We start from the raw sequence: 144179 nt of genomic DNA, 5'->3' as shown, positions 1-144179 counted from the left end.
TGGAAGGTGGTTGAATTAAGTCAAGTGATGCTGAGGGAACTAGATTAGGACATGAAATGCTTAAAGTAGTAGATGAGTTTTTTTATTTGAGCAGCAGAATTACTGATCATGGCTGAAGTAGAGAGGATATAAAATCTAGGCTGGTAATGGCAAGAAAAGTGTTTCTGAAGAAAAGAAACTTGTTAACATGTAATTTAGATTTAAGTGTTAGGAAGTTTTTCTGGAAGTTTTTGTATGGAGTGTAGACACATATGGACATATGGAAGTGAAACATAGACAATAAACAGTTTAGATAAGAAGAGAATAGAAGCTTTTGAAATTTGGTGCTACAGAAGAATGCTGAAGATTAAGTGGGTAGATCACATGACTAATGAGGAGGTACTGAATAGGTCCAGAGAGGCAAGGAATACTTGGCACAACTTGAATAAAAGAAGGGATTGGTTGATATGCTGTCAGGGAATTGAGCATTGGAGGGAATTTGGGTGGGGGGGGGGGGGGGGGAAATGTAGGGGGGGAGGGGTAACAAGGTGTGGACGGGGTGGGGCACTAAAGATGAATTTGTAAGCTGATTCAGAAGGATGTAAGTTGCAGTGACTATCCAGAGACGCAGAGGCTTGCACATGGTAGAGTAGTATGGAGAGCTGCATCAAATCAGTCTACAGTCTGAAGACCACGAAAACAACATCTTTATGATTCTTATGCAAAATGTATGTTGGTGGTCATAGAACCATTCCACAGTCTAAATTTCCTCAGTACTTACATGCTCATCAAACCTATTGATGATTAATCTAGCAGTACAACTCTGGATTGCTTTGATGTCTCTTTTAATCTGACATAGTAGGAATCCCAAACACTCAAAAAGTACTAAAAAATGAGTCACACTAGCTTTATATATGCCATCCAGTTTGTGGATAGCTACACTTTCCCAAACTCTCCCAATAAAATATTACCAAACTGACATGCTCATTCCATTTCATATCACTTTGTGAGTTTACACCTAGATATTTAATCAATGTGCCTATGTCAGGCAGCACACTACTATTGCTGCATTCAAATGTTACAGTGTAGTTTTACCTACTCGTGCATTAACTTACATTTTTTTTTACATTAAAAGCAAGCTGCCATTCATAACACCAGCTAGAAATTCTTACTAATCATCTTGTATCTGTCTTCCTATACAACACAGCAACAGAAGCAAACAACCACAGATTGGTGCTTATCCTGTCCATCAAGTTATTTATGTATGCAGAGATAAGAGTTATTCTTTTGTAACTTCACCGTGGTTCTCCTGATAATACCCTTTTCTATGATGAATGCTCATCATCGAAGACAACATCCTGGGTTCTATTACGAGGGTCATCCACAAAGTAAGTTCTGTTTCTATTTCTATCCACAGGAGCACTACAATCGCAGCTCTGAGCATGCATGGCAGTTACTTTGACTCAAGTAGAAGACACGTACACCATTTTCAGATCACTTCTGCCGACGTGTGCTTTGCAGTGATTCTTTATAATGTCAGCTGTAATTGAAAATGCATGTGAAATCAGATATGTGATTCGCTTCCTAAATGCAAAGAAAGTTACACCAAAGGAAATTCATTGGCAAATCTGTGAGGTTTACAGACAAAATGCTATGAGTGATTCAATGGTGAGAAGATGGGTCAGACTGTTCAGTGAAGGACATGATCAAGTGCACGATGAAGAACGAAGTGGACACCAGTCTCTGCTTACTGATGAACTAATTCATACAACTCAAGAGAAGATTAAGCACAACCGTAAGTTAGACTTAGTGCCCTTGCTATGGAAGTTCCACAAATCTCAGGATCACTAATTCATTGAAACTGTTACTGAAAAACTGAAATTTCGAAAACTTTGCTCATGTTGGGTACCTAGAATTCTTACTAAACAACACAAAAAACAACAGATGGGCAGTGCACTTCAGTTTCTGACATGCTACAATGAAGGCGATGTTTTTCTTTCTCGGATAGTCCCTGGGGATGAAACTTGGGTATCATACGACACACCTGAAAAAAAAAAAAACGGCGATCAATGGAATGGGGGCACACTTCATCCCCAACTAAGATTAAGCCTAAGCAAATCTTGACACCTCAAAATGTCATGTGCACCTTTTTTTGGGACAGAAAAGGGATTTTGCTGATAGATTTCTTACCACGAGGCCAAACAATCAATGCACATGGTTTCTGCGAGACCATTAAGAAATTGCGCTGCGCAATACAGAACAAGTGCTGAGGATTACTGTCAAAAGGCATTGTTTTTTTCCACGATAATGTCCAACCTCACACAGCAAATATGACCAAACAACTCATACGGGAATTTCGCTGGGATGCGTTTGATCATCCTCCGTACAGCCTGGACCTCGCTCCTAGCGACTTTCATCTCTTCTTACACCTAAAATCTGTCCTTGGTGGTCAACACTTCAATGATGATGACGACCTGCAAGAACATCTTACCACATGGTTGAATACACAGGATGCAACCTTCTATGAAGAAGGCATACATAAACTTGTGCCACACTATGACAAGTGCCTACAAAATTTCGGAAGCTATGTACAAAAGTAGTTTAACAATTGTAGATTTTTGTACAGTAAATATTTTTTTCTGTATCTGTACACATTTCTTTTATATAACCAAACAGAACTTACTTTGTGGACATACCTCATATTTAAAATGTTTCTGAGGCACTGACATATCTGGGAACCTAAACCATATGCTCGGACCCTCATCAACAGTCTGCAACGGGGCACCATGTCAAATGCTTTCTAGAAATCTAGGAAGATGGAATCTTACTGCTGCCCTCCACCCTTGGTTTGTACGATATCATGTGAGAAAAGAGCAACCCGAGTTTTGCACAAATATTGCTTTCTAAATCTGTGCTGATTTGTTTACAAAAGCTTTTCTGTCACAAGGAAATTTATTGTATTCAGACACAGATTATATTTAAGAATTCTGCTGCAAACCAATGTTAAGCTGATTGGCCTGTAATTATGTGGATCCATTTTTTTTTACCTTTCTTATACACAGGAGTCACCTGCACTTTTTTTCAGTTACTTGGGAATTTGCGCTGGGCAATAACTTCATGGTAAATGCAGGCTAAGTAAAGGGCCAGTGCCACAGAGTACTCTCTGTGAGACCAAATTTGGTTTACACCTGGACCTGATGACTTTTTTGTTTTCAGTTCTTTCAGTTGCATCTGTACATCATGGATGACTATTTCTATGTCCCCCAAGTGGGACTCTGTACAACAGTCAAATGATGGTATATTTGTACAGTCCTCCTTTGTGAATGATTTCTTAAACTTGAAATTTAAAACTTCAGCTTTGCTCTTTTCTATTGCCATCCAAGATAGTTTACAACTGACTGGACAGAAGCCTTTGACATGCTTAGGAATTTTACACATGACCAGAATTTCCTCAGGCTGTTGGCAAAATCTTTTGCTAATGTGTAACAGTGGAAGTTATTGTATACATCATGCAATGATCTTCTTATGGACACAAAAATTGCTACTAAATGTTGTCTGCCAACATTTGTGCATTCAATTTTTGAGAAAGTAATTTAATTGAATAGATAAAAAAAATCTACTCACCAAGCAGTGGCAGAACACACAAATAAAAAAAGGGTTGTAATTAGGCAAGCTTTTGGAGCCATTGACTCCTTTGAAGGGGAAGGAAGAGGGGTAGAGGAAAAGGAATGGAGAGGTCTAGGAAAAGGAGTAGATTTCAGAAAAGTCACCCAGAACTGCAGGACAGGGGAGACTTACCACACGGAATGAGAAGGAAGTCTCCCCTGTGGAGATCAGTCAAGTGTAATATGTAGTTACTTATTTATCCCTACATAATTAATAGATGAGGCTCAGACTGGCCATAAACAGTAGTTCATTCAACATCCAAGTGCTAGTTAAGTGTTTAAACTGAAATTTTTGGTATGGACTACATAATTAACAGCAGCTTGTACCCACCACCAATTCTTCAAGCAGTTTTGACAGACACTGGTGCTGAGGCTAACTGCACTCATAAAAATAGATACGCTAAGATTAAAATTGATAAGCTACACATTGTGTGTATGTTGCAGCAAAATTAGCACACTTTCTTCACCTAGGGATAAAAAATATGTACTTAATTTTCGGATCATAATTGCTTGATCATGATTTATTGGTTATTATGACTGTTCAGATTGTGTTCCACATACTAAAGTGTTGTTTGAAGCTCAATAAACGTTTGTAGCCAACAGTCTCATTCATCATCACTGATATTTGCCACACATACTATTCATCCATGTGAATGCACTGGCATGTCTCAAATGAAAGTTCATTGATATTGTGGACATATTGGCTTACCCACCTCCCACTGTCGTGTATCACTTGTCTTCTACTGACTCCTGGTTACCTTCTGAATGCTTGAACGTATTTACTGCATTAAATTTCACTCACAAAAATCTTTGGCAGATTTCAGCTACTGTTCCTCCAATTTGAAAAAAAAAAAAAAAAAAAAAATTAGTTAATTAAGTCATATTAATACAGATCTTCCCATTCAGGTAGCCATTTCAAATTTTATTGACTTATTGGGTCAGACTGTGAAGAAACCACCTAAGTCTAAGATATGCATTCTGACAAAGATGCCTTGTCACTGGCTGTCAGTTGAAATATGAATGAAAGAGCACCTAGCAGCAGAAATTAGTTAAGTTAGAATATTAGAATTCACAGATAATATGTACCGCCCAATCTCACTTCTGACAGCTTTATCCAAAATTCTTTAAAAAGTAATCTATTCAAGAGTGGCATGACATACGTATTTGTCAAAATGAATTGGTTGGACTGTCAGTGAGAGAGCTCCATGAGTTCCTGTTGCTAATAAGGCGAGTACACCGCTCGTTTATTACATATTTTTACAATCTTCAAACAGGAGCGACTTATTTTTAGTTATCTGAGTAGTTACTAGTTTTTTTTTAATTGCTTGCATATTTGAGTGCTTACTAGGGACACTCTTTTATTTTAATAACAGTGTAGCATAGAGTACTGTTGTTGTTATTGATGCTTGTATTGACCCTTGTATCGTACAGGCTTTTGTTTGTTTTGGTTTGATCAGCTCAATGTCAGTTAGACCATCAGTGAGAGAGCACATCGAGTTCCTGCTGCTAATAAGGCGAGTACACCATTTGTATATTACGTATTTTTAAGAGCTTCAAACAGGAGTGACTTCAGCAATGGATGAGAACTGTGATTGCTGTGTATAGATGCAAACTGAGTTGTTGACCCTTTACTCACAGCTCCAGGCTGTGTTTGCCTCCATCACGCAGCTTGAGGCTGCTGTCAAGGGGCATCACTGTAGAGGATTGGACGTGGGTAGTATGTGAGGAATGATGAGCATGTCCCATGTGTCCGCCTGAACAGTCCACTGCTGTGGTTGCCCTGGGTACTGCCTGCACTGAGGTTGATCCCTCACCAGTGGTCGAGTGGGAGATCATGCCAAAGTCTGGCAGGCAGCAAAAGACTTTCTGAGGGGCCGATTGTAGCGCCTCCCCGGTTCATTTGACCAACAGGTTTTGGGCGTTATCTGTGGCTGACGAAGTCTCTGAGCCAGATGCAGTTGTCCACACTGCTCCAGAGGAAGAATCTCAGCCCGCAAGGTCTGGGCATTCATAGAGAGTGGATTTCCTGGTAGTTGGGAGCTCCACCGTTAGGCACATAATGAAGCCTCTCAGGAACATGGCTGTCAAGGAGGGGAAGGAAGCCAAAGTGCTCACCATGTACATACCGGTGGGAGTCATTCTGGATGTGTAAAGGGTGCTTGCCGATGCCATGAAGAGTACTGGGTGCAGCCAACTGCAGGTGGTGGCCCATGTTGGTACCAGTGACGTGTATCGCTTTGGATCAGAGGAGATTCTCTCTGACTACGGGCTGTTAGCAGAAATGGCGAAGACTGCCAGTCTTGCTTGCGAGATTATGGTGGAGCTCACAATCTGTAGCATCATCAACAGAACCGACTGTGGTCCTTTGGTGCAGAGCTGAGTGGAAGGTCTGACTCAGAGGTTCAGGAGGTTCTGCGACTGTGAAGGCTGCAGATCCCTTGACTTGTGCCATCGGGTGGTGGGTTTTCGGGTTCCGCTTAATAGGTCAGGAGTCCATTACACACAGGAAGGGGCTACACAGGTAGTGGGGGCTGTGTGGAAGGGACTGGGCAGTTGTTTAGAAGGGGCAGGTAGTTGTAGAACCGATCGGTATTGTAGTTGTAAATTGTCGTAGCTGTACTGGAAAAGAACCAGAGCACCAAACCCTAATAGAAAGCACTGAAGCTCAAATAGTTATAGGTAAGGAAAAATAAGTTCAGCAGAAATTTTTTCAAACAACATGATAATGTTCAGAAAGTGTATATTAAATATAGTTGGTGGTGGAGTATTTATTGCTGTCAGAAACAGTTTACCTTGTAATGAAACTGAAGAAGATAGTTCCAGAAAAATGGTATGGGTAGAGATTATACGTGACAATCGGACTAAACTATTAATTGGATCGTTTCACTGACCCCCTGACTCAGAAGATACACTAGCATCAAAAAAAGTTTTGCATCACCTCGGTTCCGAGAGTTCTGGAACCTGTACAGAAAATTGGGAACAGAGATCAACATAAACATTATTTCCGCCCCTTTTATTGTTCATTAAAACCACACATTGCATGTTGTACCACCATACAGCGAGACCTTCAGGGGTGGTGGTCCAGATTGCTGTACACACCGGTACCTCTAATACCCAGTAGCATTGAGGGCATGCCTTTATTCATCGTGGCATGCTATCCACAAGCTCATCAAGGCACTATCGGTCCAGATTGTCCCACTCCTCAATGGCGATTCGGCATGGATCTGTCAGAGTGGTTGGTGGGTCACATCATCCATAAACAGCCCTTTTCAATCTATCTCCGGCATGATCGATAGGGTTCATGCCTGGAGAACATGATGGCCACTCTATGAGCGATTTCATTATCCTGAAGGTAGTCATTCACAAGATGCACACAATGGAGGTGCGAATAGTCATTCCTGAAGACGAATACCTCGCCAATATCGTTGCAGTATGAGTCGGAGGACGACATTCACATATCACACAGCCGTTATGGCGCCTTCCATGACCACCAGCTGTGTACGTCGGCCCCACATAATGCCACCCCAAAACAGCAAGGAACCTCCACCTTGCTACAATCGCTGGACAGTGTGTCTAAGGCATTCAGCCTGACCGGGTTGCCTCCAAACACGTCTCCAACAATTGTTTTTTTGAAGGTATATGTGACAGTCATCAGTGAAGAGAATGTTGTGCCAATCCTGAGTGGTCCATTTGGCATATTGTTGGGCCCATCTGTACCATGCTGTATGGTGTCGTGGTTGCAAAGATGGACCTCACCATGGACATCGGGAGTGAAGTTGCGCATCATGCAGCCTACTGCACACAGCTTGAGTCATAACATGACGTCCTGTGGCTGCACAAAAAGCATTATTCAACATAGTGGCGTTGCTGTCAGGGTTCCTCCGAGCCATAATCCGTAGGTACCTGTCATCCACTGCAGTAGTAGCCCTTGGGTGGCCTAAGCGAGGCATGCCATCAACATTTCCTATCTCTCTGTATCTATTCCATATCTGAACAATATCGCTTTGGTTCACTCCAAGACGCCTGGACACTGCTCTTGTTGAAAGCCCTTCCAGGCACAAAGTAACAATTCAGACCGCAGTATTGACCATCTAGGCATGGTTGAACAACAGACAACAAGAGCTGTGTACTTCCTTCCTGGTGGAATGTTTAGAACTGATCAGCTGTCGGACCCACTATATTTAATAGGCGCTGTTCATGCAAGGTTGTTTACATCTTTGGGCACGTTTAGTGAGATCTTTGAACAGTCAAAGGGACTGTGTCTGTGATACAATATCCATAATCAATGTCTATCTTCAGGAGTTCTGGAAACTGGGGTGATGCAGAACTTTCTTTTGTGTGTAGTTGCTGAACAGTTCAAAGAAAACTTGAGTCTCATTTCAGATAGGTACCCCATTCATACAATTTGTTTAAAACCGGTGGCAGGCATGAAACGTCATCCGAAATTGTACTGAATGCTTTCTCAGAAAATTATTTTGAACAATTAGTTCATGAGCCCACTTGAAGTGTAAATGGTTGCGAGAGCATACTTGACCTCTTAGCAACAAATAATCCTGGACAAATAGGGAGTATCATGACGAATACAGAGATTAGTGACCACAAGACAGTTGCTGCTAGGCTGGATACAAAAACACCTACAACCATCAAAAAGAAACGCAAAGTACATCTATTTAAAAAAGCTGATAAAAATGGTCCTAACGCCTTTTTAAGAGATAGTGTCCACTCCTTCCGATCTGATCACGTAAATGTAGAAAAGATGTGGAATGATTTCAAAAAGATAGTATCAACGGCAATTGAGAGGTATATACCACATAAATTAATAAGTGATGGTACTGATCCCCCGTGGTACACAAAATGGGTCAGATCGCTGTTGCAGAAGCAGCAAGAAAAGTATGCAAAATCCCCAAGATTGGCAAAGTTTTGCATAAGTTTGAAATATAGCGTGTACTTCAATGTGAGATGCTTTTAACAATTTTCACAATGAAACTCTGTCTCAGAATCTGGCAGAAAACGCAAAGAGATTCTGGTCAGAAATAAAGATCATCAGTGGCAAGACGTAATCAGTACCTTCACTGCGCGATAACAACGGTGAAGTTACTGACGACAGTGCCACTAAAGCAGTTATCAAACTTGGTTTTCCGAAACTCCTTCACGAAAGAGGACGAAGTAAATATTCCTGAATTCCAATCAAGAACAACTGCCAAGATGAGAAACATAGAAGTACTGTACATATCCTCGGTGTAGCAAAGCAGCTTAAATCACTTAGGCCTAATAAAGGCAAGGGCTCCGGTCCAGAGTATGTGGATACAACAGCTCCATATTTAGCAATTATATACAACCACTCTCTCACAGAAAGTTCCGTACCTAAAGACTGGAAAATTGCTTAGATCACACCAATACCCAAAAAGGGAAATAGGAGTAATCCGCTGAATTACAGGCCCATATCACTAGCGTCGATTTGCACAGATTCAGAAAAAATCGTTATTGTGAAACACAACTAGCTCTTTATAATCATGAAGTAACGAGTGCTATCGACAACGGATGTCAAATTGATTCCATATTTTTAGATTTCCAGAAGACTTTCGACACTATTCCTCACAAGTATCTTCTAACCAAACTGTGTGCTTATGGAATATCGCCTCAGTTGTGCGACTGGATTTGTGATTTCCTGTCAGAAAGGTCACAGTTTGTAGTAATAGACGAAAAATCATCGTGTGAAACAGAGGTAATATCCGGTGTTCCCCAAGGAAATGTTACAGGCCTTCTATTGTTCCTGATCTATATTAACGACATAGGAGACAATCTGAGTAGCCCTATTATATTGTTTGCAGGTGATGCTGTCATTTACCGTCTTGTAAAGTCATCAGATGACCAAAACGAACTGCAAAATGATCTAGATATCTGTATGGTGCGGAAAGTGGCAATTGACCCTGAATAAAGAAAAGTGTGAAGTTATTCACATGCGTACTAAAAGAAATCAGCTACATTTCGATTATGCGATAAGTCACACAAATCTGAGGGCTGTAAATTCAACTAAATACTTAGGGATTACAATTACAAATAACCTAAATTGGAACGGTCGCATAGATCATATTGTGGGTAGAGCAAACCAAAGACTGTGATTCATTGGCAGAACACTTAGAAGGTGCAACAGCTCTACTAAAGAGACTGCTTGCACCATGCTTGTCCTCCATATTCTGGAGTGTTGCTGTGCAGTGTGGGATCTGCATCAGATGGGACTGACGGATAACATCGAAAAAGTTCAAAGAAGGGCGGCTGGTTATGTACTATTGCGAAATAGGGAAGATAGTGCCACAGACATGATTGTGAGTAGGAGTGGCAATCATTAAAACAAACGCGTTTTTCGTTGTGACGGGGCCTTCCCATGATATTTCAATCACCAGTTTTCTCCTCTGATTGCGAAAACATTATGTTAGCACCCATTTACATAGGGAGAAATGATCATCACGATAAAATAAGAGAAATCAGGGCTTGCACTGAAAAATTTAAGTGCTCGTTTTTCCTGCGCGCCGTTCGTGTGTGGAATGGTAGAGACAGTTTGAAGGTGGTTCACTGAACCCTGTGCCAGGCAATTTATTGTGAATAGCAGAGTAATCACGTAGATGTTGATATAGGTGTAGACTAACAAAATGTCAATTTGGTTTTCAGAAAGGCATTTCAACAGAATATGCTATATATGCTTTCACTGATCAAATATGAAAGGCATTGAATAACTGAACATCACCCATTGCGATATTTTGTGATCTCTCAAAGGCTTTTGATTGTGTGAATAATGAAATTCTTCTGTATAAGCTTAAGTGTTATGGTATGAGTGGGACAATACACAAATGGTTTAATTCATATTTAACTGGAAGAATGCAGAAGGCTGAAATTAACAGTACAGATAGCCTGCAAAAATTAACAGAGTCCTCTAATTGGGGAGGTATCAAGAATAGTGTCTCACAGGGTTCAGTCCTGGGTTCCTTGTTGTTCTTAATATATATTAACAATTTGCTGTTCTATATTCATGAAGATGCAAAGCTAGTTCTTTTGCTGATGATATAAGTATAGTAATCACACCCAACACGCGAGAATCAGCTGAGGAAATTGTAAATAATGTCTTTCAGAAAATTGTTAAGAGGTTCTCTGCAAATGGATTCTCGCTACATTTTCAGAAAACACAGATTATTGCATTGATAAGAAATTGAATTGGAAGAACCACATCGATGATCTGCTGAAACTGTTAGGTTCAGCTACTTATGTTATTAGGGTTATTGCAAATTTTGGTGATAAATGTATCACTAAATTGGCCTACTATTACTGTTTTCATTCACTGCTTTTATGTGGCATCATATTTTGGGGCAACTCGTCATTAAGAGAGAAAGTATTCATTGCACAAAAGCGTGTAATCAGAATAATAGCTGGAGCCCACCCAAGATCACCTTGCAAACATTTATTTAAGGAACTCGGGATGTTCACATTAAATTTGCAATACATATATTCACTTATAAAATTTGTCATTAATAACCCATTCCAATTCAAAAATAACAGCAAAGTGTGTAGCTACAACACTAGAAGAAAGGATGATCTTCACTATTTTGGATTAATTCTCACTTTGGCACAGAAAGGAGTGAATTATGCTCCCACAAAAATCGTTGGTCATTTGCCAAACAGTATTAAAAGTCTGACAGATAGCCAACCAACATTTAAAAGCAAATTAAAAGAATTTCTGAATGACAACTCCTTCTACTAAAAAGATGACTTCTTAGAAATGAAGTAGTAACTGAAAAAAAATTATGTATTTTGTGTAAAGAAAACTTATTTTAAAGTGACACGTTTCACATCATTACGAAATGTCGTATTCATGATGTATTCAACAAGGATTAATGTATGTATGTAGCTCAATGTAAATGATTGGAAATGTGATCAACAAAAGCAGTTATTTTCTAACCATGTAATGTATTTATGCTCAGAATGGTTACTTAGGAAATTGATTACCTTCTTCATTAACTTAAAAATTAAAATATAAAATCTTTCTTCTTTTTTCAGCTGGGACTTGCTCAGGAGTTATGTGTAGAACCAATGAAGACAGTACCTATGAAGGCATGTTAGCAAGTTTCTGAAGTCATGTACTTAAGGATAAAGCTTGACAAGGAAAAAAATACCAACATGGAGTCAGAAGAGAGTGCTAATTGTGTTCATTTTTATGATCAGCATGAAATATCGAAATAATTTCTCTTGAATTTATTATGTTATCAAGTTTGTATTATTTGTTACAGTTTTTGGTGTCCATTAAACAACTTTATGTCAATGTATTTCCAAGTATTTCATAATTTGCACCCATTGCATATATACTATGTTTTCTTGTAGTTATGAACACATTTGACACTGGAATTATCATCTCTACAGTGCCTTTGGGAGTAGCCTATAATATATATATCTCATCCAGATTCATCTCATTTTAATACCTTCACATTTACTTCCCAAAAGAGAACAGTGGTAAGAGTGACAAATTATAAAGCAATGCTGGTGAAAATTACATTCAGATGTGGACACATTCTGATATATAAGGGTTTCCTTAGACAAGATTCACAAATAGCATTCATATGAGACTTCATTTGATTTCCCTTCAACTCTGCAAATGGGGTAGCCAAAAATACTTTCAAAAAATTTCATCCGCTTTTTTCATTGTCAGGACATCGTTACACAGGAAGATAGGGGGAGCAATAAACCGGGTGATTAATGGACATAATGACTTGTTAACGTTTATTATCTTAGCATCACAAGTTGTTGGAACCAGTATCTAACAATTTCATGCTACAGCAAAAATTAATTCACATTTAAACAGCCTGATCCAACAGTCTTCATTAATAGTGTTAACAGCAGCTTTCGCTCTGTTTTAAAAATGTTCATCCACAGCTTAGAGGCTAACAGTTATGTATATATAAAAAGAAAAAAAAAACAAAAAAAAACAACAACAAAAAAAAACAGGCAACATTAATATCAAGGCAAGGTAGCAAAGACACAGTGCCTATACATGGATCCTCTGAAGGATGGGCAATTAAATTCTATTCTTTTTACTGACATACAAGAATCACATCAATTTTTAACAAAATAAAACTACAACAATGGAGGTAAAAACTTCGATACACTAGTCAACAAGCTTGCATGGAATAAATGATTTTGTGAAGGTCAGGGGTCACTGAAAGACAGCAGTCAGCCAGGACAGGCTCCATGTGTCATTATACCTCCTGTCAGTGCTGGAGTGGATTCTGCTATCAGAAATGACTGACAGTAGATGGTGGAAGACATTTGGCTCACGTTGGTCATCAGTCACATTATAGCTCATACCAACATAACAAAGCATATTATTAAATTCTGGAAAATCTGTGCACAGTGGGTTCCCCACAGCCTAATGACATGTACACACTGCCAATGGAAACATTTTTCTGTTGGAGACATCATTTCCTCCTGTGTTTTGCAAATGTTTCCAACGTAGCTTCTTGTCTCTTGTTCTGTTCATACAAGTGGGAATCATATCTTGTAGTGTTTTTGCATCATTAGCAATTTTATTTGTCTGCTATGATGTCTAGTGATGAGGAAACTGTAATGATATGTAGTGCTTCACTATATAATACTGGAAGGTGAATGAAAGCAAAATGAAGGGCATTGTCAATATCATTGGTGGGCAAAATCATAATATAAAAAAAGTGCCTGGAACAATTTCCTACAGGAGTTGAATATGGAAAATGGCTCTGATTTCTGTAACTTCACTCAGATTTCATCTACTGCTTTTGAATTTCTGGCAAATATGGCAGCACCACTTGTTTAGAAAAAAAAGACACAAATTTCAGGGTAGAAACTGCAGTCAACCAAAGACTTGTTGTTATTCTTTGTTTTCTGGCAACAAGAGATACATTTCAGGGCTTAGTCTATTTATTTAACATTTCAAAGCAAGTCATATCTCAAATAGTACATGAAGTTTGTGCAGTGTTAGTGATAGTGCTGAAGGATTACAGAAAGGTAAGCAAACGAGAAACATAATTAAATAAGGACATTACATAATTTTTATTCTCTAGGAATCACCTCACATATATCATCAAAAATAATTTCTTGTACTGTGTTGTCTTTCTTTAATAATTGCGTGGCAACGTGATGTGCCTCACTGTTCTTCTTCCCAACTACTCAGCTTACTTTTCAAGGTGGAGGCATTGACATTGAAGGGCCAGCATTGTCCTCTTCATCTTCAATTTCTCTAATCAAAAATCAATCTGCCAAAACCTGAAATCAAATTTCTTTCTTTCAGATGCCAGCGACTGAAACTGGGATAAAATTGCATGTGTTTTCTCACAGATGCATCATTAACCCCATTGTTTGGCAGCATTTGATGGGGAGTACATAGTCCTACTGTGCCCTGTTGCTAGTTGGGGTGAATTTTGTTATTACAAATGGTAATTTAGTATTGTGCTGCTTGTTGTCATTAACACCTTCTATAACTTTTCATACATAGGTATTGGCTGGCAAGGAAGAGTTTCCAATGGTGGTCTGTTCAAGAACATGGGCATAAATGAACCAACTTACAAAAAGAACCTGAACTTGCCACAAGCTGAATGCTTATCTGGAGTGACAAATGCCTTACCATATGTATCTGTGGTAGATGACACTTTTCCACTGCAGGAAAGTATTATGAAACCATACTCAGGATGGCATGATAAAGGTTTGAAGGAAAGAATTTTTAATTACCAATTGTCAAGGACAAGAATGGCTGTCAAAAACACATTTTACTTTAAGTGGTTAGCTTTTGTGTATTCTGAAAACCTATGTTGCTGCAATCATAGAAAGCAAAAACAGTCACACTTACAGAGGTGGGTCTCCACAATTTTTTTTGACAAAATGCTGGGATCAGGAAGAAATATAGCCCACAAAGCAGCTTGGACTCCTATGATATAGAGACCAATGAGATTATCCAAGGTACGTGGACAAGAGTTGATAGTGCATCGATTTTTACTGAAAGCTTCTAACACAAACAAATTCAACATTAGTTTAGAGATTGTTTTTTAGCCTACAGAGAAGTGTACCATGGCAAATTAACTATGGATTTTTGCTACTGTACAATATAAAATACAAATAAAGATAAGCAAGAATAATCTTTGCACCTTTTTTTCCATAGTGTCTGTTGTTTCCTTCTGTTTGTGAATTGCAGCAGCACATGTCCAAACCAGTTTCTTCTGTACACAGTGTTGGCAATACTGCCCAATGACTTCCTTGCCACAATCTTTCCATTTTCTCATCAGTGAGACAAGAAAACCTTCTCTCCCTCTCCCTCTCTCTCTCTCTCTCTCTCTCTCTCTCTCTCTCTCTCTCTCTCTCTCTCTCTCTCTCTCTTTTTCACTATCTTTGCCTCTATGAAAAGTTGCAGCAATTCTAAGCATTGCGTGATCTTTTTTGTTGCTATTTTTGTATTCCTTACTTCTAATGTTCCAGAAACATTCCTCCTCTTTGCACAATGATAACACTTCTGCAATCTGCTCCCTTGTGTACTCCATTTTCCTCAGAAAAAATTGATAATGCTACCACAAAACAACATGGTACCAATGAAAACAGTAAATGGTACAACACAACATGTAAACATATATGCTACCACCATACAAAGGTGATGTGTGGTAGCTGGCCAGAAACATCATTTTCTATGATCTGTATGACACTGCTATGGGTAGATGTTTTCGTGTTTTGAAACATCTGAAAACATGTTTCCAAATGGCGTCCACATTAAACAATCAGAAATATGTTTTGAAAACAAGCTTCGAGCTCAATGTGGATGCAATTTGACAGAGGAGTAGAATTTCAAGAGAATATTGATATCACAAGGCCTATAGCCGCATGATTATATCATGATGAGAATATTTTTTCTTGTCCTGTATTATTGCAGGCTATGAAAGTGGTGTTATCATTTTCAGCTGAAGGAAAAGTGAGCATATGGATACCCCTCACAAAAAAATAAATAAATAAAAATAAAAGCCATGAACTACTGCATTGTCCCACTGCTCATTTACTTTCTGGAACACAGTGCCAAAATTTAAGGCACTGCCATACATGGACGCTTTGCACAAATTAGTGTGTTTGATCAAGTCCAGACAACTGGGAATTTCTTCACCATTTATTTTATTTTCTTCATTTCATATTTCCACATGTCACACATTAGTTACCAATCTGATACAATTCACTCATTTGAGCATGACAATTTCATATCAGTTTCAAGACAGTTACTTCACAACTCATGCTACAATTTACCAACTTCTTATAAGTACTTGATACAAACAAAACCAACAATAGTGCAGGCAAAAAGTTGCAGTTCAGCAATATTAATATGCATAGATCTTTCATATAAAAATAGTTTCATATATACAGTAACTAAAAACTTCTTTTACAAATGTTTCATTATAAATTATACAAATATGAATAATGACAATAATTTTAAAATATTGTTACAGTTTCAACTTAAACTGTAGATAAATCTTGTGTCAGTTTAATATACTGTATTATTTCTGTTTATTAAAAAAAAATATAAGATTGAATTATATTACTAGATTTACGATTTTGAATCCATTGGATTATGTCGAATTTAATGAGAGCATCCTATTCTACAATATAACAGAGATAGGAGGACTGACTATTTCCATTACAATAGCCCACCAAGAATTTCATAGGCACGTAAATTCTAGCAAAATTCTGATGCAAAAATAATGGAACTGCTCAAAGCTCAAATTTTGAAAAATATACAGCTAATTAAATTTTTGAAAATATATTGTGTACATGTGTTGTTGCTGTGGTAATACACAAGTAACATGATTAATATAAATTTGAATAAGCATACTGATTTTTTTTCTAATTAGTTTGTAATACCCCTTATGTTCAAGTCAACAAAATTTTTAATTCAATAACAATGTGTTTACTATACAAGTGAGCAGCAAAAGTGGTGGCTGGAGGGGTTAGTGTAGGTCACACCCCCTCTATGTCTTCTGTATGTTGACCCAACTCACGTTCTCGTTGCATATCTGAATTGTCCCAAATCTGTTTCCTTCGGCCCACATGTGTCAAGCCAAACCCAGGAAACTATGCCATCAGACAATGCATTCTGACACAAGTATACTCAGTGCACTACATGGCACTCACTTGAAATTGATATGATTCTTGACATCAGCAATATGCACATTGAGGTAATGATTTTAGAATCAGAAGTGGAAAATGATAATCTGAAATAATTTATTATGGCTGCAATTTTTTTTAATTACTTTGTGTTCACTTTATTGCAAGTATAATAAGACTCACAATACAGATTATGACTACAGAAGTTTTTGTGCTGCTATGATAACTGACCACAAAGATTTTTTTCATATATAAACTCTTACATAATTCACATTATTCTTTTTATGATTGCTAAACCATAGAAACATGTAGAGTAAAGGCATGAATTCAAATCATTTGTTGTATAGATTGTAGTTTAGTATGGTAATTGATCGACTGTGTGTACCGCAACACATGTCAACACATTTCAGAATAAAAAATTAGTCTTTTAAATTCTTCATCTTCTTCATGACTATATTTTATTTTCATTATTTTGTGTTCACTTTATTGTCAGTATAATAAGACACACAGCACAGATTAGAAACTACTTAAGTTGCTGCATTGCTATAACAATTGACCATACAGATACGTCTTTTATATATAAACTCTTAGATAACTCACATTATTCATTTTATGATTGACAACCCTTACAAATACACAAAGTAAACAATGTGTTTTACCTGTTCTTTAAGCATCACCACTTAAAATACAATATTTGTTTTCAGTAAATCTAAATCATAAGTTTCACACTTTTAGTTAATCACACAGTAAGCAGTTGTCAATTCATATTTTTCTAGAACAAATAAGTTATGGTCATTGTTTCACAGTAGCGTTTCTAAATTTCTCAAACATTGATCTTCGAAAAGCTTTGGTGAATATGCCTACTAATTTTTCTTCTGTACAACAACACTGCGTTTTTGCCAAAACAAAACATTTTTTTTACTGTACACTAACATAGTGAAATTTCACATCTATATGTGTGCTTTATCTAACCAACTATCCTGGTCTGATCTTTTGAATAGCACTTTGACTATCCATGAAGAATGATGTTCAGCTTTCTTCTGGTTTCTTGATAACTCTTGAAGGAGGGCCATGATATGCTTTATTTCTTTGTGCATTTTGGTCCTGAAATGTAGGGGAAAGAAGGCTAAAGTGACCACTTTGGGAAAAGTAATCACTGCTTCTTTTATGCCTTCAGTGGTGTTGATTTCTACTGAGAAGTGTCCAGGCTAGGTGTACTTGACACCATTAGTGATGTTGACAATGGAAGCCTGCTCTGTTATCTTTCTGTAAAAACATTTAGGTTTTTCAATCATTTGATGTAAGGTAAGTAGCTTGTATTACTTTAACTGTTCCACTTTTATGTAGATCAATAAGTTTTTACAGTATCACAATTCTTGTAATGCCTTTTAGCTTACAAATGTAAGCCACTGTCACTTCCTTGTATTGTTTCGCCTGTGAACCACTGATATCGACGTGGTGTCCGATCAGGAAAATTGGTAAGGCTATAAATCGGGAAAAGTTGCCAAGGTGGCCACTTTTCCTGACAGATGGTCACTATTCCAAGACGCCCACTTTTCCTGATGGATGGCCACTATTCCTGACTGTTCATTTTATCCCAATGAGATTTAGGTAATTCCATATTTTATGCATAGTAGAACAACCGAAATTAAAACATTACAAATTGATTTATACAAAAAAATATTATCCATTATTCTACTCTTCTGCAAGGGTTTGCAAGAGCTTTAAGATGCCAGGAAAATACACCTGGAAAACAGGACAACAAACATGAGACCCTGTTGCGATACGAATGGCAATTGCAGCAATAAAGAATGGTGAACAGTGACGTCAATGAACGAACGGGCAGATAATAACTTTGCGAAAATAAAGAAAGAAAATTTTTCACTCGAAGGAAGACTTGAACCAAAGACCTCTCATTCCGGAGATGCTCACGCTAACCACGGGACCACGGCGCTACAGCGCCTACCCTCCTCTTGATGTTACCTATGCTGCACATGGACTACTCATTTCGTATATTTTGCTTATTTTTTCATAGTTGCACACAACTTCTTCCTGTTTTCTCGATTGATGTGTGTTCAGTTTTTCAAGGCCTATCCACTGTGCCAACCTATAAGTAAATCTGAGGGGGGTGCGATGGGGAGGTTCCCTTGTGAGCATTCAGACTACATGGCATGTCAACGTCAAAAGAACGTCGTGATGTTAAAGTTGGTTCAAAAAATACCCACCCGAGGCGCTATTTCGTAGTTCTTGGTAGATCGTTAGTTTAAAGCAGTTTGGAATGATTGCTGTTGTACTCAATGATAAGGAAGAGGAACAGTGAGTGAAATGAGTCTGTGCTAGGAAAAAATGTTAAAAAATCGAGACTGTGAAGGAGAGTTCCATACTTTTTACAGGGAGTTGGAAGAGGAGGAGTCATCGTTCTATAAATATTTCAGAATGTATAAACAACGGTTTTTTAACCTGTTATGCAAGATACAAATGTAAATTACGAAGAGAAATTCAAGGTTTAGGCGTCCAATATCACCATGGCAGAAGCTGATGGTTTGCCTAAGGTATGACTACATGGAGTGTTTTAAACAAAACTAATATGGAGGTGCTATGTGCCGGCACCAACAGAGAAATATCATGTGACTCCAACAATGCCCCATCGAAATAGTCTTCTTGAGAAACCTTGACTTGACGCTGACATGACGGAATGTGTTGTGACGTTGAAGCGGGAACGTGTTGTATCTCCGCTTACAGTCACTCATGTGCAGTGAACCGGCTTTATCGCCGCGCCCATGCACTATGCTCAAGGGAGAGGCTTTGTGGCAATAAACGACTAAAGCGGTATCAGGACAGGACACATTTATTTTTCCTACCGTTACAAGAAATGACAAATAACATACTTCGCCAATGTCCGTCTATACAGGTGCGTTGCACTGGCGGCACGGCTCGATCACCGATCCCGGAGGGTGTACACTCCAATGAGGAGCCGTGGCGCGACCGTGTGGACCAAGCGAGACAAAAGGCCGCGTCACAGAATGTTCTGCTCCTGGCGCGACCGGAGGCGCCGTAACGTCCGCGCAGGAGTGAAAGACACTTTAACGGCGACTGCGTTTACGACCGTGCGTACGCATTTACGACAGAGTCACGTTGACTCGACGCACGTGGTCCGCGGCGGAAGAACTGGGGAGACGTGTGTCGCGTCGCGTCGACTAGCTCGCACTGGCCGCCTGCTTTGTTCCTGTGCGGTCCGGTGTGCGATGCACCGTTGCCGAAATTCTGCGTAACGGTACAGCTGCCCCTACTTGTGTCGGCAGTGCCGTAGTTCAGACCTTCGTGCGTTGGACGGTGCTGCCGCCACCACGTTCTATTGATGGCATATGCGAATGCCACCATTTGAACTACATAGCAGAATCTTTTGACGTGACGGTGATGATCTATCTAGTAAGCCAGAATCTACCTGTATGGCTAGAGCACAAGCATTTAACCAGGTGAACTTAAACAAGTCTTTTGGTACCCTTAAAACATTGCAAGATAAACGATTTTATCCTGCTCATCATATTTACAATGTAGATGAAACCGGTCTTCTGATAGTTCAGTCCAAGAACAGCAAGTGTTTGCGCTCAGAGGAAGATGATAAGTCGGAGCCGCTACCTCAGCTGATAGAGGTTTGCTGTAGACTTTTATAGTATGCATGTCTGCTGGAGGAAATTTCATTTCTCGTTTTGTATCTTTCCTAGGCGAAGGATGAAGGTTGAGCTTAGAAATGGGGTTCTGCCAGGAACCAAATTTGCAGAGTGAAAGTTTTTTTGGATTGCTTCGAACATTTTTTGAAACATACAAAACTAATAGCTCAAGATCCAGTTCTATTAAGCTTAGTTGGTCACTGGACCCATGCTGAGAACGTAGGTTTCATTGATAAGGCTAGAGAAAATCACACTGTAGCCACAAGCTCCAATCTTTTGATGTGTGACTCATTAAAACCCTTCTACACACAAGCTCGTGAAAAATTTCTTCACAACAATCCAGGAAGAACTATTACTCAGTTTCAGATAAGTGCACTCTTAGGTGAAGCATTTCTCTGTGCAGCCATTCCAATGACAGCGATCAATGGCTTTAGAAAGTGTGGAATTTTTTCTCTAGACCCTAAGACGATACTGAAGCTGAGGTTACTGATATTCCTTTGGTTAGGGACACTAATATTGTGTGTAGTTCAAATATTGGCTTTTCTCATTGCGAAATTGCCGAGTCTTCTGCAGGTGCTGGCCACTCTGAACGCCAAACTGTTGTATCTTCTTCAAATGGGCCTACTGGTTCATTTCCAGAACCAATTTATGAGCTTTCTTCTAGTGCAGACTGCCTTCAGATTATAGGTAATAAGCCTTCTTCAAGAGAAGATACCCCTCAACATTAAACCACAAAAGAACGTCCCTCTATCTACATCTACATGTATGTGAATACTCAGCAAATCACATTTAAGTGCCTGGCTGAGGGTTCATCGACTCACCTTTTTACTGTTCCAATCTCGTATAGAGCGCAAAAATAACGAACACCTATACCTTTCCATATAAGCTCTGATTTCCCTTATTTTATCAGGGTGATCGTTTCTCCCTATGTAGGTCGCTGTCAAAAAAGTATTTTCGCATTCGGAGGAGAAAGCTGGTGATTGGAATTTCGTGCGAAGATTCCGGCACAGCGAAAAACGCCTTTGTTCTAATGATGTCCACCCCAAATCCTGTGTCATTTCAGTGAGAGTTTCCCCCTATTTCGCGACAATACAAAACGTGCTGCCCTTCTTTGAACTTTTTCGATGTACTCTGTCAATCCCACACTGCGCAGCAGTATTCTAAAAGAGGACTTACAAGTGTAGTGTAGGCAGTCTTCTTAGAAGATCTGCAACATTTTCTAGGTGTCCTGCCAATAAAACGCAGTCTTTGATTAGCCTTCTCCACATCATTTTTTATGTGTTCCTTCCAATTTAAGTTGTTCGTAATTGTAATTCCTAGGTACTTAGTTAAATTTACGGCCTTTAGATTTGACTGATTTATCGTGTAACCGAAGTTTAACGGATTCTTTTTAGCACTCATGTAGATCACTTCACACTTTTCGTTATTTAGGGTGAATTGCCAATTTTCGCACCATACAGATACCTTTTATAAATCGTTTTGCAATTTGTTTTGATCTTCTGATGACTTTACTACTCGATAAACGACAGCGTCATCTGCAATCAACTTAAGAGGGCTGCTCAGACTGTCTCCCAAACGGTTTATATAGATAAGGAACAGCAAATGGCCTATAACACTACCTTGGGGAAAGCCATAAATCACTTCTGTTTTACTCGAAGATTTTCCGTCAATTACTAGAAACTGTGACCTCTCTGACAGGAAATCACGAATCCAATCACATAACTGAGATGATATTCCGCAAGCACGCAATTTCACTACAAGCCGCTTATGTGGTACAGTGTCAAATGCCTTCCAGAAGTCCAGAAATACTGAATCAATCTGAAATCACTCAACACTTCAAGCGAGTAAAGAGCTACTTATGTGTCACAAGAACGATGCTTTCTAAATCCACAGTGGCGGATTAAAAAATTTTGCGTCCCTGGGCACGCCATATTACATCTGTCCCCCCTCCCCAAAAAAACATGTTTTAAATAATAACTATTACACAATCACTTCACAATTGCCGTTTTAGGTGGGAGCGCTGTGAGCTGTTTCCGTACTCTGCTATTCGTTGTTCTGAAGGACGCGTCAGTATAGTCTAGTCGCACCCAATCAAAATGTAATATGGTTCCTGAACTGTACCTGGTGTCCAGCAGAGGATAAAACAAACTTAAACCTGCATTGTGTTAACACAGACTGAAACGTCCCCTTTGAACAATTTATACACGACTGTGCTTAACCTGACACACAATATTTTTAGCGCAACGCAATCTGACTATCAAAGATCCCTGGAAAAGAATGTCCCTGAGTAACATTAAACTATACCTTTCAGAAATCACTTACCTCACAAAAATCTTCATTACTCGAACTACTGCAATACCGCGAGCGCCACTACTGCCAGCTAAATAAAAGATTCAAACTACGGAAGGCACTAACTACTGATAGGGATAGTTAGCAAATGAAAGATATTAATAGAGAACAAACAATGTATTTACCTTAATATCATCATATATCTAGCAGTTCATGACAAATTACAAAACTCCGCCATCTCTCTCCCCACATCCACCACTGCTGGCGGCTCACCTCCAACTGCACAACGCTACGCGCTGTTCACATCCAGCTGCCTAACACTACAATGGCAGACAACAATGCAAACCAGCCTCAGACTGCACACAGCACAGCCAGTGATTTTTATACAGAGCGCTACGTAACATTGCCAATAAGAAAACATAAACAGCCTACTTACATAGCCCCCATGCTCCCCACAAAAAATTTTACAAATTGTTTTGGGCAGTGGCTGATAATGATTTGATAAAAATTTTCATAATTACAATAACAAAGATATCAAATGCACACATTTATTGATACAATGTTGGTCAAAAGCTAAAATTTTCTCACAGTCCATAAAGACAGTCCTCATCATATGTCACAGTAAAATTGCAGTGTTTTTCTCACAGTCTGAGCAGTAAAAGAAAATGCACACAGAAGTAGTGGATTTCCATGCAGTCTTCAAGGAGTAGTGTTGTCCTTCCAACGAAAAGATAGTGCTGACTCTTGACATGCAGACAGGTAATGGGCCACAACAGAGCAAACCCACAGCAGAGTCATTCGACGTTTTGAAGAATATTGGTAGGTAGGTCATCACAGAGTAGACCCACTGTAGTCCTGGTAGAGAGTATGGTATTTGTGGGCCACCAGAGGTGCAGACCCACTGTAGTCCTTGTAGAAATAATGGTATTGGTGGGCCATCAAAGATGCAGACCCACTGTAGTCCTTGTAGAGATGGCTAGCAGCCATCCGTTGCGACTGTGCAGGTGCACAATCACCATCGAAGATTCTTGCGGAGAATATAGCAAGTCCATAAACCACCACTTGTGCACGCGCAGAAAATTTTTTTTTTGAAATGTCCTTAGAACCAGCAATGCTGTTATCCAGCCCCTTGCTGAATTATTAATGCACATGCAAACACTATCAGTCCCTACTTCTCACATATTGTCCACATACTATGACCAACAGAAATGTGTGCAGTGAAATGTAACTTAAAAGTTAATAATATGATGAATGGTGACAAGTACAATTTTAAAACACAAGAATACAATTACAAAGATACAGAAAACATCATTAAAAACATAATAATACAGATAACATTTGTAGTAATACAGGCTTTACAAAAGAATAGAAATAAACATATACATCAATGTTACAGGAATTATGAGATAAGTAGATACATAAAAGATCAGAATAAATTTTGAAACATCAACTTCACACATGAGCATTAAGACAAAACAGAACAAATAATGTCTAAGCATATTTACAAGGTAAATAACATATTATTAATGCCAATTAAATTTGAGGATAACAGTATTCCTCATCATAGTGAATGTAGCTTAGTACTAAAAAAATTCTACAACATAAGTCTTATCAGATAAACACATAAAGACAGGAAAAACACAAATACACAAGGATACACAAACATATAGAGGGATGACACAAAAGGAAAGGAAAGGGTTTGTTTTACTGCAGTATTTTGCATGGAGATCTCCCTTTGTTCATCATTATTCCCAAAAGTACTATCTAAGCCTGATGTCTGTATTCTGTTCACATCCTCTTTCAAAATAGTTTTTCTCCACTATACAATACTCATTTTGGCCCAAATCTTTTTCATATAACTTCTCAATGCATTTTTTTCCTATTGTCCATAGTCAGTTTCTTATACAGTCTACCCCCTCTTAAGCTAACTTATATCTACTGAGCTCAGATGCTAAACTAAGGGACGAGGCAATGCAGCAGGATAAAACAATTAATACAAACAGTAATAAAAAAACGGAAATTTGCAAAGCAAGCTACAGTAAATCTAAATTACCATGCAATTCAACATTACAACTAATATGAGGCAATGCGCAGCAAACAAGAAAAATAAATCTGGCTTAGCAGAGTAACACAAATTAAAATTCAGTAGCACGAAAATGAAATAACTTATATCTAAACATGACATAGCTCAAGCAGAAAAATATTACACTAAAAATGGCCATGTCTAATACCTATGTCACATCTTAACACTAGTGTGATGCATCACAAAAACTTACTCTGCAAGAAAGTTACCAAGTCAATAAAAAAATTATTTATGCAATTCCTGTGAAAGGAAATGTCTATTTGTGCTCTCTTTTCTAAGAAAGTATATCATAAACGTATTCTTTACTGGGTCTGTAGACAGAAAATAGTGATATTAGTACATATATTAAATTTTATAATAACCAATGCTGCAGTGCAGCTAGGAACTACATATTAAACAAAATAGGCAAAGCAAGGCGTCAAACGTCATTCACTAGCCATATGGCATTTCATAATGCAGTAAACAATCTTTCAACTAGCAAGACAATAGACATAAAATGTTTCTCATCATTTCATTTCAGTAAATGTCATGAATTAAGAACTCTACAGTGTAATCATGTTTTCAAGTTTGAGGGTGTCGTATTTACGATGCTTTCTACAAAGGAACGTCAATAGCGAGGATAATGGCCCCCCCTTTCTTTCCACCTGTGCCTCTGGAAGGCACACGCTAATGGATTTTTTTCAAGGTGACTGTCGCTCAGCTGGGTGCCTACGACGCATTAGGTGCAGGTGGTCACTTAACTTTCTTACCGAAATACACTCCTGGAAATTGAAATAAGAACACCGTGAATTCATTGTCCCAGGAAGGGGAAACTTTATTGACACATTCCTGGGGTCAGATACATCACATGATCACACTGACAGAACCACAGGCACATAGACACAGGCAACAGAGCATGCACAATGTCGGCACTAGTACAGTGTATATCCACCTTTCGCAGCAATGCAGGCTGCTATTCTCCCACGGAGACGATCGTAGAGATGCTGGATGTAGTCCTGTGGAACGGCTTGCCATGCCATTTCCACCTGGCGCCTCAGTTGGACCAGCGTTCGTGCTGGACGTGCAGACCGCGTGAGACGACACTTCATCCAGTCCCAAACATGCTCAATGGGGGACAGATCCGGAGATCTTGCTGGCCAGGGTAGTTGACTTACACCTTGTAGAGCATGTTGGGTGGCACGGGATACATGCGGACGTGCATTGTCCTGTTGGAACAGCAAGTTCCCTTGCCGGTCTAGGAATGGTAGAACGATGGGTTCGATGACGGTTTGGATGTACCGTGCACTATTCAGTGTCCCCTCGACGATCACCAGTGGTGTACGGCCAGTGTAGGAGATCGCTCCCCACACCATGATGCCGGGTGTTGGCCCTGTGTGCCTCGGTCATATGCAGTCCTGATTGTGGCGCTCACCGGCACGGCGCCAAACACGCATACGACCATCATTGGCACCAAGGCAGAAGCGACTCTCATCGCTGAAGACGACACGTCTCCATTCGTCCCTCCATTCACGCCTGTCGCGACACCACTGGAGGCGGGCTGCACGATGTTGGGGCGTGAGCGGAAGATGGCCTAACGGTGTGCGGGACCGTAGCCCAGCTTCATGGAGATGGTTGCGAATGGTCCTTGCCGATACCCCAGGAGCAACAGTGTCCCTAATTTGCTGGGAAGTGGCGGTGCGGTCCCCTACGGCACTGCGTAGGATGCTACGGTCTTGGCGTGCATCCGTGCGTCGCTGCGGTCCGGTCCCAGGTCGATGGGCACGTGCACCTTCCGCCGACCACTGGCGACAACATCGATGTACTGTGGAGACCTCACACCCCACGTGTTGAGCAATTCGGCGGTACGTCCACCTGGCCTCCCGCATGCCCACTATACACCCTCGCTCAAAGTCCGTCAACTGCACATACAGTTCACGTCCACGCTGTCGCGGCATGCTACCAGTGTTAAAGACTGCGATGGAGCTCCGTATGCCACGGCAAACTGGCTGACACTGACGGCGGCGGGGCACAAATGCTGCGCATCTAGCGCCATTCGACGGCCAACACCACGGTTCCTGGTGTGTCCGCTGTGCCGTGCGTGTGATCATTGCTTGTACAGCCCTCTCGCAGTGTCCGGAGCAAGTATGGTGGGTCTGACACACCGGTGTCAATGTGTTCTTTTTTCCATTTCCAGGAGTGTATTTACGACACCAGTTTCCGCTACAGTGACGGTCTCATATGAAAATTTCACAGGTCGAAAATTTACGTCACAAATGTGTAGAAACAAAATCCTGTAAATATAACAGTGTCCAAAAAATTTTCGTCGGCATTGTGGTGCATTCAAGCATTTACACACATTTCATAACTCTTAAAGTACGATTCTTGGTGTCCAACATCCTGTTCCACAAATCAGAGTCCCTAACCACTACTCATTATTCATATACATATTCGTCGACACTTCTTCAATATTTCATCATGAGAAATACGTATCATAATAAACATTCCTCAACAACATAATACACATCGTCGTCGTAATAATAACATCATAACACCTCAGTCTAATCTCAAAAACGTCGTAGCTTTCTGCAATAATTTCAAACCCTAAAAAATATTCTCTGCTCATTTCAATAATGTCATCTACCTCAAACGTACTTTAAAAATCATGATCTCATACCAAATACATCATTCAAAGCTCTCGTAGTATCACAATGGTTCCGAAAAATATAAGCATTTCTCAAAGTACAGACAAAATACAATTTCGTAAGTGTGAAGTTATCCAACTGTGTAATTACGTAAACATCTGTCCCTGATGTAGTAAAAAAAATGTTTATCTCTCAGTTAAATGATCAGATAGCTGTGTAATTCTGTGTTAGAGAAATATGGTACCAATGTGTAAAGTTGTATAAGCAAATACCATATTAGCTAGGGCTCCTTGTGCTTGCCAAACACATGATACACAAAGTAAGCGTGTACCCCCCTGAGGATTAATGTAATTATACCATCAGGTGTTACAGATTACACCAATGGAATGAAATGTATCACGGAAAACTTTCTTTGTAATTCAAAAATCTTTAAAAATAAATGTTTTAAGTATAAAATTAATCACTCAAATACGTGTCCTGTAGCGCTAAATGTGTGTCCTGTTGCAACATAATCTCTGTGGAAGCGTCGTAGTTATCGTCCTCCGAAAGCTAAGTTCTGCAGAAGTCAATGTACTCACCTCATGATACACAAAAGTGAAATGCTTTGCGTATAGATATCTTAGTTATTACGCTTATTGCCGTGATGAGGAAAGTACTGTGCTGTAACGTATTGTTGTGCTACGGAAAAGGCAGTCTCATTATAGCTATACCACAAAAGTTACTACTAAAACCTGTTTTACTTTCCAGAAGAATTCAGAAAAACTGTGCAGATATAAAACAGATACACCGCAAAAGCAACATTGTAAATTGTCAATCATCAGTAGCGTCGTGATAAAATCGTGTAGCTGTCACATAAACTAACCACTGTGTCATCTGGTATCTCACTGAAAGTACTTTAAATTCAGAATGTATTTTCAAATAAACCAAAATGTTGCATTAAAATCTCATTAGTAGTACCAGTATGTGTCCTAAGTATGTAAGCCTGATAGTCGTTACGTAATCGTGCAACTAACAAGCAAGAATGTACAAATTCAACACTGTTCGCAATAACAATGCATTCGTAATTTCTGTTTAAATAAGTCCTCTTGGTTCTTGACTGGATATTTAACTTCAAACATTGTTGCATGGTAACAGTTTCTAAAGCATACTAGTAACGTGAAGTGAAACGTTTTATGGCAAAGACAAAGTTAAAAAGCAGATTATCCTTCAATAAACGGTTTTACATGAGAAACGTGGTGCAGTCCTTTACTCTTCCTAGTACTCAGAGTTTCAACTTAAACGGAATTATCATGCGGTATACATCGGTGAGGAGTGCTAAAATTTTTCTCAGGGTTAGCGTCTATGTTATTTTTCTCTGAGCCAGCCGACGCACGCGGCTGCCTGCTGTGCGAGTCATTTTCTGTCTCTTTGTTGGCGCGCGCCGTTATTGGGATTATGAGACCTAACTTCTACAAATTCACTCTGACGAGAAGGCCCTGCCCTGTTTAAATCCCGCCAGTTCTGATGCAATTCAGGTCTGTCGTTACGATCATATCGTCTGTCGTCATGTCGGTAGATTCCATAGTTTCTTTCTTGTCGGTCACGTGGTGGAGAATTTCTCCCTGAGTCGTAACTGCGTGCTGGACCGTTGCGTCTAAAGCTATTCTGTCTCCCTTGATAATAATTATTTTGGTTCCCATATTGTCTGTTTCTCTGATTGTCTCTGTGATAGTCATTACTACGGAAATGCGATCTTTCTCTGTAACTATTATTACTCTGCCAGTGGTTGTCATATGGGTGGTGTCTGTTTTGGTCACGATTTGCGTTGTAAGAATAGCCTTGTCGTGTCCAGTTATTATTTCTGTCATCACGGAATTGTGACGGATGTGACCTGTAATTGTTGTGCTCCTGTTTTCGCGTTCCACGAATGTCAGTGTCAATTTCCAGTTCTTGTAAGAGCCCCTGAAAAGCTTCAATGTCGTCTTTGCAACGTCCTGCCAAAATAATATGCCGTAAATGTTCAGGTAATTTGATTAAGCAAATGCGGATGAGTTCTGAGGGGCTGTATGGGTTTGACAGGTACTGATTCTTGTGCAACATGTCTTCAAAATATTTCACAAGACTGGAAAATTCAGATTGTTCGAAACATTTCATCATTATGATGCTATGTTTTACTCGGTCTTGTGTGGCTTGAGACCAATATGCTGAGAGGAAGGCATGGTAAAACTCTCCTTCACTGTGGCAATCGTGAATGACCGACCGCATTCTTACAGCTGGTTCATTCTCTAAGTAGCCACACATAAATTCTAATCTGTGCTCTAATGACCAGTTGGGAGGAAAACAATGAGAGAATTGATGGAGCCACGCTTGTGGATGAATGTCGTTGCCAGAATTCTTAAACGTTTTGAATTTACGTGTAGTAATGAACAGCTTATAGTCAAAATCATCGTGTCGGCGAGTCGCATGTCGGTCATTGTTACGTTGTGTCAGCGGTTCAATCTCAAAATTCGGTGCACATTGCCAATTTCTTTCATAATTTCCGAAGTGTCCTGTGTTATTATTTTGTGGTTGTTCCGTATTTCTAAGTCCCTCTTCCCGTATTGGAGCGCGAGTGGCCTCTGAAATACGTAATTCTTCTATTACCTGAGTCAGTTGATCTTGTACTTCCCGGATTTCTCTTTGGTGTTGCGTATTAATTTGATTCTGATTTTGTTTGAATTTCCTAATTTGTTCGCACTCTTCTGTGTCATTAAAGACTATCGGTTTTGTGTCGTTCAGATTATCATCTACCTTCGTAGACTGATCCGAAAGTTCGGCTACTTTCTCCGATAGTGAACACATTTCCTCAATGTGTTTTTCTGAACCAAGTTTCAGAGTGTCCATTTGTGTTGAAATCGAATCTACTGTGTCCTTTAAGTTTTCCTGAGTTTTTGCAAGTTGCATAACCGAATTGGTACATGCAACTGAGTCAATTTTAGCCGACAAGGTCTCATGATTTTCATGAACAATGGTTTGCAGTTCTTTTATGGCTGCTTCGTGATTCTGCAATGCATTTTCATGCCGCGAAAAAATAGGCTGAAAATGCTCACAAATTTGTGTTTTTACGTCATTACAGACTTTTTGACATTTCGATTCAATGTTACGTAACTCAGTAGTTAAATCTTCACGTGTTTTTTCAAGTGTGGCGTCTAACTTTTGAAGCTTTTGCTGTGTTTGTCTCTGATTTTGTTCCATTGTGCCTAACTTTTGAAGATTTTGTCCCATTTGTTTCTGATTTTGTTCAAGTGTTGTGTCTAACTTTTGTAGCTTTTGTCCCATTTGTTGCATTAACTGTAATAACAATGCACTGGTGTCTGAAACATGTTCCTCAGTGCTTTTAGGCAGTGAAGTTGCACCGGCAACATTCACATTTTGACAAGCAGAAAATGTGTCTTGACTCATTTGAGAAAACGGTGAGAACCCAAAACCTGAGTCTACAGTATTTGCAATATTGTGCTCTGTCATTCCCGATTCCTGAGGCGAGCTATTGCCGACCGATCGATTGATAATGCTTCCCTGTTCACTACCTGTTTCACTGTCTACACCATTATTTGACGCCCGCTCCATTTCCCTATGCACAGTTGCCAAATTACTACTTTGAACGTCTGTTAATTCATTACACAGCGGTGCTGATAAGCTACGCTCGTCGTCACTATTATTTCTCAGTTTACTTTGGAGCCTAGTGTTACGTTTTTCACACGCCATTATTGTCACAATATTTCACACAACAACACAGAAAAACACAGTTTGAAGAGCAAAAATAAGAGAACACATTAACATAGCACTGAAAATAATATCTAGTTAAGTGCAAGCGCAGCTGTGAAATACTTGGTGCAAATCTACATGCATGCCACAACTGTTTTACTGTACAACAATGAAAGACTGCAACTACAAAGGAGATTTTCTCTACAATTACGCGCTAGCAATAAACAATAGCTACACTAATTACATAAACTACAAGAAAAAAAATCAGAAGATTCCAGTGAGGTATCCTAGGCTAAGGGTCGACATATGAAACGTCCCCTTAGAACAATTATACACGACTGTGTTTAACCTGACACACAATATTTTTAGCGCAACGCAATCTGACTATCAAAGATCCCTGGAAAAGAATGTCCCTGAGTAACATTAAACTATACCTTTCAGAAATCACTTACCTTACAAAAATCTTCATTACTCGAACTACTGCAATACCGCGAGCGCCACTACTGCCAGCTAAATAAAAGATTCAAACTACGGAAGGCACTAACTACTGATAGGGATAGTTAGCAAATGAAAGATATTAATAGAGAACAAACAATGTATTTACCTTAATATCATCATATATCTAGCAGTTCATGACAAATTACAAAACTCCGCCATCTCTCTCCCCACATCCACCACTGCTGGCGGCTCACCTCCAACTGCGCAACGCTACGCGCTGTTCACATCCAGCTGCCTAACACTACAATGGCAGACAACAATGCAAACCAGCCACAGACCGCACACAGCACAGCCAGTGATTTTTATACAGAGCGCTACGTAACATTGCCAATAAGAAAACATAAACAGTCTACTTACAAGACTTCTGTCGAAAGACAACAGAAACGAATACAAGGAAAATAACTTTTCTTTTATGAGCTAAAAATTCAGCAGAGCGTGTAGGAGACAACGGATATTTGTTATACATTCACGTTTAATATGTTCTTTTACACGAAACCGTTGAAAATGAAAATAAAGTTGTGTTACGTTCTAAAATTGAAGCGAACGTGTCATACATTAGAAATTAATACGAACTTTTACAGATATACGTTCAAAATTAAAGTTAAACTGTCGTTTTACGATCTAATAACTTGAATGTGAAACAGAGAAAAAAACACGTTCGGTATTGATACGTGAATCTATAGGAAAGTGTAAGAAATGAAATGCAGTAGAGATTTCGGTGCACTAACTGGGAACTCCATCCCCCATGAACCATGGACCTTGCAGCTCGTGGGGAGGCTTGCGTGCCTCAGCGATACAGATAGCCATACCATAGGTGCAACCACAACGTAGGGGTATCTGTTGAGAGGCCAGACAAATGTGTGGTTCCTGAAGAGGGGCAGCAGCCTTTTCAGTAGTTGCAGGGGCAACAGTCTGGAAGATTGACTGATCTGGCCCTGTAACACTAACCAAAATGGCCGTGCTGTTCAGGTACTGCGAACGGCTGAAAGCAAGGGGAAACTACAGCCGTAATTTTTCCCGAGGGCATGCAGCTTTACTGTATCGTTAAATGATGATGGTATCCTCTTGGGTAAAATATTCTGGAGGTAAAATATTCCCCCATTCGGATCTCCAGGTGGGGGTTACTCAGGAGGACGTTGTTATCAGGAAAAAGAAAACTGGCGTTCTACGGATCAGAGCGTGGAGTGTCAGATCCCTTAATTGGGCATGTGGGTTAGAAAATTTAAAAAGGGAAATGGATAGATTAAAGTTAGATATAGTGGGAATTAGTGAAGTTCGGTGGCAGGAGGAACAAGACTTCTGTTCAGGTGAATACAGGGTTGTAAATACAAAATCAAATAGGGGTAACGCAGGAGCAGGTTTAATAACGAATAGGAAAATTAGAATGTGGGTAAGCTACTACAAACAGCATAGTGAACGCATTATTGTCTCCAAGATAGATACAAAGCCCACGCCTACCACAGTAGTACAAGTTTATATGCCAACTAGCTCCGTAAATGTCGAAGAGATTGATGAAATGTATGATGAGATAAAAGAAATTATTGAGGCAGTGAAGGGAGACGAAAATTTAATAGTCATGGGTAACTGGAACTCGATAGTAGGAAAAGGAAGAGAAGGAAATGTAGTAAGCGAATATGGAATGGGAGTAAGAAATGAAAGAGGAAGCCGCCTGGTAGAATTTTGCACAGAGCACAACTTAATCATAGCTAACACTTGGTCCAAGAATCATGAAAGAAGGTTGTATACATGGAAGAAGCCTGGAGATACTGGAAGGTCTCAGATAGATTATATAATGGTAAGACAGAGATTCAGGAACCAGGTTTTAAATTGTAAGACATTTCCAGGGGCAGATGTGGACTCTGACCACAATCTATTGGTTATGAACTATAGATTAAAACTGAAGAAACTGTAGAGAGGTGGGAATTTGAGGAGGTGGGGCCTGGATAAACTGAAAGAACCAGAGGTTGTAGAGAGCTTCAGGGAGAGCCTTAGAGAACGATTGACAAGAATTGAGGAAGAAATGCAGTAGAAGAAGAATGGGTAGCTTTGAGAGATGAAATAATGAAGGTTGCAGAGGATCAAGTAGGTAAAAAGACGAGGACTAATAGAAATCCTTGGGTAACAGAAGAGATATTGAATTTAATTGATGAAAGGAGAAAATATAAAATTGAAGTAAATGAAGCAGGCGAAAAGGATTGCAAACGTCTCAAAAATGAGATCGACAGGAAGTGCAAAATGGCTAAGCAGGGATGGCTAGAGAGGACAAATGTAAGGACGTAGAGGCGCATATCACTAAGGGAAACATAGATATTGCCTACAGGAAAATTAAAGAGACCGTTGGAGAAAAGAGTACCACTTGCATGAATATCAAGAGCTGAGATGGAAACCCTGATCTAAGCAAGAAGGGAAAGCAAAAAGATGGAAGGAATATATGAGGGTCTATACAAGGTCGATGTTCTTGAGAACAATACTATAGAAATGGAAGAGAATGTAGATGAAGATGAAATAGGAGATATGATACTGCGTGAATAGATTGACAGAGCACTGAAAGACCTAAATCGAAACAAGGCCCCGGGAGTAGACAACATTCCATTAGAACTACTGATAGCCTTGGGAGAGCCAGGCCTAACAAAACTCTATCATCCAGTGAACAAGATGTATGAGACAGGCGACATACCTTCAGACTTCAAGAAAAATATAATAATTCCAATCTCAAAGAAAACAGGTGTTGACGGATGTGAAAATTACCGAACTATCAGTTTAATAAGTCACAGCTGCAAAATGCTAACACGAATTCATTACAGACGAATGGAAAAACTGGTAGAAAGCGATCTTTGGGAAGATCAGTTTGGATTCTGTAGAAATGTTGCAACACGTGAGGCAATACTGACCATACGAATTATCTTAGAAGACAGATTAAGGAAAGACGAACCTACGCTTGTAGCATTTGTAGACTCAGAGAAAGCTTTCGACAATGTTGACTGGAATACCCTCTTTCAAATTCTGATGGTGGCAGCGGTCAAATACAGGGAACATAAGACTGTTTACAATTTGTGCAGAAACGAGATGGGGCATGAAAGGGAAGCAGTGGTTGGGAAGGAAGTGAAACAGGGTTGTAGCCTATTACAATCCATGGAGAAGAAATTAAAAGTTTGAGGTTTGTCGATGATATTGTAATTCTGTCAGAGACAGCAAAGGACCTGGAAGAGCAATTGAACGGAATGGACAGTGTATTGAAAGGCGTTTTTGAAGAAGAGAAATTTGTTAACATCGAGTATAGATTTAAGTGTCAAGAAGTCTTTTCTCAAAGTGTTTGTGTGGAGTGTAGCCATGTATGGATGTGAAACGTGAACGATGAATAGTTTAGACAAGAAGAGAATTGAAGCTTTCGAAATGTGGTGCTACAGAATAATGCTGAAGATTAGATTGGTAGACCACATAACTAATGAGGAGGTACTGAACAGAGCTGGGGAGAAGGGGAATTTGTGATACAACTTGTCTAGAAGAAGGGAGCTGTTGGTAGGACATGTTCTGAGGCATGAAGGGATCGCCAATTTAGTACTGGAGAGCTGCGTGGAGGGTAAAAATCGCAGAGGGAGACCAAGAGATGAATACACTGAGCAGATTCAAAAGGATGTAGGGTACAGTAGTTATTTGGAAATGGAGAAGCTTGCACAGGATAGAGTACCATGGAGAGCTGCATCAGACCAGTCTCTGGACTAAAGACTACAACAACAACATTGTTACATTTAATAAAATATTCCCAACTATTATGCCTTGGTCGAAGGGATTTTACTGTAAGGCCTGACGTTTCGTCCTCATCAGCGGAGGACATTTTCAAGGGGGATCGTAGCTTTGTTGAATGTCCGAATCGCTACTGACTACAGCAAAATTCTGCTTCCACGAGCTTCCACGCAGTGGCGTGACGTCGCATGTTTTGAATACAAGAGCACAATTGGCCACTATCGACTGCCGTCGTCCGCTGTTACTGTTATCATATGGTGGAATACAGGTACACGTCTTCTTCAGCATCGGAATCTAAATTTCATTCAATTTCACGCCCTTCTCCTTCCTATTGAAATTCCTGGCGTGTTTCACAATCTCTATAGCTTCTCTGTATGGCCTTTCGTGGCATCCGCTTGTGGCTGCCAGTACTTGAGTCATATCAACATTAATGTGGTGGTCTCCTGGTTGTAAAGCATGTGCGTGCCAACAGCTTATGTGTCAATCTCCCCTCTCCTGCGGTTGCCCTCGTGCTCCTCGAGTCGTTTTTTGGCAGTTCTTTTTGTAGTACCCACGTACACCTCCACACAACTGCACGGAATCCTATAAATTCGTCCAAGGATGCTAGCCAACCGCTGGAAAAAGCTGGAATTTATAGGATTCCATGTAGTTGTGAGGAGGTGTACGTGAGTACGACAAAAAGAACTGTCAAAAAACGACTCGAGGAGCACAAGGGCAAATGCAGCGCTCTGACGCTAGTGGGCTCCGAATTATATCGTGTAACATGGCGGTGTGTAACGAAACTACGGTGGTGCGTGAGAAGCAGCTTGCTGTGATCGAGTTTCGAATTCGAAGAGTTCATCCACAACATGGAGCACCCACTCCTTCGGCGTGGCTGAAATACAGGGTGATTCAAACAGAATACCACAACTTTAAAAATGTGTATTTAATGAAAGACACATATATAACCTTCTGTTATACATCATTACAAAGAGTATTTAAAAAGGTTTTTTTTTCACTCAAAAACAAGTTCAGAGATGTTCAATATGGCCCCCTCCAGACACTCGAGCATTATCAACCCGATACTCCAACTCGTTCCACACTCTCTGTAGCATATCAGGCTTAACAGTTTGGATAGCTGCTGTTATTTCTCGTTTCAAATCATCAATGGTGGCTGGGAGAGGTGGCCGAAACACCATATCCTTAACATACCCCCATAATAAAAAATCGCAGGGGGTAAGATCAGGGCTTCTTGGAGGCCAGTGATGAAGTGCTCTGTCACGGGCTGCCTGGCGGCCGATTCATCGCCTCGGGTAGTTGACGTTTCATAACTAACCTTTTTCGTAGGGCTCTCCATACAGTTGATTGTGGAATTTGCAGCTCTGTGCTAGCTCTGCGAGTCGATTTTCCTGGGCTGCGAACAAATGCTTGCTGGATGCGTGCTACATTTTCATCACTCGTTCTCGGCCGTCCAGAACTTTTCCCTTTGCACAAACACTCATTCTCTGCAAACTGTTTATACCAACGTTTAATACACCACCTATCAAGAGGTTTAACACCATACTTCGTTCGAAATGCACGCTGAACAACTGTGGTCGATTCACTTCTGCCGTACTCAATAAAACAAAAAGCTTTCTGTTGAGCGGTCGCCATTTTAGCATCAACTGATGCTGACGCCTAGTCAACAGCGCCTCAAGCGAACAAATGTACAACTAAATGAAACTTCATAGCTCCCTTAATTCGCCGACAGATAGTGCTTAGCTCAGCCTCTTGTCGTCGCAGAGTTTTAAATTCCTAAAGTTGTGGTATTCTTTTTGAATCACCCTGTACACTACTGGCCATTAAAATTGCTACTCAAAGAAAAAATTGAGATGATAAACGCGTATTCATTCGACAAATATATCATACTAGAACTGACATGTGATTACATTTCCACGCAATTTCGGTGCATAGATCCTGAGAAATCAGTACCCAGAACAACCACCTCTGGCCGTAATAACGCCCTTGATACGCCTGTGCATTGAGTCAAACAGAGCTTGGATGACGTGTACAGGTACAGCTGTCCATGCAGCTACAACACAATACCACAGTTCATCAAGAGTAGTGACTGGTGTATTGTAACGAGCCAGTTGCTCGGCCACCATTGACCAGACGTTTCCAGTTGGTGAGAGATCTGGAAAATGTGCTGGCCAGGGCAGCAGTCGAACATTTTCTGTATCCAGAAACGGCCGTATAGGACCTGCAACATGCGGTCGTGCATTATCCTGCTGGGATCGGATGAAGGGCAGAGCCACGGGTCGTAACACAACTGAAATGTAACGTCCACTGTTCAAAGTGCCATCAATGCGAACAAGAGGTGACCGAGACGTGTAACCAATGGCACCCCATACCATCACGCCGGGTGATACGCCAGTATGGCGATGACGAATACACGCTTCTAATGTACGTTCACCGCGATGTCGCCAAACACGGATGCGACCATCGTGATGCTGTACACAGAACCTGGATTCATCTGAAAAACTGACGTTTTGCCATTCGTGCACCCAGGTTCGTCGTTGAGCACAACCGCAGGCGCTCCTGTCTGTGGTGCAGCGTCAAGGGTAACGGCAGCCATGGTCTCCGAGCTGATGGTCCATGCTGCTGCAAACGTCGTCCAACTGTTCGTGCAGATGGTTGTTGTCTTGCAAACGTCCCCATCTGTTGACTCAGGGATCGAGACGTGGCTCCACGATCCTTTACAGCCATACGGATAAGATGCCTGTCATCCCGACTGCTAGTGATACGAGGCCGTTGGGATGCAGCGCGGCGTTCCGTATTACCCTTCTGAACGCACCGATTTCATATTCTGCTAACAGTCATTGGATCTCGACCAACGCGAGCAGCAATGTCGCGATACGATAAACCGCAATCGCGATAGCCTACAATCTGACCTTTATCAATGTCGGAAACGTGATGGCACGCATTTCTTCTCCTTATTTGAAGCATCACAACAACGTTTCACCAGGCAACGCCGGTGAACTGCTGTTGGTTTTTGAGAAATCGGTTGGAAACTTTCATCATGTCAACACGTTGTAGGTGTCGCCACCGGCGCCAACCTTGTGTGAATGTTCTGAAAAGCTAATCATTTGCATATCACAGCACCTTCTTCCTGTCTGTTAAATTTCGCATCTGTAGCACGTCATCTTCGCGGTGTATCAATTTTAATGGCCAGTAGTGTATGTAGATATGAAGAATAAAGATGTAGAATGCTAAGAACGTTGTTTTATTTAAAAAGCCTTAAGAATTTTCACATAAAAATTCGGAGGCAAAGGTTCTCAGCACGCCTCTGTACTTGTAGAGCCCAAAGGACTTATTGAATACCACCACCTGTTAACTCTCCTTGTCGAGATGTAGTTGCAGATACACATCTATCACACAGACGCGGGTGAAGAATCGTCCGTGACTCAATTTGGACACGATTTCTTCCGCCCTCAGAATGGGATACGTATCTACGACGGATTAGGTGTTAACTGTCGACTTGAAATCCTCGCATAGACGAAGATTCGGGATTGTTTTTCCCGACGATGATGAATGCTGTGACCCACAGGCTGTTCGGGACATACTCGATGATGCCCCTGGTCCTGTCTGGTTCAAATGGTTCAAATGGTTCTGAGCACTGTGGGACTTAACATCTGTGGTCATCAGTCCCCTAGAACTTAGAACTACTTAAACCTAACTAACCTAAGGACATCACACACATCCATGCCCGAGGCAGGATTCGAACCTGCAACCGTAGTAGTCCCGCGGTTCCGGACCGAGAGCCTGAACCGCTAGACCACCGCGGCCGGCTAGGTCCTGTCTGACCTTGTCCCACAAAGGATAAGAAAAAAATTACAAAATTTGATGATTATGCGAAAGGTGATGTGCACTTCACTGTTCGTGATGCTACCATTGGAACATGAAAAAAGCTTTTTGTATTTCTTACTGAGTTGCCCGCATGCAATCCCTTCATCTTGACAAGCATGTGGTTTGCTGAATCCCGTGCCATTAAACCAAGCTGTTGAAGCAGATCGCGTCCCCATATGTTGGCCGCTATACATGACAGTTTCACTATAAGCGGAACCTGCAGCTGTTTGTTTCTATACTTGTCATTCACTCTATAAAGACCTCTGATTGAACTGTCTAATCACCAAGCCTCATTAGAGTCTCGTGAAATTTGAAAAAAAAAAAAAAAGGGTGGAGTCCCGATGTGCATATGTAGCGCTGTATATGATAATTTTGGAGAAATCAGTACCAAGTTGAAATTGAATTATTAGTCCATTGAACTCGACAGCCGCTAACAAAGTTTTATCACTTTGTGAAAGAATACAGTACACACTATTTTTAAAATCGTCAACATTAGAATCAAATCCATTCACCATGTTGTTGGCGTTTACCGGTGCACTTAGATTATTTGACGGAGCGATGTTTTTGTAAACAAACTTCTGCCTTATGACACTGTTTCCGACAGTGTAAGCACTTCAAGTGTTCGTAAGAACATGACTGTCTGTCATCAGGTACGAAGCACTAAATACAAGATATGATTTCAGAAGACTGACCAGTGAGATTTTATTTGTTCCTTTTCCGGGGTTTGGCATTATTCCTAGACGCCTGGAGACTTTTACCGCCCTGCTTACTCTTGTGAACATCACTACCCTGAACAACCGCAACAATCTCGGTCCGAACTGGCTATGAAGGCCCAATCGGTACCGACCGGCCGCCGTGTCATCTTCAGCCCACAGGCGTCACTGGATGCGGATATGAAGGGGCAGGTGGTCAGCACACCGCTCTTCCGACCGTATGTCAGTTTCCGACACCGGAGCCGCCACTTCTCAATCAAGTAGCTCCTCAGTTTGCCTCAGAAGGACTGAGTAAACCCCGCTTGCCAACAGCGCTCGGCAGACCGGATGGTCCACCCATCCATGTGCTAGCCCTGCATGAGAGCGCTTAACTTCGGTGATCTAACGGGAACTGGTGTTACCACTGCGGCAAGGCCGTTGGCCACCACTCTGAAAGTCTGTCTTAAAACTTCGGTTCCACTGGATTCGAGCGATTGCCCTGTTTGCTTTGAATAACCATAAACACTGGTCCAAAGCGTGATTATTCAAAACGGACAACGACATTACGCAGCCATGCGTCTGGAGCATGAACAATATGCATGTCTCTGACCGTTGCACAGCATAGGGAAAGCACAATCTTGATTTTCATACGCGAAACGACAATCGTGAGTGAGATCTCGTAATGTGTCAACCCATTATTTAAATGACTGACCAGGATTCTTATAAGCCCGATAAAGTTTATGGCGTGTCGCCGCAACTGGAATTTTACTCTGAAAATATTCAACTAACTTGTTCTTAACATCTGTGTACCCTCACATATAAGCTCCAGCGTTTGACAATAAGAAAGCACGTTTGGTTACATCATCTAAGGTTCCTTATGCTATAAACTGTTGTTCTAATCTGTGCATGTAGCTGGCCCACTTTTCCTGTGCCAGATAAAATGGGTGTAGAGCTGGCGGCGTTCCTTGGATGTCTGTATGTTGCTGTTCCTGGTCCTCCAGCCGGTGTAACAACCGGTCCCGAGTAACACTTAACGTTTCCCTAGAAGCATTAAAGGCCTGCAAAAGGTTCAAATCGGAAATGTAAGATCAGTTTGTTGCACCATTGCAATTACAAACAGGTTAGTGTTCTCAGTCGACGTGAAACGTAATGAGAACATGATCCAAGTTTCAACAAGAAATCTCCACTACACCAAATGTTAACCAAGAAAAATCTGAGCAATGCTCGAAATGAAGTGCATACAACAGAGATCCGACCACTGAAGTGAGCACTGCAAACCAGCACAAACGTGGAAAGTGCACTGTACTTTATAGCCTCACAACTTCAGAATACGTTGTCAGCGTGATCCATCCATATGACTATCCTCTTGAAGACAGCCGTCATCATTACTAGTCACACATTAACAATTATGCCCCTGAAGGAGAGCTTCTGTAAAGTTTGGAAGGTAGGAGACGAGATACTGGGAGAAGTAAAGCTGTGAGTACCGGGCGTGAGTCGTGCTTCGGTAGCTCAGATGGTAGAGCACTTGCCCGCGAAAGGCAAAGGTCTCGAGTTCGAGTCTCGGTCGGCCACACAGTTTTAATCTGCGAGGAAGTTTCAATTACGCCCCTGCTGTACCAGACACGTTATTGGTCGCACCGTTGATGTGGTTCGGTTCCCAACGACTGCGCCATTGGAAGAGTTCTGTAACTGCTACACAAAATAACTTAGCCGAGGTACAAGAATACTTATTTACATAAACACACAAATACCTTAACATCCAACTCTGGGTGGTCGTTTATTCCGTAGAGACTGAGAACTTAGTTCCGTAACTGATAGTTTTTTCCAGTAGTAAATATCTGTCCAAAGACAAAGTCCGTACCCATGTTGCTGCTTTATCACCATGGTGGTTCCAGCATGGCAGGCTACTTCTGATAGCCGGAGTATTCCAGTACGGCAGTTGCTAAATCCATGCCTTGTTACACATCTTATCTCAAATCCGTAGGATGACAAATCAAAACTTTTGAAGTACTTCACTGTTAGAAAAAATATAGTCAACAGAAAGCATGACATACACAACAACAAAGTTAACTGGTTGCAACCTCGTCCAATAAGAATAACCAAGGAGAAACCTTATTCATTGTTCATGAAACAGCATTATTGATACATTTATGGCCAAATGATAAAACAGTATCACTGCCAAAACTGTACGACATAAAATCGATAGTGCATCTCATTCCTATGGACGCCAGGCAGTTTTATGAAAACTTAACTTCGGACCCTGACATTGTGGATGATGTTGATGATATTGAAGGCACACTTGATTTCACTCCGAAGTAGTTTTCAAGTATGTCAGCGTGTAAAAGAACCATATGGGTATAATTCATGTATATATTTAACAGTAATAATAAGTGTTAAAAGTATCTGCTTTCATAAAATTGTATAAAAACAATAAAATGGTAGTGAATTTTATATAATGTTTCAACCATTTTTGTATTTACTTCTTCATTTTGGTAGTCTTACATCGACATTGTGAATAAAAAATTGTTGAAACGTGTCTTCTGGAATGTACTTATTTCAGTTGCGTAAGTGTTAAATGCTGAGACCTACGGTACTAATCTGAAAGAGCATTAGAAAATGTTTTAGATGCGAGAATTGCTTTTGGCATAACGTCAAACTTGAATTTTATTTGTAAAGTTGTGCTGAAACAGTTCTAGCTCAAAATGTGGGTTTTGGAGCTGGTTCCATATTGCATAGCCAATTTTGACCTTACACGGCGATATCTTAGCAACCGATGTAGATTTTTCCTGCCTCAGGTGACTACTGATCTAGTATACGATTTTATGTCTTTCGAACCATATTGCTTATACGGTGGCGACGGATAAAGCATTCACAAAACAACAGGATAACAATTAATTACACGTATTTGTCTCCGTTCTTACAAAATTTGAGCCGTTTCGCACAGGTCTGAAACATGTAGGTGGCGTGCGTAAAAATATGCACTAAAAACGTGTTATTTGCACGTAATATCCCAATAAAGCTAGATTTTTGTCGTAACAATGCATTTTTTGTTTATTTGAATCACTTTAACCCGTTTCCGCGCATTCGGTTCGTATAAGAATTATTTTTACGTCCTATATTTACCTCGACATTAAACCGCCGTATCTCGGCAACTGATAAGTATTACTGGATGAAAAAATTTCGTTTCACTTTATCCATTTTTTTTTACTTCATGTTTGTAGCTCAAATAGGAACCGAGCACCAAGACCCTCTCCTCTCCCCCCCCCCCCCCCCTCCCGAACCATAATTCTGCACGCAGCCTTCTCAAACATATTTGTTAGTGAAAAGATCGAACCGATTCGCACAAGTTTAAAGTATGGAAGTGGCACGCTATTTTAAAAAAAAAAAAAAAAAAAAAAAAAAAAAAAAAAAAAAAAAAAAAACTGAAAAAACGTGGTTTTGCACGTAAAACGCGAACGGTTTACACACAAATGGTACTCTTCACTAAACATTAATTTCAGCCCAATTAACACCTTTTGCAAAAGAATTAAGCGATTCACAATAGTTTACCTCCGCGCCAGCTCCGGTTCATCGTTGAAACCTTGCTTAATATACTACAACAATATACTACAACATGGCTACAGTAACACACATGTTCGGTTGACTACATAAATGACAACCGGTCCGAACTAAACCAAAAACTTTTTACTCAGTGTTCCTGGCTCAAATTGGAACCAGGTATCAAGGAAGACTCTGCACCTTCCCCCCCCCCCCCCCCCCCCCCCCCCGCGCCAAACACGATTCTGCACGCGTTCTAACTATAATGAGAACACTTAGCGACTTCCAAGAAACTTTAATTTGAAACCTTTTATAAACTAAGCAAGGGCACGTGTTGTCTATAAGGGAAGCGACTGTTAAAACTAAGTTTTTGAAAACAGCCATTTAGTACTTATTATTTATCAGTTTCCTTCTTCAAATGAACAAGAGCGTCGTCAGAATATACACAGTACAAGAAACAAATTGAGACAATACTTACATTGACAGAAATTTGCAGTGGCGTTACGTAAAGTGCATTTTCTATTTACGGTATGGTGACTTACGTTTAAATCTCGCTGACTGCACTAAAATTGCGTTTAATGTCTGCTGACTGTGCTGAAGATTACACCGGCTGTGCTGTAGTCTTAAACTTACGTTTAAGGTCGGTAGTAAATGACGACAGTGATAGCGCTGAAGATTAAACTAAATGTACAACAGTACTTGTAACGTCCGTGTTTAATCTTCACTGCTGTCAGCCAATTTTAAACGTAATCTTTAGTGCTTTCAACCAACTTCAAACGCAAGTCACCATGCTGGATATAGAAAATGTACTTTATGTAACGTCACTGAAATTTTAAGTCAAAATTATCTCAATGTGCATCTTTTACTATGTATATTCCGACGATGCTCTTGTTTATTTGAAGAGCGAAAATGGTAAATAAAAAATACTCAGAGCGACTGGTGCTTGTTTTTAAAATCTTGCTTCTAGAATTTTTTCTCGCTTACATGCTTAATGTCAAATATGTAAAACATTAATTCATTTGTAAACTAATTTCATTTATGAAACAGTTTTATACGTGGGAGTTCGAGTCGTTAAATAAGTAGGGACTTACTGGTGATATATAATCGCTAACATTTTAGTATCTGGTTAGCTGGAACGCTGGTGTAACAACAGTCTAGTAATTTACTTAAGCTGGCACATTTTCATTATCTCTTTCATAAATTGCTATAGATAGCTTAGATAATAGGGGATAACTAATGTTTCATCTCTATTACTCTAATTGTAAATTTGAGGATGGCCTAATTCACCCGAACCCTCTCGGAAGAGTTACATAAAACATCATCTAGACTTCTTTGTATATAAACAAACATCATCTAGACTTCTTTGTGTATAAACAATTTAAAAAATTTCACTGGATTTTCGTGCGGCAAAATGCCGCCTTTCTGTAAATCTGCAGAGGTAACTTCTCTGACACCGTTGTCGTAATATCGTTGACAACAGCAACACACTAGAGCGGGCGTAACCACGCAACACGTCACTGCTCTTTCTAAATTCATAGTGTTCGGGCGTCGTCCCAAGGTGCGGCCATCATGTGGCGTCTGGCGAAGCATCTCTCACGCCGGCCCACAGTGCTGCTGCCCGGATGGACGCCTCAGCGGACGATGGCGAAGAAGGGCAAAGGCGAGGAGTTCGTGGTGACTCCGTGCGAAGTTGTTCGCTTCTGCGAGGAGGTGCTGGTTAGTGCAGGCGCCTGCCAGAGCAATGCGAAGGAGGCGGCGCACGTCATAGCCGCAGCAGACTACTTTGGCCGCAGCACGCACGGCATCTTACGGCTGGGTAAGTAACTAAACCAGCGTACGCGCCATAATTTTTAAATTACAGTACGACATTTCGTGTGTATATTGTCGTAGTATATAACGGGCAAGTATCACGGCAAGTTGAGCAATGCAGACGTGAAGATAGGCTTCCAAACCACTAACAATTTAAATTCTCCTCTTCGAGGCGAAAGTGGGGTAATGATTGCCTATCGAGCACGCGGGGTCCAACGACATATTGAACGTGCGTCTCAGTGTCGACCTCTACGACCTGATTCCTTTCCCCCATCTGCTCCTATTCCTTAAACATATCCACATAATCTACACCTCCCACCGCCTTGATCCCCCTCATCCCCTGGCTGCTCCTCTCCTCTCCAACCACCGCCCTTTGCCATGCCTTCACCGTTGTGTTCCCCCCTATCCTCCACTTCTACACCCTTCATCTCCTTTCCCAACTCCCATCGTGGCTTCCGTCGACTCCCCCTCCCGGATGATGCCCTCCATTTATCCTTCCTATCAACTCTGATCTCTGATCCTCACCTCCCCCTTCCTTCCTCTGTCCTTTTCCTGGGCTCCCTCTCCCCCCCCCTTCCATCCTGTTTTTTTCCCACCTACCCTCTCGCTGCCTCCCTTCTCTCCTCCCCCCCCCCCCCCCAAGTCCTTTTGCATTTCCCTCCTCTACTGCCTTTCCCCATTCCCTCTCACGTCTGCCCTGCCCCCTCTCATGAGTCCTCTCCCTCCGTCGTTCCCCCCCCCCCCCTTCCCTCGTTTTTCCTCTCCTCCCCCCTTTTTTTCCTCATCTGTCCAGGCCCCCCCCTCCGCAATCTGCCCTTGGATGAGGTGTGTCATCTTTGTGCCGACTTTTTAGTGCAGTGTTTCCAGTGAGTGTTAAGTCTTGTGCGTCTTTTCAAAAGTGTTGCGAACGGAAATCATACTGTCACTGGGTGTGATTTTTATATCTCTTGCGAACAGAAACCATACTGTCGCCATGTTTTTTCATTGTCTGTCTACTGTTTTACCTGTCTGCTTCCTGTGTATTTTATTAGCATCGCCAACCATTGTATGTTTTAACTTACCACAATTTTCCGCCGTTTTACAATTTAAGTCACCTTTTTATCACTTGCTTTTATTGTTTCTTCTCTTCTTCTTATGTTTTAAAAAGCCTGTAGGCTGAAGAGCAGCGTATTAAGCAGCCCACCCCATTCTGGGGGAATCGAAATTCAATAAAGGAAAAAAAGCAGTGTCGACCACACGACCGTTGTGGTGTGAATTATGGTAGTAATGGTACATGTGAAGTGCATTTCAGATTTATTTTTTATTTTCACGTCACGTTCTGTAGGATCAAATTGAGGAGCCAATCTCCAAGGTCATGGAACATGTCAGTACATGAACTTACAACATAAAAGTAATAACAGGTAAAAATAAAATGTTTATGAACCAGAAAAAAGACAATCCATAAGTTTTAGTAAACGCAATCAACAATACAACAAGAAGCAGCTTAATTTTTAAAGGAAATCCTCGACAGAATAGAAGGAGTGACCCATGAGGAAACTCTTCAGTTTCGATTTGAAAGCGCTTGGATTATTGCTAAGATTTTTCAATTCGAGCGGTAACTTATTGAAAATCGACGCAGCAGTATACTGCACACCTTTCTGCACAAGAATTAAGCAAGTCCGACCCCAAATCCGGGTCTGATTTCTGCTGAGTATTAACTGAGTGAAAGCTGCTTATTCTTGGGGATAAGCTAATACTGTTAACAATAAATGACAGTAAGGAATGTATATATTGAGAGGCCAGTGTCAAAATACCCAGATTCGTAAACATGGGTCGACAAGAGGTTCGTGAACCTATACCACTTATTGCCCGAACCGCCCGTTTCTGAGCAAAGAATATCCTTTTAGAAAAGGAAGAGTTACCCCAAAATATAATACCACCTGGCATAAGCGAATGAAAATAAGAAAAAAGTAGACTAATTTTCGTGTCGAATGATCACTCACGTCAGATACCGTTCGGATAGTAAAAATGGCAGCATTAAGTCTTTGAATAAGATCCTGAACGTGAGCTTTCCACGACAGTTTACTATCTACCTGAACACCTAGAAATTTGAACTGTTCAGTTTCACAACTCATATGCTCATTCTGTGAAATTAAAACGTCAGGTTTTCTTGAACTGCGTGTTAGAAACTGCGAAAACTGAGTCTTACTGCGATTTAACGTTAGTTTATTTTCTAAAAGCCATGAACTTAGGTCATGAACTGCACTATTTGAAACCAGACCAATGTTGCACTACATCCTTTTCTACCAAGACAGTGTCATCAGCAAATAGAAATATTTTTAGAGTTACCTATAATACTACATCATTTATATAAATAAGGAACAGGAGTGCCCCAACACTGATCCCTCGGGCACCTCCCACTTGACTGTACCCCACTAAGACCCCACATCACAGCCATTATCAACATTGTGAGTAATGACATTTTTCTGTTTGTTGCTAAAGTAAGAGATGAACCAATTGTGAGCTATTCCCCGTATTCCATAATGGTCCAACTTCTGGAGCAATATTTTGTGATCAACACGATAAACGCCTTAGTGAAATCAAAAAAAATATGCCTAGCGTTCGAAACCTTTTGTTTAACCCATCCAATACCTCACAGAGAAAAGAGAATATACCATTTTCAGTTGTTAAACGACTTCTAAAGCCGAGCTGTACATTTGATAACAAATCGTGTAATATAAAATGATCAATTATCCTTACATACACTGCCTTTTCAATAACTTTAGCAAGCACTGATGGCATAGGAATAGGTCCAAAATTGTCTACATTATCCTTTTCTCCTTTTTTGTAAAGCGGCTTTACTACTGAGTACTTTAATCGTTCAGGAAACTGACCAGTCCTAAAGGAAAAATTACAAATATCCATGAGAGTCCTTAATCTTCAATGATTTAATTATTGACTCAATCTCCCCCTTGTCTGTATCACAGAGGAGTGTTTCAGACATAAATCTCGGAAAGGCAGTTGCCAAGAAAGTTATAAGATACCCTGTAGAAACCAAATTTTTATTTAATTCACCAGCAATGCTCAGAAAATGATTGTTAAATACTGTACATATACCTGATTTATCAGTAACAGAAATATTTTTACTACGAACTGAGTATATATCGTCTACCTTGTGCTGCTGGCCAAACACTTCCTTCACAACTGACCATATTGTTTTAATTTTATCCTGTGAATTGGGTATTCTATTTGCATACCACACACTCTTAGGCTTCCTAATAACACCCTTACAATTCTGTTTGCAATGGGCTACTGTAGCTTGATAATTCCCACTTTGTTCTACATGGTATCCTTATCCCACTATTCAGCCACCCAGGCTGCCTATTACTGCTAGTGCTTCTTGTAGAACTTTCTAATGGAAAGCAACTCTCAAAGAGCATGAGAAATGTGTTAAGGAAAGCATTATATTTATCATCAACGTTACCAGCACTATAAACATTCTACCAATCTTGTTCCTTGACAAGGTTTAAAAAATTCTCTATTGCTGTTGGATTAGCTTTCCTCCATTGTTTGTAATTATATGTGACATCTGTTTGAGTACAAAAGCCTTTTAATGTTAAAATTTGTGCATCATGATCTGAAAGGCCATTCACCCTTGTAATAACAGAATGCCCATCTAGTAGTGAAGAATGATTAAAAATATTGTCTATGGCTGTGCTCCTGTTCCTCTGCACCCTAGTGGGAAAAAGCACAGTCTGCACGAGATCATATGAATTTAGAAGATCTACCAACATCCTTTTCTTGCACCATCATATACAAAATTTATATTGAAGTCACCACATATAACTGATTTCTGGTACTTCCTACAAAGTGAATCTAGTTTGAGCAGAAATGCTCCGAAGTCAGAGTTAGGAGACCTATAAACAACAACAATTAGAAGTTTAGTTTCACTAAATTTAACTTCCCCTGCACAACATTCAAATATCTGTTCAGTGCAGTCCCGTGCTACGTCTATTGATTCAAATGGAATACTGCTTTTTACTTACATAGTCACTCCCCCACCTGGCAAGGAACTCCTTGAAAAACAGGCAGCTGGTAAAGGAAGCCTCTGAATTGTCAAATTATTTAAGTGGTGCTCCGATATACCAATAATTTCAGAGTCAACATCTATAAGCATTTAACTAACTTAATCTCTAATACCTCTTATATTTTGAAGAAATATTCTAATTCCTTCTCTACTTGGAGACATGTCCTCTGATGGTGAGCCCTTAGATAGAGGGACTTCCTTTAAGCAACTATACCTATCAGCTGACTTCAATCTAAAAAATTTGCAGCTCTAACACCAACTACTACAGGAATTTTTCCATGGGTGATCCCACCACCACCCACTACACTGTCATCTATAAGCTTTGCCAGCCTCCCCTTCCAATACCTATTGAGATTCAGGCCATGACTAGTGAAACTAGATCTAGTGATAGACCCAACTGGCACCACTGAAATGTGATCGATGCCCTCTGCCATCAGCGTCCTCTACAGCCCCACGTTGACGCGCCTAACAGCCGCATTAAGATGAGTCCGATCATGACGAAATGCACATTAGTGCCACCAGATTGAGTAGATATCTTAACCAGGTTACCACCTACATCATATTACCCGTTCCTGCCAAGACTATTCCCTGCTCCACCAACTATCAGTACCTGATCCTCCTTTGTAAAATTCCTACATAACTCCCCTATGCTGTCAGTCACCTGAGCCAACCCTGCACTAGGCTTCGCAATGCTGGTGATCTGATACTCACTCCCCAACGCTTCCTGAAACTGGTGGCCCACACCTCTATCATGCGAACTACCAAACAGCAGAACCTTCTTCTTTCCGTTAGACTTTGCAATCGACCTAGGCCTCCTAACTGCTGAGGACTGCTGCATGTTCCCTACATCTACAGCTACAAGAGGCTCCTCTCCACTTAACTCTGACAGTTGGTCAAATCTATTTCATATACACAAAGTATAACTGTCTGAATACCTCCTTCTCCCAGCTGTCTTCTTGCCAACTGCCAGTTCCCATTCCCCGCCACCAAACACGCTCCTAACAAGTTCCTCCTTTGCGCGTTGTATCTGCACCTGTAGGTCACAGATCATACGTTCCTGCTTCTCTATCTACTACAGATTCAATATTCCCAGGAGAGGACGACGGTTCAAACCCGCGTCCGTCCATCCTGATTTAGGTTTTCCGTGATTTCCCTAAATCGCTCCAGGCAAATGCCGGGAGGGTTCCTTTGAAAGGGCACTTTGAACAAATATCACACCGTAACCTACTACTCACAAACCTACGACAGAGCCTACACTTCTCACTCATGGTAAAATTGTACAGTTATTGAAAAAAAAACTATACGTCTACGTTACCTAAGTTCAGTTACACCAGTAGAACTAATTGTAGAACTAATAATAGCGGTCTCGAAATTCCCTGTCTACTAAGAAAGCAACTACCTGTATTAATATTACTACACCACAGGTAATACCAATATCAACAAAACGTAACAATATTATTAACTCAAACCAAAAATTCAAGTGGCCCCTGGAACACTCAACGATGTTGAAACACTGAATGAAAATTTTACTGAAATAGTTCAGTAGAAACAATAAGAAACGACCGCTGAAAACTTAAGCACGAAATTTACTAAACGACTTCGACGCACATAAAACTCTAAAAAACGCAGTGATCGAACGTTTCCAAAAGTTTATTAAATCGTTATTTCGCAACAAACAGCACGATACATCGCTGAAAACTATTAAATTTAGTAACTGTATAACAGTGCACAAATAACTTTGTCAATACTTAGCTTTATAACCGCTACAGCTGCAACTGCACGCCGCAAAATGTGAAAACACTACTCAATGTCAGTAGTAATAAGTAATGACTGCAATTTCGAGTGCCGATGGTCTCACATAGCGAAATCTAATTCCTCAGTTACGTAGTGTGAAGAGTTGATTGATATTATGTTGGGACTTCGGATTGCTTCCAATTGAGAATAAGCAGGAAATGGGTAGAATGTCATGGAGTCATCTCTGTGAAACTTCGCAATAAAAGAGTGAATGCTGATTTTCTTTTGCAACTATATTGCACCCATTGTCACTAGAGAACATTTATAAGAAACAACACATGGTCTGATAGCTCCAAGTTATCCACCGAGAAGAACGTAGTTTTAGTTTCTTGTTGGATAGGAGATTAAATGCTACAAGCGACAATTTATGAAACACAGTTGTCCAAGAACACCGTGAGCGACGACTACGGTTACTGCCGAGAACTCGCTTACGTTACGAGAGTCTTCCAATTAGTGGACAAAGTTAGGTTGTCGAAATATACGTATCGCATATAGCTACTAGGAAATACCAGAATGTAGGAACGAACTCTAACTCTTCCAGTATCTATAGCCTACGTAAAGATAAACGTGACAAATTTCTTAGTTCTGGCGTATACGAAGTTAGCTACAATGACTGTGAACAGTTATTACACTGGACAGACGGACGCTCTTTTTAAACACGATTTAGGGAGAACACCTACTTCCATAATAAGACAGGTTTCTGTGCGCATATCAGTAAAGAAAAGCGTTCTGTTCAAGGTATTAACGATAACATTTGCAAATATTAAATACGGGTTCAGCTGCGGGCAGGCGCCGCGAGACAGCTCAAAACATTTTTTTCTCGACTTAAACTGTCAACATAAAAATATCCAGTTCACAATGGAGTTTGACAGAAAACCCTTAAATATTACCATTACCATTACCATCAATACACAAACACATTGTTTCAAAACTTATAGAACAACTATAACCTTCTTGCTCACGACGTCCACTTACAGTCAAAAATGCAGCTTTCTACTCAGTGATGCACCGTCTCATATCTGTTCCCATGTCCGAAGAAAAATTCAAAGGAGAGTTGGACTTACAAATAACATGCTCAACCAATAGGTGCAACTCTGTCCTGATTGACCACATATGGCAAAGGAAACAAAAATTGCAAATTATGCTCCTTCCCTATGCTCATTTGTTGCTTCTTCCAATGTCTGCACGAAATGGTGTGTAATCATCTACTTAGGACAGGTATCACAGAGTGTAGCAAAAGCATTGAGATCCTGCAGCTATAGGTTCCCAGAGTGAAAATTTCACTCTGCAGCGGTGTGTGTGCTGATATGAAACTTCCTGGCAGATTAAAACTGTGTGCCGGACGATGACTCGAACTCGGGCCCTTTGGCTTTCTCAGGCAAGTGCTCTACCAACTGAGCTACCCAAGCTAGGTAGCACAGTTATTAGCCTACAGTGACGTATGCAAAATTACTTGTTTTGATTGTGAGCAGTTTACATTGTTTAGTCAGGCAGAGACACAGCAACTTTGTCGGCTGACAATGAATGCAGATGCAGGTGGCAGAATTATTACTCCGCGTCTGAGCCAACGAGATGTAAGGACCCTGTGACACAGGTCAATGCACGTGACATTACAGGTCTTGCGACTTGAAGCGACTATCACTAGCGGAGGGTGAGATCCCACTTGAGGCCGTTTTAACATATGATAAAGTTTAGGACTTTATTGGGTATCCTTTCGTTTACATAATGATTTCCTGCCGAGCGTTCGCGATATATGTCTGGCAATGCAACTAGTGTGACGTCAAAAGTTCGTTGCCGTGGCCCACGAGAAAGACAGGCCGTCGCGCGGTCGTCACAATACGTGACGCTGCAGGTCTTACGAGTTCTAGCAGTCGTTTTCGACGGGGAGCAAGTAATATTCCAGGCGAGTTTAATCATTCTTGAGTGCGTGTTTTAACTGCATGCAAGTTGTCTATAGCACACGCCTAAATTAAGGTCTCCAGTGGGTACTTTTTCAATTAAATATTGTTGTACTGTGAGCTTTGGAAGTAGCCGAGATTTCAAGAGGTGTGGCAGACATGCCGACAAGTGTGACGTCACAAGTTCGTTGCAGAGCCCATGTATCTCGTTGTTCCGTTCGTTGCAGTGCCCGTAATTCTTGTGGGAACAGCTCCACATATGCTGAGCATGTACTGAGTGAAAGCCACAGCTACTAGCCAGTCCCATGTCCTCTACTTAGCAAACAAAGATCAAAAACTCACCTTGTTGGAAGGCCTGAAAACCAACAACATCTGGTCCACAGACCTGATTTAATATTAAAGGATCAAACACAGTTCAGTACTTCACATAATCTATACTTAACTTGATCTTCACAGTTTTCCAATGCTACCCAAACCGTCATTTCCTTTCTATTCGTCAACTACCCTGTATTTATTTGTTTTATTGTGACTGCCTAAGTCCTCCATATATTCTGTTATTACGATTGCCAATTCTATCTGTTACTGTGTTTCTGTATCACTTTCGGCATATACTGTTTCTGTGAAACATTCTTTATAGTATTCTTCTCAAGTATTGATTTTATTTTATCGGGATTGTTAATTTCATGTAAATGCTATGTATGCATTTGTTTTCGAGTTTAGCACTAATATCTTTCCTGGTTTACTCCCTTTTTATTTATTTATTCTTCATCTTTTTACGCTGAAGAGCCAAAGAAACTGATACACCTGCCTAACATCGTGTAGGGCCCCGCGAGCACACAGAAGTACCACAACACGACGTGGCATGGACTCGACTAATGTCCGAAGTAGTACTGGACGGAACTGCCACCATGAATCCTGCAGGGCTGTCCATAAATCTGTAAGAGTACGAGGAGATGAAGATCTCGTCTGAACAGCGCGTTGCAAGGCATCCCAGATATAATCAATAACGCTCATGTCTGGGGAGTTTGGTGGCCAGCGGAAGTGTTTAAACTCTGTAGAAATTCTGGACGTGTGGGGTGTAGCATTGTCCTGCTGGAATTGCCCAAGTCCGTCGGAATGCAAAAAGGACATTAATGGATACAGGTGGTCAGACAGGATGCTTGCGTGTGTGTCACCTGTCAGAGTCGTATCTACACGTTTCATGGGTCCCATCTCATTCCAACTGCACACGCCCACATCAGTGCAGAGACTCCACCCGTTTGAACAGTCCCCTACTGACATGCAGGGTCCATGGATTCATGAGGTTGTCTCGATACCCGTACACGTCCATCCGCTCGATACGATTTGGAACGAGGCTCGTCCGACCAGACAACACGTTTCCAGTCATCACCATTCCAATGTCGGTGCTGACGGGCACAGGAGAGACGTAAAGCTTTGTGTCATGCAGTCATCAAGAGTTCACGACTGGCCCTTCGGTTCCGAAAGCCCATATCGATGATGTTTCGTTGAATGGTTCGAACGCTGGCCCAGCATTGAAAACTGCAGCAGTTTACTTAAATCTTGGTAACTTGCCATTGTAGCAGCAGTAGCCGATCTAACAACTGCGCCAGCCACTTGATGCCTTATATAAGGCGTTGCCGACCGCAGCGCCGTATTCTGTCTGTTTACGTATCTCTGTATTTGAATGCACATGCCTATACTAGTTTCTCTGGCGCTTCAGCGTATTTACGAGAATATTATTATATTTTCTTTTTCAGCAAAAAATTCTGAAACAGTTTTGTGGCTATCATCGCAAAGAGATTAATTTGCATCGCCATAGATGTTAAGACTTTCAGGATGTATAGCAAGTGCCAGACAGTTTGGTTAAACACTTTTGTTCTTTCCCCTGAGTAATACTGGTAAAATTTATGTTGCGATAATTTTTGATTCAAGAGTTTTAGTCTTCCTCCAAGCACAGTTGAACGGAATTTGGAGGCATACCAACAGAGCTATGACCATTGCACAACAGAGGATATGTGCTTTATAGCAGTGAAGGTGAACAAGTGCTCATAGCTGGTCAGGCATGCATTTTACGCCCTTGTTTATGGACATTTTTTTCTTATTTTCATCCATAATACGGACTCTGAAGGGTGCCTACCACATAATCGTAATATCAGTGTCGGTACGTTTATTGCACTGTCAGAGGTATCACAACGATTTTAGTTTATAACTTCCGAATTGTTCGCTTCCGGACCAGGGTCCCTTACCCCAAACTGATACATTTATCTTTTTCCGTCATCCCTGAAAGGTTGTAACATTATCATTGAATCACCCTGTGTATACATACATTTACAGGCGCTGGCGCCATTTAATATAACAAATAATGTCAAACATCAATTAAAATTAATAAAGGAAATGAAACGTATTATTCCCTTTAAAGAATCAGGAACAGCAAAAGTATATGTAGCAAAATCTAATATCAAAACAAGAATGCAAACTAAAATGATTAAGTGGATTGATCACAAAATGACATCAAAAGAAGTCAGATTCATGTCTATTGCCGAGAAGCGAAGAGACTACGAGGATGACCGAGAACGAGATCTGTAGACGATCTGAAAAGGGACCTAAAATCTTTAAAGATTTCTAATTGAAGTTTGGTAAAATAGTGACAGATCATCAGCAATAGTCTGACATACTCTGTTTTGCTTAATATCATTATATTATTATTATTATTATTACTGATTTCATTGTCGTGGTGATTTTGTAGCTTTACCGCACTTCCCTAGGACTCAACAACTTGAGTAGTTTATCTGCTTGGTTCCATTCTTTTAATGCCTCAAAGAGTTTTAGCCCGCATTTTTTTCTTTACGTACGAATAAGTCCGCATAATCCTTCTTCTGTTTTATTTGGGTCCAGTAAGTCTCGATTGCTTACCATTCAGTGACTTTAATTTCAACTATCTGTTTCCATTTGTTATTATTCTTGCTCAAAGAGTCAAATAATACTCAGCATCTGTTATAAAGATTTCTTATCTCCATGGTGGACTCACCTGAATCTGGATCACAGTACCGAGCAGTCTACCGAGTCTTGAGTGCTCTAAGGGAGGGGTGTGTTTGTGTTACAGGCTTTTATGTGGACGAGCTGTGCAGCGGCAGAGTGAATGGGCAAGCGCGCCCGTGCCTCATACAGGAGACGTCTGCCACAGCCAACGTGGATGGCTGCAACGCAATGGGCGCGGTCGTCGGCAACTTCTGCAACAACCTCGCCTTAAAGAAAGCAAGGGACTGCGGCGTCGGATACGTCTGCGCCAGGCGTAAGCCGCACAGTGAATTACTTCATACAAAGCTCACTGCTAGCCGTTAAAATTGCAACACTAGGAAGAACAGTACTGAACGAAACTTTATTTATTGTGTGTAGAGTGTTGTACGAAGATATAGCGCGTGGCGGATCCAAACTCGAACACTAACTCGGGACTTCTCTTGATCATGGCAGCCATCCATTACACATGTACAGACACACACATACAGAAAACAGAGCAAACCCACTGCAACTGTAGAATATGTGGTTGCAGGCGACTGGATACATTCGAGTACAGTGCTATACTATGCTGTCCGACCAGGAAAATAGTGCATCTGCGTTAGTTGTTCACAACTGTACTACATGTACAAGCAATTTTAGAATACGTGGCGAGAAGTGATGTCATGATCGCATGGGCAGAAGTGACATAAAATCGATGAAGTTACAAAAAAATGACTGAAAATGCGTATAAATTGGGGGGAAAATACGTCAAAATGTGGGAGAAATTGAGGCGAATGAGAGATTACTTGCATGTCATTTGCTTGATGCAGGAAAATTCTTATTCGTGGGAACGAATATGCGACACTAAGAGGAACACAGGAAAAAATAGACATGGAAGCACCAGGAAGCAGGGAAACAAGTCATTTTTCGTCGAGAGCGATAAAACGGTTGGAACAGAATGTTTAACGTGGATACCACCGAATGTAGACTAATAAATTTTTTTATGTCGGATCACAAGCCCCGGGGGACCCCAGCGGTATCGGCAACCGCCTTATAAATTTTTATAAAGTATTCTTAGCTAAAGACCGATGTATTACCAACTGGGGTAACTGCAATATACATCTACAGAATGGACAGCGTGTTTGACCCTGCACAGGACTGTTTAGCTGTTTTAAACCCTAACAATCAGTATTTACAATGTGCCTCTCTGTACTCTTCACTAATCACAACCATGCGGCGTCAGCTAACAAATACCTCAAACAGCTTCTGTACGGTTTTCTAACAACATTCTACTATATGTATATTGAGGTAATAGTCATACATGCAAGTTGACTGGAAAAGAGAGCCATATGCCTGTTAACTGAAATAGATCTGCGTTAAAGGGTAGTAGAAATTAAGTGAAAAGATTGGTTGAGAGGGATTGTAATGAGGTATGATTTAATGTTAGATTGACGATACATTATAGAGAGAAGGAGATGTTGCTGAAGGTCATTTATCACACATTTAACCATTTTTTTCCTTTATTCTCTTGGGGTGTATCAGTTGTATGGTATAACTTGCGGTCGACTCGTATACAATTGTGTGTTCTCTGTGTGACTTAAAGCACTGTCTACCTGTGATCGTTAACAGCAAACCTCTCCATACCACAGTCATCAGCGGACTTCCAACCCATGTGTGATGAAACATGTCCATTGATGGAAAACCTGGTTTTGTACCCTCCTCTAGACAAACGAAGATGAATGCAAAGTACTCCATTCCTCTGTCGCATCTTGGAGATAATTCGAGTCTTCAGTTTCGTATAGCTACGAAGCCACTGTTACTACACTTTTCATTTTCGTCCTACCCAAAATGCATGCATGTGGATCATTGGGTATAGGGCAGGTCTTAGGATTTTTTAGTAGGTTGATGTATAAGATACGCTAATATTCTCGCAGACAATCAAACAGTACAAGGGGATTGTCAGCAATATGACCAAATACATATGGAAAACGGTGAAAAAATGAGAAAAACGACGTAAAATCGTTAAAATTCGAGGAAAACCTGACACAATTACGAAGAATCGATGTGAGATACATAAAAATATAGGGAGATTTTATGAAATATCTAAAATCGCTAAAACATAGTAAAAATACGGAAACTGACTGAGAATACATAAAATTGGAGAAAAATACCGTGAAATAAGAACTGAGCAAAATCAATAAAACTGTGTGTTTTGGAGAAGGAGAGTAGACTGAGGCTACATACACACAACTTAATAGCGGAGAGAGGAGGCTTTCTAGAGACTATTCGTCAATGGGAATGACAATATTATCCTGCGCATAAGTAATACAACCTAACATCGGACCATGACTTCTGTGTGCAAGAGGAAGGTTACCAGAGGTGGTAGTAAACTGCGATAAGACTGTTACATCTCCTCTGGCTACTGATCGTGGTTTTTATTTCCTTGTAAGATGTCACCGTTTCTTCTTAGGCATTTATGTCTGCCGACGATCATTTTGTATGACTGTTGTGATTGTATCATAATTTCTTAACCATAATCGGGCTTGTACTTCGTAAACAGCAGGCGTATTACATCTCTGGAAACATATGTAGTGTTTGTGTTACCAAGAATCGATTTTTTCTTTGGTGTGCAAGGTAGTAGTTTTATCAATTCATAGTTTGTTACCATAGTTTACTATGGAGAAAGATCAGGGAGAACGTATGTCATGCCTTGGAAACGTATTTCTTACACTGGAATATTAACAGCGTTGCATTCAACAAGACCAATAGGTCAGACACCAGACAACTCTAGCACTATAGCGTGTTTAAATGCAGGACCCATAAATTGGGAATCGTCCAGTCTAGCCATTGGTTGGCGTTCAAATTACGGAAAAACTGGTAAATGTGATAAACCTAATCATGCTATCCACTGTGGTGTTTATTACAGTACACCGCCTCATATTGATGGTGTCCTTTCCATCTCATCTGTTCACTGGTAACGCTGATGATTACCACAAAATGGTTGACTGACATCTCTTGTTTGAGATGGACAGAGAGTCCTGATGGGAACAGCACCTTCTGGAGATGCCCTGGACTCAAACAGTGATTGCAACATGAGGAATCAATTGAAAAGGAACACCTAGATATCTGATACCACGTCACTGTGGAAGATGAATTTATGTAGAGGTCATCAATCACGTTCGGACAGCTATTTGGAAACGCCCCACAATGCCGCAAACTTTTCCAGTTTCCATGTGTTGTGATGCCTCCCACAATTTTTTTGTCAATAAGAACCGACATCTCCCTATTTCATTCCAATAATCCTGTGTTGTGGGTGTAGCAGCATAGTTTACAAAGAACGATGTCCAGTTTTCTTTGAGAGCCAATGGATCGAGACGTGTTAATTATTTTAGCACCTCTTACAGACCTCGAAGTCATGGTGGAAAAACAAAATGTATGGCGGTATACAAAACCATAGACATATACCTGCTTGGATGTGCTACAGCAAAAAAAAAAAAAAAAAAAAAAAAAAAAAAAAAAAAAAAAAAAAAAAAAAAAAAAAAAAAAAAACAATGCATCAGACTGCTAATGAAAGAACAACACAGGGGCCCTCTCTTGAAATTCTTGAAATTGATAGCCTGTGGTATATGATCCTCCTACAGTACAGATGACGAAACTTTACACTGGTCTGTGGAAGCGACTTCGATCACTGTCCACCTGACGCCAGTGGACCAGTACTTGTATATTTAGTGGTATCACCACATATGGTCAATCCCAGCTCCCAGATGGTATTTACTTCCAGATATATCAGAAGAGGTGTTGCGGTAATGTCTCATCGAGTTCTCAACCGGGTGATGTTAGCAGAGCTTTTATAGTTCGTAGTTTTTCTCTGTTGTATGGTACAAAATAACAAGGAGGGTGAGAGTGTTTGGGGCACAGTCATGTATGTACCCTGAGAGACGCGTATCTCCATCAGACTGCAGAAGCTGTATGTAGTTTGGAGACACACCTCAATGCAGTAACAAAATCCTCATTCTCTTTCCAGCTCCTGTATGATGTGGCGTCTTCCTAATTTTCCTGATAAGAAACAGCATCGTAACTGCTCTTACTGTCTTTTCTACCACCTCATGTTACAGGAGAAAGCTTCGTTTGGCGCAGGCGTTACATACTGTACACAATTGGCTGAGCTATGACAACACATTCAGGATTTCCACCGAGTAGTCAACACACAGCCTTGTCACATTAACTCAGCTCACCTTGTTTCTCTATGGTATGCAGAATGTCTTAGATATGGTTCTCACTGAATCCATCTTAAATTGGAATGATCACATGGACAAAACTGCAGGAAGGGCGGGGTAGAGAATGAGCAACAGTTACAAGATGCATAGGGACTGTCAAGAAAACCACACTGGAATTTTTCTGTATGGGATCCTTAGCATAATAGGTTCGAGAAAGGTGACTCGTTTTGAGACATGAGAGTGGCACTAATATGATTCACCATTGGTTGTAATCATTAAAAGACGTCTCGATAGGATCCAAAGCAAGTGTGTGGCTGAATGAGTAGACTTCATTCCAGATCACAGACAGCATTTCTACCAGAAAGCGTAACCCCTTTCAGCGACTCTTGTGTGTGCCTGTAGAACCAAGACTGCTCTCGTGCAGATTGACATTAACACATTGGTTGTAATCATGTTTTAATAGTATGGTCCTTATGCGAAATACCGGTGATAGAATCCTTCTGCACTCACCTTCAAGTGTCAGTTGTCAATAGTGGATATTGAAAGGAACATCATTTTATCTCCAGTTATTCCCATTTAAACTAATTGGTGAGGGTAATCTGACTGCTGAAAAAGAAAATCACTCATCATGCAAAGCGACTCTTATCATCAATTTAATTAATGAGCCTATCAATTCGATATTTATGGCGTGCCGCCTGACGGATGGAAGCGGTGGCTAGGTTACCATGGATATGATTCTTGACTTGGTGCGGCAATGAGGCGTTTGTTTTCGTCGTGGCAGTATGTTTTAATGAAATTTCAATCTCCCACCTACACATGGAGAGACGACCATAGTAATAAAATCAGTTGCTTTACCGAATTTATAAAGTGATACATAGCATTAACCTGATATTCATAACATCTCTGTGCTGTTACCTTAAGAGACTTAGTATATGGCAGGCATTTGGTTACTTTAAGGGAGTCCGAAAGTGAGGAGGAATCGTGTAACAGAGGTAGAGCTTAGCAATCCGTCCTGAGCCAAAAATGAGTTTAATATTCCAGTCCTGCGGCGCATGATGTAACAGATAATAAGCTGATTATAACAGACTTTGTTATACCTGATGAGAAAATATTTTGTTATTTTTCACAACAGATAATGATACTTTAGCCATGTGAAAAAGCATGTCTGCCCTGATTTCTTCTGTCTTCGAACATAACTCGTATAAAACGAAGAAATCTAGATTTCGTTTGAGAATTTCAGGGTGTATGGTTAACAAAATCGGTGACTCGGATAGGGTAAAATGGATTTTTTAAACAGGGGTGTCTATGTCAGGGTGGAAGTGATTAGCAGTACATTATACATCCAGGCAACAACTGTTTGTTTCACAGTGCACCGTGGCTGGCTGCAAGGGTGGTCACGAGGAGTTGGCAACCAGAAGTAATGGATTAAGTCAACCTTAGATGGGTGGAGAGATACAAAGAATGCGCCAGCCTGTCTACTCTTGTCTGCAGTACCAGGTGATAGAGAATTGACCAGTGTGCTGGGTAGGCAGGGATGGAAATGAAAGCGTGAGCAGTGTGAGAGTAGATTCAAAATGACAGGTGTTTGCACTGGTCGTATTGATAACATCTGAATTCCTACCACTCCAATCATTACTTGATGCCCTCCATGGCTGGGGGTGGTCCACTCTGGCATACATGTGCATCCACGACTCTGGCTGTGGTCACAGCAGTAATTTTCACTATGGCACACGACAGGATATGACCACTTGAGAAAGAGAAAGAGAGAGAGAGAGAGAGCAAGTGTTTCAACACCACTTTCTCAGGTATCAATATCTGGCACTTTTGTTCAGGGATTAGCACGACATCCAGTCTGTCAGTCGCAGGATCCAAGTGGAAGTAGTGTGGTCTCTTGGACATTGGCGTGTGGTGCGGCCCAGCGAAGCGATCAGTTAGGTGCCGTGCAGTCGGTGCAAAAGATTTTTAACAGTGTAATTACATGCAGTGAATTTAGTTGGTGGTATTCCTTGCATGATTAGGATTTAAAAAAGCACCACAATCGTTTAAATATTCCATACTGCCTTGTCCCCCTCAAAACATTTAAATAAACAATATACTACCCACTGAAACAGATTTCCCACCAAATTCCTCAAATAAATAAACTATATTCCAAACACTGCCTTGTGCCCTACAAATTGTTAAATAACCAATATTCCACACATTGCCTTGTCTACCAGAAATTGCTTAAACAATATTTCGTATACTGCAATCGATTTACTACCAATTGGCCAATCAGTTGTGTCTTTTCCTCTCCAGTTCCCAGGTGGGGGAGCAGAGGAGGAGAGTTAGGGGCTTTCCCAAAGGGGGAGGGATTAATTACTTGATCGATTTAATTAATTAGTTAATCAAGTTGATATCAAATGTGGCTTGAATCAGCGAGGGTAGTTCCCAGAGGAGAGGGGGAAGAGGAGGGGAAGGGGGATCATTGTCCTCTTAGCAGAACAATACTGGTAGTTTAAGGATGGATTATCTCCAGGGTGTCATAATCATTTTTGCAGAGCAATAGATTAAGGACTTGTCAGTCAAAAGAGAACAATAGGTTTGCCCCTGAATGTACACTTGTCCATGATGCAGGGGACCCACACTAACAAATGGTCCCCTTACCCCCTTTGCTCTACTACTATCAACAGCAGCAGTCAACCTCGCTGGTGTAGTAATGGAAAGCCCTACAACAAGAAGGGAGCATGTTGCAGAGCAGACATTCCCCTCTGTCGTGATCATACAGACTATTAAGTACTATGCCCCGCCGTTTGTAATGTCCAGGGGAATATCACGAATGGCGGTGAGTTCAATGCAATTATTGTCTTTGAATAAAAGTGTCATTTCTATTCGTCTCGCTGCATATTTCTCTCAATTACCTACTGCCCTATACTGTAGCAGTTCTTTCTATATATGCTCCAAGTTTGATGGAGTTATGTTACTTGACAGTGACACATCATGTAGAAGTTACTTGCGTCCTTCAGTTTTGCACACTAATATATGTTGGCAGTAACCAAAAACAAAATGAATACCGGCTGAAGACTTCTGGATTCTTCTGATACAGGTCTTGGAAGTTGATCAGCCAGCTTACAGTTGATGCATTGTACGGATTCTTGAACAACCTGCACACCTGACTCTTTTCTTGTTTCCAGATGCAAACCATTTTGGGATAGCATCGTACTACACCAGATTCATCGCGGACTGCGGTATGATTGTAAGTGATCCAATTCCAGGCTGCTGTATGGCAGAAGCGTCACCTGGTGGCCACACGTGAGCCCTCACTTTGTTCTGATCACCATTTGCAGGGAGTCGCGATGTCCGTGGCCGCCCCCTCAGTTGTTGCAGCAGGCTCGAAGCAGGTGAGACGTACTGATAAACGTAACACAAAACGTAACTTAACGCTGGGCTTGGGATGTTTCAAAATTAATATCGAGATATTAAGGCTTTGTGGTATTTATTACATTCAACTTACGATTATAAACAATACATCAAATGAAAGAGCAACTCAGATAGCTTTGTTTATACAGGGTGTTACAAAAAGGTACGGCCAAACTTTCAGGAAACATTCCTCACACACAAAGAAAGAAAATATGTTATGTGGGCCGGCCGCAGTGGTCTAGCGGTTCTGGCGCTGCAGTCCGGAACCGCGGGACTGCTACGGTCGCAGGTTCGAATCCTGCCTCGGGCATGGGTGTGTGTGATGTCCTTAGGTTATTTAGGTTTAAGTAGTTCTAAGTTCTAGGGGACTTATGACCTAAGATGCTGAGTCCCATAGTGCTCAGAGCCATTTTTTTATGTTATGTGGACATGTGTCCGGAAACGCTTACTTTCCATGTTAGAGCTCATTTTATTACTTCTCTTCAAATCACATTAATCATGAAATTGAAACACACGGCAACAGAACGTACCAGCGTGACTTCAAACACTTTGTTACAGGAAATGTTCAAAATGTCCTCCGTTAGCGAGGATACATGCATCCACGCTCCGTCGCATGGAATCCCTGATGCGCTGATGCAGCCCTGGAGAATGGCGTATTGTACCGCAGCCGTCCACAATACAAGCACGAAAAGTCTCTACATTTGGTACCGGGGTTGCGTAGACAAGAGCTTTCAAATGCCCCCATAAATGAAAGTCAAGAGGGTTGAGGTCAGGAGAGCGTGGAGGCCATGGAATTGGTCCGCCTCTACCAATCCATCGGTCACCGAATCTGTTGTTGAGAAGCGTACGAACACTTCGACTGAAATTTGCAGGAGCTCCATCGTGCATGAACCACATGTTGTGTTGTACTTGTAAAGGCACATGTTCTAGCAGCACAGGGAGAGTATCACGTATGAAATCATGATAACGTGCTCCATTGAGCGCAGGTGGAAGAACATGGGGCCCAATCAAGACATCGCCAACAATGCCTGCCCAAACGTTCACAGAAAATCTGTGTTTATGACGTGATTGCACAATTGCGTGCGGATTCTCGTCAGCCCACACATGTTGATTGTGAAAATTTACAATTCGATCACTTTGGAATGAAGCCTCATCCGTAAAGAGAATATTTGCACTGAAACGAGGATTGACACATTATTGGATGAACCATTCGCAGTAGTGTACCCGTGGAGGCCACAGCTGCTGATAGTGCCTGCACACGCTGTACATGGTACGGAAACAACTGGTTCTCCCGTAGCACTCTCCATACAATGACATGGTCAACGTTACCTTGTACAGCAGCAACTTCTCTGACGCTGACATCAGGGTTATCGTCAACTGCACGAAGAATTGCCCCGTCCATTGCAGGTGTCCTCGTCGTTCTAGGTCTTCCCCAGTCGCGAGTCATAGGCTGGAATGTTCCGTGCTCCCTAAGACACCGATCAATTGCTTCGAACATCTTCCCGTCGGGACACCTTCGTTCTGGAAATCTGTCTCGATACAAACGTACCGCGCCACGGCTATTGCCCCGTGCTAATCCATACATCAAATGGGCATCTGCCAACTCTGCATTTGTAAACATTGCACTGACTGCAAAACCACGTTCGTGATGAACACTAACTTGTTGATGCTACGTACTGATGTGTTTGATAACAGTATTGTAGAGCAATGAGTCGCATATCAACACAAGCACCGAAGTCAACAATACCTTCCTTCAATTGGGCCAACAGGCGGTGAATCGAGGAAGTACAGTACATACTGACGAAACTAAAATGAGCTCTAACATGGAAATTAAGCGTTTCCGGACACATGTCCACATAACATCTTTTCTTTATTTGTGTGTTAGGAATGTTTCCTGAAAGTTTGGCCGTACCTTTTTGTAACACCCTGTATACCTGTGTGCATGTGCATGCACCATTTCCTGTGTTTGCCGATAGAAAGTGCTAGTAGCAAAGGTGGTGACTGGTGAGCAGAAAGCTTTTTGTGTTTTACCATTTGCAAGGACTGAGTCTGTTGTTACACTGCAACATGCGTTCCGTTTTTTTATTTATTTTGTTTATTTATTTATTTTACCTGATGTGATTAGGGCCATCAGGCCATCTGTTACATCAGAAGGAGGTTCCACACGTGGAGTACCTTTTTTACATCATAGTTACCTAAGAAATAACAATTTTAATATGACAAATAGTGTTAAAATTATATGAGTGTCTACAGTGACGTTGTGAGTAAATAAAACTATTAACTAATAATGTTAATACTGGCAGTACTTGTAGTACTGATGCTGCTCCCACTAATAGTGATAGTAGTAGTAGCAGTAATTACAATAATAACAATGATGATAGTAGCAGATATAAAAAAATTTTTTTGCTTTACGAAATAGGTGTTTTCTGATATAGCGAGTTCTAGGGAAGGAAATTTAAGGAGACTGCACCAACTAAGAATATTGGGAAATGAGAGACGTCTGGATGGACAGAAGAATGTATAAGTGTAGCAAGTTCATACAGGCACAATGATAGTCATTACTCTTGCATTAGTATAAAAGTCATTAACTGTCTTCTGAAGCTAAGGATGTTATTCAGTTCTCTAATATAATGCGGGAGGCTATTCCAGAACAGTGTTTGTACTATTGAGAAGGACTAAAGTGGCTGAACAATGGAGTGGGACAGAATGGATTTTACTCTGACGTGAACAGATGTTTTTGTCATGTTGTTCAAACAAGAGCGTAAAGGCCGAGGAATGATATGACGACAGTGTATGTTGCTAAGACGGTATAGAAGATGGAGGGTATAAAAATCTCTGTACTTGTATGCAAATACCCAGGATAGCTGTAGATATGATGGTGAACATCGCAGATATAACGAACACAGGCACTCATAACCAGTTCCAAGGTAGTGTGATGCTTTCTGAGAAAGATTTTGCATAATAATATTGCTGCAATGAATAACTGCAAGTATAAATGTTTGTAGAAGTTTCTTTTTCAGATCAAGAAGGAATAGCTTTTTATAGTTTTGTAGGGCATAGAGAGATGCTGATGCCTTCTTACACACTGCGGTTAAATGCTTCGTCAAATTTAAATTTTCATCTGTTATTACACCTAGAATCTTTGCTGGAGGAGGAAGTTGATATTTGTTCCATTTATGATTAAATATGTTAGGGATTCCCAGTATTTCGGGCTAATGAGCCTGGAATGACCAACCGGTACCGACTGGATTTAGGATAGATCGAGCTATAACCTTATATTCTTCGCCCATTTTTATAATGCATACATGTCGGTATTGAGGTTCTCGGTAGCAGTCTTCGTGTTTAGATACGACTAGAAGTCATCAGCGTACATGTGGCATTTGCAGTAGGACGAAACTGCTAACACATCATTGATATGCAATGAGGCTTATATTACGTGCCTCCAATTACGACTTTTTTTTTTTTGGTCATCAGTCTACTGACTGGTTTGATGCAGCCCGCCACGAATTCCTTTCCTGTGCTAACCTCTTCATCTCAGAGTAGCACTTGCAACCTACGTCCTCAATTATTTGCTTGACGTATTCCAATCTCTGTCTTCCTCTACAGTTTTTGCCCTCTACAGCTCCCTCTAGTACCATGGAAGTCATTCCCTCATGTCTTAGCAGATGTCCTATCATCCTGTCCCTTCTGCTTATCAGTGTTTTCCACATATTCCTTTCCTCTCCGATTCTGCGTAGAACCTCCTCATTCCTTACCTTATCAGTCCACCTAATTTTCAACATTCGCCTGTAGCACCACATCTCAAATGCTTCGATTCTCTTCTGTTCCGGTTTTCCCACAGTCCATGTTTCACTACCATACAATGCTGTACTCCAGACGTACATCCTCAGAAATTTCTTCCTCAAATTAAGGCCGGTATTTGATATTAGTAGACTTCTCTTGGCCAGAAATGCCTTTTTCGCCATAGCGAGTCTGCTTTTAATGTCCTCCTTGCTCCGTCCGTCATCGGTTATTTTACTGCCTAGGTAGCAGAATTCCTTAACTTCATTGACTTCGTGACCATCAATCCTGATGTTAAGTTTCTCGCTGTTCTCATTTCTACTACTTCTCATTACCTTCGTCTTTCTCCGATTTACTCTCAAACCATACTGTGTACTCATTAGACTGTTCATTCCGTTCAGCAGATCATTTAATTCTTCTTCACTTCCACTCAGGATAGCAATGTCATCAGCTAATCGTATCATTGATATCTTTTCACCTTGTATTTTAATTCCACTCCTGAACCTTTCTTTTATTTCCATCATTGCTTCCTCGATGTACAGGTTGAAGAGTAGGGGTGAAAGGCTACAGCCTTGTCTTACACCCTTCTTAGTACGAGCACTTCGTTCTTGGTCGTCCACTCTTATTATTCCCTCTTGGTTGTTGTACATATTGTATATGACCCGTCTCTCCCTATAGCTTACCCCTACTTTTTTCAGAATCTCGAACAGCTTGCACCATTTTATATTGTCGAACGCTTTTTCCAGGTCGACAAATCCTATGAAAGTGTCTTGATTTTTCTTTAGCCTTGCTTCCATTATTAGCCGTAACGTCAGAATTGCCTCTCTCGTCCCTTTAATTTTCCTAAAGCCAAACTGATCGTCACCTAGCACATTCTCAATTTTCTTTTCCATTCTTCTGTATATTATTCTTGTAAGCATCTTCGATGCGTGAGCTGTTAAGCTGATTGTGCGATAATTCTCGCACTTGTCAGCTCTTGCCGTCTTCGGAATTGTGTGAATGATGCTTTTCCGAAAGTCAGATGGTATATCGCCAGACTCATATATTCTACACACCAACGTGAATAGTCGTTTTGTTGCCACTTCCCCCAATGATTTTAGAAATTCTGATGGAATGTTATCTATCCCTTCCGCCTTATTTGACCGAAAGTCCTCCAAAGCTCTTTTAAATTCCGATTCTAATACTGGATCCCCTATCTCTTCTAAATCGACTCCTGTTTCTTCTTCTATCACATCAGACAAATCTTCACCCTCATAGAGGCTTTCAATGTATTCTTTCCACCTATCTGCTCTCTCCTCTGCATTTAACAGTGGAATTCCCGTTGCACTCTTAATGTTATCACCGTTGCTTTTAATGTCACCAAAGGTTGTTTTGACTTTCCTGTATGCTGAGTCTGTCCTTCCGACAATCATATCTTTTTCGATGTCTTCACATTTTTCCTGCAGCCATTTCGTCTTAGCTTCCCTGCACTTCCTATTTACTTCATTCCTCAGCGACTTGTATTTCTGTATTCCTGATTTTCCCGGAACGTGTTTGTACTTCCTCCTTTCATCAATCAACTGAAGTATTTCTTCTGTTACCCATGGCTTCTTCGCAGCTACCTTCTTTGTACCTATGTTTTCCTTCCCAACTTCTGTGATGGCCCTTTTTAGAGATGTCCATTCCTCTTCAACTGTACTGCCTGTTGCGCTATTTCATATTGCTGTATCTATAGCGTTAGAGAATTTGAAACGTATCTCGTCATTCCTTAGTACTTACGACTTTATGGTACTGGAAATGACGCACTACTGGCGAGACATTAGATATAAGCGAAACCATTGAACTGCACTTTTCGAGAAATTTACACTGGTAAGTCTGGCAAGCAAAATGTCGAAGTCGACAGTGTCAAAGGCTTTACTGATGTCTAAAAAGCACATGATAGTCGCCTCTTATGCATCCACGGCAAGTTTCCGGTCATCTGTAACCTTTGTTAATGCAGATGTCATGTTGCAGTGTTTATGGAAACCTGATTGGTATTCGTCTAGTAGGTTATTTGTAGTTAGGTAGTTTGTTATCTGGTCATGGAATAAATGTTCTAAGAACTTGGACAATGTAGGAAGAATGCAGATATGTCGGTAATCAGAGGGTCCTGTAGCAACGTGCTTTCTTGATAGTGGCTTAAGTGGTCCCTGTCCGCAGCTCGTGGTCGTGCAGTAGCGTTCTCGCTTCCCACGCCCGGGTTCCCGGGCTCGATTCCCGGCGGGGTCAGGGATTTTCTCTGCCTCGTGATGACTGGGTGTTGTGTGATGTCCTTAGGTTAGTTAGGTTTAAGTAGTTCTAAGTTCTAGGGGACTGATGACCATAGCTGTTAAGTCCCATAGTGCTCAGAGCCATTTGAACCATTTAACTGGCCCCTGTTTCCAGGCCTCAGGGAAAACACTTGTCGTTAAGGAGTGGTTAAAGATATCTATTATAATGGGCAGTAGTGGTTCAATAATAAGCTTAGCATTTGAATTGTGATGCCATTACGTCCAGTAGATGCAGATCTGATTCGCATGATGGCTGTTTTAATGGTATTTGCAAGTAACATGCTTTAGACTGAATCATTCATGGCTACAGTCGTTTACTCCCTTGAAGTAATCAATGAGTCTCTGTTCCGTTTCTGTTTCAGTTGTGGCTGTAGATAACATGAAGTCCCAGTTCAGATCTTTGGCTGGGCAATGGCGTCAGCTGCAGCTTTTACTTTGCCTGTACCAAGACCAGGCAGATTTCCCACAGGAGAGATGGCCTATTTCTGTTGTCGGTTGATGTATGGGCATGTCAGAGCTTTGCATTTCTCACAGCTTGTAAGCAAAATGATTTTCAAACATGGGGCACAGTTTGTATGCCTGATGTGCAGCGTCTCTGAGATTCATGAGCTGTTTTAGTTCTTATTTTAGCCAAGGTGCAGGTTTACTTCTTACTTTTCTGACTTTAGGGAAGCATATTTGTTAGTGTCACCAGCTGTGATTATATGCTCATGTATTGATTCGGGACTTAAAGAACAGTTTACAAGCAGATAAATCCTCCTATTTTCGGCGGTTTGGAGAGGACTCGCATCAGGTACTTTCTGTTAAAGGATTTGATCTCTGTGAACATATACTTGCTCCATTAAGTTTTTGTCATGCAGTCACATAAATTCCAAGTTGTCTTCTGATATTTCGGCAGTGTATCGTTCGGCCACCTTCAAAGTGAGCTGAATGACTGATGCTCCAATTCTTTTCTCTTTATTGTTATTTCATTCCCCAGCGCCCCATATGGACTGCGATGTGGGTTGTCAGCGGTACAGGCAACCCGCTCTTCACAATGAGATATACAGTGGATGACTTTTTGCACTGGTAGTTAAAACAGTAATAATGAAAGGTAAAATGAAATACAGTAAGCGCACATTTAAAACATTAAAACATATTGCCGAAACACTGGTGTGTAAATGTAGCACTTGCCTGTCACTAGAAATTGGAAAAACCTTCCAGGGGTAGGCGGTCAGTTGTTGAAGGACGAAAGGGTGGTGGGTGAAGAGGGTAGGAATGAGCGAGTATGAAGATGGAGGACTGCAGCAATGGGGTAGTAGGCTGTTGGGACAGAAGAAGGTATCTGTTGGGAAAAGTGGGTGCGGAAAGAAAGGCAGCAGGGAAGAAAAGCGGATTGAGGATATGGGGGAGAGAGAAAAAGTCCTGTAAAATGAATGGGTGGGGTGGACCTATAGCCGGTAGGAAGGGTAAGTGCCAAGGCAGAGCTCATGATCAGGGAGGGGGATATGCTTGGAGATCCTTTGGGAGAGCATGTGGAGGGTGTGAAAGTGGAGGGATTGTGGAATGTGTTGGTAAAGGCACAGCAGTGTAAGACGACTGGTAAATAGAGGAGAAACTGTAGGATTATTGTTTATGGATGGAATTCAGATGGCTTAAAAATCCTTGTAATTCGTCTTCACCATAGGGGGACACAACAAATGTGTCATCAACATACCTCTAAAATACTGTGGACCTCAAGCTATCAGATTCCAGCGGCTTCTCCTCGAAGCCCTCCAAAAACAAGTTGGCCACCAATGGCGATAAGGGACTACTAATGGCGACACTGTCAGTCTGTTCAAAAAATTTGTTGTTAAATAAAAGATATGTCGATGTCATGACATGTTTAAAGAAAGATTAAATCTCTGTATCAAAGGTTTCGTTAATTAGAGACAATGATCCTGAATGACGCTAAGTGTTTGGTACAGTCATAGGGTGGAGAGCCAATGTTACTCACTGTCGAAAACACAGGAATATCTTTCTTATGGATCTTTGGAAGTCCATAAAGAAACAATACACTTATATGTATTATATGTAACATCAAAAGTGGCAGGTGACACGAGCTCTGTGGTCCACAGGTGGCCCAAACGAGTTAAGAAAACACTTGTGTGTGGTCAATTTGGTATCAAACAGGTTGATCATAGTAAAGTACTTAAGAGTGGCATTATGTGTACTGGCTGTTGTAATGTAATTAAAGCGCATCCCAGTTGATTTCATTTCCAGACAGCTAAACTGATGGCAGTTACCCTTTAAAAAATACTTAATAACTTATTATGGGGTCTCTAAAGGGAACAGAGCTAATATTTTACCACCACTCTCTAACATTTGTAATAATATGCTCATTATATTAATGATAATCTTAAGGTTGTTTTCCTGAGTATTAGCTATTAATGAATGGATTGCTGGTGGGATGCTTCAGTTAACAGGTGATGTGTGACTAGCCTCTTGTGGCGAGCAACCAATGACGGAAGACAATATCTGCTGTGTGCAAAGCCACAGCCTGGCCAGACTCATCCAGGTACTTCGCAGCAATGGCTCTGATCGTCATCACTTACACTCATGTTCAATGTTTTTTGAGTGACGTTCTAGCAGCTCACGAAGTGTCTCATATTGGCTGTAACAAGCGAGCTCGGGTAGTTGTTAGCACATTAGACTCGCATTCCCGAGACTGCCAGTTAAAATCCGCGTTGGGCCATCCAGATTTTGGTTTTCTGTGATTTCCCTAAATGTCTTCAGGCAAATACCATGATGATTCATTAGAAGAGAGCATGACCGATTTCCTTTCCCATCGTTGAAACAATCAGAGTTTGTACTCCGCATCTAATGACCTCGATCTCGGCGGGATGTTAAACTCTAATCTTCCTTCATTTTCCGTTTCAAATGGTTCAAATGGCTCTGAGTACTATGGGACTTAACAGCTATGGTCATCAGTCCCCTAGAACTTAGAACTACTTAAACCTAACTAACCTAAGTACATCACACAACACCCAGCCATCACGAGGCAGAGAAAATCCCTGACCCCGCCGGGAATCGAACCCGGGAACCCGGGCGTGGGAAGCGAGAACGCTACCGCACGACTACGAGATGCGGGCTTTTCCGTTTCATTTCACATGTAGCAGCAAAGGTTCCAAAGTGCGAATTGACGAGGGCATCCCAGCTCTTTTCTTCAAGCGTTATTTTGAAAATGGTTTGTCTGGTACTTCGTCCAGTCAAATTACTTAACAGTAAGGACACACTTTTATCGGAAATGTTACCACTAAAAGGATTCCAGAGGAACACTTAGTTTGCCAACATAATCCATATTCAAGTAGGTCGTCAGTTTACTGTTCTTTAGGCAGAGCGCAGACTTATCAGTTACGAACTATCGGTGACCCTGCAGACGAAACAAATGAGAGGCGTCCCTCCCCCCCCCCCCCCCCCCTTCTCGCTCCGAACTCCAACGGCGTGCAGACATTCTCCTCTGGATCGTCATTGCCTTCTAAGATGAATTCTCTCTTGTGTACTCAGTCCTGCCCAATTATGGAACCGCGCGAGGTGGCGCAGTGGTTAGACACTGGACTCGCATTCGGGAGGACGACGGTTCAATCCCGCGTCCGGCCATCCTGATTTAGGTTTTCCGTGATTTCCCTCAATCGCTCTAGGCAAATGCCGGGATGGTTCCTTTCAAAGGGCACGGCCGACTTCCTTCCCCGTCCTTCCCTAATCCGATGAGACTGATGACCTCGCTGTCTGGTCTCCTTCCCCCAAAACCAACCAACCAATTATGGAGACACTATAATATGGGGACAGAAGCTGTCAACAGCATTAAATTATTGGGGTTACAGTTTGATAATAAACACAGATGGGCAGTATATGACAGGATAACTAACAATTTATTTTCAGTATGAATGTTGTCGTTGGTGGAATGATGATCTAGCATACTGTAATTGCATTCATTCTATAAAATTAAGCACATTGGACAAAAAAATCGCCATCCCCAGAAGGAATCATGGTAATACCATGCAAAACCGCCTCAAATCTTGAGAAGCGACTTAATTCGGTAAGGAAAAGACCCCTCGATAGTCGACTAAAACCACTCACTGATGATTAGATTTCGTCGAGTTACGAATTGCAGGGCTCTTGTTGCTGTATTTCACGCACTGTTCTAAATAGTTTTAGACGTTTTGTATGAAAGCATTAGGTTGGTGTAGTAGTTCGTAGCGTTTCTGTTTTGCATGTTGGTACTCCGGTTGCGATGCGTTTATTTATCGATTGTCATTTTTTTATTTGTAGTTCACTGTTGCTATTTGAGTCTACATATTGTCATTTTCTCATTTGGACATTGTGAATGGAGCTGTGGACGGTAGAAAATGGAGAACCAAGTGGAGAAATCCGAAGATTTCTGACATATTCTTCTATTTGAGTTCAATGGAGGGGTGACAACAGTGGAGATAGCCAGAAACATATGCGCCGTGTAGTGGATAATGTCGTTGGACAGAACACAGCAAGAAGATGGTTTTCCCGTTTTAAGGAAGATCGTTTTGACATTGGTTACCGTCCACGTTCAGGAATACCTTCCGGTATTTATGAAGATAACTTAAACTCATTAATCCACAACGATCCACGTCAGTGTGCTCGCGAGCTGCCAAACGTTGTGAACTGTGATTATTCCACCATCGTGTGACTTTGCATGCACTGGAGAATGTTCAAAAATCGGGTGTGTGGTTATCATTGGCTCTTAGCCAAAATCACAAAAATCAGCCCTATGTCCATCTCTATTTGTTCGTCATCCATGGCTCGTGAACAGCAGCACCAACCATTCCTATCGTGTGCCGTTACTGGTGACGAGAAATGGTGTCTTTATGCTGACATAAGGAAAAGAGCAGCAACACCCAGTACAAAAGACTGTGTGCCTGCACAAAAGATAACATGATGCATCGGTTCCACGCCCACATCAACGTGATGGTCAACACACAAAAGGTCTAAGGTCTACTGTCATCTCTGCTTATTTGTTAGTTTTCACTAAGTGAGGTCTCTCAGGATGCGATGTTTGCGTACGTCTGGTTACGATTAACCATTAATATATATATATATATATATATATATATATATATATATATATATATGCGTTCATCGTGAGATGGATTTGGTCGAAAGTTGAACGAAGGTTATAAGGAAAAACGTGCCAAGGCAAGAGCCAAGGGGAAAAATTTGCGATAGTTAGGTCTGGTTGTAAGAGCCGTAGCGGTTATCTTGCTGACTGCAACATATCATGCAAGGGTAGATTTTGTTAGTAGTGGGTGTCATGCAGGCGGATACTTTTGACGTTGCGGAGCGATGTTTCTCGGCGGATGAAGTTGGGTACCGGTGTTAGCAAAAATGGTTCAAATGGCTCTGAGCACTATGGGACTCAACTGCTGAGGTCATTAGTCCCCTAGAACTTAGAACTAGTTAAACCTAACTAACCTAAGGACATCACAAACATCCATGCCCGAGGCAGGATTCGAACCTGCGACCGTAGCGGTCGCGCGGTTCCAGACTGCAGCGCCTTTAACCGCACGGCCACTTCGGCCGGCCCGGTGTTAGCTTCTCGGTCAACACCAGCATATCTGTAGCAGTTGGGTTCATCATCGGGTAGTGTTCGATAGGTCATGTAGCGGATCACAGCGTAGGCTCTGAGCACTATGGGACTCAACTTCTGAGGTCATCAGTCCCGTAGAACTTAGAACTACTTAAACCTAACTAACCTAAGGACATCACACACATCCATGCCCGAGGCAGGATTCGAACCTGCGACCGTAGCGGTCGCGCAGTTCCAGACTGTAGCGCCTAGAACAGCACGGCCACTCCGGCCGGCCACAGTGTAGGGTAGCGTTGGCGGATTGTTTGTGCGTTATTGTGCGAGCTTGTCGGCTTCCCTGCTGTAGCAAGTTGGCCGACTGTGATAGTAGCTGGAATATCCAGTCAGTGTTGCTGATGTGGAGGGGCTTACCGACGTTGTCGCTTGTGAATGTATGTCATCTCGCCATAGGTGGTTACGCCCCAGCTATCAGTGTCTTTGGCCGCTTATGCTTCCACCTATGGTTGTGATCATAGCTTCCCAGAGTAGGGATGAAAGGATTGATCGGGTGTCTAGAGTTCCTGTGCAGTTGTGTGGCGAGTTTTTTGAATGCTTCCTTGAGGGTTTCAAGGCGGTATTCATTGCGAAGATACACGGTCCAGGTGTAGCGTGGAGCGTTGCTGATGATGCGTAGCACTTTGTTCTGTATGATCTGCAGGCGGCGCCGGCGTGTAGTCGCTGCATTTCCCTAGACGGGAGCTGCTTACATCATAAGAGGTCAATGACTGGTGGAACAGCGACGGTGTGATGTACTACGAATTGTTTGCTCAAGGTGTAACCATCATTAGTCCGGCGCCTCGTGGCTTCTACGGTCGCAGGTTCGAATCCTGCCTCGGGCATGGACGTGTGTGATGTCCTTAGGTTAGTTAGGTTTAAGTCTAGGGGACTGATGACCTCAGATGTTAAGTCCCATAACCATCACTACTGGCATTTGTTGTCAACAACTGAGATGTCTTATAGACGCAGTCCTAGAACATCGACCAGGAAGACTGCGTGAAGCTATACTACTCCACGATAACGCCCACACGCAGCCTGCTAGATTGAAAAAAAGAGCGTTGTACAGGTGTTTTGGGAAGTCATTCCACGCCCAGTTTATTAACCTGACCTTGAACCCTCGGATTTTCATGTTTTCCTGCCTCTTTCGTACAACAATGAAGTTGCTTTCCGGATGAAAATGCGCTCCGAACTTGGTTCGAAGACGTCTTCACCTCAAAACTATGTGATTTGTACAGTCACGAATGGAAAAGTTGCCCCAGCGTTAGCAGGCTGTTGTAAGTAGTGAAAGAGAATATATTATTGATGACTAAACCCTCTGTTGTGTGTATGTGTTGTGTTTATTGAATTTACGGAAAAACGCTACGAACTTATGCACCAACCCAATAAGATCGGGTGATTTAGCCGGTCAGTCTCGGTGGAAACCAGGAACATACGCGTTCAGCCCTGGGAACACGGCTGTTGTCATTTTGATGTATGGCAGTGTTCACACCATACTCATCGTCGAGGTGCAGAGGAAAGGACAATACTTGATCACTCAGAATGTTGTAGAGTTCACGGCTGAATGGGTGCACACAAGTCACTGTACAAAAAACTCCACCACAACATCACAGAATCACCTCCGGACTCAACTACAACCTACACACACTGCGGATTAAACGCCTCATTGGCTGTATGTACACTTAGAGACTTTGCAGCATTTGGAAAGAGAAAAAATCGCGACTGGTCGAGCCACACAGCGCGCTACTGCTTCGTTTCTGTGTTGTTTGCCGTTCCGTGAAATGAGCTTTCGCTAAGTACCCTACTTCCAAATGTCCCTTGCATGCAGATCCTGCAGGCGCCACGAGCAGCGCTTTGAAAATCTCCACCAATGAAGAACCTCCAGGCCGCCGACTTACGAAGATCGCCAGGATGATGCTAAGAGCGGCGGGCACCTGGGCACCAATCTTCAAGATAACTTCTAGTCGTTAGTTGGTGCCAAACATTTCGCTGAATTGTTGATAGTTAGCTCTACCGGCAAACATTCAGTGTAAAGTCCGTGCATAATACAGTGAGCGGCGATCAGTGACCAATGTTCTTCCAAAGCGCTGGGCGAGTTCATTCGTTTGTTCGGAAGGGGAGACCAACATCGTTTGTTCGTTTTCGGTAGGTTGGCGACACACTGCGATGACACAATCGAGGAGCACGCCCAGTGATCTTTCTCAAACGATTTTACAGAAACTACTCGAAAAAAAATCATGTTTGAATTACTTATAGCTTCATATGTCAGCTTCGTCATGAGACCCTCATTTCCTTAAGGGTTGTAGTTATCATGATATTTGCATTTAAGTAAGACACTATGCGAAATTCCAAAACGTTTGAAATGAAAAATACGGGTCGCTACGATTTTGCTTTTAATGCGTATTACAGAATATGTTGCTGCGTATGAAATTTAGCTAAGGTATGGTATTTTTCCTTACATTTGGATGCAGGTTCCTATCTGTCACCAATTCGAGAACACTTATTGTATGTGGCATGCTCATATACTATCGCGCGCGGCAACTGTAAAGACAGGATGAAATGTCCACAACATTTCTTATAATTCACAAACGGTTTGAGATATCGAAATGAGATTTTGGCAAATGATAGCACGCACAGGGGAGAGAATTTAGCCATGTGGTTATTACGCGATACTTCATTATCTACCACGTTATTCCAGTAACTACAGACTTTTTTGATGAAAAAATGAAATTTTAAGGGCCATCGATAGCTGGTGAAACGAGGAATGCTGTGGGTTTTGAAACAACTTAAGTGAAGACATTACGAACAATTTTAATAAACATTTTTGGAACAGCAAAAGAAAAATGTTTAAAAAATTTTTCTTTTTAAAATTCAGTCTTGATCGCACCACGTATGCTACAAGAACATAGGTAACCGGTTTCGGTCATATCACATGACCATCGTCAGACCTATAATTTAATTTAGAAAGTGATAGAAACCTTACTAGATTGACAATAAAATATGAAAAATGCTTATAAGGATAAAATACAATAAGACTTGTTATACCCATGGCATCTTTCGAAGATGGTAGGTGGAGCACTCTTCTCAGCTGCTGTGATGTCAACCAGTTGACAAGAGTGCTCCACCTACCATCTTCGAAGGATGATGATGGTCATGTGATATGACCGAAACCGGTCACTTATGTTCTTGTAGCATACGTGGTGCGATCAAGACTCAATTTTAAAAAGAAAATTTTTTTGAAGACATTACGATTTTATTTTTGTACCGAAGATGCGCTTTTTCATAAGCTATCGGCGTTACTTGTCCTCAGTTCCTCACTTAATAATTTTAATATAGCAGTGTTTCAGCATTCTCTCGTAACTGCATCCACACAATTTGTTAGTAACGTGACATCGTGTAAAGTCAGCTTTATTTTGTCAAAAGGAGCTACATTTTTAACATTGGAACAAAGAGAATGAAGCTTTTAAACCAAATTCGCCACTGATGACGCTTCTATGATTGTTGTAAATGGTTAACAAGTCAGGCGAAAATAAATAGCTACTTCCGTTGTATTTTCAGCGCAGTTTCTTTAAGATAATAACCAAAGCAGAGATGGCAGTAGATCTCTTTGGATAGTCACCATGTAAGTGTGGGCATGGAGGGGTCCAATTAATAATTATGAGAAATACGAGTGTAGGCTTCAGTTTAGAACTGCACTTCCCCTCCAGCCCTCAGCATTTCCCCTACGCCATGTTGACCACCTGTTGGCAGTCCTCACCACTATCACTCTCTCCACACTTTCCATTCCAGTTGTGCATCTACTGGCTACATTATTCTGCATACACTCTATGTGGATGCACGCCCATGTCAGGCCACTGCTTATTGCTGGCCACAGCTGCCACAGATTGTCAATACAAGTTGAGTGAATTATATTTATTCAAAGTACACTTGTGTCAACTAATCTTATGCTGGCCTGCTCATATTCCTACGTCATCACGTGCTTTGGCCACCTTCCGGGCATTTATCATGAGCAACGAGGACATAACATTTGTCTCCCCAAACATATAGGCTGCTGACTCACAAGATAATAAACTGTTTGAGATAAACTTACATTCACTGACAGTGGCATTCCTGTTGGATTTCAGACCCACTGTAATTGACAAGATATGACTCTCTTCCTTACACTCTGTCTTCAGGCCACAAGTGGCCCATCGGGACCATTCGACCGCCGTGTCATCCTCAGCGGAGGATGTGGATAGGAGGGGTATGTGGTCAGCACACCGCTCTCCCGGTCGTTATTATGGTTTTGATGGCCGGAGACGCTACTATTCGATCGAGTAGCTCCTCAATTGGCATCACGAGGCAGAGTGCTCCCCGAAAAATGGCAACAGCGCATGGCGGCCACGCCAGACAGCACTTAACTTCGGTGATCTGACAGAAACTGGTGTATCCACTGTGGCAAGGCCGTTGCCACTCTCTTCTTCGGATCCTTTTATGACCATTGTTATTTCACCCTTTTCCATGACTTCGAGTGGTACACCATTCCTCGTAGTCACACACAGTCTTCGTTGTTACACCCTTTACTCTGTAACTTCATTTACAGTGTAGTCATGGGGACATCATTCTCTCACTTCTCCATGTTGAGCCATCTAACAACGCTGATCCCATACAACCAACTGGCACATACACTTCACTTCATTTTTATGGCTTACATCAACAGTGGAAGATAATGTGACCATGTGGTACCACATATACAACATCACAGAACCGCAAACCAACCGTTGTGCTCATTTAAGGGATTGGTTTTATTTTTGTCCAGTGATCGGACAGATCAGATACTGAAGTGACTTCTTCACTGAAGATCATAAGAATACAATGTGAATTTTCTTTATATGAATTAAAGGTCTTTGTGTTGATGCCAGTTCAATGACATCTATTTGTTAACTGCTGCTTCTCAGTACATACTGAAGTGACAAAAGTTATGAGATACATCCTAATACCATGTCGTACATCCTTTTGCCCAGTGAAGCGTAGCAACTCGATCTCACGTGGACCCAAAAAGCCACGTGGACCCAAAAAGCCATTGGGAGTCTTGTGCAGAAATACTGAGCCATGCTGTCCCTATAGTCGTTCATAATTGCGAAATTGTTACCTTAGCAGGATTTTGTGATGAACTGACCGGTTGATCACGTCCCATAAATGTTCGATGGGATTTATGTCGGGGGATTTGGGTGGCCAAGTCGTTTGCTCGAATGATCTTCAAATCAGTCGTGAGCAATTGGGGGCCACTTACATGTTCTGGATCATTATGTCCATGAATGGCTGCAAATGTTCTCCAAGTAGCCAAACTAACCATTTCCAGTCAATGATCGATTCAGGTGGAGCAGAGGACACAGCATACACCTTTATGGATCCAGCCTTGTTGAAAACTTGGTTGCATGGCTTCATGGGGTCTGCACCGCACTCGAACCGTACCATCAGCTCCTACCAACTGAAATCGGGACTCACATACCAGGCCACGGTTTTCCAGTCGTCTAGAGTCCAACCGATATGGTCACCAGCCCAGGAGAGGCACAGCAGGCGATGTCGTGCTGTTAGCAAAGGCAGTCGGGTCGGTCGTCTTCTGCCATAGCCCATTAACGCCAAATTTCGCAGCACTGTCTTAATGGATACGTTCATCACATATCCCACATTGACTTCTGCGGTTCTTTCACGCAGTTTTGCATGTCTATTAGCCATGAGAACTCAAGGCAAATGCTACTGCTCTCGGTCGTTAAATGAAGGCCGTCAGTTTCTGCGTTGTCCGTAGTGAGAGGTATTGTCCGAAATGTGGTATTCTCGACACACTCGTGACACTATGGAACTCAGAATACTGAATTGCCTACCGATTTCCAAAATGGAATATCCCATGCGTCTAGCTCCAACTGCCATTCCGCGTTCAGTCTTTTAATTCTCGCCGTGCGGCCGTAATGACGTCGGAAACTTTTTCACATGAATCACCTGAGCACATATGACGGCCCCAGCATTGCACTGCCCTTCTGTGCCTTGTATAAACTATACTACCGCCATCTATAAATGTGTTTATCGCTATCACATGACTTTGTCACCTCAGTGTGTTACTCATAAACAGATATTCTACGTTTTAAGCAAGGAGTGCGCCATGGTTGCAGCCTGTCAATAATATTGTTCAGTCTGATCTTTGTACGAGGAGTAAAAAGAAACTAAGGAGATATTTTGAAAGCGAATGAAAATTCAGGGAGAAGAAATAAAAACTTTACGATTTGCTGACGTCCTTTTTTTTCTGCCAGAAGTGGCAAAGAACTTTGAATAATCCATTGAATGAAATTCATAGTGCATTAAAAAAGAGGTTATTAGATGAATATAAATAAAGAAGAGATTGTCTGAAACAGAGAAATATGGCAACAAAGAGTATAAATTTAAGGGTTGAGAAGCATTTTATGGAAGTATTTGTTTGGCGTGCAGCCTTGTATTCAAATGGGATGTCGACGATGTCAGGAAAACTTTTAAAAACATTGGGGACATACTCTTCACGTAAAAACTAGCAACTTGCTATTGTAGTGATCAGTGTAAAGACTGGTTTGATGCAGCTTTCCACGGTATTCCTTACAGTAGAGCTGCATGTCCGCGAGAAAGTCAGTGGTTGTAGTACCTCTTACTAAAGCCATGCCATAGTACCAAACAGCCAAGCATTGTTGGCTAATCTTACAAGACCACATCAGCTTGTTATCCAGACTGTGGCCGCTGCAACTACCGATAAGGTTGCTGTCGCTCTTCGGTAACCAGACATTCGTCTGGCCAAACCTCAGATAGCCCTCCTGTATGGTTCACCTATAGTACGGTGAATATTGCCATTAGGCATGGAAGCCAATTGACCGCAGCAAAGTTCATGGTTCCTGAGTTGGGAAATAAGCTCTATCTAGTCAAAAGTATCTGGGCACTCCTATGTACTTAGGAACTGACCACTTAATGTCACGAGACGCAACCCGTCAGTATGAAGGATTCATGCAGTGCTGTGCTGTCAGTAGAAAAACAGTGACACCAGAATGGATCGTTCAGGGGAACACAGTGTCCGCGGCTCGTGGTCTTGAGGTAGCGTTCTCGCTTTCCGTGCACGAGGTCCCGGGTTCGATTCCCGTTGGGGTCGGGGATTTTCTCTGCCTCGAGATGACTGGGTGTTGTGTGTCTCTCATCATCATTTCATCTTCATTCACTCGCAAGTCGCCGTAGTGTCGGTGGCCAAACCGCCCCGTGAGGAGTCTCCCAGCCACCAATGAAATACGCTTATTATTAGGGGAACACAGTGCATTCGAACGTAGTCCAGCCATTGGATGTCAACCCTTCCAGAGTTGTCCAGATCGACTGTTGGTAATGTAATTGTGAAATGGGAACCCAAAGGAACAACCGGAGGTAAACCAATACCAGGCAGATCTCATGTACTGGCAGGCAGTACCTCATTGTTGAGGTTAGGCGAAATCAGCGGAAGGAATCATTCGTGAGTTCCAAAATGCTACCAGCAGTCCATCTAGCACAATGCCTGTGTGTAAGGAGTTAAAAAGCTCCTCAACCTACAGGTCACTGGTAGGCGACACTTGAGGTGGTGTAACGTGGGACGACACTATACGATGCGTGATCGAAAACGACCGATTTGGAGTATTAATCACGCTGTATCCAGTGGCAAATCGATTTGAGGGTTTGGATTTGGGGAACGCTTGGAGAACGTTACCTGCTATCAGTGAAGTGCCAACATCGAAGTACAGGGGAGATAGCGTAACAGGACGTGGTCCATTACTGCAGTTTAGAAAACGCTAAATGCAGGAGGATGTGAACTTATTTTACAGCATTGCGAACTCCTCACAGTAAAGGAACATTTCGGGGAAGACACCTGTTTGTTTCTGCATCGTAATGCGACCTATGATAAAACAGCATCTCTGGAGCAGTGGCTTGTGGACAATAACATTTCCTGTAGTGGACAGGTCTCCCCACGATCCCAGCCTTTACCCAACAGAACACCTTTGGAGTTAGTTAGAAGGCTGACCCCACTCCACACCCCACCCCCTGGTTTTAGCTCTTGAGGAAGAATGGGCTACCATTCATTCACAGACATTCAGACACCTCATTTAAAGTGTCGCCAGCAGAGTTCAAGCTGCCATAATGGCGAAGGGCGACACATACCAAGTTAAACGTCGACTGATAGGTATCCAGATACTTTTTATGAAATAGTGTAGTGAATTTAAACTTGCTGCCTCAAATCCTGTGTCGGCCCTGGTGACCGAACGGTTCTAGGCGCCTCAGTCCGGAACCGCGAAACTGCTACGGTCGCAGGTTCGAATCCTGCCTCGGGCATGGATGTGTGTGATGTCCTTAGGTTAGTTAGGTTTAAGTAGTTCTAGGTTCTTGGCGACTAATGACCTCCGATGTTAAGTCCCACAGTGCTCAGAGCCATTTGAATCATTTAAATCCTGTGTTCTGAAGTCAATATGGAAACAATACGTTAGAAAGTTCTCAGGTGATAAAGTATTACCATAAGTGCGAAATGTCCTCTGATTGCTCCTAATCACATACGATCTCATTGGATCATGGATTATCACACTTTTTCAAACAGCCCGGGATGGTCTCAAATTTTTCGCAAACTTCCATGAAACATTGATAAAGTACTGGGATATTAGGAATGTATGCTGCAGATATCAGTTATGCTTTAAAGAATAGACCCTTAGGCGTTAAGAAAACCACAATATTAAGATGGCTCTTGGTGTAACAACTGCGTAAGTTCTTGCATCAGCCATTGAGCTCCCTTGTGATTTTTCTTGAACCATCCATCAACACTGTATTCTAAGTATTACGCGAATTCTTTAGTTGGGTGGGGGGTAAGGGGGGGGGGGAGTGTCGTTTTTAACTATGGTTGCAGAAGATACCGGTATACATCGGGCCTAAACTCCCTCGTTCGCGACTCCGTAAGCAAGCAATTGCGCTGGAGTCGGTATAAATGCTTAGTGTACTCCATCGTGCTTTGGATTACGCTTTGCTTGTTGTTTTCTTTTCTTATTCTGAAATGGGTGGAGAGACTAAAGGGGGTTGGGGTACGATTTTCACAACACCAGAAGGACTTGGTGATCCCTACGACCGCGTGTCAGGTCTGCTTTAGCAGAAGCAGGGAACACGTGTGTAGGCTACCAGCCCTGCTGGGTGGTGACGGGGTTTGTTCCCCTGTACCGCTCCTCATCCCTCGGGCTGTCAAAGTTCTCATTTGCTTACACTCGCGACCGTCTGCCGTGTTATAGTGTCTGCACTACATGCGCACTTGTTTCAGGCAATGTTTGGCACCAACCCATTGTCAGTGGCTGCACCAGGATGCGACGGGGACAACTTCGTCTTCGACATCGCCACATCTAACACCTCTGTCGGCAGGGTGAGTACGAGTATTCGGGACGTACAGTTCTATGTGAAGGCCATTGAGTATCTTAACGCAACTTATCTCTCAATGTCTTAGTGCCTGGTGCTTCACTTGTGTATACTGTATGGTCTGTACAGATTATTGTTTGTTTTTCTTTAATTGAATTTTTATGTTGTTCACAAATTGCAACATCATCTAAACTTTGCTCACTAATTAAGACCACAGATACGTGGCCTTTTCCTAATGTACTTCTGACCAAAAAGCGAATCTAGTTGCTAGAGTCGGAGGTCTTGGTTAATCCTGGCTTTTGATTTCTTGTGGTGATATTGATATAGAAATTGTCATCCCTATTTCCTTAGAAGTCAAATACAAACTTTCATGGATTTATCTTTAAAAATGTTTTAATAATACGAAATACTTAGATAACAGTTTTCATCCCCTTGAAAGTATCTAACCAAAATTGTTTCCTTTTTAATTAGTGAAAGTATCAATGATGAAATTGTTTCAATTTAATTACTCAACAAACCTGCATCTGACTGTGTCTGCAAACTTGTTTCTTGCACTCCTCCATTTTGCCAGTAATGAAACATGTATTTGACCCAGCAATCAAGTTTAAGAGAATATTGCTGTTTGTGCAATAGCATTAAGATCGTGCTTAAAAATTAACTTTTCTCCCTGATGTTTACTTAATGAAATTATATCTTGACTTGAATAATGCCAGTTGTGCAAAGGCATAAAATTAGTTATTTGAAATAACTTTGCTCTAATAACTTTAGTTATATCAAAATCGATTTCAAACGATGAGCTGCATATATATATTGCATAGAGGCCTCATTTTCTTTACGTTCTTTCATTGGTGGGTAACTTTACTTTACTACTATTTTCATATTCAGTACAAGCCAAGGATATGGATTATGGTTCAGGCTGTTAGATTTAAACACAATGTTGATCTCAATATATATATATATATTGTTAAAATTTTAAGTCATACACGAGACCTACCATTTCCAACATTTTTGTAGCATGAATCACTCTTACAAAAAATTTTACAAAATGCTCACTGTGTCAAACCTTGGACATACAAATCCTAACTCTGAACATTATCTGACAAAAACCATTTTTGAAATCATTATATATCATGTCCCATTTTTGTGCTAAAGTTTGCTCATTGTAACTGCACAGCGAGTGTGCGTCCTACCTTAAAACTGTCACCACACGTCTACTTCCTCTGGGCATCGAGCTGTGACTCACGAGTTTTTTACTGCATGCACCCGGCTCTCTTAACCATCAAAGATCCTCCTACTCAAAGATATTATACTCATTCCACCTTGCAGTTGGCAACTACCGACTTTATTTTCTGGATCTACCCTGATCAGACCTTAGCACGTACCTTTCACCCTACTTTACCCCCTTACGGGCCGAATTTCCAAAAAACACTGAAAACCGCATTTCTTATTGCTAACAGAGAAGCCAAATGCAAATTTTCAGAGATTTAGTTTCAAATTTTTTTTTGTAATGAAATATTTCTATATAAACTTTCATCCCCTATTTTACGGCCCCAGGGGTCGAATTTCCAAAAACATTGTAACATGTCTTTTTTTCATTTGTATTGTGAAGCCAGATATAACCTTTCTTAGATTTAGCTGTGGAAATGCTTTAATAATGAAATAATTTCATAAAAATTTTCATCCTCTTTAGGAGTTGAATTTCCAAAAAAATTGAAACATGTAATTTCACATCTCTAACCAAGAAACCAAATACCAGTTTTCATGGACTTAGCTTTAAAAATCCTTTCACAATGAAATATTTTCCTAAAAAAATTATTTTTTTTATTTCTAACAAAGAATTCAAATACAAATTTTCATAGGTTTAGTTTCAAATTTCCATTAAAAATTTCATCCCACATTTCTCCTGCTTAGAGCTTGAATTTCCTAAAACACTGAAAAACACATATTTCTTTATTTCGGACCGAGAAACGTAATACCAATTTTCGTAGGTCTAGCTTCAAAATTGGCTTAACAGCGACATATTTTCAAAAAACTTTTCACTCCTTATTTCAACCCCTCAGGAGTGAAATTTCGAAAAATCTATTCTTAGACGACGCCTAGAGTATACCAAACTACTACTTAACTCCGTGCGAACAGGCCTTGGAAGGCCCAACGTTACCGACCGGCCGCCGTGTCATCCTCAGCCTACAGGTGTCGCTGTATGCGGATATGGAGCGGCATGTGGTCAGCACACCGCTTTCCTGGCCGTATGTCAGTTTACGAGACCGGAACCGCTATTTCTCAGTCAAGTAGCTCCTCAGTTTGTCTCAGAAGGGCTGAGTGCAACCTGCTTGCCAACTGCGCTCGACAGACCGGATGGTCACCCATCCAAGTGCCATCCGTTGCCGTATAATACCAACGCCCTCTCCAAATTTCAATTTTCTGTACTTCGCGGTTTGTGCTCGGCAATTATGAATCAACCAGTTACGGTAGTGACTTTTATACAAGGTGTTCAAAGAAAAAGTGTCGAATACTTTGATAGGTGGTAGTATTCATTGAAACAAAACAAGTCCAATAAACATGAGTCCGGAAACACGTACTTTTCGAGATAAACACATGTTTTTAGGAGGGTTATGTGCCACTTGGATGTGGATATTAGAGCAGTCCTTGCACTGGCGCTCTGTCTAATGTGTTACAGGGTATTATAATGTCTTATTCATAGTACACCAGATTTTACATTCCAATCACAGTTTTTTAACATTATAGATGCGCATCACGGTTTTACCGTCGTTTACTCTGATGGCTCCAAACAGGAGAATTTCCACGGCTGTTCTGTAGTGTTCCCTAATCATGTTTCCAGGATTCGCCTGCCTGATGAATATACCGTTTTCGCAGCGGAGCTCCACGCGATCCTGAAGGCACTGGAGCGGATGAACCATGTTCGGGGCAATCGATTTCTCCTCTGCTCCGATTCTCTTAGTGCCTTACAATCATTTCAGAATCTGTACCCAACTGAGGGGATGGTCCAGCTGATATATGACCAACTGTACTTGCTCCATAGGCGGGGTAAGGAGGTGTCCTTCTGCTGGGTGCCTGGTCATGTAGGAATATGAACAGGCCGATCGGGTTGCCAAAAAGGCCTGCAGAGAGCAGGATGTGGTCCAGTGTCCTATTCCCTTGCAGTCTGTCATTGCTGCACTCCACAAGAAGTGCATGGAGTTGTGGGAGGAAGAGTGGCTTGCGGTGACAGCCAATAAACTGCAGTTGGTAAAGTCAACAACTCGGCCGTGGCGTACCTCCTGCCGGTTGCTCAGGCGGGAAGAAGTGACCCTCACGCGTCTTCGGATCGGGCACTGTCCTCTCACACACAGCTTTCTATTACGTCGGGAGGATCCCCCGTTTTGTGATGCTTGTGGTGTGCACATCTCTGTCCAGCACATTTTAACAGACTGCATTTTATACCATGATGCAAGGGCAGAAGCACAAGTTGATGGAGGTCTGCCCTGTGTTTTAGCTAATGATGAGACTTGTGTGTCTAGGGTTTTAAAGTTTTGTGATGTGTCTGGACTCTGTCCTAAACTTTTAGGATGGTGGTTTTAGTGTATTGCAGAGTGGCTGGCTCCTCACTTTTTTCCTTGCAGTCAGCCAGCCACTTCCATCTGCTATATTGTTTTAGCTCCCTCTACCACTTTCTTCTTGGGTTGTCCATGTTTTACTGCTGGTGGCATGCTTCGTCCCACGCTTCGGTGTGGGTAGGCACATATTTTTCCAAGCTTGTTTCCTGTGTCTTACGTTCTGTTTTATCTTATTGTGCTGAGTCTTTTCTTGACACCCGTCTCAATCTGTTACTGAGCGGGTGCTGAAGACCTTGCCGTCGTGCGCCCATACAACCCTCTCCATCCATCCATCCATCTATCTGCCATTAGATGGTCCGCAGTTGTGTAGTTCGAGTCGTGTTGTAGACTGCGTTGGTTTTCGTAGTGTTTTGTATGTCTTATTGTACAGTGCTGTAACCCTGGATACATATCCTTCCAAACGCGGATTCACTTTTGTGTTTGCTGTTATTGTGCTGTTTGTATTTTCAAATGGCGTGGTACATTTCCATTTTCTCTGTCCCACCACTTGTTAGCAATGGAAACCTACTAGTCGAGAAGTGAAATGGCGGATATAATATTCTGCTATGGTTTAATAAATGGACGTAGCCTGCCAGCCCGTGTCCTCTACGCTGAAAAATATCTGCAGCGCAAAGTGCCCTCTGATAAGCTGTTTGGCAGACTTTCCCGGCTTGTGAGGGACACAGATATTGTATTGTATGTATGTTAACAGGGGACCTAGAAACGACGGAGAGGCTCCGTCCCCACCGCAGCCGCAGTGGTCCACAACCCCACGACGACTATCGCAGTCCACTTCACCCCTCCGCCGCCCCACAACGAACCCAGGGTTATTGTGCGGTTCAGCCCCCGGTGGACTCCCAGGCAACGTCTCACACCAGACGAGTGTAACCCCTATGTTTGCGTGGTAGAGTAATGGTGGTGAACGCGTACATGGAGGACTTGTTTGCGCAACAATCGCCGACATAGTGTTACAGAGGCGGAATAAGGGGAACCAGACCACATTCGCCGAGGCAGATGGAAAACCGCCTAAAAACCATCCACAGACTGGCCGGTTCACCGGACCTCGACACATATCCGCCAGGCGCTCCTTCCCGCACGGAAAGCCGTGTGTTAGACCGCACGGCCAACCGAGCGGGCCTAGGGACACAGGTACTCAAGCACCTCGGTGGACTGACAATGCATGGCCTCTCACAGTCCACACGCCTGCCATTGTGGAGTGTGTGTTACGTTAAGGAGGAGAAACTCCTGGGACCAGCGCGGGACGAGTAGCAACAGCAGAAGGCGATATTGACCTGTTAGCAAATTCACTGGCGTCGGTCGTCTGCTGCCGTTGCCCATTAACGCCAGATTTCGCCGCACTGTTGTAACGGATACGTTCGTCGTATGTAGCACAACGATTTCTGCGATTATTTCAAGCAGTTCTGATCGTCTGTTAGCACTGGCAATTCTACCATAACGCCGCTGTTCTCGGTCGTTAAATGAAGGCCGTCGGCCACTGCTTTGTACGTGGTGAGAGGTAGCGCCTGAAATTTGGTATTCTCGACACACTCTCGACACTATGGATCTCGGAATATTGAATTCTCCAACGATTTCTGAAATGAAATGTCCATTACGTCTAGCTCCGACTACCATTCCGCGGTAAAAGTCTTTTAATTCTCGTCATGCGGTCATAATCACGTCAGAAACTTTTTCACATTAATCACCTGATGCACGCTTTTCAGTTCTGAAACTAGGAGGCATAAAATGTATGGAGTGAAAGACTACTGCCACCTCTAAATAAACCAGACTGTATTTATAAAAGCCGAAGGACATGAAAAGCAAACAGTAATTGAGAAGGGAATGATTCCCCGTGGCTGTTCAATCAGTTCGTTGAGCATGGAGTGAAGGATACTATGGAGAATTTGGAAAGAGAGTTAAAGTTCATGGAGGAGAAATAAAGAGTTTCTTGTTTGCCGGTGATATTGAAATTGTACAGACTGAAAAGGTCTTGGAAGAATGGTTGAAAGAAATGGATAGTATCTTGAGAAAAATGATCATAAAATGTACATCAATAAAAGTAGACTCGTGCTAAACCGTTGTAGCTGAATTAAATCAACTGGTGCTCATGGGACTGGATTAGGAAATGAGGCACTGAAAATAGCCTACGAGTTTCGTTACATGGCAAGTGTGATGTCCATGTTGGTTGTTTTCAAAGTTTTTATTTTACATCGGATAATGAACGTTAAATATTATTGTGCTCACCTTTAGTCGACAACGGACGTGTCAATTTGTGGACTTCTTCGCCGAATCAGTGGTAATGTCTGCTGGAAGACGAATATATAGCAAAAAATTTGTGTTTGGTTTAAATGAATAAGACGACGCTTATCATGAAGATATGTGCTGCATCCTTTCAAGTGTAATACAATAATCTCCTCATGATATCCAGTTGATTCCGCGAGCATATTGATAGAAATATAGTAACTCGGAATGCAATGTGCATGTTAGCTTGTCAGTTCTGACTGACAGCTCTGAATGCTAAATACAATGCAATCTTCCTTCGTCTTGAAAAATCGATCCCACCATAATTCGGTTTTCGCTTTTGTTTTTTCTGCCGAAGCGCTAGAGCAATCCAGGCCGGCGACACACCGACCGTACACAAACGTCCGTGCAGCTTCTTATCTCGCACATTTACTACACTCATCGTCCCAAATCAATATATCAAGCAAAGCGTTTCTGAAAAAGAGAAACATACACGGAAGCGCCAAAGAAACTGGTATAGGCATGCGTATTCAAATACAGATATATGCAAACAGACAAAATACGGAGCTGCGGTCGGCAATGCCTCTATAAAAGATAAGTGACGGGCGCAGTTGTTAAATCGGTTACTGCTGTTGCAATGGTAGGTTATCAAGATTTAAGGTAGTTTGAACGTAGTGTTATAGTCGACGTACGAGCAATGGGACACAGCATCTCCGAGGTAGCAATGAAGTGTGGATTTTCCCGTACGACCATTTCACGAGTGTACTGTGAATATCAGGAATCCGGTAAAATATCAAATCTCCGATATCGCTGCGGACGGAAAAAGATCCTGCAAGAACGGGACCAACGACGACTGACGAGAATCGTTGAACGTAACAGAAGTGAAACCCTTCCGGAAATTGCTTCAGATTTCAATGCTGGGCCATCACCAAGTGTCAGCGTGCGAACCATTCAACGAAAAATCATCGATACTGGCTTCCGGAGCCGAAGGTCCACTCGTGTAGCCTTTATGACTGCACGGCACAAAGCTTTACGCCACGCCTGTTGATGACTGGAATCATGTTGTCCGGTCGAACGAGTCTCGTTTCAAGTTCCATCGAAGGGATGGACGTGTACAGGTATGGAGACAACCTCACGAATCCATGGACCCTGCATGTCAGATGGGGAGAGTTCAAACTAGTGGAGTCTCTGTAGTGATGTAGGGCGTGTGCAGTTGGAGTGATATGGGACCCCTGATACGTCTAGATACGACTCTTGACAGGTGACACGTATGTAAGCTTCATTTCTGATCACCAGCATCCATTCATATCCATTGTGCATTCCGACGGACTTGGGCAATTTCAGCACGACACCGTGACACCCCATACGTCCAGAATTGATACAGAATGGCTCCAGGTTGAAACACTTCCGCTGGCCACCAAACTCCCCAGACTTGAACATTATTGAGGATATGTGGGATGCCTTGCAACGTGCTGTTCAGAAGAGATCTCCACCCCCCTCGTACTCTTATGGATTTATGGACAGCCCTGGAAGGCTATTCGGAAAGTAAAGCCAGATTGGTCACGAAATGGAAACCACAGTAAAAATCCGATGAAGCTTTGCACAGATGTGTTATGCAGTATCTCTAGTATTTCCGTCGTTCGCGTCACGACGCTCATTCGAGTTGTGAGCGAACAGCGAGCACGTAAAGATGCCTATACAATAGTGTCTCCCACCAAGTATAAGGAACTGGTGAGAGGTTTCTCCTGATCCAGCCCACAGAACATAACAGTTATGCATTTTATTCTTCATGACAATATTCTCGACCACATTCTGTAGGGGTAATGAAGATGTTCCTGCAGCGTTTTGATGGGAAGTATTGGATCACCCACACACAACACAAACCATAATTGGCACCCCATGAGTTTCATCTCTTCCACATGAACCGATGGCTATGAGGACAACTTTTGGCGTAGACAGTGAGCTTTAGACCAGCATAGAGAATTGACGGAAAGCACAGGAGGCTGCCTTCTACGACGAGGGCATAAGAAAGTTGGTAAAAAGCTACGACAAATGTCCAAGTCGGAGCAGTGAATATGTAGAGAAGCAGCTGGAAAATGTAGCTGGATGTTTAAAATAAAACTTTTCGGTTTTCTCGCGAGTGATCGATCTTACTTTCCGAATATCCATCATAATCTACGTATGCATATTTACTACGCAAGCCATCTATGATGTGTCATGGAGGGTGCCTTGTGGACCAGAGTCGCTTTCTGTTTTCTTGTTGGTGCATGTGAAGAACACTTTCTCGTAATCTCTATAATTTTATCTTTATGCTCTTTAAATCTATGTGCTTGGTAATCTTTTTCTCGTTCGCCTCCATAGCTGAATGTTCAGTGTAAAAGGCTATTTTGTGGAAGGTCCCAATTCGATTCGTGTTACTACCAAGGATTTTTTCTTGCTGGAAGGACTGGTACAGTATACACTTAGTCTCATGATGCCAATTGTGGAGCTACTTGAATGATAAGTAAGGGCTTCAAGGTCTCGTAAAAGGGCAAAACGTCCAGGTGAGTGGTGTGCCAACCACATGCCTGTCCATTTAGCATCTGCCTGACGCTGAAAGGCAGAGGATGGTACGGCGGCTAGTAGACATTCCTTGGGACTGCATGGCCTCAACACGGAGCTCCAAGTCTTTTCTTAAAGTACGAGGTGCGACAATAATGTAGTTAGACAGATTTTCTTTGCAAGATGTGGCAACCCTGCAGGCTTGCGTAGACACAGTATCTTTGACCTTGGTCTATAAGCTGCTTCTAGTACAAGCGGCACATCGATGCAACTGCTCAGTCGTGAGTTTTTCTTTAATAAATTAACAGGTGTTTGTGTCTCTCATCACGGAAATGGAACTGCATAATATTGCACAATGGTGTGCCATTTCTTTATGCGTTAAATTCGGTGAGAACGCGACGTCAACTTACGGTAAGCTTCAGAAGACTTTTGGAGAGGAGGTTATGTCAGAAGCACAAGTTTTTTGTTGGAAGAAAATGTTTAGTGAAGGGAGAACGAATTTTGAAGATGAAGACCACAGTGGACGACCGTCAACCTCACAGACGGATGTCAACTTGGCCAGGGTGTGTGAACTCGTATGATCTGATCGAAGATTATCCGTGAAAATGATTGCAGAAGAATTGTACATCAATTGAGAAATGGTTCGTCTAATAATAACTGAAGATCTTTGTATGATAAAGATTTGTGCAAAAATAGTCCCCAAAAATCTCACACCACAACAGCGAGAAACACGGAAAAATGTGGCAGCCGATCGGTTAGAACAAACTGAAATCAGTCCAGAATTGTAGAGCCATGTTATCAATGGTGATGAAAGTTGTTTTTTTTTCAGTACTATCCAGATACAAAACGCCAAAGTTTGCAATGGTGCTCAAAGGGATCACCCGGACCAAAAAAAGCTCACATGTCAAAGTCAAAAGTGAAATGCATGCTTGTGTGCTTCTTTCATTCCAAGGGAATTGTTCATAAAGAGTGGGTGTCTCCTGGACAAACAGTTAACCAATATTACTACGAAGAAATTTTAGAAAGACTTCGTAAAAGAGTTCTTCGTATCTGTGCCAACATTGTTGAAATTGGATTCTGCATCACGATAATGCGCCATCCCATACTGCTCTGTCAGTATAGCAATTTTTAACCTCAAAACAAATTTCAGAACTACCACAGCCACCTTATTCACCAGATATCGCTCCGTGCGACTTTTTTCTATTTCCAAGAGTCAAAGCGGCGCTCATGGGGCACCATTTTCAAACAACGCAAGATGTCCAAAAAGCTGTGACGAGGATATTACAGAAGATGAGTTCCAGAAATGTTACCCTCAATGGCAGAAGCGCTGGAGAAAGTGTGTGCAATCAGACGGGAACTACTTTGAAGGAGACAACACTAAACTTGACTAAACCGGTAAGCAAAATTTTTTTTCACATCACTCATTACTTTATTGTCGCATCTCGTAATTGTAGCCTTATATGAAATTTGCTGCCTAGGAAACAAAATAACCCATGATGGACGAAGCAAGAGAACATAGAAGGCAGACTAGCACTGGCAAAAAGGGCATTCCCGGCCAAGAGCAGCGTGCTAGTATCAAAGTTCGTTTGTTTACTTACTGCTGCTTACGCCTAATTTTTCGAGTGTGCATATTTAGCGTTATCCCGCAATTGGAAGTGCATCTGCTGTAGTTTAACTGATTAAATACGTTCATTAGGGTGCATTTCAAGCTCACCATTAAAGGTTTTTCTTTTATTTGGGTATTGTTCCAGTAATCGCGAAAAGTTCGTTTTGCTTATACTTCGCGGCTTTGCCTTACTTTCCGAGTGTGCATACTTAGCGTTATACCGCAATCTTAAGTACATTTGGTACAGATTAACTAATTAAATACGTTCATTAGTGTGCTCTTCAAGCTTGCCATTAAAGTTTTTTCTTTTATTTACGTATTCTTCCACTTATCGCAAAAAGGTCGTTTTGGTTACATTCGGCTGTTTAGGCTTAATTTTTGATCGTGCATATTTAGCGCTATACCACAAATTTAAGTGCATTTGGTTATAGTTTACTTACATATTAGTTTCCAAAACATATTTAGTGTCCCATTGCATCTGTATTTAATATATTATCGTTATCACTTAGTAAATCTCTTAACTAATTTCCAAACTACCATGGATACTAAGTGTGTGAGCTGCAGTAGGAAAGTTAGTTCAGGGGTTTTGTGCAGCTGTTGTGACAGGTAGTTTCATTGGGGAAATTGTAGTGGCGTGGGAATTGGGGAACCAAACGAGACTCTTCAATTCTTTTGCAGGGTTTGCTCAAGAGACAGGATTATAGCTGAACAGGAGGAGAAAATTAGAGCCCTTCAGGCTGATTTGGACGGAGCGAGGGAGGAACTGAAGAGGTTAAGGGGGGAGGAGGGTAATCAACGGTGGGAAGTGGTAGCTGGGAACAGAGGCCACAGAAAGAGGACAGTGTCTAACAGTATCCCAATTGGCACAACCAATAGATTTGCTTTGCTACCACAGTTAGGTAAGGAAGAGGCTCCAGTAGAAGTAGATGTAGTTAAGATGCAACAGAATCTCACTAGGAAACCAACTGTTTCAAAAAAGTAGGAAGTAAGAGGAACGTTCTGTTGCTAGGTAGCAGCCATGGAAGAGGTGTGGGTCAGATTTTGCAGGAAAAATTACGTGACAGGCACCAGGTCAAAAACTTTTTCAAGACAAGCGCAAGTCTTAGCCAGGTGGTAGAGGATATAGGTTCCTTGTGCAAGGATTTCACAAAGCAGGATCATTTGATGATAGTGGGTGGAGTGGGAAACAGTATTGATAGGGATCAGGGCTACAGTATTGAGTGTGACCTGGTGAAAATAGCCTCAGTAATTACCCATACCAATGCTGGGCTGGTACCTGCTTTTGTGTGGCATGATCAGCCCCAGTTGAACCGCTCTGTCAGGAGGGTAAATATGGAGTTGGATCAGTTGCGTAGGGCGACCACTCTGTCAGGCATTGGATTGGTTCCTGTCGAGGCTATTGATAGGGGGGATTTCACAAGGCATGGCCTACGCCTCAATAGGATAGTGAAGGGTAAACTGGCAGGGTTGTTAGCGAAATCCGTAAGGGGGGACACTAGTACTTATGGATGTACCTCTTTTTTAGACTAATGTCAGCGTCCAATGAGAAGTTCAGTCAGGCAGGTGCTAAAGAGGTCCAAAACTCACAAAATTCTCACAACATGAAAGTAAATAATGATGTTACCATATTTAACCAGAATATTGGTGGATTAAAGAAAAAAGTGGGTTCTCACAAAAGTAAAGTAAAAAATAATGTTACCATTTTTCACCAAAATATTCTGGGATTGAAGAATAAAGTAGATGAGCTCCTGGTTTGTTTAGATGACATTGAATCTGATAATGTAATAGATATACTATGCCTGTCTGAGCATCACATTGTGTCTGCTATGGAAAAGGTAAATATCAGTGGTTATAAACTAGCTGCACATACGAGTAGAGAGAATATGGTGAGAGGAGGAGTTGCCATATATGTCAAAAGTTATCACTGTGTAGAAAGCTAAGATACAAACAAATTTTGTCTAGGGCAACATATAGAAGCATGTTCCAGTCAATTTAAACTGAAGGAGGGCTCTTTTATTATTGTAACAGGGAACTTTCATTTATTCCTGGAAAACTTGGATGACTTCTTGTGCTATCTGTCAGATAGGGGAAAGCAAATTATTATTTGTGGGGACTTCAATGTTGATTCACTGAAAGAGTGTAATAGGAAGAATGACCTGGAAGTCTTGCTCGGTTCTTTCAATTTGACATCTGTCATTAATTTTCCTACTCGGGTAGTAAAGGACAGCAGCACGTTGATAGATAACACTTTTATAGACCAAGACATGTTTAAAAACATAAATTCTTGTCCTGTTGAGAATGGGCTTTCTGATCATAATGCTCACCTAGTTACAGCTCACATAGAATTGATGGCATTTCCAGCAGGATAATAAAAGCTTGTTCTCAAGAAATAAGTGGGATTCTTAGCCACATATGTAATAGCTCTCTGAAGCAGGGTATTTTCCCAGATAGACTGAAGTATGCCATTGTTAAACCACTGCATAAAAAAGGGGATACATCTGATGTCAACAACTACCACTCCTGGTGGCCGAGCGGTTCTGGCGCTACAGTCTGGAACCGCGCGACCGCTACGGTCGCAGGTTCGAATCCTGCCTCGGGCATGAATGTGTGTGTTGTCCTTAGGTTAGTTAGGTTTAAGTAGTTCTAAGTTCTAGGGGACTTATGACCTCAGCAGTTGAGTCCCATAGTGCTCAGAGCCATTTGAACCATTTGAACTACCACCCAATCTCTCTTCTGATTGCCTTATCCAAAATTCTTGAAAAAGTAATGTACTGTAGAGTATCTTCACACATTTGCAAAAATAAAGTTTTAGCACAATGTCAGTTTGGTTTCCAAAAGGGTTTTTCAATGGAAAATGCTACATATATTCTCTATAAAGAAATGTTAAAAGCTTTGAGTAACCGGAAGTCACCCGTTGGGATTTTTTGTGATCTATCAAAGGCTTTTGATTGTGTAAATCATGGAATAATACTAGATAAGCTCAAGTACTGTGGTATGAATGGAACAGTGCTCCAATGGTTTAAATCATGCCTAACTGGAAGAGTGCAGAAAGTTGAAATAAGCAGTTCACATAATATGCAAAAAACTGGTGATTTCTCAAACTGGGGAACAATCAAGAATGGGGTGCCGCAAGATTCGGTCTTGGGTCCTCTGCTGTTCTTAATATATGTTAATGACTTGCCATTCTGTATTCATGAAGATGCCAAGCTGGTACTTTTTTCCGATGATACAAGTATAGGTATCACACCCAACAGACAAGAATTAACTGGTGAAATTGTAAACTATGTTTTTCAGAAAATCATTAAATGGTTCTGTGCAAATGGGCTCTCATTAAACTTTGAAAAAACACAGTATATACAGTTCCACACAGTAAATGGAATGACACCATTGATAAATATAGACTTCGATCATAAGTCGGTAGCTAAGGTAGAATATTCAAAATTTCTAGGTGTATGAATTTATGAGGGGTTGAACTGGAAAAAACACACTGAGGATCTGCTGAAACGTTTGAGTTCAGCTACTTATGCTATTAGGGTCATTGCAAATTTTGGCGATATACACCTGAGTAAATTAGCCTACTATGCCTATTTTCATTCTCTGCTTTTGTATGGCATCATATTCTGGGGTAACTCATCGTTGAGTAAAAGTGTGTTCATTGCACAAAAGCGTGAAATCAGAATAATTGCTGGAGCTCATTCTAGATCATCCTGCAGACTCACTGTAGCCTCACAATATATATATTCACTTACGAAATTTGTTATTAACAATCTGAACGAACTCAAAAGTAATAGCAGTGTACATGGCTAAAACACTAGGAGAAAGGATGATATTCACTACTCAAGGTTAAATCTAACTTTGACTCAGACAGGGGTAAACTACACTGCCACGAAAGTCTTTGGTCACTTACCTAATAGCATCAAAAGTCTGACAGATAGCCATATAGCATTTAAAACGTAAATTAAAAGAATTTCTTAATGGCAACTCCTTCTACTCATTAGATGAATTTTTGAATATAATAAGTGAGTAATTTCCCCAACTGCCACCAAAAAAAATAATTAAAAATATTAAGTTTCAAAAATGGTTCAAATGGCTCTGAGCACTATGGGACTTAACTTCTAAGGTCATCAGTCCCCTAGAACTTAGAACTACTTAAACCTAACTAACCTAAGGACATCACACACATCCATGCCCGAGGCAGGATTCGAACCTGCGACCGTAGCGGTCGCGCGGTTCCAGGCTGTAGCGCCTAGAACCGCTCCGCCACCCCGGCCGGCTTATTAAGTGTCACGTAATTATTTTGTGTAATGTAATATCTTGTATAGACACCTTTTATTAACCTGACATGTTCCACATCATTACGAAGTGTCGCATTCATGATCTATGGAACATGTACTAATCTAATCTAATCCAAACATCGGTCTTAATTTCAAGAACAAATTTCTGAGAATGTACGTTTGGAGCACAGCATTGCATGGTAGTGAAACATGGACTGTGAAAAAACTGGAACAGTAGAGAATCGAAGCCTCTGAAAAGTGGTGCTACAGAAGGATGCTGAAAATAAGGTGGACTGATAAGGTAAGGAATGAGGAGTTTCTCTGCAGAATCGATGATGAAAGAACGTATGGAAAACACTGACAGGGAGAAGGGACAGGGTTATGGGACATCTGTTAAGAGGTCAGTGAACAACTCCCATGGCGCTACAGAGAGCTGTCGAGGGTAAAAACTGTACAGGGAGACAGAGATTGGGATACAGTCAGTAAATAATTGAGAACATAAGTTGCAAATTTTCTGAAAAAATGGATGTGAAACATGGCATATTATAAACAATACAGATAAGATCTGAGTAGAAGCTTTTGAGTTGTGGTGTTATAGAGGAGTTCCATATACTTCAGTTTATAGCAACAGAATACACACTGCTGGACATAAGTAAGTTCAGTAGTTAAAGGGGAAGAGGGCAGCTTTGAGAAAATTTCACCTTTCTTCGTACATTCAATAGAATATACAGGTTATTGCTGACACCAATTCTGCTGCGTATTGCAGTTCAGGAATGGAACAATGTTGGTTAAAACACTTGTTCTCAACAAGCAACAAACCTCTAGGCAACTAGATGTGTCGGGAAATGTATAATCAAAATAGAGCTACATAACAACTTGAACTACAGAAAAGTGGCGCTGTAGCATGCAGGGGTATTATGGCTATTCCTAAAGAAGAACTGAAAGATGTTTAGAAAGTGTGATTGATGTGCAAACTGTGATCAAAAGGGTAGATAGCGAACTGATGGAATCAGAATCGTTCATTCGTACATTCAGTGGCACAACGGTTCCTGAGCTTATTAAGGTACGTTTCGTTCACTTAAACGTGAGACCTTACGTGCTCAACCCTATGCGCTGGTTTAAACGCCAGTGTTTTGGGCACACCAGTTGGCATGTAAGAGAGAAGTTACATGTGGAAAATGTGGTAAGGCCGCCCACGATGGAGTCGTTTGTTTATCTCCTCCGTAGTGTATTAACTGTTCTGGGATCAACATGTCTCAAGTAGAGACTGTAATGTCTACCTTGATAAAAAGAACGGACAGGTGCTAACAGCAACAAAACGTATTCCATGTGATGAGGCAAAAAAGAAATACAGAGCAATGCAACCTCCTGGTTTTACTTCTTCGTTTGCTTCTTCTCTAAAGAAGCCTATTCAGAGAGCCGGTGCCTCTGCGCAAACAGAATGTAATCTGTCACCTGCGTTTTTAAGTGCAATTACAACGGTATTGCTATTAGAAAGCCTATAGCTCTCCCAGAACATCAAGAAAGGCCACAGTTGAAGATACTGTAGAGCACCTGGCACCTCAACAGCCAGATTCCAGTAAACCAGCCAGCCCTCCTACTGTCATTTTCATGAACGTGCTCCAAAGTCTCTTCTAGCAAACAAACCAAACTGGAAGCTTGAACGACAGAAGGCAGTTTGTAAATCGTCAGACCATATACATCTCATTCTGTGACGTTTCTAATGACTCGGATTCAGGGATACTGGCTGGAATGCGAAGTCTGTCTGAAGCAATCATCTAGCCTCCACAATAAGCCTCCAACCATCGCAGGATCCCCACTGCAGCAGAGAGACAGGGTAAAAGAAAAACCTCACCGATAAAATGGCTCCTATACTAAACTTGAATATCGATGGGCTCGGGACACTGGCCGAGGAACTGAAACTACCAGTGCAGGAGAGTACCCTGTGCTTGCGTTTACAAGAAACACATTTTAAACTTACTGACGCCCCTGTGCTACGAGGCTATACCCTCTACTGCAAGAATGACCTGACTGTGGATAGGGTCGAAGGAGGGGTAGCTGTGTTTGTAAATAACACACACCACTCCTTTTGTCCGTCCCTGTTTATTGCACACCAAGCGCCTGCTGTTTAAGTGCCACTCAGTGAGAGCCAAATCTCGAATCATAAGTAAGGAGAGTAAGAAAATGTCATGGCGAGTGTCCCTTGACTCTTATCATCGCTCTATTTTTTTACGATAGTGTGGGAAGCCATTAGGATGATTTCCAGTAAATACAGTCGGATGCCTATAGCAGTGGTGTTGAAGTAGGGGTGTCTCCAAACTATGATCAGAGACATTGCCCAGACAAGGGCGGAACATTTTGCGATGACTATTGCAACAACTAGCCAGTACCGGTGTTCAACTGCTACTGTGCGAATCATGGAGAGGCTTGAACTGATCTTCACCTCCAACCATTCCGTCATACAGCTGCCCTTTCTCCATCTGAGAGCTGGATTCGGCATTGTGTGAGGCTCGTGATTCTACGCCCGTTTACGATCAAATCCAATCAGGCATGCTGCGAAACTTGCAGACAGCATCAAAGAGAATCCTCCTAGAATGTTTTAATTGTGTATGGTAGACAGAACATTTTCCCGGCTCATGGAGGGAGGCAACTTTATTACCTCTCCTTACACCAGGAAAGGACTGAATGCGTCCCAGTAGTTACAGTAGCATCGCCTGAATGAACTGTATAGTAAAGACATAAGCGCGATGGTCAACCATCGACTCATCTGGCTATTAGAGACCAGACAGCGCCTTAGCTGATCTCACGTCAGTGTTGACGCATGAGATGTCGATCCACAGTCAACCATCTGATCCTCCTAGAGGTAGCTATTCAGCAGGCTTTCCTATGTGAACAGCTTTGATAGAAAGTTGATTTCTCGCATAGCTAGACAACATTCAAGCAATCTTATTGATGGAGTTTATTACAATAAATTAAATTGGCAATACTTAACTTTGCCTTTTCACAAACAGGTGTCTCAAGCAATTGGCGACATGCAAATAATCAATGTCCTTTGATATATACAATTTCCATGCAAGCAAGACATAAGTCACGAGTAAAGAGTTAGGATAACGGCTCGTCTTATAGTGTGGCACTTCGAGTGTGGTGGAGGCTATTCTTTTTTCCTTTATTGAATTTCGATTCCCCCCAAAGGGGGCGATCTGGCAGCAGCTTAGTACGCTGCTCCCCAGCCTACAAAAGTTTTAAACCAGACAAAGAAGGCAATAAACAATAAAAGCAGGCGATAAAAACAGTGACTTAAATTGTGAAATGGCGGAAAATTGTGGAAGGTAAAACATAAAACAAATGGGCGATGCTAATAAAATACACAGGAAGCAGGCAGGTAAAATAGTAGACAGACAATTAAAAAAAACCTTCTTACCAGAAGATCACTGACATCGTCCACAATGAGGAGATCAGGATGCCACAGGCGCTTACACGATCAGCCCCATTCCCAGTCTCTGTGCTGCTGCTGCTGGGGAGCCGCCATCCATCATCCATTAGCAACTCGTCTTGCTGCGTCAAGCGTATAAGAGCCTCACTGTTGCCAATTCACCAGGAAACCATTGTGGGGACTGAGGCTCGTTGGCAAAGATTTTGTTTCCTTATTTTTTTATTTTTGTACAATACTAGGAGAGAGTCTAGTGAATGTGGCGGAGAACTTAACGTTTTGACTACATAATCATGTAGGACCGATTAATTAAATATATATTTAAGTAAACCAAAAAAAGATGTTTCCTCAAACCTTGCAACTATGCCAACTAATCCCATGTGTGGGAGTAAAAATTGTAGAGGGTGAGAAATGCTTGACTACAACAACCATGTTAAAGTGGATGCAGGTCACAAGAAGCATGTTAAAGTGGATGCAGGTAACATTAATTATGGAGACCTGGTGAAGCCTGAATAGGTCAGAGAAGCGTGGAGAGCTGCATCACACCAGTCTTTGGAAAGAAGATCGCAACAACGACGACAACAAAATTTTCGAAGTATTTGCAGTCTGGCATAGCCTTTTAGTTGGTCTTCAATTTTGTGAGACTATTTCCTTCTTCGACGGTGCTGGAAGAAAATCGGTAGGGCGGGGAGCAGCGTGACCTGTTGGGTGTTTGCAGTTTGGTTTGAGTCCAAACAGCGAACAAAGAAATGTACATCCGACACTTGATAAAACAACTAGGGATGTAATGTAAATTTCGTTTAAAGAAGAAAGAAGTTACAACTCAACGGCAATCCCAAGAACTGACCGTCAATTTCTCCATGAAAAACTGAAAAAAGTTATTATTTTTTTTATTTTTTTTGCCTGAGGAGGCTAAAGTCTGTGTCACACAGAGCAAGTTCCGTCGTGCATTTGTTTCATGGTGCACATGTCTCTTGGCTAGCAGGCAGCAAATATGGCTGGCCCTCCGTTCCAAAAGTTTCCTTGGAATTTGGTGTGCAGCAAGTTTTTGGGTCGCAAAATGTTTCACGTGCAGATGTTCGTTAGAATAACTAGCAGTTCTCTCAATTCATAAGAATTACTCTTCCCTGTCTGCACCAGCAACAGCAATAATGCTTTCTTCCCTTCAATATGGAGACATCTGCTGTAACTGAAAGGCACGTTGAGGTTATGTCCAGCCGAGCACCTCCCTAACATGGCTGAGTTTAAGACGAGGCTCTATCTCCCAGGCTGTGGCGTCAGGTATCGTCAAGGCTACTGACTGGCCAGTGCACGTAACATTCAAAAGAACGCTACTAGGGATATGGCACCGGGGCTATCACGGAAAACATGCGAAGCTCCCTGCAGGCAAGCAGGCTAGCAGTCATTCTCGGGAGCCATTATACGATGAAACAAGTAAATTTACAACAGGTCTTATTCCATATGACATGTGATAAATAAACTTATACTAGAACTGACATGTGATTACATTTTCACGCAATTTTGGGGCGTAGATCCTGAGAAATCATTACCCAGAACAACCATATCTGGCCGTAATAACGGCCTTGATACGCCTGGGCATTGTGTTAAACAGAGCTTGGATGGCGTGTACAGGTACAGCTGCCGATGCAGCTTCAACACGATACCACAGTTCATCACGAGTAGTGACTGGCGTATTGTGACGAGCCAGTGGCTCGGCCACCGTTGACCAGACGTTTTCAGTTGGTGAGAGATCTGAAGAGTGTGCTGGCCAGGGCAGCAGTCGAACATTTTCTGTATCCAGACAGGCCCGTACAGGACCTTCAACTTGCGGTCGTGCTTTATCCTGTTGAAATGTAGGGTTTCGCAGGGATCGACTGAAGGATAGAGCAACATCTGAAATGTAACGTCCATTGTTAAAAGTGCCGTCAATGAGAACAAGATGTGACCGAGACGTGTAACCAATGGCACCCCATACCACCACGCCGGGTGATACGCCAGTATGGCGATGACGAATACGCGGTTCCAATGTGCGTTCACCGCAATGTCGCCAAACACGGATGCGACCATCATGATGCTGTAAACAGAACCTGGATTCATACGAAATAATGACATTTTGCCATTTGTGTACCCAGGTTCGTCGTTGAGTACACCATCGCAGGCGCTCCTGCCTGTGATGCAGCGTTAAGGGTAACCGCAATCATGGTCTCCGAGCTGATAGTCCATGCTGCTGCAAACGTCGTCGACTGTTCGTGCAGATGGTTGTTGTCTTGCAAACGTCCCCATCTGTTGACTCAGGGATCGAGACGTGGCCGCACGATCCGTTACAGCCATGCGGATAAGATGCCTGTCATCTCGACTGCTAGTGATACGAGGCCGTTGGGATCCAGCACGGCGTTCCGTATTACCCTCCTGAACCCAACGATTCCATATTCTGCCAACAGTCATTGGATCTCGACCAACGCGAGCAGCAATGTCGCGATATTATAAACCGCAATCGCGATAGGCTACAATCCGACCTTTATCAAAGTCGGAAACGTAATGGTACGCATTTTTCCTCTTTACACGAGGCATCACAACAACGTTTCACCAGGCAACGCCGGTCAACTGCTGTTTGTGTATGAGAAATCGGTTGGAAACTTTCCTCATGTCAGCACGTTGTAGGTGTCGCCACCGGCGCCAACCTTGTGTGAATGCTCTGAAAAGCTAATCATTTGCATATCACAGCATCTTCTTCCTGTCGGGTAACTTTCGCGTCTGTAGCCCGTCATCTTCGTGGTGTAGCAATTTTAATGGCCAGTTGTGTAATGTATTGGTAGGTCGCCGATTAGTCCCTGTCGAGCGCCGCAAAGCCAAAATTACTATTCAATGGTGTTTTCTCGCTGCAGATCCAAGAGTATGCCCTGCAGAAGAAGAAGCTGCCAGCTGACTGGGCGCTGGGTAAGAAGGGCACCCCGACCACAGACGCAAATGACGCTCTGGCGACCAGGAAGCTGCTGCCCCTCGGGGGCTTGACAACGGGCTACAAGGGCTACGGGCTCGCCGCAGCCGTCGATATACTTACTTCTGTGCTTGCAGGTAAAGTGTTTCCTCTTCTGCTGCAGTCCTGACTAGTGCCTGTGTGCGGAAACATTTGAGAAAGTATCGCCGCAGTGGCAGAATTTACGTTGCTGAGTTTTCAGTCATCAGGCCTAAAGCTTGCTTTGGTGCAGTACTCTGGCCGTGCCTTTTGCGAGCCGTGTTCTTCATTTCAGCAAACGCTCTGTATCCCACATCATTAATGAAATGCCTTATGCACTCACATACTCATGTACTACCCCCAAGTTTCTTTCCTTCCACCATCTTTTAACTTCAGTTTTCAGTAAAGATGGAATCATAATATGTGCATATCCATTCACTCTGATTCTTTGTGTTCTTTTACTCGGCATTTTTTCATTGGTTTGTCACAGTACATTGTTATTCCTAACTCGATCAATTCATTCGATTTTAAGCAGTCCCCTGTGACTCCAAAATTCCAAACTCTTGCAATTGTTTCATTTCTCCGGAATGGACGCAGCAGAGTGTGTACTGATTTTAAACATCCTGGCAGATTAAAACTTTGTGCCGCGACTCGAACCTCGGACCTTTGCCTTTCGGAGGTGGCTATTGTATCAGTTATCCAACTACGCAAGATTCATACACCACCTTCACAGCCTTACTTCCACCAGGCCATCTTCTACCCTCTAAGCTTCACAATTCTCCTCCATACCTTGTGGGACTAGCACTCCTTGAACAAGTGATACTTTGAAGATATGGCTTAGTCACAGCTTTTCTTAGAGATGTGCTAGTCCTGCAAGACTTTCAGTGAAGTTTGGAAGCTAGGAGATGAGGTAACTGCGGAAACAAAACTGCGACGGCGGGTCGTTAGTGGAGCTTGGAGAACTCACTTGGTAGGTACCTGAACGGCAAAGGTCCCAGGTTCGAGTACCGATCCGTCACTCCCAACTATTCACGCTTGACACTCGCACAGACCTGTGCTCCAACCATGACTTTCAATAAATTAGGGTATAATCTTTCATGATGAGTTTTGCGCCACCTTTAATGCTCTGTCTCGAATGAAAAGATATCGACATAAAATTCGTCGTAGCCGAAATTCTCTTAGTACCCTTTAGACTCCAGCGAACAGCAGACTATCCAGCTTAACCTCCTGCTTTTGGATCGAAAAGGAAACAGATGTCCAAGGCGCTAGGGAATCAATAGGAACGAGCAAGCTGACAATACAACCAGCAACGCCTGTGAAGGACGGGTTATACGCGAGCGTGCTATTCCATTACAAGAAAAGAAAACTCATGTTCATGTGAGAGAACGCTTGGTTCATGGGAGTAGACAACAAGCTACGACAGATTTTACTACAAGGTAATGGTACTTTTCATTTCAGCCACACAGATGGAAAGAAGTGGCTGAGGGTATGGCGCTGCTCTATGTCGCATATCATCTCGTACGGGGAGAAGAGCAAGCGGTTTGTTGATAAGAGACAGCTACGGCGAGTTGTTTTACTATCTTAAGTAATGTTGATAATGTTACTCGAATAACGGTTAACAATCAAGGAGCACTGCTTCAATTAATGAAATAAAATTTTATTAGACTTTAACTTTAAGTATTACACGCCAAGTAAAATACTACATTTGAAGTAACATGTATACCTACGACAAGCACACGAACATTTTTAGATAATCAAAGAAGGATTAGTTTGAATGAAATTGAAATGGTTTAATTGTTTTTCAAAATATTCCTCTTTAATATCACGGCATTTTTGCATTTGATAACACCAATTCTCAAACAAATGATACCACTCTTCCCGAGGCACTGCAGAGACAATATTTTTGCAATAGTCCACTGATTCCACGTATTTTATTTTTAATTTTTGTAAACAAAAACAAATGACAAGGTGCCACGTTGGTGCTGTATGGTGGAATGTGCATGATGACGACCTGTGGGGCATGAGAACTCAGTTGTTACTTTTGTATCCAACGATGTGTGGTCGAGACATAAAATTATTGATTCGTGAACTTTTTCAAAAATGTATGTTAAACAGACATTTGTGTACCAATTGCCAGTAACTGTACGTCCATCACGTAATGGTGTAATAACAATAGGCCCATTTTAGAAAAACAGCACTGAAAATTCCACGGAGTTTTTTAGGCTTAGGTTATGTTCGAAAGACCCATTGAGCTGGTTTACTGTTCTTTTCAGGATCATAACACTGAACTCAAGATTCATCACCAGTAACGATACTCCAGGCCAAATTTGAAGTGCCACCTTGGAATTGTTCCAGAGATTTTCTGCACCAATCAGTCCGTTGTTGTTTCTGATCGAGACGTAGTACACGTGGATTCCGTCGACGACAAAGTTTTCTCGGATATAACTATTGATGTAAAATGTTTTGGATTTGACTCATACCAGTGCCCAATGTCGCCTGCATAAATTCGTATGACGTTCGTCGATATCCTTCAAGCGGCAATACTTTCATCAGTACGAGCAGTTCCTGGGCGTCCTTAACGGAAATCATCACTAAACAAGTCGATTTCTTTTGAATTCGCTGTGTAAATTACAATTTGTTGCTTTAGATGGGGCTTCTTCGCCAAATGTATTTCTAAGCCGATCTTCACACAGTTTAGGTGTTACTGACGATTTAAAATCATAGAAAATCATCTTCTGTACATTACATCTGCATATTTTCATTTAATAATGTCATATGGAATAACGTTCTGGCGTAACTCTTCTTTAAAAAAGTAAAATCTTCATTTCTCAAAAACTTTCTGTAAGAATAATACACTGAAGGGCCAAAGAAACTGGTGCACCTGCCTAATATCGCGTAGGGTCCCCGCGAGCACGTAAAAGTGCGCAACACGACGTGGTATGGACTCGACTAATTTCTGAAGAAGTGCCGTAAGAAACTGACACCATGAATCTTGCGGGGTGTCCATAAATCCGAAAGAGCTCGATGGGATGGAGGTCTCTTCTGAAGAGCACGTTGCAAGGCAGCCCAGATACGAATAATATTCATGTCTGGGGAGTTTGGTGGCTAATGGAAGTGTTTAACCTCAGAAGAGTGTTCCTGGAGCCTCTCTGTAGCAATTCTGGACGTATGGGGTGTCGCATTTTCCTGCTAGAATTGCCCAAGTCCGTCGGAATGCACAATAGACATGAATAGATGTAGATGATCAGACAGGCTGCTTACGTACGTGTCACCTGTCATAGCCATATCTAGACGCATCGGGTGTCCCATATAACTCCAACTGCACACGACCCACACCGTTACAGAACCTCCACCAGCTTGAACAGTCCCCTGCTGTCATGCAGAGTCATGGATTCATGAGGTTGTCTCCTTAGCCGTACATGACCATCCCCTCTATAGAATTTGAAACGAGACTCGTTCGACCAGGCAACATGTTTCAGTCATCAACAGACGTGGCATAAAGCTTTGTGTCGTACAGTCATCATGGGTACACGAGTGGGCCTTCTGCTCCGAAAGCTCATATCGATGATGATGTTTTGTTGAATGGTTCGCACGCTGAGACTTGCTGATGGCCCAGAACTGAAATCTGCAACAATTTGTGGAAGGGCTGCACTTCTGTCACGTTGAACGATTCTCCTCAGTCGTTGTTCGTGCCGTTCTTGCTGGATCTTTTTCCGGCCGCAGCGATATGGGAGACACGATGTTTTACCGTATTCCTGATATTCATGGTACAGACGTGAAATAGTCGTACGGGAAAATCCCCACTTCATCGCTACCCCGGATATGCTGTGTCCCATCGCTTGTGCGCCGACTATAAAACCACGTTCAGACTCACTTTAATTTTGATAACTTGTCATTGTAGCAGCAGTAACCGATCTAACAACTGCGCCAGACACTTTCTGTCTAATATAGGCGCTGTAGCAGCGTCGAATTTTGTCTGTTTATATATGTCTGTATTTGAATTCGCATGCCGTTACCAGTTTCTTTGCCGCTTCAGTGTATATGGTGCTGACCCACAGTCTTCTTGTAGACTTTAGTTTAAGACGCTGGGTATTCTGACTACCGCTTCACAGAACATTTATCTCATGAAGTTTGTTGTAAATAATCCATTGCAGTTCAAAGGGAACAATGATATTCGTAATAAATAAACGTAAATGACGTGTGAGTAGGGCCTCCCGTAGGGTAGACGGTTCGCCGTGTGAAAGTCTTTCGATTTGACGCCACTTCGGTGACTCGCACGTCGATGGGGATGAAATGATGATTAGAACAACACAACACCCAGTCCCTGAGCGTTGAAAATCACCGACCCAGCCGGGAATCGAACCAGGGCCCTTAGGATTGACGTTCTGTCTCGCTGGCCACTCAGCTATGGGGGCGGACACATTCGTAATTATAATAGAGAAGGAAAAATGTCATTTATTGCTGCACACTAAGTTTGTCTTTAGCACAAAAAGGGATGTACAACGTTGCAAGTAAACTTTTTAATAACTCTACCCAGTGATATAAAATGTCTGACAGACAGCAAGATAAAATTTGAAGACAAACTGAAAATGTCTCCCCTTGACAACTTACTCCGCAGAACAATTTCTGTTATTCCAATGTGTGAAAGGTGGTGCGTATGAATTACTCACTCACAGCTATACATTTAAAAAAATTTATCTTATAAATATTCAGCATATAACTTTATTTGCAATCTAATTTGCGATGTGAATGTAGAATGAGTTGTTCCATATCATTACGATTTATCGTACAAATGAACCATGAAACACGAAACTAACAAACCATCTAACTAACTAAGCGACTATCGCGGAACCCGGAATCCAGGATCGACTGCAGGTTGCCAACCTAACAGCATCCAGTAACCTGAGGATAGTACACTGCTAAAAATAAAAAAAAATAAAAAATGAAATGACTTTGGGCGTCTGCCATACTCCATTGCGCAATAATTAAAGACTGGATAGCTTTCACAAATTAAGTACACAACTAAATAACATTACATCCTCTATCGTTTGCCGGCCGCTGTGGCCGAGCGGTTCTAGGGGCTTCAGTCCGGAACCGCGCTGCTGCTACGGTCTCAGGTTCGAATCTTACCTTGGGCATGGATGTGTGTGATGTCCTTAGGTTAGTTAGGTTTAAGTAGTTCTAAGTCTAGGGGACTGATGACCTCAGATGTTAAGTCCCATAGTGGTTATAGCCATTTGAAACTCTATCTCTTACGTAAAAAAAAAAAAAAAAAAACTGGAATGTCCGACATGTGTTAAAAACAAAGTGGAAACAATCATTCATCCCGTCATCTTGAGTGCATTTCACTGGAATTTGAGAGATTCAATAACGTGCACGCCCTCTGCGAGCGTTTATCGCTGCCTCACATCTACGTGACATGCTCCGTATCAGCCTATGGGCCGGCCAGATTGGTCGAGCGGTTCTAGGCGCTTCAGTCTGGAACCGCGCGACCGCTACGGCCGCAGGTTCGAATCCTGCCTGTGGAATGGATGTGTGTGATGTCCTTAGGTTAGTTAGGTTTAAGTAGTTCTAAGTTGTAGGGGACTGATGACCTCAGAAGTTAAGTCCCATAGTGCTCAGAGCCATTTGAACCATTTGAGCCTATGGAGGTCACCCTGTAGCATCCGTTCTCATTCTTCAATGAGAGCCCGTGAGAGTTACTGGAGAAATAGGACGACCACGAACAAGTCTGTCAAGCGTGTCCCACATACGCACGATGGGGCTTAGTCCGGGACTATTCGCAGGCCAATCCGTTCCTTCAATTTCCACGCTGTGTCAACACATTCATGCTGACGCCCGTCACATTGGCCCTGGCACTAGATGGGATTCTGGACCACCACCGCATGCAGTAGTTACAACGTGGTCCAACAGGATCCGTTCGATGTACTGCCTGGCGTTATGGCGACTATGGACAACGATAAGACCCGTATGGCTGTCAACACTGGTGCCTCCCGACAATATCACAAAACCTTGGAAATCTGTCAATCTGTTGGGCAACTTTTGGCAGGTGCCGCTCACCACGATATCCGCGAACAAACACAACCATCACCTGGCCTCAGAGGGGACTCGTTTTGCCAGAGACGAAGTTTCCAGTTGACGAGGGAATGTCAGAACTGAGGCGAGCTATAAGATGTTGTGCCAAGAGGGGTACCCAGTCAGAAAGTCTGGGTCGTAAGAACCTGTTCATTACAGTCTGATCGGACACAGCGGTTCCAGTGGCCCGTCTGAGATTGTCTTGCAGTGCTCTGACGGTATTAGTACGACGCTGCAATACAGAGATGGCCTGATATCGATCTTCACGTGGGATTGTAATACGTCGGTGACCTTGTCCAACTCGCCTTGTGTACTGACCTGTCTCCCTGCAGCGTGCCCACAACGTATTGACAACACGTGAAGAGGCATTGGTATTTGCAGCAACACGACCGGAAGTCCATTCTTTAATGGTCAAACAGACCGCTCTTGCAACTTGCACTGCATTAAGAGGTCGCATTACATGTGCTTTGTTGAATACAACGTCCACAAATGACAACTACCATCTGTGGACCCCACTGGAAAACACTGCGGACACCAGTTCTCACTTCCTTCTGAGGGGTCACCTGACTAGAGATGGGTCGTTCGCGAACTAACGGGTCCAAAGGAACGGTTCACCAAGATGAACGCAACGAGCGAGGAACGAATTGTAAGTAACGGTCTTTCATAGTTAACTACGGTCGTTGCTTTCTACTTACAGTTCCCTGGAACGGGGATCGGGAAACGGTCGGTCTCGTTCCCGCAACGGCAAGTCGTCCGGTCTCGTTCCAGCCTTGATCCTGTTCCCATCTGTCTTGGTCTCGCTCGGCCGGACTCGTCCTTCTTCGCGTGGCCACTCGTCGCAGTTCCACTGCCGACTGCTCATAGTTCAGTATAGAGTTGTTCGTTTCGTTCGCTGCGCGCGCCCATTATAGATCTGTTTCATACCTTTTTTGAACTCTGAACTTCTGTTTCTTTTCGTATTCTATTCAGTGTCCATGACTGGCAATTAAAATGTATATATAATTACGCAAAATTGTATAAAATTACGTGATATGTACTATAATATATCTTTTCAGGTAACTAAACGGCGTATCAGCTTACTTCACTATTTCGATAAACAGCAAAAGAAATACGTGTAAAAAGGCAAGATTTTTTTTTATTACACATGCAAAGGAAGTCGGCACGGCACACATGATTGCCCATTTTCCGTCTTTTTTTGATCCAAGGTAAAAGAGCATGTTCATTGTTATAGAGGGTAGACCGACTTAACAACCGAATGGAACCGGTGTTCCATAATCGAGTGTCTGGAGTCACATTTTGTAAAGAAAATATGATAACTTCTACAAAATAAGTTCAGTGGTACAGGATGGCGCACGAATAATCGGCCCTCAGTACTAGACTGCACATTGTCGCCTACCAATGGTCATCTATTATTTCGAAGTTCTTGCTGGCATTCGCTTACTTGTTATTTCTTCACTGCCAAATTATTACATGTTTTTCTGCTCGTAGCGGTCAACAAATCCTGCGTAATTGGCGAGCAGTCTGTACTCGGGACCGGTTTTTCGTGCGCCATCTTATATTATTTCACTGCGATCAGCCACATAACGCTACAGTTGGCTAAACGATAGGTTTTTCAGAATCACGAAAATTACAAGTGTGTGAGAATTCCATTATGGATAAAAACTCTGTACTCCAGGGCGGAGGCAAGTGTCCCCTCTTGGCGCCTTTCATCTTCACCTATGCTACGAATTTTCAATTTTTCATACGAATTAACGAGTTTGCCCATTTCTACACCTGTCAGTGCAATGCTCAACATAGCCAACAGATGCTGAATGATTTTAATTCTTGCCTACACTGAAAGCGAGGATCTCAGGCCATGCAATGAGGCCGTAGGTACCGCTTGTATCAAAATAGGTTTAACATACCGGATGTCACTATAAGTGTTCACATAATTGTTTTGAACAGTGTATTATTGTATAACACACTTCAGAAGATATCGAGTCATAAACTTCGAGGTGCGTTAAAAATCTAGCTTTTGCTTAAAATGGAGCGTGAATTACCCAGACTACATTCATCCTGTGTTACCTAGGGAGGTGGCGCAGTGGTTATCACACGGGATGACGACGGTTCTAATCCGCGTCCGGCAATCCTCATTTAATTTTCCGTGATTTCCCTAAATCGCTTCAAGTAAATGCCGAGATGGTTCCTGTGAAAGGGCACGGCCGACTTCCTTCCCCATCCTTCCCCAGTCCGATAGGACCGATGACGTCGCTGTTTGGTCCCCTCTCTCCGATCAACCAACCAACCAACCATCCTGTGTTTCATAATTTGAGCCCTTAGCGACTTTCAAACATCTTTAAGCATATTTCGAACCTTTTTTAAACTTTTTCTCGCTTGCATACTTCGTGTTAAATATTTATCACATTAACCCACTTGTAAATCAATCAGACGATTGAAGCTCTCTTAGACATGAGAGTTCGATACTTTAACTAACTAGGGGCTTAGTGATACCTCAGAAACGTCCTCTAATGAAGTTAATTTTTCGGTGCATACAAAATGATAATTGACGGAGTGTTAGAGCAAATTGAACAAACTACACCGCACTCAAGTCGCAAAACATTATTAGAAAGCTGTTGTCAAATATAAATAAATTGCTTTTGTTTTTTGAACCATGGCACTCTAAAAATTTTCAATGTCTTCCTCGTACTAGTAAATATTCTACAGGCCCCGCACAACATTAAGGTAACTTGCTTGAGAATTTGCTTAAAAAAATCGATTTTTTGTTTTTCATCTAAAAAAAATGGCTCTAACAAGGGAACCTCCCCATTGCACACACCTCAGATTTAATTATAAGTTGGCACAGTGGATAGGCCTTGAAAAACTGAACACAGATCAATCGAGAAAACAGGAAGAAGTTGTGTGGAACTATGAAAAAATAAGCAAAATATACAAACTGAGTAGTCCATGCGGAAGATAGGCAACATCAAAGATAGTCAAAGCTCAAGAGCGCCGTGGTCCCGTGATTAGCGTGAGCAAGTGCGGAACGAGATGTCCTTGGTTCAAGTCTTCTCTCGAGTGACAATTTAATTTTTCATTTTCAGACAATTATAAAAGTTCACGCACTCACACGTAATCAACTTCGCTCTCCAAAATTACAGGACATGTTCAGATCTGCTTGAACATATGTAGGATTTGACGGTCTACACACGGAAAAATTTGAAAACGTTAAAAACATGTGTTTTGAAGAGCACAGGGAAAACTTTGAAACTGTTGCATTCATTTGTTGCAGTTTATGTGACAAACTCTTATGTCTTCATCACTTTTTTGGGAGTGATTATCACATCCACAAGAAAACCTAAATCGGGCAAGGTAGAAGAAATTTTCTACCCATTCGCCAAGTGTACAAGTTAGGTGGGTCGACAACATATTCCTGTCATGTGACGCACATGCCGTCACCTGTGTCGTATAGAATAAAATGGCTCTGAGCACTATGGGACTTAACATCTATGGTCATCAGTCCCCTAGAACTTAGAACTACTTAAACCTAACTAACCTAAGGACATTACACACATCCCTGCCCGAGGCAGGATTCGAACCTGCGACCGTAGCAGCAGCGCGGTTCCGGACTGAAGCTCCTAGAAACGCTCGTCCACAGCGGACGGCCGTCTTAAATCGATATTTAGAGTTTTTTGAACAAAATGGTGGTTAAAAGACCTGAAATGGATATCAGGAAGGTGTTTAAAAATGAACTTAAATATCTTTCAGTGTGCGTCGACACCCATGTTACCGCTGCTTTAGCATGTCAGTGTTGTCATTAGACTTCTGTTTGAGAAACACATACTGTACAACAGATTATGAAGTCGACAGCCCTTTTACAAGATACGCTTTGCGATGCTCTTACGTTACCTCGTGTACATTTGGTTTTCGAACATTGTTTTTCTTAAAACTATTCTGTAGATTGAGTTGGTGCTAGTTTGTTGTTACCCTAAGGTGTGTGTATTGTGTGTTGTGTATTGAACCGGGGACCCAGAAACGACGGAGAGGCTTCGTCCCGCCGTAGCCCTCAGTGGTTCACAACCCCAAAACAGGCCTTAGCAGTCCACCCGCCTCACCGCTGCCCCACACCGAACCCAGGGTTAACGTACCAACGGTAGTATGCATGTAATCTGTTTTGCTGTGGAGCGGTTAGCAGAAGTGAGTTCTAGAGTTGCTAAGAGTATACGAGACATTCACTGTTGACAGTGGATTTCATGAGAGCTGCCGAAGTTGAAAAGTGGGTCCTTGAAGCAAATATAGACGCCAGAATAACAAGAAGAAAAGAAAAAAAAGGAAGAGAGATGATGAGGAACATGTAAACCAGGAAGATTATGCAGCTGGAGTGTATTAGGAACAACAAAGATGAGTTACAGATCGAATGTAACTACGAATTGAGCTTCTCGAAAGTTAGATTTTCTGATATTTTTATTTTATGTACCAATATTTGAACAGAAAAAAACATGGTTCAAATGGTTCTGAGCACTATTGGACTTAACATGTAAAGTCATCAGTCCCCTACTTAAACCTAACTAACCTAAGGACGTCACACACATCCATGCCCGAGGCAGGATTCGTACCTGCGACCGTAGCGGTCATGCGGTTCCAGACTGTAGCGCGTAGAACCGCTCGGCCACAGAGGCCGGCATTTGGACAAAAAGAGAACTCCATCTGTGAAGTTATGTATCAACTTAATTATATATATAAATAGTTCACCCATCCTGGAAATAGAAAAGTCGACGATTATTGCCTGTTGACGACACTGATACTGGCAAGAAATCGGTCTTGGTAATTCAAAGGCAGTCGAGAATATTTCAATGTTAAGTCTGAAGCCGGATAAAAAATGACATAAGAAATATTTTTGTGTGTAACGTAATTAAAAACTAAAAATTTTTCTATTTCTTTCCCTTTGCTTGTACTGTGAAACCCTGCTTCCTCCAAATTTCGTGATTCTGCACTACTGGCCATTAAAATTGCTACACTAAGAAGAAATGCAGATGATAAACGGGTATTCATTCGACAAATATATTATACTAGTAATAACATGTGAGTACATTTTCACGCAATTTGGGTGCATAGATCCTGAGAAATCAGTACCCAGAACAACCACCTCTGGCCGTAATAACGCCTTGATACGCCTGGGCATTGAGTCAGACAGAGCTTGGATGGCGTGTACAAGTACAGCTGCCCATGCATCTTCAGCACGATACCACAGTTCATCAAGAGTAATGACTGATGTGTTGTGACGAGCCAGTTGCTCGGCCACCATTGACCAGACGTTTTCAATTGGTGGGAGATCTGGAGAATGTGTTGGCCAGGGTAACTGTCGAACATTTTCTGTATCCAGAAAGGCCCGTACAGGACCTGCAACATGGGGTCGTGCATTATCCGGCTGAAATGTAGGGTTTCACAGGAATCGAATGGAAGCTAGAGCCGCATCTGAAATGTAACGTCCACTGTTCAAAGTGCCGGCAATGCGAACATGAGGTGACCGAGACGTGTAACCAATGGCATCCCATACCATCAAGGTGGGTGATAGGCCAGTATGACGACGACGAATACATGCTTCCAATGTGTGTTCACCGTGACGTGGCCAAACACAGATGCGACCATCATGATGCTTTAAACAGAACCTGGATTCATCGGAAAAAATGGCACTTTGCCATTCGTCGTTGAGTACACCATCGCAGGCGCTCCTGTCTGTGATGCAGCGGCAAGGGTAACCGCAGCCATGGTCTCCGAGCTGATAGTCCATGCTGCCGGAAACGTCATTGGACTGTTTGTGCAGATGGTTGTTGTCTTGCAAACGTCCCCATCTGTTGACTCAGGGATCGAGACGTGGCCGCATGATCCGTTACAGCCATGCGGATAAGATGCCTGTCATCTCGACTGCTAGTGATACGAGGCCGTGTGGATCCAGCACGGTGTTCCGTATTACCCTCCTGAACCCAACGATTCCATATTTTGCTTACAGCCATTGGATCTCGACCAACGCGAGGAGCAATGTCGCGATACAATAAACCGCAATCGCGATAGTCTACAATCTGACCATTATCAAAGTCGGGAACGTGATGGTACGCATTTCACCTCCTTACACGAGGCATCACAACAACGTTTCACCAGGCAACGCCGGTCAACTGCTGTTTGTGTATGAGAAATCGGTTGGAAACTTTCCTCATGTCAGCACGTTGTAGGTGTCGCCACCGGCGCCAACCTTGTGTAAATGCTCTGAAAAGCTAATCATTTGCATATCACAGCATATTCTTCACGTCGGTTAAATTTTGCGTCTGGAGCACATCATCTTCGTGGTGTAGCAATTTTAATTGCCAGTAGTGTAGGTCAACGGGTAGTACTTCACAGGTTTTGATGAGTGAGTTTGCGGAGTGTCAAAATATGTGACATAAATGCCCTTTGTTTAAATTTACAAACTTATATTTATTACTCCGCCAAGGGATCATAGATCTTGCCGCTTGAAATAAATTTCTACTTGATACCTCTATCAGCTACTGAGAAAAAAAAAGTCCTAACAGACGGATGAGCAGACAGACAATCGGAGAACAAAAGAATTTATATAACTACAAAATAAAAGTTTTCAGATTTTTTATTTATTTGTACTATGAAACCTTACCTTTTGCCAGATTTCATGATCCTCGGCCTATGGGGAATACAGTACAGATTTAAATGAGTGAGTTTGTGAGTATCAAAGTATTTCTCATAAATTGCCGTATCTTTTGACTGCATTGATTCAGATACTTCAATTTTTGACACCGCCAAGGGACTGTAGATCCTAGTTTGCGACGGAAATTTCGCCTTGTAACGTCTACCCGTTCATGAGAAAAAGGGTTTTTAACAGGGGGGCAGACAGATGGCCAACAAAGTGATCCTAAAAGGGTTCTGTATTTACCGACAGAGGTGCATAACCCAAAAAATCTATTTGAGATAGAGCTCTGACTATTTTTGACATGTTTCAGGGTACTATTTGGAGGAAAGTAGACTACGGACACTAATGTACTATTAACTGCAACGGAAGTACACATGTATTAATTATAAAAAAGTAGTGTTAATTTCAATTATCAGATATACATATTTCTAGAATAAAATCTTACAGCTGATATGATTGTAGTCTACTTTGTAGATAGACGTGTTGCTGATGTGGCTTAAATTTTCAAGCGCATAAGTAAGGTAGGCAGTCAGTGCATGGATTACAAGTATGGACCGCCATATAAGACTGTAGTTACTGATTTTCCCAAAAAATTGTAATAAAGTCAAAGTGAGAAATAATATGATTATAATATTATTATGTTAGGCTGGTGCAAAAGTTGATAGCGTTTTTGTTTTACAAGGTGGTAGTCCTCTTTCTATGGCTTTCTTTATCGATTCTCATTTTTAATTGTAGTTCACTGTTGGTATTTCTGGTACCGCGCGCTCTGGAATTTGAATCCCCGCCAGTCATCATGGACGTCGAAGACCCATAGAGGCCTCTGCGCCATCGCGCTGTAAGCTGTGGCAGCGCGCACCTCCTGACCCGCATTTAGTGCAAGGGCGCCACAGTGGAACACATGGTTCCAGCGGCCAATAGTGGCACCCCCGATAGAGTATTTAAGGACTGCCTCTCGCTCAGCTAACTCTCCCCTCCCCCCTTCCATCCTCTATTTTCCCCACCTCCCCTCTCTCTGCCCCTTCTCTCCCCCGAGTCCTTTTGCGTTTCTCTCCTCTGCCTCTTCTCATTCCCTCTCGCGTCTGCCCTGCCCCTCTCCCCCCTTATGAGTCCTCTCCCTCCTTGGTTCCCCCCCCTTTCGTTTTTTCCTCTCCTCCCTCTTTGTTCTTCCCCATCCTCCAGGTCCCCCCCCCCCCCATCTGCTTTTGGCTCGGAAGTGTTATCTTTGTGCCGACTTTTTTGTGCAGTGTTTTACAGTGAGTGTTCCGTGTTGTGTCTTTTGGGAAGTGTTGCGAACGGCCATCATACTGTCGCTGGGTGTGATATTTTTATCTCTTGCGAACAGAAACCAGACTGTTGCCATGGTTTTTTTTAATTGTGCGTCTACAATGTTACTTGTCTGATTCCTGTGTATTTTATTAACATTGCCAACCCCTTTGCTTTCTGCTTTAACTTTCCGCATTTTTCCGCCATTTTACACTTTAAGTCACCGTTTTATCGCCTGTTTTTCTTGTTTCTTTTCTTCTTCCGTTTTTAAAAAAGTCTGTAGGCTGTAGAGCAGCGTACTAAGCTGCTGCCAGCCCGCCCCCTTCGGGGGGGGGGGGGGGGATTGAAAATAAAAAAAAAATTAAAAAAAAGCTCAGTTAGCCAGTCTAATCTTGCGTACGTCTGTTGACACATCGCCTCGCATTAGACAGCTTGCTTACTTGTTCTGTGTACGAGTGGACGTATTTGTTAGGTATCCTGGTGACTCCATTGTTCGATCCTGTTGTTGTTCGTTCTGTCCTTCGTTGGTCGTGTCCGTTCTCTCGTCTTCTCCTGTTGGGTTGTTCGCGGGCCCCTCCGTGGGCCCCGCTGCGTTTTCCGTCACTTCAACCCTGTGACCGCTCCGGTCGCTGTTACAACAGTATTTGAGTTTACATATGTATTATTATTTTGTCATTTGGAGTGGCGCTGTGAACCCCATAAAATGGACAGCCAAGTGGAGAATTCGTAACATACCAGAAATATTATTCTGTCTCCGTTCAGTAGATTGGTAACAGCAGCGGGGGCAGACAGAAACGTTACCATATAAGGGGATAATGCCACTGCACAGAGCATGGCAACAAAATGGTATTCTCGGTTTAAGGAGGGTAGTTCTGACATTAGTGACTCTCCATTCTTAGGAAGACCTCCGGAGTTTGATGAAGATCATTTAAACGCATTAATCCACAATGATTCACGTCAGTGTTCTGGAAAACTAGCAAGCAATGAAAAGTGATCATTCCACCTTCGTGCGAAATTAGCATGCAATGACGAAGGTTCACAAATCAGGTGTACGGGTAGCGCAACCTCTAAGCCAAAATCAAAAAGATCAGTGGCTGACCATATGTCCATCTCTGCTTGCTCGTTATCAATTGGCTCGTGAACAACACAGATCACTCCTATCCTGTGTCTTTACTGGTGTCAGGAAATGGTGACTTTATGTTAATGTAAGGTTCAAAACGGCTCCAAGCACTATAGGATTTAACATCTGAGGTCATCAGTCCCCTAGTCTTATTACTACTTAAACCTAACTAATCTAAGGACATCAGACACATCCATGCCTGAGGCAGGATTCGAACCTGCGACCGTAGCAGCAGCCCAGTTCCGGACTGAAGCACCTAGAACCGCTCGGTCACAGCAGCCGGCTTAATGTAAGGAAAAGAAAGGAATGGTTGATTCCAAATAAAGGCGTAACTCCTCGCATAAAGACCAGAAAAGATAATGTTAAGCATGTGGTCGAACAGTGAAGATGTGGTGTACTACGAATTGCTTCCCCGAGTCGTAACCATCACTGTTGACATTTATTGTGAACGGCTGAGACATCTTGGGTACACTGTCCAAGAACAGAGACGAGGAGGACCGCGTGAAGTGATGGTACTCCACGATAACGGCTGTCCACATTCTGCTAGACTAACAAACAACACTGTACAGGAGTTTGGTTGGGAAGTCATTCCGAATACACCTTATTCACATGGTCTTACACATTCAGATTTTCACATTTTCCGCTCTTTATCGAACAGCCTTTAAGGAACTTCCTTTCCGGATGAAAATGCGCTTCGAACATGGCTCAACGACTTCTTCCCCTGAAAACCCGTTATTTGTACGGTGGTGGAATCGAAAAGTTATCCCAGCGTTGGCAGATTGTTGTAAATAGTGAAGCAGGATATATTATTGACGACTAAAGTCTCAGTTATCTGTTGAGTTTATTGAACTTCAGGAAAAACGCTACGAACTTATGCACCAACGCACTATGTCGATATGTTCATCAAGAAACACTCCTATTGTCCTACAATTTTCGTTCTACTGAGAGTGCAAGATTTTTAGTCAGAGGCATGTAAACTTTATGAAAATTGTTAGTATTTTCCAGGCGTTCACAGAGAACTTACCTTTAACCCTGCACAACTAGGGCTGTTGATATTTTAAAAAATACCGGCAATCCGATATGTCGATATTTAAAAATATTTCATTATCGGCCATCGATACATCGAAGACGTATCGTTATATCGATATACCGACAGTGAAGTCATCGAAGTACCAGCGTATAAAAGTATCGGTTGCACACTGTAAATACACAGCTGATTTTAGATCTGTGTGTTTAAGTATTGATTTAGTATGGGTAATATACCCATCCTGCTAATTTACATGCACACAAAGGGAATCATTGTGGATAATAAGCACAGTGACTATAGACTCACAAATAACGCCAAATAATTCGAATAAATAACAAAATACAACAGAAAAAAATTTTGTCTTTCAAGGTGTTTCGAAGTGTTACTATAAATTCACCATGCTTCCCAGCCCTTCCCGTTCACCGTTATACTATCAGTGATATGTCAAACAGATTGCTTGCAATTATACCTACATCAAATTTATGTATATGTCTAATAACTGCCACTCTGCGCCTTTTTTTATTCAGAATGTTGTAGGCTTACTTGCGTTTCTTAGTATGATTACTGTACATGAAAAGAGAAGTGTATGTTATAAAAAAGTGTAATTTAATCGAATGATTTTCACATATTTATTATTTTGAATGTGAATAGTATGCGTTGCTTTATTGTTTGGTTAATGTTTATAAAGCAGATGTTACGCCATTTCGTAATAGGACAGTCAGCTAGAAACGAAGCTTTATTTTCGGATATATTAAGCTTCATGCTATTGCTTGTCAAAAAGATTTCGACACTCTTGAAAGTGTTTCATGAAATTTTATGTTGTGTTTCGGTACCTGTGCCGAGCCCGAATCTCGTACGACACAGAGCGGAATGAAACATCACTGTTTCCATACAATTAGTCCGTTCCAAGCACAGGTGGACTGAAACAGCCTTATTTTGAAACAACGATACAGTTTCTGTGTCTGGCTCGAGATCGAATCTGGTGCGGTTATCCGAGACAGGGGCGGAATGAAACACCACTGTTTCGAAACAGTGAACCATAGCCGTTCCGAAACACTGAAACAGTTCCACGTATCGATACACTGTATCTAAACATAGAAACAGTGGCCAAGTCTAATAGAGGGTATCCGTCGTTCGGTCTGTTCAGAACACTTCACGTCAAACTTTCCTCTTTTTTAATTTCTGCCAACGCCAGCGACCCAGCAGTTGTAGTATCAAAACTAAGCGGTGAAGTTCCAGTTTCTGTTGGTTGCGCCGAGCGTCGATTACGTCAGTATTTCCCTCACACGTCCCCGTCCACCGCAAAGACCAATATTGTCATTTAAATTTTTTTCACCATTTTCAGCAACTGTTTTCGGAGATCGCCGATGTGAAGGGATAGCACACTAGTTGCGTTAAAAACTGTTTTTCAACGCCACTGGTGTGCCATATCTTCACATCGGAAATCTTGTTATTCCACTCACCCTCCGTCGTATAGAATCCCTGATGCACTGATGCAGCCCTGGAGAACGGCGTATTGTATCACAGCCGTCCACAATACGAGCACGAAGAGTCTCTACATTTCGTACCGGGGTTGCGTAGACAAGAGCTTTCAAATTCCCCCATAAATCAAAGTCAAGAGGGTTGAGGTTAGGAGAGCTTGGAGCCCATGGAATTGGTCCGCCTCTACCAATCCATCGGTCACCGAATCTGTTGTTGAGAAGCGTACGAACACTTCGACTGAAATGTGCAGGAGCTCCATCGTGCATGAACCACATGTTGTGTCGTACTTGTAAAGGCACATGTAGAGTATCCCGTGTGAAATCATGATAACGTGCTCCATTGAGCGTAGGTGGAAGAACATGGGGCCCAATCAAGACATCACCAACAATGCCTGCCCAAACGTTCACAAAAAATCTGTGTTGATGACGTGATTGAACAATTGCGTGCGGATTCTCGTCAGCTCACACACGTTGATTGTGAAAATTTACAATGTGATCACGTTGGAATGAAGCCTCATCCGTAAAGAGAACATTTGCACTGAAATGAGGATTGACACATTGCTGGATGAACCATTTGCAGAAGTGTACCCGTGCAGCTGCTGATAGTGCCTGCACACGCTGTACATGGTACGGAAACAACTGGTTCTCCCGTAGCACTCTCCATACAGTGACGTGGTCAACGTTACCTTGTACAGCAGCAAGTTCTCTGACGCTGACATTAGGGTTATCGTCAACTGCACGAAGAATTCTCTCGTCCATTGCAGGTGTCCTCGTCGTTCTAGGTCTTCCGCAGTCGCGAGTCATAGGCTGGAATGTTCTGTGCTCCCTAAGAGGCCGATCAATTGCTTCGAACGTCTTCCTGTCGGGACACCTTCGTTCTGGAAATCTGTCTCGATACAAACGTACCGCGCCACGGCTATTGCCCCGTGCTAATCCATACATCAAATGGGCATCTGCCAACTCCGCATTTGTAAACATTGCACTGAGTGCAAAACCACGTTCGTGATGAACATAACCTGTTGATGCTACGTACTGATGTGCTTGATGCTAGTACTGTAGAGCAATGAGTCGCATGTCAACACAAGCACCGAAGTCAACATTACCTTCCTTCAATTGGGCCAACTGGCGGTGAATCGAGGAAGTACAGTACATACTGATGAAACTAAAATGAGCTCTAACATGGAAATTAAGCGTTTCCAGACACATATCCACATAACATCTTTTCTTTGTTTGTGTGTAAGGAATGTTTCCTGAAAGTTTGGCCGTACCTTTTTGTAATACGCTGTATTGGGAAATATTATCACATGTGCTTATCGATAGTTTTTGGAAAGAATAACGATATATCGATATTTTATCGAAAGACCTATGTACAACATACAGTTTTGTAAGAAGTGAGCGTGTCGCAAGTAGTTGTGACGATGACGTGTGGTGCTGGTAGGAGCGCAGTCGGGCCCAAACATCCCCGTGCACGGCAGCGGCGGTAAAGACTGCAACGACCCGCCAAAGCACGCGTGTCTGGGCATGAGCTTCCTGGTGCTGGACCCGGACGCCTTCGGCGAAGGCTTCCGCCAGCGGCTGTCGGTCTTGCTGAGCGCCCTGCGCTGCGCGGAACCGGCCGACGCTGCGCACCCCGTCCGCGCCCCCGGCGACTTCTCCAAGAAATCCGCCGAGCAGTGCGACTGCCGCGGCGGCATCGCCTACGCCAAGCACCAGCGCGCCGCCATGGTAAGTGCACAACTCACTCTCTAATAAAGTAAACGAATGCCACATCAGAATGAATGTTTCTTCAAATGGTTCACATGGCTCTAAGCACTAAGGGACTTAACATCTGAGGTCATCAGTCCCCTAGAGTTAGAACTACACTACTGCCCATTAATATTGATACACCAAGAAGAAATGCAGATGATAAACGGGTATTCATTGGACAAATATATTATACTAGAACTGACATGTGATTACATTTTCACGCAATTTGGGTGCATAGATCCTGAGAATTCAGTACCCAGAACAACCACCTCTGGCCGTAATAACGGCCTTGATACGCCTGGACATCAAACAGAGCTTGGATGGCGTCTATAGGTACAGCTGCCCATGCAGCTTCAACACGATACCACAGTTCATCAAGAGTAGTGACTGGCGAAGCCAGTTGCTCGGCCACCATTGACCAGACGTTTTCAATTGGTGAGAGATCTGGAGAATGTGCTGGCCAGGGCAGCAGTCCAACATTTTCTGTATCCAGAACGGCCCGTACAGGACCTGTAACATGTGGTCGTGCATTACCCTGCTGAAATGTAAGGTTTCGCAGGGATCGAATGAAGGGTAGAGCCACGGGTCGTAACACATCTGTTCAAAGTGCCGTCAATGCGAGCAAGACGTGACCTAGACGTGTAACCAATGGCACCCCATACCATCACGCCGGGTGATACGCCAGTATGGCAATGACGAATACACGCTTCCAATGTGCGTTCACCGCGATGTCGCCACACACGGATGCGACCATCATGATGCTGTAAACAGAACCTGGATTCATCCGAGTCGTCGTTGAGTACACCATCGCAGTCGCTCCTGTCTGTGATGCAGCGTCAAGGGTAACCGCAGTCACGGTCTCCGAGCTGATAGTCCACGCTGCTGCAAACGCCGTCGAACTGTTCGTCCAGATGGTTGTTGTCTTGCAAACGTCCCCATCTGTTGACTCGGGTATCGAGACGTGGCTGCACTATCCGTTACCGCCATGCGGATAAGATGCCTGTCATCTCGACTGCTAGTGATACGAGGCCGTAGGGATCCAGCACGGCATTCCGTATTACCCTCCTGAACCCACCGATTCCATAATCTGCCAACAGTCATTGGATCTCGACCAATGCGAGCAACAATGTCGCGATACGATAAACCGCAATCGCGATAGGCTACAATCTGACCTTTATCAAAGTCGGAAACGTGATGGTACACAGTTCTCCTCGTTACACGAGGCCTCACAACAACGTTTCACCAGGCAACGTCGGTCAACTACTGTTGGTGTATGAGAAATCGGTTGGAAACTTTCCTCATGTCAGCACGTTGTAGGTGTCACCACCGGCGCCAACCTTGTGTGAATGCTCTGAAAAGCTAATCATTTGCATATCAACCATCTTCTTCTTGTCGGTTAATTTTCGCGTCTGTAGCACGTCATTTTCGTGGTGCAGCAATTTTAATGGCCAGTAGTGTACTTAAAACCTAACTAACCTAAGGACATCACACACATGCATGCCCGAGGAAGGATTCGAACCTGCGACCTTAGCAGCAGCGTGGTTCCTGACTGAAGCGCCTAGAACCGCTCGGTCACAGCGGCCGGCTATTTACGTTTGTCTCTGCAGTGGAGTGGCCACTGACTGCAGTTACCTGGCAGCTTAAAACTGTGTACCGAACAGGAACTCCAACTCGCATCCTTTGCCTTTCAGGACCAATGCTCTTACCGAGCTCTTCAGGCTCAACTCACGAGCTGCCGTTACCACTCTGTTTCCGCCAGTACCTCCCTCCTGCTTCTGAAACTCAGTGGAAGTACTTCTTGTAAAACGTAAACTTTCACGTCCAGAAATGCCACAATTAATAAAATGTTCCCGGGTGTTATGTCGTGGTCGAACAGATTTCATACGTAAACCTAACTTTTCGCCCCCTGCTGTGGACGACATTTTCACGGGGGATCGTAGCTGCTTTGAGTGTCCGATTCAGACCCTGGCTTGCTACTGAATGCAGCAAAATTTCGTTTACGCCTGCTCCCACACAGTGGCTTGACCTCACATGCTTTGAATACACGAACGCAATTGGCCTCTAGTTGCCGTCGTCCGCTGTTGCTATCAACCCACAGCGGTAGACTGGCACACGTCATCTTCAGCACTAGATTCCAGATGTCTTTCAATTTGACGCTCTTCTCCTTCCTACTGAAATTACTTCGGTGTTTTACAATCTCTAAGGCCTCTCTGTATAGCCTTTCATGGTATCCGGTTGTGGCTGCCTGATGCTTTAACAATAAAAAAAGAAACGAATATTTAGTTCCACTGAGCGCATAATACGTTTGTTTTGTGAAGGCATGGCACAGAGAAACTAGGCCGTTTTCACAAGCATCTGAAGGGATTAACCAGAAGATTCCGTTTACCATGGAGGAGGAGGCAGGCGGAAGATTAAATTTTTGTGATGTGCTAGTTTTCAAAAAGAAGATTGTAGCTTGGGACATACAGCTTACCGAAACACACACAGACTGACCATTACCTACGCCATGATTCGAACCACCACCCACAACAAAGTGAGGCATCATAAAAACATTGGCGAATAGAGCAAGAAACTTGTGCGAACCAGAGCTGTTTGATGCAGAATTGAAACACTCACCACTGCATTGCTCATGAATGAGAGCGTTAAGACCGCCACGCAAAAATCATAGCGATGCACGAGCGCTTGTGAAATCGAAAGTTTTCCGGGTTTTCATTAAGGACGTTACTGACCGCATAGGAAAAATCTTGAAAAAGCGGAGCGTAGCCGTAATCCACGAACCCACTCACAAGACACAAGATCACCTAAGACTGGCCAAGGATACTAGAAAACTGTTGTAAAAAGCAGGAGTTTATGGTACTTCGTGTAGTTGTGGGGAGGTGTACGTGGGTACTACTAAAAGAACGGTCAGAAAGAGACTAGGAGAGAAGAAGAGAAATTGTAGAAAGGGAGAGATTGACAGATAACCTGTTGCATACTTTGCAGCCAGGAGACCACCACATTTATTCTGAAGGACTCAAGTGCTGGCAGCCACAAGCGGGTACCATAAAATGCTAGGCGACCAAGAATTCGGCTTGTGGGCCGTGCCTTGGCATGAGTGCCATAGCGCTCAGCCTGGCTGGAACATTTCCCCCACCACCACACCACAATGTTGGAGTGCAGGGAAGGTAACGAGGGTAGTACTGTGACCGCTTCACATTTAAATTGCAAGGCAGTCGCAGTTTGTACAACCTGGTTTTATATTCCACATTTCTCAAAAAAAAATGTCCAAATGTGTGTGAAATCTTATGGGACTTAACCGCTAAGGTCATCAGTCCCTAAGCTTACACACTACTTAACCTAAATTATCCTAAGGACAAACACACACACACATGCCAAAGGGAGGACTCGAACGTCCACCGGGATCAGCCGCACAGTCCTTGATTGCAGCGCCCTAGACCGCTCTGCTAATCCTGCGCGGCCCACATTTCTCAATGACACAGAACCGAAAACAAATTTAATTGTTTTTGGCATGCTGAATACGTAATAAATTTTCTATCCGGTTCGAACTGTCGGCATATGGTCAGATGCAGACAATTTCACATATTTTCAGATTCCGGTTGCTACCTAATCGTGCCTTGTTTAGTTTCATAATCGAAAAAGACGTCTTTTCCACACACATGTAGCTCTAAATGTTGTACTACTTTTCAACCTCTTTACAGAGAGGTGGAAACTCTACCTGAGGAAAGCAATTTGCATGTCCTAGACATGTGGTCAGCGCGACAGACTGTCAATCCTAAGGGCCCGGGTTGGATTCCCGACTGGGTCGGAGATTTTCTCCGCTCAGGGACTGGGTGTTGTGTTGTCGTAATCATCATCATTTCATCCCCGTCGACGCGCAAGTCGCCGAAGTGGCGTCAGATCGAAAGACTTGCACCAGGCGAGCGGTCTACCCGACGGGACATCATCATCTGTTTTAATGGGATTTCTATTTAAAATGGGAATTATCTTGAAGATCAATCAGTTACATCTAGACATGCACAAGGGCACTTGCAATTGAAATGGCAAACAGTCTCGTAAACAGATACAAGACTGGCAGTCTTCTCAAAATGTTTACCAAACAGTCCTTATAACTTGCAATACTGTTTCAAGGCCACAATGAATTCTTCAAATCTCACTTTTGTCTGACGCCATTGAGCTAAGGGAAGTGGATTGTGTTTGTCAGAATGTGTCCCTCATACAACGCGATTTCCTTTTTCAGTGCATCCCCAAGAAATCAGAAATAAGTGGTTTTTCAGTTTGCAATGTCTTACTGTGGGCAGTGTGCAGTCAAATCAACTTAAAAGGTAAGGTCTTGCAATCCATTCTGGATGTTCTAATTCTCGTTCCTTCACTGCTTTCTCCTTCATAACTCAAACAATTGCAAGTTTTAAATAAAAAAATCAATCCAGGTTGCCCTTTGACTTAAGCAGCATACTTTGCAATAATATACAATGTCTCCTTACTGCCGGCCGGTGTGGCCGAGCGGTTCTAGGCGCTACAGTCTGGAACCGCGCGACCGCTACGGTCGCAGGTTCGAATCCTGCCTCGGGCATGAATGTGTGTGCTGTCCTTAGGTTAGTTAGGTTCAAGTAGTTCTAAGTTCTAGGGGACTGATGACCTCAGCAGTTAAGTCCCATAGTGCTCAGAGCCATTTTTTTCTCCTTACTCTTCACTCAGTTCCATTGAAAGTTGTTCCAACTGCTGGTGGAACAATGCGTGCGACTTCAGAAATATTCGTACCACCAATTTCTTCAAGTGCTCCATGCCTGCAAATTTAGCACAAAGTGCTTCTTGAGGTACAGAACAATGAATCTCTTCTGTCATCCTTGTAATTTTTTGCTTTTGTCAACTAAACCTTTAAATTCTCTCTACATGTTACTGTCAAGTCGTTTCATAGCAGATATACAATATCCATCGCTTATGAAGCAAGGACCTTGCCGTTGGTGGGGAGGCTTGCATGCCTCAACGATACAGATAGCCATACCGTAGGTGCAACCACAACGGAGGGGTATCCGTTAAGAGGCCAGACAAACGTGTGGTTCCTGAAGAGGGGCAGCAGCCTTTTCAGTAGTTGCAGGGGCAACAGTCTGGATGATTGACTGATCTGGCCTTGTAACATTAACCAAAACGGCCTTTCTCTTGTGGTACTGCGAACGGCTGAAAGCAAGGGGAAACTACAGCCGTAATTTTTCCCGAGGGCATGCAGCTTTACTGTATGGTTAAATGATGATGGCGTCCTCTTGGGTAAAATATTCCGGAGGTAAAATAGTCCCCCATTCGGATCTCCGGGCGGGGACTACTCAAGAAGACGTCGTTATCAGGAGAAAGAAAACTAGCATTCTACGGATCGGAGCGTAGAATGTCAGATCCCTTAATCGGGCAGGTAGGTTAGAAAATTTAAAAAGGGAAATGGATAGGTTAAAGTTAGATGTAGTGGCAATTAGTGAAGTTCGGTGGCAGGAGGAACAAGACTTCTGGTCAGATGAATACAGGGTTATAAATACAAAATCAAATAGGGGTAATGCGGGAGTAGGTTTAATAATGAATAGAAAATAGGAGTGCGGGTAAACTACTACAAACAGCATAGTGAACGTATTATAGTGGCCACGGTAGACACGAAGCCGATGCCTACTACAGTAGTACAAGTTTATATGCCAACTGGCTCTGCAGATGACGAAGAAATTGAAGAAATGTATGATGAGATAAAAGAAATTATTCAGGTAGTGAAGGGAGAAGAAAATTTAATAATCATGGGTGGCCGGAATTCGACAGTAGGAAAAGGGAGAGAAGGAAACGTAGTAGGTGAATATGGATTGGGGGTAAGAAATAAAAGAGGAAGCCATCTGTAAGAATTTTGCACAGAGCGTAACTTAATCATAGCTAACAGTTGGTTCAAGAATCATAAAAGAAGGTTGTATACATGGAAAAATCCTGGAGATACTAAAAGGTATCAGATAGATTATATAATGGTAAGACAGAGATTTACGAACCAGGTCTTAAATTGTAGGACATTTCCAGGGGCAGATGTGGACTCTGACCACAATCTATTGGTTATGAACTGTAGATTAAAACTGAAGAAATTGCAAAAAGGTGGGAATTTAAGGAGATGGGACCTCGATAAACTGACTAAACCAGAGGTTGTACAGAGTTTCAGGGCCAGCATAAGGGAACAATTGACAGGAATGGGGGAAAGAAATACAGTAGAAGAAGAATGGGTAGCTCTGGGGGATAATGTAGTGAAGGCAGCAGAGCATCAAGTAGGTAAAAAGACGAGGGCTAGTAGAAATCCTTGGGTAACAGAAGAAATATTGAATTTAATTGATGAAAGGAGAAAATATAAAAATGCAGTAAATGAAGCAGGCAAAAAGGCATACAAACGTCTCAAAAATGTGATCGACAGGAAGTGCAAAATGGCTAAGCAGGCATGGCTGGAGGACAAATGTAAGGATGTAGAGGCTTATCTCACTAGGGGTAAGATAGATACAGCCTACAGGAAAATTAAAGGGACCTTTGGAGAAAAGAGAGCCACTTGTATGAATATCAAGAGCTCAGATGGAAACCCAGTTCTAAGCAAAGAGCGGAAAGCAGGAAGGTGGAAGGAGTATGTAGAGGGTCTATACAAGGGCGATGTACTTGATCACAATATTATGGAAATGGAAGAGGATGTAGATGAAGATGAAATGTGAGATACGATACTGCATGAAGAGTTTGACAGAGCACTGAAAGACCTGAGTCGAAACAAGGCCCCAGGAGTAGACAACATTCCATTAGAACTACTGACGTCCTTGGGAGAGCCAGTCTTGACAAAACTCTACCACCTGGTGAGCAAGATGTATGAGACAGGCGAAGTACCCTCAGACTTCAAGAAGAATATAATAATTCCAATCCCAAAGAAAGCAGGTGTTGACAGATGTGAAAATTACCAAACTATCAGTTTAATACGTGACAGCTGCAAAATACTAACACGAATTCTTTACAGACGAATGAAAAAACTGGTAGAAGCCGACCTCGGGGAAGATCAGTTTGGATTCCATAGAGACATTGGAACACGTGAGGCAATACTGACCCTAAAACTTATCTTAGAAGAAAGATTAAGGAAAGGCAAACCTGCATTTCTAGCATTTGTAGACTTAGAGAAAGCTTTTAACAATGTTGACTGGAATACTCTCTTTCAAATTCTAAAGGTGGCAGGGGTAAAATACAGGGAGCGAAAGGCTGTTTACAATTTGTATAGAAACCAGATGGCAGTTATAAGAGTCGAGGGGCATGAAAGGGAAGCAGTGGTTGGGAAGGGAGTGACGCTGGGTTGTAGCCTATCCCCGATGTTATTCAATCTGTATATTGAGCAAGCAGTAAAGGAAACAAAAGAAAAATTCGGAGTAGGTATTAAAGTCCATGGAGAAGAAATAAAAACTTTGAGGTTCGCCGATGACATTGTAATTCTGTCAGAGACAGCAAAGGACTTGGAAGAGCAGTTGAAAGGAATGGACAGTGTCTTGAAAGGAGGATATAAGATGAACATCAACAAAAGCAAAACGAGGATAATGGAATGTAGTCGAATTAAGTCGGGCGATGCTGATGGAATTAGATTTGGAAATGAGACATTTAAAGTAGTAAAGGAGTTTTTCTATTTGGGGAGCAAAATAACTGATGATGGTCGAAGTAGAGAGGATGTAAAATGTAGACTGGCAATGGCAAGGAAAGCGTTTCTGAAGAAGAGGAATTTGTTAACATCGAATATAGATTTGAGTATCAGGAAGTCGTTTCTGAAAGTATTTGTATGGAGTGTAGCCATGTATGGAAGTGAAACATGGACGATAAATAGTTTGGACAAGAAGAGAATAGAAGCTTTCGAAGTGTGGTGCTACAGAAGAATGCTGAAGATTAGATGAGTAGATCACATAACTAATGAGGAGGTATTGAGTGGGATTGGGGAGAAGAGAAGTTTGTGGCACAACTTGACTAGAAGAAGGGATCGGTTGGTAGGACATGTCCTGAGGCATCAAGGGATCACAAATTTAGCACTGGAGGGCAGCGTGGAGGGTAAAAATCGTAGGGGGAGACCAAGAGATGAATACACTAAGCAGATTCAAAAGGATGTAGGTTGCAGTAGGTACTGGGAGATGAAGGAGCTTGCACAGGATAGAGTAGCATGGAGAGCTGCATCAAACCAGTCTCAGGACTGAAGACCACAACAACAACAATGGGTAATATATAGCGAAAATTCTCATCCCTCTCTTGTGTCGCGACAGTGCTGAACTTCAGACAGTTGTGCTGATCGAAAAATAACAGACCACGATGTTAAATTAAATGTCATGCTGCTCTGAGTACCATGCAAGCGTGGGTGTCGAGGGGCCTCAGTTAATATTCGCAAAAAATGTGAGCTAGGTTTCAGTTCTGAATGGCACTGCCCCTCTAGCGCTTGGCATTTCCCCTACAGCGCTCTGAGCCACCCGCACCACTGCATCTCACCCATGCTTCCCCAGCCGACTGCGCATGTAGAGGCCACAGCATTTTGCGTGCACTATACTGCCCTGCAGCGTGTGCAGGCCGTGGGCGGACCAGGGCCCGGACTGTCTCGGCTCTGCTCGGCCCTGCTGTTTAAATAAAACTAACTTTATTAAAATTCTACACCTTTATTCTTCATGTCTATATATTTATTTCTCAATATAGTCACCCTGGCGATGTACACATTTCTGCCAACAAGACCAGTTTGTTCATACCGTCACTGCAGAATGTTTGCACCGCTTCATCACTATCGAAATGACGTCCTCGGAGGTGTTCTTTAAGTTTTGGAAACAGATGGAAATCGGATGGGGCCAAGTCGTGGCTGCACGGAAAATGACAGTGAACCCTAGGAGTCGGATTGTTGCAGATATCATACATTACGTATATCGATGCAGTCATCACCATAGACAGGTTTCACTTTTCTATGTATTTCAATTTGAGGCATGTTCTCTGCGGCTAGGAACTCGATTATCTCACGCTATTGATCACGCACCGACGTAGTTATGTTCGGAGCCCTATAATGGTAGAGGTTTGCAACTTGTATCAGTGAAGTAGAAAGTCGACAGAGTAATATGCATGATATGTACTATCTCAAGCCACATTGACAACAGAATAAAAAAATTCGTAGGCATTACTTTTCAGCATGCCCTCGTGTAAGTAGAAGGCAAGAAGAACGAATATAGCTTCTCTACAAAACAGGTTATGCTAGAGGGAACATAATGAAAGCGCATGAACTCCACTATGATTTAAGGAATGATTAGCACAGGAACTGAACAGAGCCTTTAGACTGACTTCTCGAATTTTTGGTTGTACTTCTCCATGTACACTTTGCACTGATGCATACTGGTGATACCTCGTAACCTTGAGCCCTGCGCAACGCAATATCCAGCATATCTTGTTCCAGTTGCTGTTGAAAATCTCTTGACATACTCTCTGCAGTCTTTCCCGACATGAATAAAAACTAAGAAGGATTTTTGAACTTCCACAACGTCCTCTTCTGTGCAGGCGTATTTCATTATTTGACTCACTTTGTCAGTTCTGCTTTCCTCGGGAGTACCGTCAAAAATTATTCTGTAATATTTACCGTTCGTTGTATCTGCAATAATTTTTTACTTTACATGTTCACCCAGAGTAAAACTAAACATATTCTGAATCCCTTTGGGCAAATAAGGCACTCTCTACGACCCACCATCGGATCCTTCAAGTATTAAGCAATGCTCTTCCAATACTGGAACATATTTCGCCATCAATTGTGCCAATTGTAAGAAATTTACTCCGTTTTCCATGAAACGTCTTCATGATGAGGTGATGGAAAGCAAGGGTTTGTTGGGCTAAAAACAGTGTAACATCTAAAAGGCGATGTTTCTCCGTTTCCTAGGCACATCATTAACAACGTTCTGATTATCTTTGTCAATGGTTTTATTAAGTTCCATAAAGAGTGTTTTCAATTTTTATAAATTTGGTAGACATTCAGTCGATGATTTATGATTTGATATCTTTGGATTCAATTTCTGCCGTTGTCAGGAGCCAGAAATAAATTTATTTTCGTTGGTTCGCCTTCAGGGACAAAAACCCAGCAGCAAAAACACTAGTTTCTATGTTGATGATCCATTTCCTTAGACATTTAGTCTCGTTGAAACGTGAGTAAAACCGTAGACAACGATGTGTTCAAGTGATCTTTCTACGTATTCAAAAGGTCCTTCCATGTTTTGATATACTTCACTACTCTTCTCAATAATCACAGTGCTCTTACTGGATCAAGAGGAGTCGAAGTTAGATGTATCAAAAATATGTAATTTTTGAGAACTTTCCTCATCGAAAAATCATCACTCTAGCAAAAATACTTTAGAATGGATTGAAAACAGCCATAACCTCAATAAAATGTTTATTTACAATGGCAACCGGTTTCGGTCAGAATGTGACCATCTTAAGACCATTTATACCATTGTGGTAGGAGGTGACAGTGAATGGAACAGGTGCTGTGACTCCACAAACGCCAACTCCTAAACAATGAAGCAATGAAGCCATGACACCGGGCCCGTTCACCGACCCACCTATCATCATGGTATAAAAGCTCTGAAGATGGTCACATTCTGACCGAAACCGATTACATCTGTTACTATAGCCAGTAAATATTTTATTGCGGTCAAAGCTATTTTCAATCCATTTTCAAAGCATAAAAAATATGTCCATTCTCAGTAACTTTCTCATCATCACTATCTTTATCATCATTTCTTCAGTGCATTTTATATCGAAGTCTTCATGAAAATTACATACCTTACGCTTTTCAACTGTATTTGTATTCTCAACATCAATAATTTTCTATGCGCCAGAGACAGATTCAACAATTTGATTAATCTTCCCTTCGCCATTTTTATTTTCTCCGTGGGCAGACCTTCCACCATGACCAATAGCAAATTTTGATCTGCACAACATACATTCTACAGTTTCTCCACTAACAGTGATAAAACGAAACTCGCTTTTTATATTGCTGTTGAAATTACACTTTCGTTTTGGCATAATGGAACGGTGACTGCACAGTGCAAACACTAATAGTGTGCTGACGAAAGCCAGAGAGTAAGCATCAGTGGTGTAGAGCATCTCTGGACCGAAAGAACGGATTCAGTGAATCGATTTAGAAGAGAAGAATCTTCGTTGTTACTCGTAACCTATAGTGCGTTTCAAATTACTTGCGATTTTTGACAGTTCGGTACATGTTTGGGGTATGCTGAAAGTCATCACACGCTTCCTAGCGTAAATAATTGCGCAGTTAATAGCAAGTCAAACAACCAGTAGCGTAAAACACTCTAGCCAAGCGGAATCATAAAAACCGGGACATTTGAGCGTCCCCCAAAAAACTTTCGGGACAGCGGGACATTTTGGTAAAAAACGGGACTGTCCCGGGAAAAACGGAACGAAGGGACACCCTATGTTACATACATGATCACTGGTTAAACTCGGTTAACTTTTCACAACAAAAACAAAGAAAAAATTACGTTGATTACTTAGTAATCCCTATTTTTAATCGAGCCTTATGAAGAATGAAATGAAATGAGGTTAACACAAAACAGGTATTCTAGAGCACTGTTTGGATTTTGCCCGTTCTGACGTGTATTCGCGTCCAAGAGAAGTCCCACAGCAGCTACTATCTTCATTTGGTCTCCTAACAAGTTACAAGTTATAATGTAATTTTACGACTTTAAGATACAAATTTGATTGCCCTCGTTGCTATTCTTGAATAGGTATGTTGTTCCTTTTTACGAAAGAAATCATCACATAATTTCTATGTTCGGATTTGTTAATACTTCGCATCAAAGCCGCCATAAAGCGAGCAGAGCTCCCTTTAAGGCGCTTCCTATAAATAGACAAAAATTTGTGCGATACTGGCTGTGTTCGGCTGAAAAAAAAATCGTTTTTCTACGGTTAGTTCAGGCCTATAAAGTCAAGATGACTTCAGTGTTAGTAAAAATCGTTGCTTAAATCTATATGACTCTACTCTAGTTTATCTAGTTGGATTTTCATACTCATAGAATAGTTATGCATAACCTTTGAGAAAGCAATTTTTTGAATGTGATACTTTACTTAAAAAATAAATAAATCACTGGTAAGCTGTTCACTGCACTTGTGCACGTATTTTTGAACTGTAGGCCTATGAAGCAATTTGTCTCTTCTATGTATTTTCTTTCTTTCAGGAAGACATTGCGAAACGCAGTAAGATCAAGCCAATGCAGCCAAATAAGTGATATAAGAGTGCTTGGATGAGTTCTTCAGGTACTGTACATCGTCTGTGTTTGCTTATAAGAACGTATTTCAAGAAAGCATGTCTACCATTTGTTGGATATCCAATAAAACTACGTCTGCATAGTGTTTTTCTGTTAACTTTGCATACGCTTTTGGCACTTTCGCAAGGATAGTGCGTTTCGCACATGGATGTCTTTTCGGAAATGGAACTCTCCTTCCCGTCCTGGGAATTTATGCGTTATTATAGAGCGACGACAGCAATTCTGTGCGTGCAGAGACTAAACAGTATATTGTATATTTCTCTTCGTAATTTCTATCGACTATAAACAAAGCTCGCTGAAGTTCATATGCGAGGGCTATTCGGAAGGTAAGGAACGATAGGTCGCGAAATGGACACCATAGTGAGAATGAAAACTATTTTATTTGCAAGAGTTGGCTACACCTTCCAGCTACTCCTCTACACAGTTGCCGCTCAGACTTATATATCTGTCGTAGCGTTGTAGCAACTTTTCAATTCCCTCTTTATAGAAGACAGCCGCTAGTGCTTTTCGACAATTTTCTGCTCTGGACTGCAGCTCGTTGTCTGTGTCAGAATATTGTCTTCATAGCCAGCGGTTCATTTGAGCAGAGATGAACCTCACGGATAGCCATTTATGAGGGTGATCAAGCACTTCCCATCGAAAACGCTGCAAGAGCATCTTCATTACACCTGCAGTGTGCGGCCGAGAATTGTCGTGTAGAATGAACCGCATGACAATTACGTCATGTGAATTGCATAGCTTCAGGAGAAATCTTTCGCCAGGCTCTCATACTTGGCGGGAGACGCTAATTTCTAGCCATCTTTACGTTCTCACTGTGAGCTCAGAACTGAAAAGAGCGACACGAGGCGACCGACGGGCGTACTAGACACAGTTCCCAACACATCTGTGCAAAGCTTCATCAGATTTTCACTGTATTTTCCATTTCGTGACAGATCGTTCCTTACTTTCTGAGTAACCCTCATACCATGTCACTCCTTTCTGAAAGTCCAATTCAGAAGATTATATCTAGTAAAGCTGAGAAAGCTTCTTAGAGTGGAATTTTAAATAAAGTCTGGCAGTCGATCTTCTAAAATAATTTTTAGATTTTTTACATTCACATTAAGAATTATTTGACGATTATGAGAGGAAGCCAAAGGAGAAAACAGACACCCAATACAGTGATGAGAATGAGCATGTGCGAAGAAGGAAAAGGCATTATGATGAATCTGCAGGAGATGTTGTGCACAGAGTAAATGAGAAGTTAAAAACTGAAACTCGTTTGCCTGAACTAGATATGCTGTGTACAGAATCGTCGCAGTGACCAGAGGCTTACTAGGAAATTATTCTCTGTTTGGATTTTCAACAGATTCCTCGACAAACTCCAATGGTGAAATTAGAGAAGCTTGTACGAAGTTTATGAAATATTACTCCAAGGACATTGAGCCTGAGTTCATAGACAAGGTGGTGCATTTCAAGTACTTTATCTTACATTTAGAGGATGATGGAAAAGATAAAAATGTACCTGTCAAGAAATCGTATAAACTGATTCTTGGTAGTATTGCATAATCAGCTTTCCTGAATGAATGACAGCATTGCAAGTATATAGAAGTCAGCTAATTACAAACTCCATGGATGAATGTAACTTCCCAAAATTAAAACTAAGCAAAAACTGTGTTTGTTCATTAATGTCACAGAACAGTTTAAATTAATTGGTGATTCAAAATGATGCATTGGAAAAGGTCAACTTTCAAGATATTTTAAACGATTTTATACCTAAGAAACTTTTAGAGGACTTAATATCTATGCATATTGTGCTTTAGGAAACGATTCAATAAAATATACACATTTTTCCTTTCATTTGTTTCAGTTTTTTTACTGAGTAGGGTGTTGAAATAGCTTCATAATGTAGTAGAAAAACGAGCACAGTTTCATTATGGCAGAAAAAAATATTTTAGGAAGTTAGAAAATGGTAAAGTGAACATGAGACATGCATTGCCTGAGCCGCAATATGATTAATCTGGCGCTAACCATACGTAACAGCACTCCCTCCATCTCGTCAGATGAGACAAAAGTGTTCCTCACTTGGTTTGGAGATGGAGTCAGACCTCCGATGCATTGATTCCTTCTTCAGTGTACAGCGTCCTTTGTAATTGGAATCAGTGTGTCTAACCCTTATTAAAATTTGTCTTTCTTTCCAGATTATTCCAGTGGTATGCTCCTTAAAATGCCACTAAACCCAAATTTTAAATTATTTCATTTTCTAACTATATGTTTCTCAGTACCTTTTCGTGTTTCTACCTTTTTTAAAAATATTTTTTTTATATATGAAGAGGGCAGCAGCCTTTTCAGTAGTTGCAGGGGCAACAGTCTGGATGATTGTAGCACAAACCAAAACAGCCTTACTGTGCTGGTACTGCAAACGGCTGAAAGCAAGGGGAAACTACAGCCGTAATTTTTCCCGAGGGCATGCGGCTTTACTGTATGGTTAAATGATGATGGCGTCCTCTTGGGTAAAATATTCCGAGGGTAAAATAGTCCCCCAATCGGATCTCCAGGCAGGAACTACTCAAGAGGACGTCGTTATCAGGAGAAAGAAAACTAGCGTGGAATGTCAGATCCCTTAATCGGGCAGGAATTAGTGAAGTTCGGTGGCAGGAGGAACAAGACTTCTGGTCAAGTGAATACAGGGTTACAAATACAAAATCAAATAGGGGTAATGCAGGAGTAGGTTTAATAATGAATAAAAAAATAGGAGTGCGGGTAAACTACTACAAACAGCAGAGTGAACGCATTATTGTGGCCAAGATAGACATGAAGCCCACGCCTACTACAGTAGTACAAGTTTATATGCCAACTAGCTCTGCAGATGATGAAGAAATTGAGAAATGTATGATGAGATAAAAGAAATTATTCGGGTAGTGAAGGGAGACGAAAATTTAATAGTCATGGGTGGCTGGAAATCAAGAGTAGGAAAAGGGAGAGAAGGAAACATAGTAGGTTGTAAGACGTATGCTTTGACGGCGATGGGCGAGGCATGACAGAATCTCTGACCAGAGAGCAGTTTATCGATAGTTGTTGCTTGTCGCTAGTCTGCGCTTGACTGCGCGAGTCGACAGTAGCGAGTCTGGTGTATAGTCTGTCTGTAAACTGAAGAGCGAGCAAGCGAGTCCCCACTCTGCCTACCCTGCTACGTCACAGGGCGCTTCTACAGGCTGTTTCACAACGTAGTACCGGCCCTGCGGCGGTGCGCGCTTCATATCTGTGGCGACGCCGCGTACAGATACGTCCCGGCTGTGTTTATTTTTAGACAAATGCATTAAGAGTATAAGGAAAACAAAAGACGATAGCTTCTTCGAAACAAAACATTATAGAGTAAATAATATTAACATAAGAACGGAAGTCAGTATTCTACTACAAACATAGAACCGAATGCCTCTTCATGTGAATGTATGTTCCTCTATTCGTAAGACGAACCAGATATAGTGCAATCAACCTGTAGAATTTAAGGCTTGTTCTTACTAAAATGTAGAAGTTTTCTTTAAAGGGTCTGCATTGGAACTTAACAATTCTTGCAACACGAAGAGTGTTTAAAAAGTAAGCAGAAATTTATAATCCGTGTTTTGTATTAGTTCGGTTTGCACTGCTTTTTTTGCCACTCTCTTCGTAAACATGTCTGAAAAGTATCTGTGCAATGTTTTGCATATTAGGTATTTACCCAGTTCTCAGTTGTCAAATGGTTCAAATGGCTCTGAGCACTATGGGACTCAACATCTTAGGTCATAAGTCCCCTAGAACTTAGAACCACTTAAACCTAACTAACCTAAGGACATCACACACACCCATGCCCGAGGCAGGATTCGAACCTGCGACCGTAGCAGTCCCGCGGTTCCGAACTGCAGCGCCAGAACCGCTAGACCACCGCGGCCGGCTCTCAGTTGTCAAAAAAGTTATATGTGTTTTGGTAGCATCAACTATTATTTGTTTTGTATAAAAATAGATTAGAGAATCTGTACTAAATTTTGTTATAAGAATGGAATAAAGTGTATCAAATTTTTAGGAATGTTAAATATTGCTTTTGGTGAGTCTCTTATGAGTAAACCCAGAACACACAAGTGGTATAAACATTTCAAAGCAGGCCTTAAAGGACAGCAGTTTTACAAGAATGGGTGAGATTAAAAATGCAGTCAAAAGGCCTACGAACTATCCCGAGGAAATAATTCCTAAAGTGTTTTGGGAATTGGAAAAAGCACTGGCATAAGTGTATAGCATGTACTGGGGAATATTTTGAATAGGATAACATTGTTGTAGATTAACAAGTAAAGTTCTTACCAAAAAATAAAAATTAATATGTGAACGCACCTTGTATGTCAAGCTTTTTACATAGAAGTATAGAATCGGTATACGTGTCTCGAAAGAAATTTCAGTAGTGTTTAGATTAGCTATTGCACACATGTTTTAAGCAATATTCCTTAGAATCATGTGAATAGTAACCGAGATAGAGTTTTAGTGACAGAGTATATTCAAATGCTGCTGTTCTCTAGGCATTAAATGTATTACGTGATTGAATCACGTTCTGCTAGCGAAACGTTAATTGATTTTACCATGAAGCTCTCAAGTTATTCCTGGTTTTGTACAACAAGTGATAATGGTATTTATTGCTTTGGACAACATTTGACTGTATTTATCTTGGAAAATCTTTTACTACCATGTACTACATTTCTACCAAAAGAAATTTCATAGTGTATGAGCAGAGTCAGGCTTGAAAGAACACACAACATATTTTTCAAAAAAATATTCATTGCCTGTTTACATACATCGTATTTTAGAGGTCATCATCAACATTGTCACTATCATTACTGTCGTCGTCGTCGTCGTCCTCGTCGTCATCACTTTCTAAATTAATAACTATAGCGTCTATTATGTCTTCCATAACCCCATCCTTAACCCAATATTCTCTTTCAAGTTTCTCCACATGGAGGCAGTATGCACTCCAGTCATCTTGACTTATCGTTTCAAAACCTGTAACAATTGGGACAAGTTTTTGTATACGCTCTCTTTCGGTTACGGCAAAATTTAGTTCGGAATAAAACATGGAAGCTCAGAAAATGTCTACATACCTTCTTTCACCAACTGCAGCAACTTCGTCATGCAAATATCTCCAAGAATATTTCTTCCTCTGACGAAATTCTTGAGCTTTGCCCACGCCATTTCAATTGGATTTAAGTCACAGTTGTATGGTGGAAGTCGCAGCACAGTGTGTCCATGGGCTTCAAGTATTTTATTAATTTCAAATACTTTGTCTTCCGGCTTATGTTGTTTAATTAAATCAAATAATTTTGTTTTTCTCATTGTCAACTCAGCTTCCACCTTATTTTTTAATAACCATTCAATCATTTCGCTTTTATTCGAGGACCTAGTTGGAGCTTTGTTGTGTTCCTTGTTGTGATATGAAGCGTTGTCCATAACAATAACACAGTTCGGTGTCAGATTCGGAATCACTTTATTCGATATCCAATTAGAAAAATTTTCGTAGTTCATTTGCCCATGGTAGTCTCCTGTTGCACAACCCGCTTTATAAACCAACTGTGCGTTGGGTAAGAACCCATCTTTTGATCCAATATTCACCACTATAATCCTATTGCTTCCGCTAACATTGTCAATAATGCCCTCAACGCCAGGGCCCTGCCAACATTTTCTGTAAGTAATGTTATTGTCCACCCAAGTTTCATCAATATAAAAGAATTTTCTGCCTAGCTCCCTTAATTTCCTCACTTGGATCAGATACTTACATCGCCAGTCAATTATATCCGTTCTTTCTACGAGAATCTTTCGTTTACTTACAGATCTTTTCCAGGTAGATCCCATTTCACGCAATGTCTTGTGTAAAACATCTTTCTGCCAAGGAAAATGTATTTTTTGTTTCACGGCATTAAGCAATTTCCGTAATGTCGGCACTATTTTTTGGTTTATGTAAAAGTCCTCCATCGTTTGTCGAATGACTGATTTTGTGAAACTGTCTATGACGATGGGTTTCCTCCCTAAATTATCAGTTTTCCTTCGCGGCGATTCCAGTAAACCATGCGGCTTGTTTTCACGTTCCTTCCTTATGCGTCCTATAGTGGCGAGGCTGACGTTTGCATAAACTGCAGCCCTTTGATTGGGGCTGTTAATGTTAACCAACAGTTCTTTTTGTGTTGCCTCCTTAACACACGCTGTAATAACGTTAGAGACGATCGAACGCTCGTTACTCCGCAAATACCTCCTCTTCTTCGTATTCCGCACATTTTCTTGCAATGCAGGGCGATTATCCATCACTTCGGGATACTGAAGTATATCAGTGAGTACACAAAGTCAACTGACTGACGCTGGCAACAAAGATTCCACAAACAGAAACGACGTATATCAGTATATCACTGCACGCTGAACTACACCGCTAGACGGGAAACAGGGCAACTGATTTTGGGTGGCCCTGTAGGCCAGTGGCAGCGTTCTTCCGGGAAAGGCCACTTCCCCCACCAAAGGCGCTGCTCGCTCTTCAGTTTACAGACAGACTATAGTCTGCGTGAGTCGGCGGGAGTCGGCATGCGTCGGCTGTGTGCTCTGGTCGCGGCTCTGGTCAGGATTCTGGAGGATGAGTATTGTTGTAGAAGGTAAAGAAGCAGCATTGCGCATATTTAATAATGTATGTTAATTGTAATTTAATTTGTTCAAAAAATGCCCCAATAATAATTTTTTAATATAAAGCAACTCTTTTAAAGAAAAGCATTCATTTCAATTTAAAGAATTTCCAATGCATCATCATTGCATCAAAAAATTAAAAAAAATATATATATACGCCAGCATTGCACGAAGCTGTGTCGAAAAATGACTAATTAAGAGCAGATAAAATTGCAGTTTTATTGAGGTAAGAATTTTTGCTTTTTTATTCAGAGTACAGGGCTGAAGGTCAGCTCCGCTGTCCTCATAAAATTCATCAGGTTACAAAACTTTTTTATTATTTTGGCATTTAGGAATTTTTTTTCTGTTTCGAACTTGACATTAAATGAGAAAAGAATTTTGTGGGAATATTAAGTGTGAATGCATTTCTGCACACAGACAATAA

The 144179-nt window shown here is 41.9% G+C and overlaps 3 protein-coding genes across 3 annotated transcripts; 2 read left to right on the top strand and 1 right to left on the bottom strand.

Moving 5' to 3' along the window:
- The first annotated feature begins 45081 nt into the window (after positions 1-45081).
- LOC124616418 (delta(1)-pyrroline-2-carboxylate/Delta(1)-piperideine-2-carboxylate reductase-like) lies at positions 45082-63585 on the top strand. Its single transcript, XM_047144724.1, has 3 exons — positions 45082-45328; positions 56183-56371; positions 63464-63585. Exons 1-3 carry the CDS (start codon positions 45082-45084, stop codon positions 63583-63585), a joined length of 558 nt encoding a protein of 185 aa, XP_047000680.1.
- Positions 63586-63625: 40 nt separating this feature from the next.
- On the top strand, positions 63626-137059 carry LOC124616417 (ureidoglycolate dehydrogenase (NAD(+))-like). Its single transcript, XM_047144723.1, has 5 exons — positions 63626-63670; positions 84676-84774; positions 105335-105524; positions 124483-124769; positions 137009-137059. The coding sequence occupies exons 1-5, from the start codon at positions 63626-63628 to the stop codon at positions 137057-137059; spliced, it is 672 nt and encodes a 223-aa protein (XP_047000679.1).
- Positions 137060-141573: 4514 nt separating this feature from the next.
- Positions 141574-142233, bottom strand: LOC124616768 (calsequestrin-2-like). The gene is made up of 2 exons (XM_047145155.1): positions 142195-142233; positions 141574-142096 (listed from the first exon to the last, which is right to left on the bottom strand). The coding sequence occupies exons 1-2, from the start codon at positions 142223-142225 to the stop codon at positions 141900-141902; spliced, it is 228 nt and encodes a 75-aa protein (XP_047001111.1). The 5' UTR covers positions 142226-142233; the 3' UTR covers positions 141574-141899.
- Between the last annotated feature and the right edge of the window lie 1946 nt (positions 142234-144179).

Source organism: Schistocerca americana, chromosome 5 (assembly GCF_021461395.2).
Source record: "Schistocerca americana isolate TAMUIC-IGC-003095 chromosome 5, iqSchAmer2.1, whole genome shotgun sequence".
In the NCBI taxonomy this organism is placed as follows: Eukaryota; Metazoa; Arthropoda; class Insecta; order Orthoptera; family Acrididae; genus Schistocerca; species Schistocerca americana.
The sequence above is the reverse complement of the archived record's forward strand: the minus strand, read 5'-3'. Positions and strand labels throughout refer to the sequence as shown.

Coding starts and splice junctions, on each gene's coding strand:
- LOC124616417 (XM_047144723.1), top strand. CDS start 63,626: ATGTCCGTGGCCGCCCCCTCAGTTGTTGCAGCAGGCTCGAAGCAG. Junction 63,671..84,675: donor TTGCAGCAGGCTCGAAGCAG/GTGAGACGTACT, acceptor CACTTGTTTCAG/GCAATGTTTGGCACCAACCC. Junction 84,775..105,334: donor CTAACACCTCTGTCGGCAGG/GTGAGTACGAGT, acceptor TTCTCGCTGCAG/ATCCAAGAGTATGCCCTGCA.
- LOC124616768 (XM_047145155.1), bottom strand. CDS start 142,225: ATGACGAAGTTGCTGCAGTTGGTGAAAGAAG. Junction 142,097..142,194: donor GCTGCAGTTGGTGAAAGAAG/GTATGTAGACAT, acceptor CAATTGTTACAG/GTTTTGAAACGATAAGTCAA.
- LOC124616418 (XM_047144724.1), top strand. CDS start 45,082: ATGTGGCGTCTGGCGAAGCATCTCTCACGCCGGCCCACAGTGCTGCTG. Junction 45,329..56,182: donor GCACGGCATCTTACGGCTGG/GTAAGTAACTAA, acceptor TTTGTGTTACAG/GCTTTTATGTGGACGAGCTG. Junction 56,372..63,463: donor CGGATACGTCTGCGCCAGGC/GTAAGCCGCACA, acceptor TCTTGTTTCCAG/ATGCAAACCATTTTGGGATA.